The sequence below is a fragment of the Lynx rufus genome, unplaced genomic scaffold (assembly GCF_022079265.1).
Source record: "Lynx rufus isolate CCGP_SWC_20201006 ecotype Redwood Valley unplaced genomic scaffold, mLynRuf1.p SCAF_10, whole genome shotgun sequence".
NCBI classification, from domain to species: Eukaryota; Metazoa; Chordata; class Mammalia; order Carnivora; family Felidae; genus Lynx; species Lynx rufus.
Genome location: NW_025814824.1, coordinates 30,162,088 through 30,283,983, shown reverse-complemented (window position 1 = coordinate 30,283,983; position 121,896 = coordinate 30,162,088). Strand labels below are relative to the sequence as shown.

Genomic DNA, 121,896 nt, shown 5'->3' with positions numbered 1-121,896 from the left:
TAATGACAAATTTAGTAATGATGAATACTCATTTTCCACTAAAAGATCAGGCTCCTTTGAGAAAAAACACATTGCTTGTCTGAAGCAGGAACTAGACAAGATGTCATTCTAGAAAAACATGGACACTAGCAAAGACTTCTGGGGTCTTGTCAATCTTGCCTAAAGAACCTAGGAGTGAATGTGAAGAGGCCCCCCTGGCCAAAGTTGGGCCACTTTGAGCACTGATAAGAATAATAACTACAAAGAATTGAAACAAATTTTAAAAAACCCAAAAAACAGAAAAACCACAAAAAATAACCAACCAGGTCTTTGGTCCACCTTGGAGGATACCAGGGAACCAATTCATTACTTTAAAATAAGTAAATAAAGAGAAAGAATCAAACATTTACTTCACCTTTTCTGTGTTAACTATACTTCAGTGTTCAGTGTAGTCCTGTAGCTCAGTTTCTTTTTTTTTTTAGAACAATGGAAGAAAAATGATAGAATTAGAATATCACCATTTTGCAATTCGTAATTAAAGATTGGTCCTAGGGGTGCCTGGGTGACTCAGTCAGTTAAGCATTGACTCTTGGTTCCAGCTCAGGTAATGATCTCATGGTTTCAGGGGTTCAAACCCCACACAGGTCTCTGTGCTGACAGTGTGGAAACTGCTTGGGATTCTCTGTCTCCCTCTCTTTCTCTGCCCCTCCCCAACTTGTGCTGTCTCTCTCTCAAAATAAATAAACTTAAAAAAAAGAAAAAGACTGGATCTAGGCATTGATCATCAGTGACTGCTAGTGTCAGAAAAAGAGACAACTGGACATCACATATCTCCTCTAGAAACACACAACACTGAATATGAAGAAGTCTTACTGAAAAATTGAACCCCAAATCTTATCAAATCTTTAGGACAGGAGTTGGCAAACTATGGCCTGTAGTCCAAATCTGGCCCACTGACTGTTTTTGTAAATTACATTTTACTGGAACACATTCATATAGTTTTTTTTTTGTTTTTGTTTGCTTGTTTGTTTCTGGTTTTCAGAAAAAGAAAAGTGCATTTATTAAGTACTTCTTATAGCCCAGACATTTAAAAATATATATAGAGAAAATATATATTGAAAATCTATGTAATATATAATCTATATATAATATATAAAATATATATATATTTATGTATAATATATATGAATATTTTATATACATAATAGTGTATATATATTTTTCATTTAAAGGTTTTAGTCCCTATTTTGTGGCTGAGCAAGCTATGTCTCAGTGATTCAGTAACTTGCTCAGAGAAGGATCTCTCCCAATGGGAAGATCTGGAAAGTTTTAATAAAGGAAGTATCAACTCAGCTAGTTCTTAAAGGTTTGGTGGAATTTTAATTCAAATTTATGATTTTTAGTTATAAAAGTAGTACATGTTCTCTGTGGAGATTTAATTGTGGAGATTTAAAAAGTATAAAAAAGCCCAAAGATGCAAGTTGAAAAAACAAGCCCTTAAATCCACCATCTCACTAGAAAAACATTGTTAACATTTTGGTATATAACCTTATAATTTCTTTTCTACTAATTGTCATGTCTAAATGAACAGTTGGGACTACACTGTTTAGTCACCTGCACTTCTATAATGTAATTATTTCATTTAAACTTCGCAATAACTCTCCAAAGTAAGAAGTATTATCAATCAATTTTATAAGAATGACTTGAGAGACAGAAAGTTGAGCTTGTCCAACTCACATGACAGAGCCAAAATGCACATCTAGAATGTCTTTCCCAGAGCCTATGGCTTCCTCCCAGCTGCCTTGTAGACCATGAGCTGCACCATGGAGATGGCAGGGCATGGAAAGGAAAGAATCACTGGGAGAGATTGGTTCTAAGATTGGATTTGGTGACTGCTTCTATCTAGGGCATAAAGGAAAGAGAGAAATTTCCCAAGCACTCTAATTTTTCCAGCCTGGGTATCTGGGAGAAAGGAGGCTGATCCCACAAAGGGTACTGATTTCACAATCTGTTTAATAATAAATGTAATCTCTATTAGGCAAAAAGTATTTCTTCAATTCAGACTCACCTCTTAACTTAGGGCTCTACTAACCATGTGATCCAGTGAAGTTTTATCAAATTTGCAATCATTCTGCACTAAGAAGACCTGGCCATGGTTGAAAATCTTATGAGAGCCAATGTGGAGGCTGGAGCACCTTGTTCGTGCAAGCCTAGGCCTACACACACTGTGCATTTCCACCATGGCTATGCTGTACTCAATGGGACATCCTGACCAGGCACCAGGCTAAAGTGCAGTCAAACAAAATGATCTCCTCCCCAAGTGGACTTTATTTCTGCCCTAGCAGAAATGGCTGGGAACAACAAGTTTTTGTTAAAAGAAAGGAAGAAATCAAAACATTAAATGTACTTCTTCCCTGGGCAGTATGTGTCAGCCTTATATCACCTATATAACAGTGATATTGTTTGTTAGAACAGCACAGAGAGTTTCAGGAAAGTCCAGAAATGCCATTTTGAATTTGGTTCCTAGATTTGCAACACTGAAAGAAGGGGAAGAAACATGGCTGTGTAGGAGTCAGGAATGTCTCTTCTGATTCCAGCCTCTGGACCCAACCATACCCTGCCCCACAGACAAGGAAATGTAGCCCTGCAGACAACAGTGGGAGAGGGGTTTTGATACTGTTGGGGAGGAAAAAGTTTTCCTCTACCCTTCAAAGTTCTGTTAGCTGGACCAAGAAGACATGAGGCACCTGGGTGAGTTGGTTAAGCATCCAACTCTTGATTTCAGCTTAGGTCATGATCTCATGGCTCATGTGTTTGAGCCCCATATTGGGCTCTGCACTGATAGTGTGGAGCCTGCTTGGGATTCTCTGCTCTTCTCCTGCTCACACTTGCTGTCTCTCAAAATAAATAAATAAATGTAAAAAAATTGACATGAGAGACAGATTAACAAAAGACAATCAAATTTAGCTCTGTATGTATGGGGAAATATAGACATGAGATTCCAAAGACTGTCAGGCAAAATTAGCCGTATATGCCATCCTGAACCAAAAAGAAGGGGGTAGAGGTCTGGGACTACAAAGGTAAGCAATGCAATTCACAAGAAGAGTAAATGTTTGGAAAACCAAATATTTGCTGGGGCCACTCAGAAACAAAGGGACATAGAGAGAACTTTTAAAGAACAGGCCTTGCTAGGTTCCTCCTTGTCTACCATACCTAGTTCATATCATGATATAGTTCTCTGTGGTGACAGCTCTCTTTCTGGAGCAGGTCTTCTCTCTAAATTCCTCTAGGCAGAGTTGTGAGGGGGAGGTCAAAGTTTCTTTCTGAGACTTTTGGGCCTTTATTGTTTTCTGCTCAGCATAATTTACATGCCAAAGTGAACCATATTGGAGCAGCCTGCCCTTGGTCTCTTTCTACAAAACAAAGAAGGAGGAGTGGACACATGTATGCTACGACCCTTGGGATCCTTGAACCCTTTGAGGGTCTATCTGACAAATTTACCTTTGACCAAGGAAAGAATGATTCACTGGTCAAACGGTTCCGGTTCAATTACTGACTAGATACACAGCATCCAATTCCACCATCCACAACCCCCAAGCCCAAGATAATTTGTTTTGTTCCTTTCTCCTCTCAGATTTTCTAAACCTTATCATTTTTAAGAAATTCACCCTCAGGGAGCTAATTTTTACATAACTGTTTGTTCTCTGTGTTTCTTCAGGAAAACTTGTTCTCCATTTCTGGATGATCTGCATCCGTAGAAAACATTAGCTTTGCCCTCTTCGACTCTGAAAACTTGGCCGCAAAGTCAAATTCCCTTCAGGTCTCTCTAGTGCGAAACTTCCTGTAATCCTTTTCCCTAACACATACCACAGATCACTTACACAGATGTTTTGGAGAGAAGACCAGGCCCTTACAAACATCCTATAGAGAGCCTTCTTCGGAACTTCTTCACACCTGTTTCCTCCTCTAAATTGCCTCAGCTTCTGGTTCCCCTTTGCTCTCTCCTAAATACCTTATCACATTGTAGGCAAACTCTTGTGTCCTCTATTATGTACTGGGATAGATAAAACACCCAAATAAACATTTGAATAGCAGGGTGATTATGAATGAATACCTTTCTATCTTTTCCTTTTTCATCCTGTTTTTCTCATTTCCTCATTTCATGGGCTTCCAGTTGAGGTCTATACTTGGTCTCTGAGACTTTGCAATTTTCCCTTTACCTGTACAAGTGTATATCACATCTTCGTCAAAAAGTTCTTCATGGCACCCACACCAGTGAAAGTTCATTTTTCCTTTCTCATTCAATAGAAAATATTTATTGACTACCTACTATGTTCCAGGCACTGTTCTGACAAAACATATAAAGTCTCATTCCAATGGAGCATCAGCAGGAGGCCAAGAATAAGTAAATAAATAAACCAATAAATAATATACTCAGAAGAAAAAAGAAGCAGAGTCATGGGAAAGAATGATGGGAGGTGGGCTTGGCTTGGCCTGTTACCAAACCTTAGCAAAAATAGTTACTTGTTGTCTTCATATTTATCAAATATCTAAGTCTATTACTCCTTTGGCAACAGATGTGGATGCACTGAATTTTTTTAATTTTTAAAAAATGTTTATTTATTTTTGAGAGAGCATGAGCAGGGAAGGGGCAGAGAGGGAGACAGAATCCGAAGCAGGTTCCAGGCTCCAAGCTGTCAGCACAGAGCCCAATGGGGGGACTCGAACTCACAAACTGCAAGATCATGACCTGAGCTGAAGTTGGATGCTTAGCTGACTGAGCCACCCAGACATCCCCAGGTGTGGATGTATTGAGATAACTGATCAACAACACCTGCTTTTGCCAACCAACCCTCAAATGGGAGGAGTAATAATGTTCACCTCATGAAGATTAAACAAGATATGTAGTCCTTGTACAGTACTTAATGCAGTGTCTGATACAAAAAGCATACTAAATACAGGGTGGGCAGAAAAAATGGGAAGGAGGGGGGAGCTGCCATTGGCAAAGTCCATCTCTTTTGCTCTACTTTTAGCTCACTCTTCACACTATTTGTGCTTTCTTCAGGCATCTCGTAGCTTTATGAGCAATTGACACTTGCACTGAGAAGATGCTCCAGATAAAGATCTTAGCTGAAAGTGATATGATCAACAGATGGCACAGTTTGGAAGGAATGCAGGCTGAACTTGACAGTAGCTGGTATGTCTCACTTTTGTCCCTGGGGCTTCTCTTTACCCACAGAAATTCATTTGGTCACCTGACACACAAGCAAACCTGGAATTGAGGGAGGTAATAGTCCACAGGGCAACCTTGATCAATGGGCATGAGGGCCAATACATAAACACACTTTGCTTCTGTACTTAGGGCAGAAGGGGCTGCAGTGCATTATATGGCTTCTCAGAGCCTTTCCCAGGATGGAAACTTAGCAGTGACCAGCTGAAGGGACACGTCTTTCCATCTTTCCCTGTTTTTAATCTCCTGGTCCCAACCTAAGTCTTGCTCGTTGGAATCACTTTCCAAAATAATTACCTTCATAAGGCCTTTATATCAGGAAAAACTCAGACTAAGATGGTCTCACTATTTATATGCTGGTCTTTCCTTTTAGATTCTATCTCCCAATATTTATATATAAATTATATATATTCATATTCATATATATATATGAAACTATCTAGTCTCTTTGCTTCTTCATAGCTCCTACAAGTTTTTTTAATTTGAGTATAGTTGACACACATGCTACATTAGTTTCAAGTGTAAAACATAGTGATTTTATAACTCTATACTGCATGCTATGTTCACAAGTGTAGCTACCATCTGCCACCCTACAAAACTATTATAGTACCATTGACTACGTTCCCTCTGTTGTGCCTTTTATACGTATGATTTATTCATTCTGTGACTGGAAGCCTGTGTCTCCCACTCCCCTTCACCCATTTTGCCCAGCCCCCCACTCCTCTCCCCTCTGGCAGCCATCAGTTTGTTGTCTGTATTTATGGGTCTGTTTCTGCTTTTTGTTGGTTTATTCATTTGTTTTGTTTTTTAGATTCCACATATAAGTGAAATAATACAGTATTTGTCTTTCTCTGTCTGATTTATTTCACTTAGCATACACTCTAGTCCATATTGTCCCAAATGGCAAAATCTCATCCTTTTTTTTAAAAAAAAATTTAATGTTTATTTTATTTTTGAGAGAGAGAGAGACAGAGTGTGAGTGGGAGAGGGGCAGAGAGAGAGGGAGACTCTGAAGCAGGCTCCAGGCTCCAAGTTATCAGCACAGAGCCTGATGTGGGGCTCGAACTCATGAACTGCGAGATCATGACCTAGCCAAAGTCAGTCGCTTAACTGACTGAGCCACCCAGGTAGCACAAGATCTCATTCTTTTTTATGGCTGTGTATTATTCCACCGTGTGTGTGTGTGTGTGTGTGTGTGTGTGTGTGTGTGTGTCACATCTTCTTTATACATTCATTTATTGATGAACACAGGTTTCTTCCATATCTTGGCTATTTTAAAGAAGGCTGCAATAAACATAAGGATGCATGTATCTTTTTGAATAGTGTTTTTTTTTGGGGGGGAGGGTAAATACCTAATGAAATTATTGGATCATATGGTAATTCTATATTTAATTTTTTGAGGCTCTTCCATACTGTCTTCCATAGTGGTTGTACCAATTTATATTCCCACCGATGGAACATGAGGATTCCTTTTTTTCCACATCCTTGCCAACATGTTATTTCCTCTCTGTTTGATTTTAACCATTCTGACAGGTGTGAGCTGATATCTTATTGTGGTTTTGATTTGCATTTCCCTGATGATTAGTGATGTTGAGCGTCTTTTCACATGTCTGTTGGCCATTTGTATGTCTTCTTTGGAAAAATGTTTATTCAGGTCCTCTGCCCATTTTTAAATTGGATTATTTGTTTTTTTGGTGTTGAGTTATATAAGTTCTTTATATTATTTGGATATTAACCTCTTTTGGATATATCATTTTCAAATATCTTCTCTCATTCATTAGGCTGCCTTTTCATTTTGTTGATGGTTTCCTTTGGTGTGCAAAAGCTTTTTATTTTGGTGTAGTCCAAATAGTTTATTGCTTTTGTTTCTCTACCTGAGTAAACATATCCAGAAAATGTTGCTACAGCTGCTGTCCAAAAGATGACTGCCTATGTTTCCTTCTAGGAGTTTTATGGTTTCAGGTCTCACATTTAGATGTCACATTTAGGTATTTTTGTATGTGGTGTAAGAAAATAGTCTAGTATCGGGGCGCCTGGGTGGCGCAGTCGGTTACGCGTCCGACTTCAGCCAGGTCACGATCTCGCGGTCCATGAGTTCGAGCCCCGCGTCGGGCTCTGGGCTGATGGCTCAGAGCCTGGAGCCTGTTTCCGATTCTGTGTCTCCCTCTCTCTCTGCCCCTCCCCCGTTCATGCTCTGTCTCTCTCTGTCCCAAAAATAAATAAAAAACGTTGAAAAAAAATTAAAAAAAAAAAAGAAAATAGTCTAGTATCATTCTTTTGCATGTAGCTATTCAGTTTTACCAACACCATTTATTGAAGAGACTATCTTTCCCCATTGCATATTCTTGCCTCCTTTGTCATAGTCTAATTGACCATATAAGTGTTGGTTTATTTCTGGCCTCTGTTTTCTTCCATTGATCTATGTTCCAGTATCATATTGTTTTGATTACTACAGCTTTGTAGTATAGTTTGAAGTCTGAAATTGTGATAACTTCAGTTTTGTTCTTCTTTCTCAAGATTGCCTTGGCTATTCAGGTTCTTTTGTGATTCCACACAAATTTTAGTTTTATTTGTTCTGGTTCTGTGAAAAATGCTGCAGGTATTAATCAGTAGATTAATTTGGGTAGTATGGACATTTTAACTCAAGGTAGGAAGTTTCGGTCATCAGATTAGCACACAGTTTCTCTGCAAAGGACCTTTTAGACTGTTCTTTCAGTATATGTTTGGCTCCAGCTTGGCCAAGCTGATGATAACTGTTTCTGTACATGTAAACAAAATCCAGGGATCACATCACTTATTACCAAATTTCTCTTTGATTAACAAAGTCTACATTTCCACCTCTATAGCTGGTAGAGACAAGGTCTTAAATTTTTTCAAGTTGGAATACTGTCATTTGGAGGGTTACAATGAACTGTCATTTTGAAGGTTGTATTTTAGGGTGCAGACTGTTCTTTAATTCTAGAAGCAACATTTTGATGAATCTTTTGGTAATGCTAATGCGTCTACCACTTCTGACTCCCATTAAATTCATATATGTATGTATGTATGTATGTATGTATGTGTGTGTATATATATATATATATATATATATATATGCAAATGCTTCAGAGTGAGATGTTAAATATTCTGTTTTGGAATAAAAATTGAATATAGCTAGCTGAATTATTGATCTACAGCATTATTTTTTCCCCCTTGAATGTAGATTTAAGCTGTTTTATAATGATATGTTTTTATTTGCCCTTGGGAAGAAGCAGAGAGACAACAGCCTGGATAAGCAACAGGATGGCAAGGAGTGACCAGCAGAAGAGGAGAATTGTCCTGACCCAGAGACTATAGAATTGCCTGGCTGGAAGGAGATGATTTGGGGAACAGTTTCTTTAGGGGTACCCAAATATTACTTGAGGAGGAAAAACCTAATAAAATACTGAACTCCTAGAGCCAAAGCATAAGAGACTCTTAAAAACTGAGAACAAACTGAGGGTTGATGGGGGGTGGGAGGGAGGGGTGATGGGTATAGAGGAGGGCACCTTTTGGGATGAGCACTAGGTATTGTATGGAAACCAATTTGACAATAAATTTCATATATTGAAAAAAAATAAAATACTGAACTCCTTGATGGCAGTAGAATAGAGACTTAGACTATGTTATTTAGGCATTTATAACTTCTGAAGTTCAGAGAAGGTGGGAACATTTTGATTATACATGATTCTTGCACATCTCTCTCCTCAACCCCTTTCTTACGTTCTTTTTAAAAAGGTTTAAGTTATTTAAACTAAACAAAAACAAAAACACTTTATCTATCTCTTCCATCCCTCAATCCCTACTTCTGGCAGCCATCAATCTGTTCTTTACATCTATGGGCTTAGTGTGTATATATAGGTATATATTTCACATATTATTATTCAATCATTAATGCATTATTTATATATAAATTATAAACATGTATTTATATTCACACTTGTAAGAGAGATATTACAGTATTTGTCTTTTGTTTTCTGACTTATTTCATTTAGCATAATACCCTTGAGATCCACCCATTCATATAGTTATTGTATTTGTGACTAAATACCTGTGACTGCTTTTGAACCACGATGGCCAGGGTCTTTGTTTGCAACAGAGACCCTTCAGCCCACTAACCTGAAAATCTTTACTATCTATACTCTTAAAGAAACAGTTTGCTGTCCTTGCTCTAGTTCTAATAGTTTAGAGGAAATATAGGGGACAGAGGAACATGTTTAAGTGACACCATAGAGAGTAATCAGCAAAATTCAAAATGTGAAATAATCTATGAAATAAAATTAATTTCTTTAACAAGTAAATGCTAGTAAAATAATTAAAAAATTGTTGTTAATGTTTATTCTTGAGAGAGAGGGAGAGAGACAGAGACAGAGACAGAGTCAGAGTGTGAGGAGGGGAGGAGCAGAAAGAGAGGGAGACACAGAATCTGAAGCAGGCTCCAGGCTCTGAGCTGTCAGCACAGAGCCATGGGGCTCAAACCCACAAACTGGGGAAACATGACCTGAGCCGAAGTCAGACCCTTAACCAACTGAGCCACCAGGTGCCCCAAGAATTAAAAAAAAATTTTTTTTAACATTTATTTATTTTTGAGACAGGGAGAGAGAGAGAGAGCATGAACAGGGGAAGGTCTGAGAAAGAGGAAGATACAGAATCTGAAACAGGCTCCAGGCTCCGAGCTGTCAGCACAGAGCCTGACGCGGGGCTCGAACCCACAGACCGTGAGATCATGACCTGAGCCAAAGTCGTACGCTTAACCAACTGAGCCTCCCAGGCGCCCCACCCCAAGAATTTTTTAAGAAGAGTGGGAGAGACTACCTGTAGGAAACACATCAACTTAATGTAAAGTGTAGGCCTTTAAGAAAAATCCTGATTCAAAAGTCAACTTAAAAATATGAATGAACAATCAGAGATGTCTAAGTATTGACTGAATATTTGATAGTGCCAGAGTATTACTATTAATTGTTCAGTTGTAACAACAATATTGCTTTTATGTTATTCTTTTAAATTTTTTTAAATTTATTTATTATTGAGAGACAGAGAGAGACAGAGCATGAGCATGGGAGGGGCAGAGGCAGGGGGAGACACAGAATTCGAAGCAAGCTTCAGGCTCTGAGCTGTCAGCACAGAGCCTGACGCAGGGCTCGAACTCACAAACCACAAGATCATGACCTGAGCTGAAGTCAGATGCTTAACCGACTGAGCCACCCAGGCACCCCAGCTTTTATGTTATTCTTTTAAAGAGTCCTTGCTGTCATGGAGTGGGGAGGGTAAGGAAAGTGGGTATATACAAAGTAACAATGGCCAATGAAATGACAGTTAATTTCTGGTACACAAAGCACAGTAAATAAAGGGCATTTATTTAATATGCTATAGTTACTTATGTTACATTATAGTTACTCATAAAGTATGGGTAAATGGGAGTTCATTAAGTTAGTCTCCTACTTTTGTATGTTTTTGATGTTTGTCTTAATATAAACTTTTACGATTGCAAGAATTTTAGGAGCAATTATAAAAAATTATTGAGCAACATTAAGAAGGACAATAAGAAGACCTAAAAGGAGACATAGACCATGTTTATAGTTGAAAGACTCAATATTGCAAAAATGTCAATTATTCCTAAATTGAGTCACAGTAGGGCTCACTTCAGTGAGTTCTACAGCACCCTCACATTTGTCAATATCTCCATGGGGATTTCCAGTCCCAGGCAGCAATTCCCTGCCAACCAATCTTATCCTCCTGACTGTGAAGGGCTCTGTCTCAGGCAACCCAGAGAACTTCTTCACCATCCAGTTGGCTGCAATCACACTCTTTCCGGTGAGGTCTGAAACCCAGCCTTGGGTTCACATTTGTTTGTTTCTTAGATACTTTCCTTTAGCCCTAGACTCCTTTGAGTTCTTTTATGTGACCTTTTAGTAGCTAATTCCCTATAAATAGTTAATAATTTAATAGTCCCTGTTCAAACTGCTGTGTGGTTTGTGTCTTCTGAGTGGATCTGACCAATATACTAGCAGAATTGAAGTTGTACATATATATAACATGTGGGACCCAGAAATCATGTGTGTGAGTGTGCGTGTATGCATATGACAAAGAGAGACAGACAGAGACAGTGACAGGGAGGAACTTCCACATGTATAATAACGTAGATACACAAGAATATCCACAGCAGTGTTGTTCAGCATAATCTAAAACTGAAAACAAATCCAGTCTTCGTCAATAGGAGACAGACTGGCTGCAGTATGTGAGAGAAAGAGGAGTCAAGGATATCTCCAAGATTTCTAATCTGAATAGCTGGAAGATGAGAATTACCATTCTCTGAGATAGGAAAGTCTGAAAAAGGAGCAGTTTTCACATTTGGAGATAATCTTAGAAGCCAGTTTTATATACATTAAATTTGAGATGCCTTTTAGGCATTCAAATGAAGGTGTTAAGTAGGCAGTTAGATATGCAAGTCTGGATGACCAGCCTGGGTTACCATTGAAATTATACGTTTGGAGGTCCTCAACATAGAGTTCTTAAAGTCCTTAAAGTCAAGCAATTGACTTAAAGTGCTGACTTAAAAGTCAGGTAATGTCACCAAATGAGTGAGCATGGATAGGAAAGAGAAGAGGGTCAAAGTCTGAGCTTTGGGACAGTCTTCTTGGATGGCTGCCATTGTCTCCTCACTCCCCCTGCTTTGGTTGTGTTTCTCACCCTCCATTCCCACCCTCAAAAGGTCATGATCTGTTAGCATCCAGACTGACCTTCCAAAAGCATGATTCAAGTTATACGACTCTATTGCCTGAGCCTCTTCAGTTGACTTCCTGTTGCTTATAAAGTCCAAACTCCTGACCTAGAGGATCTGGCTCCTCCCCAGGCCTCCACCTTACTTGACTCTTTCTCTGCTCTCTACAGACCATTCCTTCTGCTATGTAGTGTTATTTATTCCTCAAATACATGGATCTCTCTCAGCGCATTTGTGCTAGCTGTTCCTTCAGCCTGGATGGGGAACCTCATCTTCATAGGGCTAGCTCTGTCTCTTAATTCAAATTTCAGCTCTAAATGCTGCTTCTCCATAGGATCCCTTCCTGAACACACTCTCTAAAGTAATTGTCCACTAGTCGCTTGAACAGGTCACTCAATAGCACTTATTCATGGCACTGATATCTGACATTATCTTACTTATTTGCATATTGTCTGTCTCCCTTACTAGAATCTCAGCTCCCCCACGACAGTGACATGGTCTTGTTTATTATTATGTATTCCCAATACCTTGAACAGCAATGCTACCTGGTAGGCAGTCAGTAAATATTTGTTGAATAAATAAATGCATGACTTCCAGGATTCTGTATCATTCTTAGCATGCTTTTTTAGCTTCCAAATTCCGGGAGAGAACCTGGGCGGCCATTTTTCTTTGGGCTTTATCTTTCTTCATGTCCTTTTGCTTTTTCACCAGCTCCCCCATGGTCACAAAAGCCCAACAATGCTGTCAAAAATATTAGAAAGAATACTTTATTCCAAAGCCTGTGAAACAGAGGATTGTGTAAAGAAGTTACTCTAATCTAAATGTCTCCACACAGTGGAATGCAGCTGGTAACTCCAAAGGGTGACTGACACGCCTCCGGAGCAGCCACGCCCTCGGAGGGCTGTGGAGGGGCCAGGCCAGGTCTGAAGCTGGTCCAGTGCAGTCATGGGGGTAGCTCTGGAGCAGTTCTTCATTTTTGTAGGGCTGCTGGCGTGCCTGGCGTACCTGGTGAAGTGTGTGAGATTCTCCAAATGTATTTTTCTGCACTTCTGGAAAGTTTTGCCAAGGTCTTTCTTGAAGTCAATGGGACAATGGGCAGGTAAAAACAGCTTTCCATCTCTTGTTTCTTGTTGTTCCTGCTTATTATTATCTACGTTTCAAAACATAAACTGCATCTTTTGCTTTTGAGAGCAAAGATACACTGCCTTTGGGTGACTTTTATTTGGGTGCCTGGAAAGCAGGAGTGAAATTGGAATTCCTTAAAAAACCAGATGTGGGGCATGAGGAGAATTAGCTGGAAGAATGCCACTCAATTCTTGCGTCTGTGCTTGCCCTCTCAACCTTACTAGTTGGTTGGCTCCTTTTTTGGAGTTTCTGGTGATATAAATAACAAATTTGACAGAAATTTCTGCATCCTTTTCTACAGATTTTTGAGGGCCTGGGGTACTGCCACTTTGTGGAAGGGTGTTTCAAAATCGGAAATACAAATAATTTTAATTCACTTTATTTAAAAACATTTCTCTGAACCTTTTCATGAAGTGAAGGTATTACAAAATGAAAGTAACAAAGATCCCTATAGGGACACATTTTTGAGATGGTTAGATATGGAATCTGGGTCTGGTTTGTGTCCCAAATAGATTAATCATTGCCTACTATTGGGATTTGCCTCCTGGAACTACCACGCAGACTTTCAGCCCCATGACTGGGCTTAAGGTGAAAAGCAGGAGGCGTGGTTTCAGCATCTCCTTGAATGAAGTGCTAAGGTTACATGAAGAAATCCAAGAAATCTAGTGACTTAAAAAAAAAAAAAAGAATTTAAGCAGCTTTAAAAGTACCATGCTAGGCTAAATAGGAGAGATTACAAACAACCTTATAGGGCTGCCAGATAAAATATAGGATACTGAGTTAAATTTGAATTTCAGATAAACAAGGAATAATTTTTTAGTATATGACATCGCAAATATTATGTGGGACATATGTATACTAAAAAATTACTTTTTGTTTACCTGAAATTTAAATTTAGCTGGGCATGCTGTATCTTTATTTGCTAAAGCTGACAACCATACAACCTAAGCAACACAGATAAAAAAAATTACCATATAAAAATTGTTTGGAATGAAAAATGGGTTTTTAACTGTTGCATGTTATATTTGAAATGTGTGTGTGTGTATGTGTGTGTGTGTGTGTGTGTGTGTGTGTGTGTCGGTGAACACTCCTTCGCTCTTGGGGCAGTATGCTATCTCCAGAGAACTTGCTAAATAGCTTGAACTTGAGTGTTCTGGATCCAAACGTCCTACTTCACACAGATCCCAAAGCCCACGCACTTGGCAGGTGGATGGGGGTAGGGTGGTGCTTAGAACTCTGCACAATGGCTGCCCGTCAATGCAGGGCCAAGCCCTTCTGAGAATACACACTCCAAAAAAAGTACACATGGGGTCAGAAACCAGAGTAGTTGTTGGTTCACATTAAAAAAAACCATAATCTTGGGGTGCCTGGATGGCTCAGTCAGTTATGCGTCCCTCAGGTCATGATCTTATGATTTCGTGAGTTCGAGCCCCACATCGGGCTCTGCTCACTGACCCTGTCAGTGACCCTCTGCTCACTGACCCTCTCTCTCTCTCTGCCTCTGCCACTTGCACTCTCTCTGTCTCTCTCAAAATAAATAAACTTAAAAAACTCATAATCTTAATCTGTCCTTTGAGTCAATATTGAATAGAGTTATCACTAGCAAGAGTAAAATGTCCTTGGGCATAGGCAGATATCTGGGAGAGAAGACAGAACAAGAGCAAGAAGGGGAATGAGAAGAAAATCCAATGACTAAAGACCAAAAAGTTCAACTCTTCAGAACTCTGTGACTGATTAGAAAATTATGTCACTGGTGTATCTTTATAGACTTGTGGCCCCAAATTCAGATAGGCAGGTTTCACACCCTGTTGTCATCATTTTTAGCAACATGACCTTGACTGAGTTACTTTCTCTCAGCTTTCTCCTCTATCAACTAAGGAAAATAATGGTCCCTGCATTATGAGTTTGTTTTGAATATTAAATGAGATGATGGATCTAAAACACTTGCAACAGTGCATGGCAGAAAGTAAGCCCTCACTAGAGACCAGCCATTTATTGATGTGATTATCTTAACTATAGTACAGACCTTGTATTGGGTGATTTTGAAGATTCCCAAAACGGTGAGGAAGGAGAAGCAGAAGTTCACCCTGAGCATAGCACCTGTACCAAGAGGAGCAGGTAATATGCATGGATTCACCTTAAAGTACCCAAGTGAGCAGATTAAACCATTAGCAGTTATGAAAAGGAGCATGCACTGCCAATGTGTTTCTGGAAGCTTGTACAGCTTGGCTGGTCCTTACTTTTCAATAAACTAAATGTATCTTTTCTTCATACTTTTGGAAAGCATACCCTTCGATTGTTGTGCAAAGGTGAATTGCAGATATGCATATACTGAACAGTTTGAAATCATGACATGCACTCAACTGAGGTTTACCCTAGAGCTTAGTCATGAAATAAGTGTGTAATGTTGGACATAAAAGGACTAGAAGGTCCATCTGATTGTTATATGTTAATCAATAGATACAGGGAATACAGAGTCTTCAGGTCTCTTTATGTCATTGCATCCTCTTTTTGCATTTCTGTGTTTTCCTCTTTGTTCAGTTCCTTATCTCCCATGGGCTTTGAGTACTGTTCTCCTGTGGGGGGTGGGATGGGAAGAGGGAAGAACTCCACTTTTAGGAAGAACCTTGAAATGTCTTACAGTGATAGTTGGGTGTGTGGGTAGAGAGATAATAGGGCACACTGTTCGGGGTCTGAGCGAAATGTTCCCTGGCTGAGGTTCTTTGTTTCATTTTGGAGGGTGTCTTCCACAGCCTCACCAACCCCTCCAAGAAAAAAAAAAAAGCTTCATTTTGAACGTTTAGTGAGGGGAGTCGGGGCTGGAAGCTCCAGAGTTGAGTGGAGTAGTGCTGTAGAGTGAAAGGGCACTGCTTTGAAATACTGTGCCTTAGGCAGTAAGCCTGCAAAAAAAAGTAGCCAGTGAGAGAGAGCATTTTAAAGATTAATTTTGTCCTTTAAAACCATTTCTTCTTTTTGCAGTGATCACTGGAGCGGGAGATGGGATTGGGAAAGCTTATTCATTTGAGGTAAGTTGTGTTCCTGGAGAATTTCCCCTTCCCTTGAGTTGAACATATCATGATCACGTGACCCCCTCACCCCAAACTCTAGTTTTCTGCTTACAAAAGCAATAGACATTCATTTATGAAGGAAAATATTTTTGATAAAAAAGAAAATTTAAAAATCATAATCTCACCCTCTGGATACCTTTTTTAAAAACACTATGATACTCACTCAGTGGTGCCAGTATCACCCCTTAGGAGTTGTTTTAGGAATTCATGGGGGCATTGTTGTTTTCTAGTGTAATTGTACCATAAGAATTTATATACCCAAATACAATTAAAACTATGAACTACTTTCCCATTACTTATCCTTATGTTGTAGCTGGGGCATATATTGATTTTTAAAAAATTATTTGTGTAGGAAGGACATATTATCTATAACTTTCATTTCCAGAAGATTAATGGGCATTATAAAATATTATACAAAGAGAGGATCTGTTAGGGCTGAGAGTCACTGGAATATGATTAGTGTCTCTGAGTATTTCCTTTCAGGCTTCTTGTTTATCTGCAGATAGACAGATATAGGGGTAGTTATACTTTTAAAAGATGTACTTACAGCATATGTTGTCATTGTTGTTATGATTATTATTCTTACAAATTCCACATTTTTATTAATGAAATATTGTTTTCTGGAATTCCTATTATTTCATTTCTTCATCATGACTATTACACCGACCCCTAGAACAATGTAAAATACAACGGAAGAAACAGAAAGAATCCTGGAAATTATGAGGATGAAGAAAAACCAAAAACATCTTAAAAATATAACAAAAAGCACTCAGTTACAAAAACCACATTCAACAACAGTGCAGTACGCATGTGTCTTCCGGCCCCCAAAGGCCTGTGTCCTGATAGACGCCTAACCATCTTGTGTGAAATGGACAGCACAACGTGTATCAGAGGCACTTGATAGAAACTTTTAAAATGTCAACAAACCTAAATCATGCCAGTTGAAAAAGCTTCTAGCACTCTTTCAGGTCTGTCCCCTATCCTCCAATGATCATCTCTTTGGTACTGACATTCTGCTTCAACTCTGTTTTTTTGAGCTAAAGCGTTCTTTGCTCTTATCCTAATTTGTACATAGCAACTTTCTGATGACCGGTAGTGCCCAACACTCAGTAGGTGGGTGGTCATATTTGAGTATGGAGTTTGGGGAGACTGATCAGCCACCACGTTCCAAAGCCTTGTGTCTTCCTTACCCAAAAATCAGAAGGAAAGCTTTTCTAGCTATTTGCATTAGAACTATATCACCTGTTATGTAACTACTGCCTACCTTCGACCAGGTTTCTGGAAAGGGCCTAATCCCTCATCCAAAAGATCCATGGCCTTACCTCTCAGTTTTCTGGACTGCTTTGAAATCCAGGTGCTTTCTTCATGATTTTCCAGATTCTTTCCTCAAATTCATGCTGACCTAATGGTCTCCTTGATGTCTTAAGACTCAGATACCTTTCTTTCGACTTAGAGGAGACCATGTCCTCCTTAGCCATTTGTTTCTTTACTGTTTCTGAAAACAATGGCCTGGAGGTCGGGAGCTGTGGGTTCCTGTCTTCAATGTGGCACTAACTGTCTGGAGATTTTGGACAAGTTGCCCATCCTTTCTGGGCTTTTGTGTCTTTACTAGCACAAAAGATACCTCTGAAGTTCTAAATTGTTTCTGTTCCATACTAATTCTTGCTTTTCTCTTTCTTGTAGAATCTTTTTCTTTGTTTCCTTTTGTTCTTTTCCTAAGTCTGTGTTAAACAATTTTCTGGGATCCCTACTTCTCCTTCATTCAGGCTTTTTGCCTTCCAGAGAGCCTGTTCATGTCTTCCTGCTAAAATTCTCCAAGGAAAGCAGTTCAGAGTCTGAGATGCTGCAGACTGACCACAAGGGTTAAGAGCCCAAGATATTTGTGTGTTCAAATGCTACTCCATATGCTTACTGCAGAATTTCCACATTAATAAACTGGAGGTGGTGGTAATTCCACTGGGGCTTTTGGAAAGGTTTAATGGGATAAGGTGAACAAAATGCTTTGCCTAGAGTAAGCTCTCTAATGTTAGCCATTATATTATTAGATCTTTAAACTGTTACTCCTTTCCCATGTATTACTTTTGTCTTTTTTTGAAAAGAAAACTGTATTGTACTTATCCATAGCTTTACTCTTTCCATTGTCCTTTCATTCCCCTTGGTGTTCCAGGATTCTTTCTTTAGTCATTTCCTTTCTGTTTAGAGAACTACATTTAGCTATTCTTTTAGGGTAGGTCTCTTTGTTTTCCTTTATCAGAGAATGTCTTGATTTCCCCTTCATTCCTGAAGGATAATTTTGCTGGGTATAGGATTTAGGACTGATAGTCCTTTGCTTTCAGCACTCGAAAAATATTGTTCCACTTCCTTCTTGCCTATCTGGTTTCTGGTGAATGAATGTAATTTGAATTGTTTTTTCCCCATAAGTAAGGTTTTCTAACTCACTGTTCTCAAGATTTTTTTCCCTTGTCTTTAGTTTTCAGAAGTTTAGTTATGATGTTTCTTGGAGTGGATTTCTTTGCATTTATTTTGCTTGAGGTTCACTCAGACTCTTGAATTTACTCACTATTTCTTTGAATATTTTTTTTCTGCCCAGGTTTCTTCTCTTTTTCTGGGACTTCAATCACATGGATGTTAGATTCTTATAGTCCAATGGGTTTCTGAGATGCTGTTCATTTTTCTTCACTGTACTTTTTTCTCTGTTGCTTAGAGTGGGTAATTTCTATTATTTTATCTTTAAGTTCATGATTCTTTCCTTGGTTCCTTCCATTCAGCTACTGAGCCCATCTATCAAGTTCTTAATTTCATTTATTTTATTTTTCAGCCTTAAAATTTCCATTTGGCTTTTCTTTATATCCTCTATATCTTTATGAAAACTTTCTCTTTTCTCATTTGTTTTAAAAGTACTTGTAATTGCTTGTCAAAGCATTCTTATGATAGCTGCTCTAAAATCCTAGTCATAATTCTAATGTCTGTGTCATCACGATGTGAGTATCTGTTGATTGTTTTTATTTCATCAAGTTGAGATCTTCCTGGTTCTTGGTATGATGACTGACTTTTGAATTGTGGACATTTTTAGTATTTTGTTATGAGACTCTGAATCTTGTTTAAATCTGTTTGGGGTCTATACCAACACTGCTTCAGCAGGGGGAGGAGAGGTGCCAACATGTTCCTACCAGGTAAGGTAGAAGTCCCACAGGCTTTGCACTTGGCCTCCATTAGAGGGTGCTGCCTCCTTTTTACTGCTGGGTGGGGGTGGGGGTGCTGGCTCCCCACTAGGCCACTCTGGGTGGGAGAGGCAAGAATGCCTCCTTCCTGCTCCCCAAGAGGCTGCCAATGGTAATTGGAGGAGATGGCCTCAATACCACTGGGTGGTAATGAAAGCCCTGGCCCTCTGCTAGGCTTCCTCTCTTACTATCCCAGGAAGGGAGAGGAGAAAAGGGATGGAGGGCCTTGGCACTGCCAGGTGGAAGTAGAGTTCAGGTCTGCTGACATGGGAAGGGGTGGCTGGGATGAATGTCCTGTCTCCCTACTCAGCCTTCTCTGATGCCAGCCTGGTAGGGGGTGGGGACACTTGTTCCAGCAGTCTCACCAGGGTGGAAGTCTCAGCTCCTGACTCAGCCTTTGGGGGTGGGGGTGGGACCACAGATTTTTTTTTTTTTTGAGCTGTTTGATTTGAGTAAAGCTGTTCTTTTTTTTTTTTTTAATTTTTTTTCAACGTTTATTTATTTTTGGGACAGAGAGAGACAGAGCATGAACGGGGGAGAGGCAAAGAGAGAGGGAGACACAGAATCGGAAGCAGGCTCCAGGCTCTGGGCCATCATCAGCCCAGAGCCCGACGCGGGGCTCGAACTCACGGACCGTGAGATCGTGACCTGGCTGAAGTCGGACGCTTAACCGACTGCGCCACCCAGGCGCCCCAAGCTGTTCTTTTTAAAGTTTTCTGCCTTACTAAGGCAGGTCCTTTTCTGGTCCTTTGGTTAGAGAGAGCAGGCTTTTGTTGGGACTTTTTAGGTCTGCACCTGTGGTGTTTCTGAATTGCCAATTTTTCCACCAATAAGTTTGGAATATGTGAGGCAAAAGAAAACCCAGGAACTCACCACTGTTTTATTTCTTGGGTCTTGAGGCCCCTAGCTGATCTTCTCCCTATCTTTTGGAATCTTTTTATGTTTATTTTATGTATTCTGTCCAGGTTGCATAATTTAATTGCATATCATGGTAGGAGTGGGGAAAAGTACTTCTCCATTTTCCTGGAAGCCTATTCTATATCACATTTTAACCTAATCTGTATTTATATTTAGTGTGGCAAGAGAAGCTTTGCCTCCTGCTAAAGGAATCTTGAGCAGTACTGGAACAAGATGGAAAACAATTGTGGTGAGGGATGGGCAGGGGGAGGAAGCAGGAGAGGAGTCCACTCTTCCACCCTTCTGAGGCCACTGCTTCACCCTGTCTTCACACCATTTTTGCTCCTTAAGCACCTGAATTTCTTTTATTCATTGCCATACAGAGGAAGCCTTGTTTTCTCTGTGTTCCCACCACCTGTTAGAGATTAGCAGCAACAAGTACCTTCCCTGAGGCAGGCCCTAACATAAAGAAGGAAAGGGGCACATTCTTCTCAGCAGCAGCCCTTCTTCTTTAGCACGGTGCCACAGTGCATTCTGGGAAAGGGAGGGCTTCTGTGGCTTACCTCCCTGAAGGGAAAGAGGCAAAACCCACATATGGAGCCTGTCAGCCTGGACATTCTGGAAATAAAATTGAACCCTGTTCGAGTGGACAAAGGGAACAATGCTGTCCCAGACAAATATGTGTTTTCTGCCCTCTCCCTCCCTCTCCTGGCCCACACCACTTCACATAGAACCTTTAAAATGTCTATGGCTCTTGAGAGAAATGGCACAATTCTGGAGAGGCTGGAAGCCCACCAGGAAGCAAGCATCCTTTGTGCTAAAAATGCAAATTGTTTTCCATTTAATGGACAATCTTCTCTTCAGGAGGCTGATGAAATGAATTGTGAGACAAAGGTGCTTAATTCTTTGGCCACCATTCTGATGGATTCCAAGGCTCAAAATGAGGGTTGGAGGTGGGGGGGGGGGGAGGGGGTTGTTTTCCACAGGAAGAGAGAAAACTCTGGGATATCACTGACAAAGCCGGCTTTCTTTCTTTCTTCCTTCCTTCCTTCCTTCCTTCCTTCCTTCCTTTCAGAGCACTTTCAAATCTCCCTCCCCTCTCTCTCTCTCTCTCTTTTTTCTCCCAATTTTTTATTCAAATTCCAGTCAGTTTACATACAGTGTAATATTGGTTTCAGGAGTAGAACCCAGTGGCTCATCACTTACATATAACACCCAGTGCTCATTGCAACAAGTGCCCTCCTTAATTCCCATCACCCATTTGGCCCATCCCCCACCCACCTCCCTCCATCATCCTCAGTTTGTTCTCTATATTTAAGAGTCTCTTATGGAGCAGAACAGAGTCACCGGACCCAAGTGCAGACGAGAGGCCCACGGAAGAGGGTAGGAAGGGCGGCGAGGCGGTGCGCGCTCCACGGACTGGCGGGAGGGAGCCGGGGCGGAGGGGCGGCTCGCCGGCCAAGCAGAGCCCCCGAGTCCGGCTTGCAAAAGCGGAGGGGCCTGACGGACTGTGTTCCGACAGCAAGCGCGACTTAGCGTTTGGGAGGTCATAAGTTAACAGCTCTGCTCGGAAAGCGGGAAGGCTGGAGGACAAAGGGAGGGTGAGCTGCGGAGCCCCCGGACGACAGAGCTCAGTTTGGCGGGGAACAAAGGCGCTCGCCAGCGCCATCTCCCCCGCCCATCCCCCAGCCAAAATCCCAAAGGGAACCGGCTCCGGCCAGGGAAATTGCTCGCTCCGCGCGAACACCCAACTCTGTGCTTCTGCGGAGCCAAACCTCCGGCAGCGGATCTGACTCCCTCCGGCTGCCACAGGGCCCCTCCTGAAGTGGATCACCTAAGGAGAAGCGAGCTAAGCCTGCCCCCCCCTGCCGCCGTGCACCTTGCCTTCCCACCCCAGCTAATACGCCAGATCCCCAGCATCACAAGCCTGGCAGTGTGCAAGTAGCCCAGACGGGCCACGCCACCCCACAGTGAATCCCGCCCCTAGGAGAGGGGAAGAGAAGGCACACACCAGTCTGACTGTGGCCCCAGCGGTGGGCTGGGGGCAGACATCAGGTCGGGCTGCGGCCCCGCCCACCAACTCCAGTTATACACCACAGCACAGGGGAAGTGCCCTGCAGGCCCTCACCACACCAGGGGACTATCCAAAATGACCAAGCGGAAGAATTCCCCTCAGAAGAATCTCCAGGAAATAACAACAGCTAATGAGCTGATCAAAAAGGATTTAAATAATATAACAGAAAGTGAATTTAGAATAATAGTCATAAAATTAATCGCTGGGCTGGAAAACAGCATACAGGACAGCAGAGAATCTCTTGCTACAGACATCAGGGGACTAATGAACAGTCACGAGGAGCTGAAAAACGCTTTAAAGGAAATGGAAAACAAAATGCAAACCACCACGGCTCGGATGGAAGAGGCAGAGGAGAGAATAGGTGAACTAGAAGATAAAGTTATGGAAAAAGAGGAAGCTGAGAAAAAGAGAGATAAAAAAATCCAGGAGTATGAGGGGAAAATTAGAGAACTAAGTGATACACTAAAAAGAAATAATCTACGCATAATTGGTATCCCAGAGGAGGAAGAGAGAGGGAAAGGTGCTGAAGGGGTACTTGAAGAAATAATAGCTGAGAACTTCCCTGAACTGGGGAAGGAAAAAGGCATTGAAATCCAAGAGGCACAGAGAACTCCCTTCAGACGTAACTTGAATCGATCTTCTGCACGACATATCATAGTGAAACTGGCAAAATACAAGGATAAAGAGAAAATTCTGAAAGCAGCAAGGGGTAAACGTGCCCTGACATATAAAGGGAGACCTATAAGACTCGTGACTGATCTCTCTTTTGAAACTTGGCAGGCCAGAAAGAATTGGCACGAGATTTTCAGGGTGCTAGACAGCAAAAATATGCAGCCAAGAATCCTTTATCCAGCAAGTCTGTCATTTAGAATAGAAGGAGAGATAAAGGTCTTCCCAAACAAACAAAAACTGAAGGAATTTGTCACCACTAAACCAGCCCTACAAGAGATCCTAAGGGGGACCCTGTGAGACAAAGTACCAGAGACATCACTACAAGCATAAAACATACAGACATCACAATGACTCTAAACCCGTATCTTTCTATAATAACACTGAATGTAAATGGATTAAATGCGCCAACCAAAAGACATAGGGTATCAGAATGGATAAAAAAACAAGACCCATCTATTTGCTGTCTACAAGAGACTCATTTTAGACCTGAGGACACCTTTAGATTGAGAGTGAGGGGATGGAGAACTATTTATCATGCTACTGGAAGCCAGAAGAAAGCTGGAGTAGCCATACTTATATCAGACAAACTAGACTTTAAATTAAAGGCTGTAACAAGAGATGAAGAAGGACATTATATAATAGTTACAGGGTCTATCCATCAGGAAGAGCTAACAATTATAAATGTCTATGCGCCGAATACCGGAGCCCCCAAATATATAAAACAATTACTCATAAACAGAAGCAACCTTATTGATAAGAATGTGGTAATTGCTGGGGACTTTAACACCCCACTTACAGAAATGGATAGATCATCTAGACACACGGTCAATAAAGAAACAAGGGCCCTGAATGAGACACTGGATCAGATGGACTTGACAGATCTATTTAGAACTCTGCATCCCAAAGCAACAGAATATACTTTCTTCTCGAGTGCACATGGAACATTCTCCAAGATAGATCATATACTGGGTCACAAAACAGCCCTTCATAAGTTTACAAGAATTGAAATTATACCATGCATACTTTCAGACCACAATGCTATGAAGCTTGAAATCAACCACAGGAAAAAGTCTGGAAAACCTCCAAAAGCATGGAGGTTAAAGAACACCCTACTAACGAATGAGTGGGTCAACCAGGCAATTAGAGAAGAAATCAAAAAATATATGGAAACAAACGAAAATGAAAATACAACAATCCAAACGCTTTGGGACGCAGCGAAGGCAGTCCTGAGAGGAAAATACATTGCAATCCAGGCCTATCTCAAGAAACAAGAAAAATCCCAAATACAAAATCTAACAGCACACCTAAAGGAAATAGAAGCAGAACAGCAAAGGCAGCCTAAACCCAGCAGAAGAAGAGAAATAATAAAGATCAGAGCAGAAATAAACAATATAGAATCTAAAAAAACTGTAGAGCAGATCAACGAAACCAAGAGTTGGTTTTTTGAAAAAATAAACAAAATTGACAAACCTCTAGCCAGGCTTCTCAAAAAGAAAAGGGAGATGACCCAAATAGATAAAATCATGAATGAAAATGGAATGATTACAACCAATCCCTCAGAGATACAAACAATTATCAGGGAATACTATGAAAAATTATATGCCAACAAATTGGACAACCTGGAAGAAATGGACCAATTCCTGAACACCCACACTCTTCCAAAACTCAATCAGGAGGAAATAGAAAGCTTGAACAGACCCATCACCAGCGAAGAAATTGAATCGGTTATCAAAAATCTCCCAACAAATAAGAGTCCAGGACCAGATGGCTTCCCAGGGGAGTTCTACCAGACGTTTAAAGCAGAGATAATACCTATCCTTCTCAAGCTATTCCAAGAAATAGAAAGGGAAGGAAAACTTCCAGACTCATTCTATGAAGCCAGTATTACTTTGATTCCTAAACCAGACAGAGACCCAGTAAAAAAAGAGAACTACAGGCCAATATCCCTGATGAATATGGATGCCAAAATTCTCAATAAGATACTAGCAAATCGAATTCAACAGCATATAAAAAGAATTATTCACCATGATCAAGTGGGATTCATTCCTGGGATGCAGGGCTGGTTCAACATTCGCAAATCAATCAACGTGATACATCACATTAACAAAAAAAAAGAGAAGAACCATATGATCCTGTCAATCGATGCAGAAAAGGCCTTTGACAAAATCCAGCACCCTTTCTTAATAAAAACCCTTGAGAAAGTCGGGATAGAAGGAACATACTTAAAGATCATAAAAGCCATTTATGAAAAGCCCACAGCTAACATCATCCTCAACGGGGAAAAACTGAGAGCTTTTTCCCTGAGATCAGGAACACGACAGGGATGCCCACTCTCACCGTTGTTGTTTAACATAGTGCTGGAAGTTCTAGCATCAGCAATCAGACAACAAAAGGAAATCAAGGGCATCAAAATTGGCAAAGATGAAGTCAAGCTTTCGCTTTTTGCAGATGACATGATATTATACATGGAAAATCCGATAGACTCCACCAAAAGTCTGCTAGAACTGATACATGAATTCAGCAAAGTTGCAGGATACAAAATCAATGTACAGAAATCAGTTGCATTCTTATACACTAACAATGAAGCAACAGAAAGACAAATAAAGAAACTGATCCCATTCACAATTGCACCAAGAAGCATAAAATACCTAGGAATAAATCTAACCAAAGATGTAAAGGATCTGTATGCTGAAAACTATAGAAAACTTATGAAGGTAATTGAAGAAGATTTAAAGAAATGGAAAGACATTCCCTGCTCATGGATTGGAAAAATAAATATTGTCAAAATGTCAATACTACCCAAAGCTATCTACACATTCAATGCAATCCCAATCAAAATTGCACCAGCATTCTTCTCGAAACTAGAACAAGCAATCCTAAAATTCATATGGAACCACAAAAAGCCCCGAATAGCCAAAGGAATTTTGAAGAAGAAGACCAAAGCAGGAGGCATCACAATCCCAGACTTCAGCCTCTACTACAAAGCTGTCATCATCAAGACAGCATGGTATTGGCACAAAAACAGACACACAGACCAATGGAATAGAATAGAAACCCCAGAACTAGACCCACAAACATATGGCCAACTCATCTTTGACAAAGCAGGAAAGAACATCCAATGGAAAAAAGACAGCCTCTTTAACAAATGGTGCTGGGAGAACTGGACAGCAACATGCAGAAGGTTGAAACTAGACCACTTTCTCACACCATTTACAAAAATAAACTCAAAATGGATAAAGGACCTAAATGTGAGACAGGAAACCATCAGAACCTTAGAGGAGAAAGCAGGAAAAGACCTCTCTGACCTCAGCCGTAGCAATCTCTTACTCGACACATCCCCAAAGGCAAGGGAATTAAAAGCAAAAGTGAATTACTGGGACCTTATGAAGATAAAAAGCTTCTGCACAGCAAAGGAAACAACCAACAAAACTAAAAGGCAACCAACGGAATGGGAAAAGATATTTGCAAATGACATATCGGACAAAGGGCTAGTATCTAAAATCTATAAAGAGCTCACCAAACTCCACACCCGAAAAACAAATAACCCAGTGAAGAAATGGGCAGAAAACATGAATAGACACTTCTCTAAAGAAGACATCCAGATGGCCAACAGGCACATGAAAAGATGTTCAGCGTCGCTCCTTATCAGGGAAATACAAATCAAAACCACACTCAGGTATCACCTCACGCCAGTCAGAGTGGCCAAAATGAACAAATCAGGAGACTATAGATGCTGGAGAGGATGTGGAGAAACGGGAACCCTCTTGCACTGTTGGTGGGAATGTAAATTGGTGCAGCCGCTCTGGAAAGCAGTGTGGAGGTTCCTCAGAAAATTAAAAATAGACCTACCCTATGACCCAGCAATAGCACTGCTAGGAATCTACCCAAGGGATACAGGAGTACTGATGCATAGGGGCACTTGTACCCCAATGTTCATAGCAGCACTCTCAACAATAGCCAAATTATGGAAAGAGCCTAAATGTCCATCAACTGATGAATGGATAAAGAAATTGTGGTTTATATACACAATGGAATACTACGTGGCAATGAGAAAAAATGAAATATGGCCTTTTGTAGCAACGTGGATGGAACTGGAGAGTGTGATGCTAAGTGAAATAAGCCATACAGAGAAAGACAGATACCATATGGTTTCACTCTTAGGTGGATCCTGAGAAACTTAACAGGAACCCATGAGGGAGGGGAAGGAAAAAAAAAAAAAAGAGAGAGGTTAGAGTGGGAGAGAGCCAAAGCATAAGAGACTGTTAAAAACTGAGAACAAACTGAGGGTTGATGGGGGGTGGGAGGGAGGGGCGGGTGGGTGATGGGTATTGAGGAGGGCACCTTTTGGGATGAGCACTGGGTGTTGTATGGAAACCAATTTGTCAATAAACTTCATATAAAAAAAAAAAAAAAAAAAAAAGAGTCTCTTATGGTTTACTTTCCTCTCTCTTTCCTTCCCCTCTTCCCATATGATCACCTGTTTTGTTTCCTAAATTCCATATATGAGTGAAGTCATATGATATTTGTCTTTCTCTGACCTATTTCACTTAGCATAATACATTCTAGTTCCATCTACGTTGTTGCAAATGGTAAGAGTTCATTGTGTGTGTGTATATATATATATATATATATATATACATCTTCTTTATCCATTCATCAGACAATGGAGATTTGGGATCTTTCTATAGTTTGGCTATTGTTGATAGTGCTGCTATAAACATTGGGGTGCATGTATCCCTTTGAATATGTATTTTGTATCCTTTGGGTAAATAGTAGTAGTGCAATTGCTGGATCATAAGGTAGTTCTATTTTTAACTTTTTTGAGGAACTTGCATACTGTTTTCCAGAGTGGCTGCACCAGTTTGTATTCTCATCAACAGGGTAAGAGGCTTCCCCTTTCTCTACTTCCTTGTCAACATCTATTGTTTTCTAGCAGAGTCAGTCTTGAAATGGGACAGTCCTTGGTTTTTATTTTTCAATCTTTTTATTTTCCATTTATTTAAAAAATTTTAAAGACTTATTTTTTAAGGACAGTTTAAGGCTGACCACAAAATTGAGTGGAAGGTACAGAGAGTTCCTGTATATCTCCTAACCCCAAACATGTGCAGCTGCCACACTGTTGACATACACTCCACCAGAGTGGGACATTGTTACAATGGATGAACCCACCCTGACGACTTCATCACCACCCAGAGCCCATAGTTTACCTTAGGGGTCACCTTCTTAACTTGTTTTTTCTGTGGTGGTTGTTTCTTATTTTTTGAGGAAAGCATGAGACATGCACAGCTGAAGATGTTTTGTTTTAGAGAACCTCATTTCCACTTTCCCCTCCTTTGCTCAGTCTGGCCAGAATGGAGCTTTATCTAGAGTCAGCCAAAATTGACATCAATGTCTTTGAGAGATTTTCTGTGTCTTTTCCTTTTAAATAATAGCTGTGTTCCAGACAAACCATCAGTAAATATGCTTTTTTTGTACGTCATGTTTAAATGTATAAAGAAATTGACTATTTAAAGTGAACACTAGATGCAGAGGATCACCCTTCATTATCTTTTTTTATATGTCTGGATCTTGATTATCTTTTTATGAAGTGACTCCTCATTGTACAGATTCCAGGCCAGGGGTAGGACTTGTGATGATACTTTATGGCTGAAGATCACAGGTTAAAGTGAATGTAAATTTACTTTAAAGTACTTTAGCATAGGGGTGCCTGGGTGGCCCAGTTAGTTAAACATCTGACTCTCTTGGTTTTGGCTCAAGTCATGATGTCACAGTTCATGGGTTTGAGCCCTGTGTTGGGCTCTGCACTGATAGTGTGGAGCCTTGGGATTCTCTCACTCTGTCTCTCTCTCTTACTGCCCTTTCCTCCCCTACCCCTCTCATTCTCTCTCTCTCTCAAAACTAATAAATAAACATTTAAAAAATAAAATACTTTAGAATTGATAATATGATAGGCATGTGGGTCAGTTTTTTATTTTAAACAGCTTCTTAAGATTTAATTCACACTCCATAAAACCCACCTGTTTTAAGTGTACAATTGAATGATTTTTAGTGAATTAACCAAGTTGTTCACCATCCTCACCATCCAGTTGTAGAACATTTCCATCACCCTAGTAAGATTCTAATAAGATCCCTCCTGCCTTGTTACACTTAATCCCCTACTTCCATCCCAGCTCTGGGCTGCTACTGATCTTTTTGAACATTTTGTACAAATGCTACCACACAATATGACTGGCTTCTTTCACTTAGCGTTATGTTTTTGAGATTTATCAGTGTTGTTATATGTTGGTGGTGTTTTCATTTTTACTGCAGGATAATATTCTATTGTATGGATATACCACCATTTGTTTACTCACTTACCAGTTGAATGCTTGGATTCCCATTGTTTGGTTATATTGATCTTTCTTAACTTACAATGGGATTAAATCCCTACAAACCCATTGTAAGTTGAAAATACAATAAGTAGTAAATGCATTTAATAACCCTAACCTACTAAACATCATAGCTTAGCCTGGGCTACCTTAAACGAGCTCAGAACATTTACGTTAGCCTGTGGTTGGGCAAAATCATCTAAAGCAAAGCGTATTTTATGATAAAGTATTGACCATCTTATGTAATTTATGGAGTGCTGGACTGAACGTGAAAAAGAGAATGGTTGTGTGGATACAGAGTGGTTGTTAGTGTAGGGGTCATTCACCCTCATGATCTCTGGCTGACTGGGAGCTGCCTCTGCCCAGCATCATGGGAGAGGATTGGATGGCATATCTCTCACCTGGGAAAGGATCAAAATTCAAAATTCAAAGTATCGTTTCTACTGAATGTGTATTGCTCTTGCACCATTATAAAGTTGTTAAATCCTAAGTTGAACAGTCAGGGACAGTCTGTATAATAATGCTGCTGTGAGTATTCATATGCAAGTTTTTGTGTGAATACAGGTTTCCCTTTTTCTTGGGTAGATTACCTAGGAGTGGAATTGCTGGGTCATATGGTAAATTTATGTTTAAGTTAGGTGAGTTTTAGTCCATATTTCTGCAGTGGTTGGTTATCAGTTAAAACTAAAGGTGGTGTGTGTTGGGTTACTTTCTGCACCTCCAGACCTACCCTTTGCATTTTCTCACCCTGTTCTGTGCCCCAGGAGGCTGACCAGCACCCTCTGGTTTCAGGTGGGTTTGGCCAGTGGGAGACACTGGCAACAGATAAGACAGGGAGAGGAGAGTCAGGTGGAGTTCTTTGCCAGCTGTCTCCCTGTGGGTCTAGAGGTCTATCTCCCTCTGCTGCAGGTGTAGCTCTGTCAGGTGATCTGTTCCACACAGCTGTCTTCTCCCACTCTGGTGACTCTTCATTCCCTAACTCTTTGGGGCACACAGGGGAAAGAGGCTCTGCTGTTATTAGCCCCAGAGTATTGTGGTTTCTCTATGCCATACCTATACTTTGTAAAACATTCTTTAATTAAACTCTCTTCAAGTTATCCAATTTGACAGTGCTGTTTCTGGCCAGGACTGTGGCTAAATCCAGTCTTTAGTTAATTTTTAAAGATGCTAAATCAAAGTTCATCTACATCTATGCTTAAGTTAACAGGACTTTCATTAGATGGTTTTCCCCTTAGCCTAACAGATGTTACAAAGAGCTTCCTGAAGAAATACAGTTGAAGATAGGTGAATTGGCTAGAAATATTGTACAGGCACTTCCACTTTTGTAGGAACAGAGATGTTGTATCCGTGAGTGAGGCAGAGTAGGCCCTAGGCCTTGAACTGATTTGGTCCCTTGTCCTACCACTTAGTGGAGGATTCCTGACTCCACTAGAAGGCTGACTGTATTCTGTTCTAGCACATTGTCATGTTCCCCTGGGAAGAACTTCATGCAAGGCATTCACAGAATGCCTAAGGAACAGAGAGCTGGGATCCACTGATCTATAATAACAGGTTCATGACTGTTTTGATGCTGGCTTCCTAGTAAATGTTTCTGTGTGGTGGCGTTTGGTTGGAGGCTTGCTTGCATTTTGTAACTCATCATCTGCTGGCTGGGTTGTGGGGGAGGAGAGCTGTAGTCTTCATCTACCTCCAGTTACTGAGCCAAAGTCAGATATTTAACCAACTGAGCCACCCAGGAGCCTCTGGTTTTGTTCTGTTCTGTTTTGTTTTGTTTTGTTTTTAAGAAACTGCTGAACTATTTCCCAGTGACTGTACCTTGCCCACCAGCAATAGAGAAGTTAATTCATTTTCTTCATATGCTCTCCAGCATTTGGTGGAGTCACTATTTTTTATTATAGCTATTCTAATAGCTGGTTGGCGATGTCTCATTCTGGCTTTAATTTACATTTCTTTGATGACTAAGTGTATTTTTTCAATTTAAAGAGATATAAAGAAGAAAACAGCAAAAGTCCATCATTTCTTTGTCCAGATAATTCCTGTTAAAGATAAAAGTAATGCAGGCATAAAATTAGAAAACTCAAGCAGTACAGAAAGGCACACACACAAAATAATGTCCTCTTCCCAACCCTGCCCCTACTTTATGCTGCTCTGTGAAGGTCACCAGTATTAAAAATGTCTTGAGGGGCACATGGGTGGCTCAGTCAGTTAAGTGTCAGACTTCAGCTCAGGTCATGATCTCACAGTTCACAAATTCGAGCCCTGCATTGAGATCTGTGCTGACAGCTCAGAGCCTGGAACCTGCTTCAGATTCTGTGTGTCCCTCTCTCTCTGCCCCTCCCCAAGTAGTGCTCTGTCTCTGTTTTTCAAAAATAAATGTTTAAAAGAAAATTAAAATGTCTTGAGATTCCTTCCAGAAAATATAGACAAATCATAGCTGTATTCATACTTACATGCCAATACTATGGTAAAGATTGGCTGCAGAACAGAGACCTAACTGTAATCTAGAGACTGCAAAGAAAATGGGAGTTTTCCTGATTGGCAGGTGGTTCTGCCAGGTTCCTTCTATCTTCAAGGTTGGAGCTGAGTCACCAGCATGTTTGTGTCCTGCAAGCCACCTCTGCAAGGGAGGTTGGGAGTGTGGTCTAGTCACATGCCCAGGAAGAAGGAGTAACAGGTTTTAGTGGCCCACTAGCAGTCTCCATCAGAATTTACACCTGTATATTTAGTTTTTGCCCATGTAGGCACAAATGGGATAAGCACAAATCCTGTTCTAAACTTTTCTTTGTTCATTTGATAGCAGCATGGGGATCTTCCTGCAGCAAAGGCATATAGATGGTGTGCACTCTTGTAAATGATTTCAGGGTTAGCCTATCCCAGTGGTGTACCATGTCTTATGTCAGCTTCTGAGGGGATAGACACTCAGGCTGGTTTTTATTTTTGTTTTCACAAATAATGTTTCAAGGCATACTTTTGAATATATACTCACACACATGCAAGTATACAACCCTATCAGTGAGATTACTGGCTCAATGGGGATTTGCATTTAAATGTTGGATACCCTTCACACCTGAAACTAATAGAACACTGTATGTTAACTAGACTGGAATTAAAATAAAAAACTTAAAATTATAAAAAAATGTTGGATACCCTTACTAAATAGTTCTCCAAATGACTGAACCAATTATAACCCATCTCATATTATTATAAGGTTTAAAATTTTTTTTAATGTTTATTCATTTTTTGAGAGCCAGAGAGAGCCAGAGCGTGAGTAGGGGAGGGACAGAGAGAGAGGGAGACACAGAATCTGAAGCAGGCTCCAGGCTCTGAGCTGTCAGCACAGAGCCTGATGCCGGGCTTGAACTCACAATTGTGAGATCATGACCTGAGCTGAAGTTGGATGCTTAATGGACTGAGCCACCCAGGTGCCTGATTATAAGGTTTAATATTTATGCAAAGTATAGATTTAATGTAATATATAATACATATTTAAATATTATGAATTTTACGTTTTGTTTCTCTGATGCACATATTCTTGACCGTTAATGCCCAGAGAATACTAGAAGCAAAATGTAAGACTCAAGATTGTGTGGTTTCATTCCTTCACCTCTGGGCACCCCCCAACATCTGGGGCCACACGGGTGGCCTGGATCCAGCGTGACAGATCAGGTCAGTCAGAATTCTTCTCACATCAGTATTCCTGGCAGCTCCAGGTAGTGGCACAGAGTTGGCCCTTGGATTAAAATCGCTTGACTAGCTCTGCCTCAGACCAACCCAAGAAAAATAACTGCTTGGCCCTGTTTTGAATATCATTACACATTTACTTGGCAATTTATGGTGATGTTTTGTCATTTCAGCAAGGAAATTTCTTCCCAATGTCTAAATTCCTCTCATCTAAAGTACCTCAGTGGCACTCCCAGCTTGTTCTCTTTCATCTTGCCTTAAGTGAAAATAGCAGCTTTGAATTATTTTTATGTTCCCCTGGACTCATTGCCTTGTTACTGTGTGGCTTGACTTCAACCCTGTAATTTCTGATGCAGGCTTTGAATATCCTAGGTTCATTGTAGTATGTCATGGTTGTATGTGCGTGTGTGTGTGTGTGTGTGTGTGTGTGTGTTGAGAGTGAGACAGAGACAGAGAGACAGAGATGCATCAAACAAGAGTGTATATAATCCATAGATGTGATTACAAAAAGTAATAAAATGAGTAATGTATCCCTTATCACCCAGCTTAAGAATTAGAACATCACCAGTGTCCTTGAAACTTACCATACAGTCACATACATCCTGCCTTTGTGTTTTCCCCTCTCTCACTCCCATATGTATAAACATGATCATGAACATTGTGTAAACAATTTCCTTACTTAAAAAAAGTTCCAGGGGTGCTTGGGTGGCTCAGTCAGTTAAGCATCCGACTTCGGCTCAGGTCATGATCTCTTGTCATGAGTTCGAGCCCCGTATCGGGGCTGTGCTGACAGCTCAGAGCCTGGAGCCTGCTTCAGATTCCATGTCTCCCTCTCTCTCTCTGCCCCTCCCCCACTCGCACTCTGTCTCTCAAAAATGAATAAACATTAAAAAAAACACTAAAAAATAAAAGTTCTATTACATGTGCATGTATCCCTAAACAATATATTGGCTGCATTGTTAGTTTTGAACCTAACATGGATTGATTCAGGTCTTCAGCAACCTGCTTCTTATTGATCAGTATTATGCTTTTGAAGTTCATCCATGTACAACATGTACAACATTTTCAGTATTGTATAACACTCTGTGATATAAATACATCTCAGGTTAGTTATCCTTTTCTTTGTTGAGAGACATTTCGGTAGTTTCTGCTTTTGCTGGTATGAACACTTTGTCCAGGCCTCCTGAAGGTCTTATGCAAGAGTTGAGAACGCTCCCAGGAGCAGAATTGCTGGCTCACAGGTTATGCATTGTCAACATTACTAGGTAATGCCAACTAGTTTCCAAAGTTTTGGTGTCAAAGTTACACTGACCTTATAAACCGAACAGGGGATTTTTACCTCTTTTTAATATTTGAGAACGATTGTGCAATTTAGCCATGATCTTTTTTGTTTGAATGTTTGATAGAACTTATCTGTAAAACCATCTGTCACTGGAGTTTTCTTCATGGGACAATTTAAGCTATTCATTTATATCATCATTACCTTATTATTATTATGTTTAGTGATTATAGAGCTATTTGGATTTTAATTTTTTCTTGAATAAGTTTTGGAAATTTGAATTTTTCTAGAAATATATATCCACTTCACCTAAGTTTTTAAAATAAAAATTTTTTAATGTTCATTTATTTTTGAGAGAGAGAGAGAGTGAATGGGGAGGCACAGAGAGAGAGACGGAGGCACAGAATCTGAAACAGGCTCCAGGCTCTGAGCTGTCAAGATCATGACAATGGCATGATCATGACACTGGCAAGATCTGACCTAGGCTGAAGTTGACACTTAACTGACTGAGCCACCCAGGTGCCCCAATTTCACTTAAGTTTTAAACTTTATTGGCCCCACTTCAGGTAAAATATGAGCACTGGGTGAGCCCTGCTTCTCTCTCTCTCTCTCTCTCTCTCTCTCTCTCTCTGCCCCTTGTGGGATTCTCTCTCTCTGCCCCTTGCTCACTTGTGCCCCCTCTCTCTCTGTCAAAAAAAATAAATAAAATTTATCGGCATTTTTTTTTGGTAGCATTTTCTTACTAAGTTTAAAAAACAAAAGCAGGACATGAATTTAGTCTAAGACTGTCATCTAGTTAACCAAACAACTGAATGTTCAGAAAATGAGCAGAAATATTGAGAGGTTAGGCAGTGGGGGGACACAGCCAGGTCACTCCATAAAATAAGTTGTGCCAGGGTGTTTAGTCTCTTCCCACTTTCTCTCTTCTTTCTGGAATTCCAGTTACTCAGATGTTGTTTGTATTATTTCTGGAACTCCTATTATTCAGATCCTGAAATCACTTTCTATTTGTCTCTTTTTTCTCATAATTTTCATTTTATCTCTGCTTTCTTCTCTGCAAAAAGATTTCATCAATTTTATCCTCTGTTTTATTGAATTTTTCATTATTTGCTGTTTTTTTTTAAATTTCAAATTTCTAGGGGGCACCTGGGTGGCTCAGTTGGTTAAGCATCCGGCTTCGGCTCAGGTCATGATCTCCTCCTTTGTGGGTTTGGGCCCCGCGTCAGACTCTGTGTTGACAGCTAGGAGCCTGGAGCCTGCCTCAGGGTCTGTGTCTCCCTCTCTCTCTGCCCCTCCCCCTCTAGCGCTCTGTCTCTGTTTCTCTCTCTCCCTCTTTCTCAAAAATAAATATTAAAAAATTCTTTACTTTCAAATTTCTAAAAAATTAAGAATGAAAACTTTTAAAATAAATTAAGAATCATTCACATTTCTGAGAGATCTTTTGTGTTTTGTTTGCCTGTTCTTTGCATAGAGCAGCAGCCTCTCTTACCCTTTGGGGACATATCGATTTTTTTTTCTTCTTTCAAAAAAATTGCGTTCCCCTTCCAAGTTGCTTTTTTTCCTGTTTGGCTCTCTGTCTTTCATGTTAACAGCTTTCCACAGATAATCCTTGGTCTGTCCATGTCTGAGAGCTGGATTAGGAGAATGAGGACTCTGCCTGGAGTGTCTGAGCCAGATGGAGCTTGGAGCTGAGGGTGATTGGCTCCTGCTTGGGGAGCCCCCAGGCCAGTGTCTTGATGTGGGTGAGACTCCCCAGAGAAGAGGTAGCCTCCTGCCCATATAGCAAAGGCCTGACTGCCATCTTTCTGGAGTCAGACCTGGTATGGACATAACTTGTGCAACTCCTTGCTCCCAGAGAGGACCCCTGTCTTCAACGTGTGGAATATGGAATGGAGGTGGGCATTCGGGCACTACGTCTTCTCCAACAGCTCTTACCCAATCCCCCCTCATTTGGCACCCCCTTTACTCCAGGTTTGGTGCTGGCAGTGCCTGAGAATTTTGAGGATTTTAGTGGTACAAATTTGGTCAGTTCTCAGTTTATCCCATGGCTGGTATAAGACTTGGGATCCTGCCCATCTACTTTCTAGGAACCCAAAATTTGGGGTTGCTCTTGTCTTTTGGTACTATCTCTGTGGATTTATGGCTTTTTTTGAAAAAAAAATTGCTTCCCATTTAATGGGATTTCAGGAGGAGCATAATTAACTACATGCGTTTAGTTTCCCCTCTTAACCCCTTTTCTGTATTTAAATTTTTTTTTTATTTTAGAGAGAGAGAGTGCATGTTTGCTGCATGAGTGGGGGAAAGGCAGAGGGAGAGAGAACAAGAGAGGGAGAGAGACAGAGAGAGAGAGAGATTGTCTCAAGCAGGCTCACCGCTTAGTGTGGAGCTAAACTCGCGGCTTGATCATGATCTGAGCTGAAATCAGGAGTCCAATGCTCAACTGATTGAGCCATCCAGGTGGCCATACCCTTTTCTATATTTTAAATCCAAGCTGGATCTCTAATGATGCCCACATTTTCATTCCTAATATTACTTATGGTTTATTTGTGCATTCTCTCTTTTTTCTTGATTAATTTTGCTGGAGATTTGTCAGTTCTATCAGTTTTTTTCAAAGACTCAACTTTTTTTTTTTTTTTTAACACAATTTATTGTCAAATTGGCTAACATACAGTGTGTAAAGTGTGCTCTTGGTTTTTGGGGTAGATTCCCATGGTTCATCGCTTATGTACCACATCCAGTGTTCATCCCAACAAGTGCCCTCCTTAATGCCCATCACTCATTTTACCCTCTCCCCCACCCCCCCTCCACCTTCAGTTTGTTCCCTGTATTTAAGAGTCTCTTAGGGTTTGCCTTCCTCCCTCTCTGTAACTATTTTTCCCCCTTCCCTTCCCCCATGGTCTTCTGTTAAGTGTCTCAAGATCCACATATGAGTGGAAACATATGATATATGTCTTTCTCTGACTGACTTATTTCACTCAGCATATCTTCCAGTTCCATCCACATTGCTGCAAATGGCATGATTTCATTCTTTCTCATTGCCAAGTAGTATTCCATCGTATATATAAACCACATCTTCTTTATCCATTCACCAGTTGATGGACATTTAGGCTCTTTCCATAATTTGGCTATTGTTGAAAGTGCTGCTATAAACATTGGGGTACATGTGCCCCTATGACCCAGCACTCCTGTATCTGTTGGATAAATTCCTAGTAGTGCTATTGCTGGGTCATAGGGTAGTTCTGTTTTTAATTTTTTGAGGAAACTCCACACTGTTTTCCAGAGCGGCTGCACAAGTTTGCATTCCCACCAACAGTGCAAGAGGGTTCCTGTTTCTCCACATCCTTGCCAGCATCTATAGTATCTTGAGTTGTTAATTTTAGCCACTCTGACTGGTGTGAGGTGGTATCTCAGTGGGGTTTGAATTGTACTTCCATGCTGATGAGTGACATTGAGCATCTCTTCATGTATCTGTTGGCCATCTGGAGGTCTTTTAAAAAATTTATTTTATTTTATTTTTTGTATTAAATATAATTTATTGTCAAATTAGTTTCCATACAACACCCAGTGCTCATCCCAACATGGAGGTCTTCTTTGGAAAAGTGTCTATTCATGTCTTCTGCCCATTTCTTCACTGGATTATTTGTTTTTCAGGTGTTGAGTTTGGTAAGTTCTTTATAGAGTTTGGATACTAACCCTTTATCCTATATGTCATTTGCAAATATCTTTTCCCATTCTGTCAGTTGCCTTTTAGTTTTGTTGATTGTTTCCTTTGCAGTGCAGAGGCTTTTTATCTTGGTGAGGTTCACTTTTACTTTTAATTCCCTTGCCTTTGGAGATGTGTTGAGTAAAAAATTGCTGCAGCTGAGGTCAAAAAGTTGTTGCCTGCTTTCTCCTTTAGGGTTTTGATGGTTTCCTGTCTCACATTTAGGTCTTTCATCCATTTTGAGTTTATTTTTGTGTATGGTGTAAGAAAGTGGTCTAGTTTCATTCTTCTGCATGTTGCTATCCCATTCTCCCAGCACGGTTTGCTAAACAGACTGTCTTTTTTCCATTGGATACTCTTTCCTGCTTTGTCAAAGATTAGTTGGCTATACATTTGTGGGTCCAATTCTGGGTTCTCTATCCTATTCCATTGGTCTATGTGTCTGTTTTTGTGCTGATACCATACTGTCTTGATGATTACAGCTTTGTAGTAGAGGCTAAAGTCTGGGATTGTGATGCCTCCTGCCTTGGTTTTCTTCTTCAATATTACTTTGACTATTTGGGGCAAAGACTTGACTTTCAAAAGAATGTTACCTGCAATTGTGTAGTGTTTGTATGTGCCCATTGGATCAAGTGTATTATATCTGTGGATTCTGTAGTCAGTATTCTAACCAAATGTTTGTGTGTGTCATCCAACAATTACCAAAGTGGGAAATTAAAATCTATTCTGGTGATGTATTTTTCAGTTCTTCTTGCAGTTTTATGTAAAGCTACTTTATTAGGTAATCCTGAACTTTGAGGAACTGAACTTTTTACTAGTCTGTAGTTCTAGGAATACTTACATGCTTTAGAGCCTGTTTTGATTGATATTAAGAAAGTCATGCATTTTTTTCCTTTTGGTTGTTATTCATCTTGTGTATAATTTTTTTTCTCTTTTTAGTTTCAAACTTCCTGTGTGTACTTCTTGAAACTATCATAAAGGGAGATTAAAAATCCCTCTCTGATATTCTTTGTCTTCACTAGAACATGCTAGTACAGTCATTTTTAAAATCTTGTAGACATTAGGGTTACAGTATAACTGTTGTGTCCGTTTAGGCAAATAATTCAAAGGATTAACCAATATTTTATCTTCAGGGTTGTAAAAACACAATTCTCAAATGAAGATACATGCTAGCATTTGTTAAAATTTTATTCAATGTAGTAAGGAAGGATCCAGAAGGAAGCCAAATTGCTGATTGTGTGAGAGTGTCTGAGGAATAAGGATTTATATAGTCAGTTGGAAAGGAATGTGCAATAATATTGCCAAGTTACGTACCAGATGGGCCAGCTTTATATGGTGTATAACCGTGTTGCCTCTGGGTTAGCTTCTCTGCTAGACAATAAAGTCCTGACAACCTTCTGTCCCTCACCTGGCTGGCTGTGAGCTGTCCATACCTCCAAGGGCTGAGGACTGTCAAAAATTCTGTAGCAGCAGGGGCGCCTGGGAGGCTCAGTTGGTTAAGTGTCTGACTCTTGATTGCGGCTTAGGTCATGATGTCACTGTTTGTGAGTTTGAGCCCCACGTGGGTTGACAGTGAAGAACCTGCTTGGGATTCTCTCTCTCTCCCTTTCTCTCTGTCCCTTCTCTGCTAGTGTTCTCTCTCTCTCTCTCAAAATAAATAAACTTAAACTTAAAAAAAAAAAACCCAGCTGGGGTGCCTGGGTGGCTCAGTCGGTTAAGCGTCTGACTTCGGCTCAGGTCATGATCTCACCGTCCGTGAGTTCAAGCCCCACTTCGGGCTCTGTGCTGCCAGCTCAGAGCCTGGAGCCTGTTTCAGATTCTGTGTCTCCCTCTTTCTCTGACCCTCCCCTGTTCATGCTCTGTCTCTCCCTGTCTCAAAAATAAAATAAAATGTTAAAAAAAATTAAAAAAAAAAACAACCCAAAAACCCAGCAAAGTTACATGCCCCAAAATGTCCAATGAGGTCAAGCAGGCTTCTTGGAAAACATTCTGGGATGGTTTAAAAAAAAAAAAATCAAACAATCATCATTTTGCCTGTATTTAAGTTTGGGATGAAGTGGGTTTTTTTTTTTAATGTTTTTTTATTTTTGAGACACAGACAGAGTGTGAGTGGGGGAGGGACAGAGAGAGAGGGAGACACAGAATCTGAAGCAGGCTCCAGGCTCTGAGGTGTCAGTGCAGAGCCTGATGCGGGCTTGAACTCACAATTGTGAGATCATGACCTGAGCCAAAGTCAGACACTTAACCTACTGAGCCATAAGGCGCCCCTGGAAGACTTTTTTTTTTTAAAGTAATCTCTATGCCCAACGTGGGGCTTGAACTCACAGCCCCAAGATCAAGAGTCACATGCTCTACTGACTGAGACAGCCAGGCACCCCCAAATTTACATAAATGGAATCATATAGTATGTACTCTTTTTTGGTTTGGTTCTTCCACTCAGCATAATTATTTTGAAATTCATTCATGTTGCTGTGTATATAAATCATTCCTTTTTACGCTGAGTAGCATTCCATGGATCGGCTGTACAATAATTTATCTGTTCACCTGTTGATGGACATTTGGGTTGTTTTCAGTTTGGAGCTATTACAGATGAAGTTGTTACTAATTCTTGTTCAAGTCTCTGTGTGGACATGTATTTGCATTTCCCTCTCTCAATTTCTTTTCTTTCATTCCCATCCCCCATTTATCTTCCTCTCACATGCAACCTTGCTAATATGTTTGATTTGTATTCTTTTGTTCATATGTATTTTTATAAAGTGATTACTGTTTTGTGAACATCTTTTCGTCTATGAAAATATTTTACTAATCCAGGTACAGAACTGGTCTTTCTGTATTTAGTTTGGGGGAAAAAAAGGGGTGTTCTTGTTTTTGTAACTTATTTTTCAAAAATATATGAATTTGTCTTTGCTATAGAATCAAGTTCAGTTCTCATTGCTCAATACCAGGCAAAGCCATGGAGGCCCTGTGTAATGACCGTGGAGCACCCTAGGTCATTTGCTTGCCTCATGTCAATTTGAGCCCTGGGAAAAAACCTAGACCCTGAGTGGTTGCATGGGTAGGGAGGCATGGCCTGGACTGTTGGGTTATCTGCAGAGGATATTGTGTAAGGAAAAACAAATTTCTCTTGTATTATGCCACTGAGATTTGGGGCTATTTTGTTACTGTAACTTTGTCCTGTCTTGCCTACTACAGACTGAGTACAGTAACAAAGGAAACACAGTGAATAGAAAACTAAAACAAGATAGTTGGTGCAGTATATTTGCAATCGCAGTAAATATGACTTGGTTATATTTCCTGATAGATATGAGATAACCTAGAAAGAACTAAAAAAAAATCCAATGTTAAATACAGGAAAGTAAAGTTGAAAGTAAAGGGATGGAAAAACATATCCTAGGAAAATGCAAAAAGACAGGAAAGGATATTGCTCCCAATATCAGTATTAGACAAAATGTAATTCAAGATTATAAAAGGGGCACCTGGGTCGGTCAGTCGGTTAAGTGTCCAACTTCGGCTCAGGTCATGTTCTCATAGTTTGTGAGTTCGAGCCTACGTCAGGCTCTGCACAGACAGCTCAGAGCCTGGAGCCTGCTTCAGATTCTGTGTCCCTCTCTCGCTCTGCCCCTCCCTTACTCATGCTGTCTCTCTCTCTCTCTCTCTCAAAAATAAATAAAACATTAAAAAATTAAAAAAGGATAATAGAAATGTTCATATTTATAAGATTCATATGATTAATATTGAGCCAATTCTATTTCTGACAATATAACTTTGAAATATTGAAAGTAGAAACCGATCTAGAATAGAAGTGTTTGATGAATTTGGAACCACTGTAGGAGATTTCCACGACTCTTTCAGAAACAGAACCGATAAACAGGCTTTGCAGGACTCACTGGGCACACCTGTGACTGTTTCTCTTTGTCTTTTTGAACCTGTTCCATAGCTCTGGTTCTTTCTCTACCTCTGGTCCTGTTACTTCACTGATTCCCTCTGGTCACTTCCAGATGCAAACAGGTTTCAACTCCACAGTCCCAGTGTCCAGTTACCTGCAATAATGAAAATATTGAACATGAAATAAAATTAAATCTCCCCTACTGCAGCTGGGATGTGCTTTGGAGACCATGCTCTGGGGACATGACGTAGTGCTGTGGTCTGCTTCTCTTTCCCAGTTGCCAACTGAGATGTCTGAATCTGCCAGAGGTGAGGAGCAGGAGTTTGGAGATGGTCGGCAGAGAAGAGAAGGAATGATAGGATAGGCCTGGTACCGTCGTAAGAAGGAGACTGGCTGTCTGGGCCTGGTGACTGACATTCATGTGACTTATAGGGCACTTTCCTGGGTTCTCCACACCTCACATGGCTCTGGTGAATGTGCTATCATCTTGCATCCTGACCTCCTTAGCCCTTGAAGTCTTCCTCCAGCTCTGCTTCTGCTGAGGTCTCTTTGCCTTGGGGTGGATGTTTTGTCTAGAATCTAACCCCATACCTATTCTTTCCCACATCTGGTCCAGGAGAAACAGTCAAACAAGTTTGAATGGTGGCCTAGCTCATGGCAGCAGAAAGCTCCAATGTCAGAGCATCAATAAGTCATGATTCTTGCTCTTTAGATTTTGGGGAGCGTTGGTCAGATGGGTCTACAGTTTGAGCATAATGAGTAAGAGATAATCCTTTGTCATGTTAAATTGCTGTAACTTGTGACCACAGTATCGCCTATGCTCCACTAACTGATTCAGCAGAAACCAGGGAGGGTAGGGGGCGATAAGCTGGATAGCATGATGCATAGAAAACATGAAATAAGATGGGATGGTACCCCCACCCCTTTTGATATAAGGCTCCTCCCTCACCCTGCCCTTGGGGATTGGAATCGTAGCTTGGTAGCAGACAAAACCAAAGAAATCCTCTTCACGAAGCCCTCTGATTTGCTATGCTCCTTATCTTGACATATTTTTTATATGAGTGAAGGGTGCCCTGTGGATGGGCTCAAGAATCACATTGTCAGGTTACTTAGATATTATTTTGTAAATTTTTTTTCTTGGTTTGCTCTCTGAAATGATTTTGTGATCCGATTTCTATTGGGTCTTTGCACTTCTGTTGAAACTTCTAATTTAACATCTTACGGGGCGCCTGGGTGGCGCAGTCGGTTAAGCGTCCGACATCAGCCAGGTCACGATCTCGCGGTCCGTGAGTTCGAGCCCCGCGTCAGGCTCTGGGCTGATGGCTCGGAGCCTGGAGCCTGTTTCCGATTCTGTGTCTCCCTCTCTCTCTGCCCCTCCCCCGTTCATGCTCTGTCTCTCTCTGTCCCAAAAATAAATAAACGTTGGAAAAAAAAAAATTAAAAAAAAAAACATCTTACTACATAAATATAAATAATTAAGTTTATAAGGAATTTGAATACCCTCTCATACAGGTTTAACCAATACTTGGTAAGCCATTTGGTAAACCTCACTTTTAATTTAAGAGACGAAAATTTATAAAACCTAGCCAATGAAGAGCTAATACACATTCTTTAAGGATACACATGGAACATTCATAAAAGTGCACTTATTGGAAAGAAAATTGTGATAAGTTACCAATGGCAAAAAACATACCATTATGTTCACTGACTACTATGCAATAAAATTAAAACTAATCTTAGAAAATGACATCCAGAACACCTGGGTGGCTCAGTCGTTAGAGGGTCAGACTCTTGATCTTGGCTCAGGTCATGATCTCATGGTTCATGTGTTTGAGCCCTGCATCGGGCTCTGTGCTAATGGTGCAAAGCCTGCTTGGGATTCTATTTCTCCTTCTCTCTGCCCATCCCCAGTTTGTGCCCTCTCTCTCTGAAAATAAACATAAAAAAGAAAAAAGAAAAAAAAAGAAAAAAGAAAATGATATCCACCCTGTCATCTATATTGAAAAATTATACCTCAGTGTAACTCCAAAAAATAAAAATGAACATTCCTGTGAATTATGGTCGAAATGCTATGCATTTCGAAGTGAAGATTTTTGGCTTTAAATGCATCTATTAGAAAATAAGGAAGATTGTAGATAATCTTAGCTTTCAAGAAATTCTAGAAAGGGAACAAAATAAATCCAAAAGAAATAGAAGGAGGAAATTAATAAAGAGAAGAACAAAAATGGATGACAGAGGCAATAGGAATAAACTGAACTGATCATTCAAGATTGATTCTTAAAAAAAAAAACAGAAAAGGGAACAAATATTTGAAAACCTCAAAAAAAAAAAAAGAAAGAAAAAGAAAGAGAAGGAATAATGTTGGGAACCTAGCTACAGACAAGGAGATTTAAAAAAAAGTAGAGGAAGAAGAAAAAGAAAGGAAGAAAAGACTATCTTTGTATCAATAAAGTGAAAACTTAGATGAAAGACATTTCCTATGGAAACATAATCAAAGTTGGCTCAACCCATGCATGAGATGGAAAAGGCATTTATGAATATCTACAAAACACCCAGATGTTACTTGTGAGTAAATATTACTAAATCTTCAAGGAATAAGAAAGAAATACCAAAAAACCAAAATGTTTCTAGGATGACCAACCAACTTGATTTGCCTGGGACTGGGGCAGATCCTGGGGTGTGGGACTTTTGGCTTTAAAATTGAGAAAATCCTGGGACAATTTCAGGAATTGTGTAGACAGATTGGCATGACTCTGATATCAAAATGGGACAAAGGTAAGAAGAAAATTGGGATCCAAGTTAAGTATTAGCAAACTGAATCCAGATGTTTTAAAAATAATTTGGCAAAAAAGAATAGATGAAAGTGTTCTGAAATTGATAAAAAATAACTTCCAGAAATAACGGGAAACCTCATGCTTTGTACTGAAAAACATTAGGGAAGTCTGGGTGGCTCAGTCGGTTATGCATCCGACTCTTGATTTTGGCTCAGGTCATGATCTCACGGTTCGTGAGTTTGATCCCTGAATCAGCCTCTACACCAAGCATGGAGCCTTCTTGGGATTCTCTCTCTCCCTCTCTCTCTGCTCCTCCCCACTTGTGTGTACACGAGTGCGCGCACTCACTCTCTCTCTCAAATAAACAAAAAAATAAAAGTGTTCTCAGTATGGTAGAGAACAGACAGTATATTTGCTTGACATAGCACAGGAGATATTATCCAAGATAACCAGGCCAAAAGTATGCAAACATTGGAGAGGAAGGGACAAAACTATAATTTGTAGATAATATTACTGTCTATGATGAAAAGCCAACCATTGATGAAGAAACTATTACAATGAATAAAAGAATTCAGCGAGGTGGCTGGGCAGAGTTCCTAATCACTAAGAGTAACAAAGTAGAATACATAGAAAAATAACTGATACTATTGGGTGCTTTCCTATGTGACAGACTCTGCACCATGCACTTGTGGTATGGTTTTTTATTTGATTCTCAGAACAACTTAATGAAGTATATCTATTGGTGTCCATGATTTGCCAATGCGGCAACTCTTTGGTCTGAGTAACTTGTGTGCACAGGTTTAAGTGGTAGAAACAAGAACTGAACCTAGGTATTTCATTCTAGAGTTTCCTCCGCTTTCCATAATAACTTAATTCATGATGACAACAAATAAATGTAAGATATTGGTGACAGGTACAGTTAAATGTCCTCCCAGATCCTTATGTTTTTTTCCCCCATGGTGTAGACTTACAGCCAGAAGCAGCTGCCCAGCCAGGGCATTTCCCAGACTCCTTTCCACCAAAGTGGGGCCATGTGACTAATTTGGCCAATGAAATCAGGCAGAATGATGTGTGTCACTTCTTGGTCAAGGTGGTTAAAGGAGGGGATGTATCTTCTCTGTCTTAATCCTTGCATGGCTGGGTGTCAACACCCAGGGCAATCTTAGAAACCTAGTGTTGAAGATGGCAAAGACTTTCTCAGCATGGGACCTGAATGACTATGTGAAAAAGAGTTTATAAGACAAAAACCAAACTTCATTGTGTGAAACCACTGAAATTTTGGAGTTCTCTGTTATGTGAGCTAATGTTATGTTAACTAATACAAAATGTCCAAGATTTATGTGAAGACACTTCTAAAATTTTTGAGAAGAACACATGGGATTAGGACAAATGGATACCAAATGTCTGGATGAGACAACTGATTACTGCAAATATCATAATATTTCAAAATATTATTTACCCTAAATTTCTCTAATTTAAATATAATAATACTTGACTAGACAATTTTATCATTTATTTGGAAAGTTAAACTAAGAAGATAAAAACATTTTGAAAGAGAACAATAAATGGTAGGAACTTGCTCTTTCACACATCAAATATCAAAGCCTATTAGAAGATTGTGATTAAATCATAAATGGCACTGGCACAGAAATTGACTAACAAATTGGTGAAACAGAACAGGTAGATCATGAATAGACCCACGGACATGTAAGAATTTGGCATATGACTAACTTGGCATTAAAAAAAATTTTTTTTAATGTTATTTTTGACAGAGAGTGAGAGATGGAGCATGAGCAGGGGAGGGGCAGAGAGAGGGAGACACAGAATCAGAAGCAGGCTCCAGGCTCTGAGCTGTCGGCACAGAGCCTGACACGGGGCTCGAACTCACAGACTGCGAGATCATGACCTGAGATCATGACCATGATCATGAGCTGAAGTCGGACGCTCAACCGACTGAGCCACCCAGGCGCCCCTAAGTTGGCATTTTAAATCAAGAAAGAATGGAGGGATGCCTGGGCTGGCTCAGTCGGTTGATTTTGGCTCAAGTCACGATACTAGGGTCATGGGATTGAGCCCTGTTTTGGGCTCCATGTTGACTGTGGAGCCTGGTTAAGATTCTCTCTCTCTATCTCTCTCTCCCTTTGCACTGTCCCCCATTTGCTCTCTCTCTAAAAAAGTATAAAGAATGGAGAAATACAAAACTTTTGTAAAGAAAATTGCCACCCATCTTGCAAAAAATAATGTTAGGTGATTTCACACTCAGATTATTCTCAAAAATAAACGAACAGGAAATATAAAAATAGTGTAAAAGGTTATAGGAAAATATATCCTTGGAGTTATGGAAGTTCATAAAGGAAGTTTTTAAAAAGCCATAGAAAATATTTACGAACGATAACATGAAAATTAATATATAATGTATGGTAAAGGTGCCATAAATAAAGGAGAAAATACTTACTAAATATATAGCAAGCAAATAATTAATAATCAGAATATGTGAAAAAAAACCCACAAAACACCTAAAAATTTATTTAAAAATGACAGTAGAAGAATGGGCAAAAGAGTACACACCAGTAATTCACACAAATGTCCAAAAAAAAAAAAACAAAAATGCTCAGCTCCACTGATAACTAGAAAAATGCAAATTAAAACCCTAACCCTAACCCTAACCCTTATATAAGGATATAATTTCTTGACCATTAGATTGGGAAACGTTGAAAAGGTTGCTAATATAAAATCTTGGACAGAGTGTGAAGAAATAGTTATAGTTGTATTTTTGGTGGTATGGTTTTAAGGCACCGTATTTTGGCAACACTGTTAAAATTTTAGAAGCATGCACCCTTTGATACAATTCCACTTCTTGACTACTCTAGGAATTGATTCACTTGTATATATGAAGAGTTATATAGAAGGGTATTCATTGTGGTAATATAGGTAATGGGAAAACTTAAAAATAACTCCAGTGCTCACCCTAAAGTGAACTACAGGACACTATGAAACTGGAGTGATGTGGAGATAGATAGGATACTTAGAGATAAGACACATCATCAAGTTAAAAACACAATCTTTATAATGCCATTTATAAAGTGTGAAAGGAAAGAAAACCATAAAATGAATGTTTATTTCTGTATGTGCTTATATATGTATGTAGATGCAGAGAAAACAGTAAGCAGCAGGAGCCTAGGGGTGTAGAGGGGTTTTAGAGACATCTTTTACAATAAGATTGTATGTGTGTATTGCATAGATAATTTAATAAGTTAAAATAGAAAAAGATGTAAACACTGATGCTTCAACTCCAGAAATTTTTATTTGGATGGTTTTGGTGGGAATTGGTTGTGTGTGTGTGTGTGTGTGTGTGTGTGTGTGTGTGTGTGTTGACATCTCTCTGGGTGATTTTGAGATCATTGGCTTGAAGATTGAGCTGTTGGCTATTGGAGATCACATATTATAGTCTTTAATTCAGCTTCTTATGTATTTTCTATAATCTGTAATTCCTTATGAAAATAAAGGCACAGTGCTTACTTCTGCAGGACATATACTAAATCTAGAATGACACAGAGAAGATTAGCATGGCCCCGCACAAGGGTGACACATAAATTCATGAAAAATTCCATATATTTGTTAAGATGATAAATTTTATGTTATATGCATTTTACCACAATTAAAAAGATAAAGGTATAAATAACTTAATTAAAACCATAGAGAAAGATTTCAACTAACAGGCCCTTTTGTCACTAACTCAAATGTTATCAGTCTCGGTTTAAACAAATGTTAGTTTTTCCCTTTGTCTTCAGGGAAAGCTCTAGCTTTTCTCACAGTAGCAGTTTTAGGTGTGAGGAGTCTCGACCTGTCTGGGACCGCCCAGCATACTGAGTTTGCCTGTCCCCTGTGCCACGTTAATGCAGACCTCTTCTGTGCACTGCCACGCAGCCCTGGAGTTGAAGCACTATCCGCTCTGAAGAAGAGTTCTTCCCTGATCTCAGAGAAGCGTCTATTTACCTTCTGGTACCTTATTCTATTTTTTGTCCTGCTGGGAGCCAGAGAGAGGGCTCAGGCCATGCCCATGCCCAAGTGCAGTGATTGCCCGAGTGAAGTGAACCACGAGAAAAATGTCCTTATGAATAGGAATCAGCTCAAAAGTTGCTGCAGAAATACAGTTTTTAAACAGGGGGTACTGCCCTAGACTTGTTATATAAATTATACTATAAAATCTTCTAAATTCTGAATTCCAAAACACATTTGGCCCCAGGCATTTCTGATGAGAGCACATTCAGAGGTTTGTTTGTTTTTGTTTTTGTTTTTTTTTTAATAAAAAAGGGTCTGTGGGTCTTTTATTTTTTTAAATAAAAAAGCTCTTAGAATAGTTTTTGGCACATAATAAACAGCTAAAAATAAACTACTATTGTTATGTCACATATAGCTTGGCCCAGTGTGGCTGTTTTGCTCATAATCCAGAAATCTTTGTCACATTCTGCACATTTAAACCCAGGAGAAGCAAGCACATCACCTTGTGACCAAGTGGGTGATGTTCCAATTCACCTTTAAAACACGCCTTCCCTATCTGCTTACCATCTTTCTCATTTTTGGTTTTCCCACCCCCATTCCCAGCTAGCAAGACAAGGACTCAATGTTGTGCTTATCAGCCGGACACTGAAAAAACTACAGGCCATTGCTGCAGAGATTGGTGAGTGACCCAAAGAAATAAGGGAGATGTTTGTGGAGCCCACCAACCAAGTCTGTACCTGTAGAGGCCTCATCAGCATTCCTAAGGCTGCTCCTGGAGCCTGATGCACTGGTCCTTCTGCAGGGAGCCGACTTTACAAAGTTAAGGGCAGGACATAAGTGGCATTAGTTCAGCAGGGATTCTGTGGGCTGGGTGAAGTAGGAACAGACACATACACACATAGATCTACTCTCTCCTTGGTGGAGTATCTTCATCTCTAGAATTAGTTCTGCTCATCCAGAGGTCCCAGCTGTTTTATTGCTTCTGCTACTTCCTTCAAAAGCAGAATCTATGTTTGGGCATTTCCCTGTATCTGTGCCCTGCTCCTTGCAGGGAGTTGAGGGACAGTCCTTGCTGGTGGTTATCAGATTTTTAAAAAATATTTGATCCAGGGCTGCCATGTATGGTTGTAAAAGTTGTACACTGTACAACTCTATGAGGCAGCATTTATACTATAATATTTGATCATTATGATCCACTGCAAGGTGTTGTTAGTTAATAGTAATCATATCCCTTTTTAGGTATTTTATTTTAATAATTAATTATTAATTTAGTAATTTGTAAAATCCTTACCTCAAAAGAATGAGTCTTCAATTATGAAGACTTGTGAAGACTGTGACAGGCTGTCAGGGGATGGCCTTGTGTCTCTGGGGGAGATTTGGAATAGTGTGGGATGGTGGGAAGTGTGGGGCTGGGCAATCACACCATGGAGGCTCAGTGCCCTTCAACCAATGAATTCTGCTTTTGTTCCATGTCTGGATATCAAAAGTAACTTTGACCAAAACTAGGATATTCTTCAGTGTTTCTCTCATAATGCTAAGATGTGCTTTTTATTGTCCTTGAAAAGCAAGAAGTGTCTTTGGCCTGAAAACATCCCCCACCTGCCAAACTATGCCTCAAGATCACTTGTCCCAGAAATATTGGGTTTAACTCCAAAGCTGAGCAGGAAGCAGTTGCTGAACTCTACCTGTTGCTTTTACATCATTGAAGGCTCCTGCACAAAGCCAAGTCCACGTGGAATAGCAGAGCGAGCATGGACTTGGAGGGAGCAGAGTGTGGGTGTCTTGGGGCGAGTTAGCTTCTCTGAGCCCTAGTTTTCTCCTCTTAGCAATGGGTGTAATATCTACTTTACAAGGTTGTAGAAAGGTTTAAAATAAGACATTATATGTGTAAAAGCTTTATGAATACTACCATGTTGGACAAATGCAGAGGATTGCTCTGTCTATGCCACGGGGACCTGACACTGAGGAGAGGCAACATATCACTATCCTCTTATGGCCTATAGACCAGGGGTCTCATCCTTGAGCATGAGCAGGGTCACTGGGAGGGCATGCAGGGTGGAGCCTGAGAATTTCTAACTCCACTTTGAGAACCATTGCATTAAATTTATTTTAGAGCATATACTTGTCATCAGAGTAACTCTCAGAAACACCAGAAACCATCACTCACAAATCTTTTAGCACGTTCCAGCATTTATCGGGGACTTTTTCGTGTTTCTAATTGGGAAAATGGTTTTATCCTCTTAAAGGTCTGCTCAGGTAGTGCCAGGAGCATTGGAGAAGTCCATGAGCAAGGGAGGGATTTGAACTCCTGTTCATTAAAGAATAACTGTTGTCTCTAATGCAGAGTGTACCACAGGGAGTAGCGTGAAGATTATACAAGCAGATTTTACCAAAGACAACATCTACGAGCATATTAGAGAAAAACTTGAAGGCTTAGAAATTGGAATTTTAGGTAAGTAAATTGCAAAATGCAAAGCATATTATAATACATTAGTAAAACAATTATCTTAGTGACGCTTGATTATTTTGTGGTAAACTTGAACTTAACCCATGACTGTCTTTTAAGTTGTAGCATTAAACAAAATATTACAGTTCAATTTTTCAAGAGGCATATTGGATTAACACATTTATGTATGGCTTTGGAATGTAGGAAACTAAGATACTTCAACCTTCCCTACCATATTTTATAATATGAAAATGATTTTTTTCCCCCACTGATAACTGATATTAGACAGAAAGACAGAATCTCAGAAACATTGGCCTTAGGGCACCTGGGTGGCTCAGTTGGTTAAGTGTCAGCTCTTGATTTCTGTTCAGGTCATGATCTCACTGTTCATGGGATCGAGCCCTGTGTCAGGTTCTGCACTGACAGCTCAGAGCCTGCTTGGGATTCTCTCTCTTCCTCTCTCCCTGCCCCTCCTCGCCCCACCCTTCATGCTGTCTCTCTCTCACTCTCTCTGTCTCTCAAAAACAAACAAACAAACAAACAAACAAACAAACAAACATTGGCCTAAAGAGTTAGTTTAGCAAACAAACATTGCTGTGATTGATTCATGAAATAGCAAGTGAGCATGTTTATTTGAGAATTGACTTTCTTATTCAGAAAACAAGATACTATTTTTTTTTCTGTGGTGACTTATAGACAAGATATTTTATGACCTGATACAGAGCACAGTCTCTATATTATACACGGAAGGAAGATTTGATTTCTAAACTTCCTGCTGAATTTTAAAAATAATGACATTTTTTACTAATAAAAAATGTAAACCACATTGTTGCAGAAAAACCAGAAAGAATCTATGCGTGCATAAATTGGTTAATATCTCCACAGCCTGAGATAATGTTCTGGTACATGTCCTTCCAGACATATACACACATATTTCCAAAGCTGGGATTAAATTTACATATTCTTTTGTAACAATTTTAAAAACCATATACCACAAATGCTTCCCCATGTCTTTAAACTTCTAAGCAGTCATAGTTTTGAATGGCTGCATTGCATTCTGCCATATGGCTGCCTCATGATCCATATGATGTGCTTCCTACTATTGGACAATTGTTTTCCCCTTCAATTTCCTGTTATCAAATTATGTTGCAAAGAACAGCCTTGAACATATTTTTTTTTCTGTGTTTCCTCAGGGAAACTTCCCAAGAGAAGAAACTTCTGGGGTTGAATATAAGCATTTTTAAGGCTTTTAATAAATATTTGCTACCAGCTCCTCTGACATCATTTTGTTTTGCCTTTGTCAGTCAACAATGTCGGAATGCTTCCAAACCTTCTCCCGAGCCACTTCCTTGATACACCAGATGAAATCCAGGTAGGCCTGGTCTCTTTCTGTGGATGGTTTCCTCTCACTGGGGACCGGGCCTCCTGGCTGGGTAGTCACTAGGGCCTGGGAAAGGGTACAAGGGAGGCTGTCTGGCCAAAATTCTGTATTCCAGGTGGATGTCTGTAGCTCTCCCTTTCTCTTCACCTAAGTACTTGCCACACAGGCAAGGGCACCACTTTTCATGACCATCTCTAGGATATAGACATCTTCCTCCTTCTCTGCACACCAAAACTTACCTGCCCACTGTCCCATTCTCTTGGGGCTCTGTGTTCTGCTTTATAATCTTTGAGGGCTTTGTGTTGGCTAACACATTTACAGCTGTGGTTATAAGTGGGAGAAGGCCAGCTTTTGGCTTTCATTGTCTTTCCAGGCAATAAGATTTTTTTCAACTTTCAGCGTGAGGAAAGTCTGTGACACAAAACTCTGTGGTTGGGGGTGTTGTACATCCAGCAACCTTGACCCAGACCGATGGCTGCCATTGCATGTCATCAGTGAATTTGTTATGCATTTAATAGTCCTTGAAGACATGATTTGCTGACTCTTCTCCAGGTCCTGACTTTCAAAATCATGTAGTTATACCCGTTCTGAACAGGCTGTCATTGTGTGCCTGTGGTCCTATTTAATCCCCAAGTCTACTGCACGGAAAAATAGTGCCAGATTGCTTGGACTTTGCTGCATGTCCTTGCAAAATTCCCCTCTTAGCCACATATCTAACCCCATCTAAATCCCTATTTTTGGCACGAGTCTGTGTCTCTCTATTAACCATGATCCATTATTGTTTTTGTTTTTCTATTTATGTCTGCATTTGTGCTTGCTTCTGTATGTCCCTCCTTTCCTTTCTGTCTGTCTTGTGTGATTCTAGTAGTTTCTTTATCCGGCATCTGTAGCCCAGAACCTCTACCTTATATTATCATTTACCTTTCTATTTGCTATGCTGTTGTCTTCTAAACCCACATATGCTAACTCTCTTCCTTCAGCTGGAAAATAACCACCTTCCTTTGAAAAACTGTATTTTGAAGGAAAATCTCTACATTTTGAAGGAAATTCTTAATTAACTTTTACTCAAGATCAATTTTTATAGAACCGTAGTGGACGTCAGGTGCTCCCCAGTTCTAGAGCATACTTGGTGACCATTAATCAAGAACCTCATTTCCAGGCCGAGTGAGTGAGGGGCAGTGCTCAGACCCACCCTTTTGCCCATTTTATGGTTCTTTAGCACTGACTGCCTCTCAAGAGATTTTCTCAAATCATCCAGCTAATTCATGGTTGTGATTATTTATTACAGAGTCTCATCCACTGTAACATCACCTCAGTAGTGAAGGTATGTAGTCAATATCTGTGCTAAATACTTAAAATGTAGTAGCTGTTGGAATCTGGCAACTCAGGAGAATTGCTTTTTTCTGCAGAAGCAGAATTCTGTGAAGCTGAACTGCACTTGATTGAGAGACCAGGCAGTGTTTTTTTTAATTGTCTGATTCTCTTTTCATCAGGAAAATACAGTAATGAATTTATTCTCCAGAGTGTCTGAATCTCATTTTTCATCAAGTTTTGTCACATGTCAGGAAATATTAGGCTTCAACATATTAGACATTGAAAGTTTCTCAGGATTCCAGAGTAACTTGAAAAAAAATGGTGCCTTCCTTTAATTTTCGTCTTTGTTAATGGAGGAAAGCTCACTTGGTTTGAAAAATGACAGCAGGCCTGGCTTGGATTTTTCTGGACTTTTGACATTCAACAAATATTTGTTGAATTGAAATTCAAGATTTCTTGTATTCTGATCCTATCTCAGCTACTAGTTAGTTGGACAGTGTTGGCCATGTGGTTTAACTCCCTTGAACTTCAGATTCTTCATCTGTTCTTGAAAGAATGTTGGACTAAGGGATGTGTCAGGTGCCATTCAGCACTCATTTTCTTTGATTAGAGTCAACTGCATAAGCATTTGCAGGCATGACTATCACGAAGCTGTCCTATATTGTGCCTTTGTGTGAATAAGAAAAAGGCACCCCCTCAGAGCAGATGATTTGGGAAAAGGTGCTGCTTAAGCATGGATAGATGATGCTTTTGTGTGAACACAATGTTTCCCTTTCCTCTGAATGGGGAGAGCCCTCCTAATGGCTTGTGAGTGAACCCTGAGCTTTCAGCTGACAGTCACCCCCACAGCTGGGCACCTTGCCCAGTACACAACATTCACAACTGCACATTACAGTCCTTCTGACTGCTCTGGAAGGTCCAGTAGAACTGTAGCAGTGAATCAGTATGATCCATGGTTTCATGGCATGGGGAGCCCCATTAGGGATAGGAGGGCCCAGTCTCATTTTTATAGCATGGCCTGGCAGAGAAGGGTTGCTTTCCCAAAGAAAAATAAGTTGCTATCAATATAAGGAGGGAGATGGAGGCTGAGCAAACCAATGTAAAATGGACAAAAGTTATGTTCACCATTGGTGGTTCTTCTGTAAAAAGTTTTGTAGTTGTGCTCAGTTTTTATTGGTACATACATTCTTTGTAAGCCGAGCAATCAATAGTTGTTTTAAAACCCCAGCTGATGTAATTGTAAGTTTTATAATGTCCAACTGTTGTCTGCAGCCTTACCACTAAAATCTTTCATGTTATTTTACACGTTGATCTTGCAGTCTTGGTCCATTTGGTCACCGGGTTTCCCAAATATATCTGACAACCTTCTGGCTCCTTTAGCAGACAAATGCTTTGATTTGCTAAAACATTTTTTTATATATTGGTAGACACTAACTTCCTTAAATAGCAAAGAAAGCAAATTGCAGATTAGCTTTCTGAGAACACCATGCCTCAGTTGGTCACACTGGTTGGAAGCATGACTAGCATCACTTAGTTATCCCAAAGGAGCCACCTGGAAATAGTAGCATTCTCTGTCAAGGGCAGGGATGTGGGAATGAGTCTGAAGGCAAAGGGAAGGTGGGGTAAGAGAGTAAATATCAGGAGCTTTGAGACAAAGAGAGACGCAGAAAGTCTAATGTTATCTCTCTGTTGGGATCATTCATCCAATAAGGCTAGTGATTTCAGTAGGGAGGTTTTGAAGAGATGCTGGTGCTGTCCGACACGCTCCCATAGTGCCCTTTAGGGGGAGGGGAGAGAGAGCCAAGGGGAAGATGAGGGCATCATCTAGTCCTCATGCTTCTCCTGTCTACCTCAAAACCCAGTCTTTCAGGAAGTAGTCTACTGCCACTCCACCCTCACTGCTGCCCCAGAGCAGTGAAAACATTATCTGGAGGCCCTCAGGGTTGGGATTAATGTCCTGACCTATGATATAAGGATGATGGCAGGCATAGAGCCTACTGAGAAGCTCCTGTAGGGCCCCAGACAACACGGAAAAATAGGCAAAATTTGTCTTCTGGTCTTCAGTCTCCTTTATTTCTCTGCCCCTCCCCTTCTGTTTGGATCCTCTCTTCTCAAGCCTCTTCTAGAGACATGCTTGATTCCACTCAGTTGTACTTTTGAGAACATTTCAGTCTGTGGGTTTGCCCCTCCCTCCCTTTCCTCCCTTCCTTCCTTCCTTCCTTCCTTCCTTCCTTCCTTCCTCTTTCTTTCTTTCTTTCTTTCTCTCTCTCTCTCTTCTTCTTTCTTTCTTTCTTTCTTTCTTTCTTTCTTTCTTTCTTTCTTTCTTTCTTTCTTTCTTTCTTTCTTTCTTTCTTTCTTTCTTTCCTGAGAGAGAGAGAAGCAGAGGGAGAGGGAGAGAATCTTAAGTAGGCTCCATGACCAGTGGAAAGCTGGACACAGGGCTTGCTCTCACAATGACGAGATTATGACCTGAACTGAAATAAAGAGTTAGATACCTACTTAACTGAGCCACCCAGGTGCCTCTGCCTCTTCCTTAACTCTTAAAATGAGTGCCTTATAATTATGACATGAAAAGCTCTTTTAATGGGGCATTTAAGCTGCAGAACTGGTAGGAAAAACCCCTTCCAGGGCCAGGCAAGTTGGGACAGGGAACAGATTCCTTCACACTGCTGTAATTCCACTGGACAGATAGACATGATCTGTATATGGAGCTATTTCACAGTCCACCTGTGAGCTGCTTACTTGGCTGCTGTGGGATTGAAGAGATGTACTTCTCTATCTCATTCCTTTTATGTGAGACGTTCACGGACACTTGTTAGATTTCCTGACGTCCTTCCTACTTCTAACTCATGGGTGAAGTTTGTGATGGCCCACCTACTTATGCCTGTCTCCCAGAATGAAAAGTATCTGGGGAACTTCAGTGTTGATCCCATGGCTGGAAGCCAATTTCCATAATTTTTCACTGCCCTCATTTTTCAGGAAGACTAGCTTTATGGGGAAGAAACCAGAAGCCTCTAACAGTTTGCCATTAGTCTAGGTTGCCTCTTGTGGGTTTTATTCATACTCTAGTGTTGCCAGAATCATCTCCAACGAGTGTCAGCAGATTTTCAAGGCCACCTGAGAGATAAAGCTCTTTTTTCCTACTTCCTCTGGCACCTGCTTCCCTAAGCCCCCACCCACTGGCTACTAACTTCCTTTGTTAGAGGGCTTAATTCTACCCTTCCTCTTACAGATGACACAGCTAATTCTGAAACGCATGGAATCAAGGTAAAGTCTTTTTTTGAAAAAGCGCAGAACAACATGGCCTCCCTGGCCTGACAGTTAACTGGCCTGGGGACTAGGGACAGGGTAGGGAGGGTGGGGCATAGGGTTCATCTGGCTGCAGCTTTAACCAACAGAAAAACTGTGATGAAAGGACATGGTGATTGCAGCAGGAAATGTAGCATTCTGGGCCAGGCCAGCTTTGCAAACAGATAAGCCTATTTGAAGGTCAAATGTGGCATCTACTGGAGGGAGGAAGAGAACAGTGGTTTCACCACACATTGTATTAAAAAGATTAACTTGGGGTGCCTGGGTGGCTCAGTCGGTTGAGCTTCCAACTTCGGCTCAGGTCATGATCTCATGGTTTGTAAGTTCAAGCCCCACGATGGGCTCTGTGCTGACAGCCTGCTTTGGATTCTGTGTTCTCCCTTTCTCTCTGCCCCTCCCCTGCTCACATTCTGTCTCTCAAAAATAAATAAATGTTGAAAAAAATTTTAAAAAAGATTAACTCATGTTGAACATAAAAGAAACTTCAGAGGTTGGCCTGAGATCAAAGCTATCTTTTGTTATTTCTCAAATTTTGTAGTAAAAATCACCACCTGTCGGTGTCTCTACTTAGTCCGTAGTTTTATTACCCTATTACAACACCCCTTTGGGAACTGGCTTTTCTCAGGTGGTATTCATTAGACACAAAAGGTTGATAGTTTTATCTTCCCTAGAAGAAGGGGCTTAGCCTTGTATTCTAATTTGCAGTTTCTTGTTTTTTTCTGAATTGAATCCATCTAACTGGGAAGGATTAAAGTTACTGAATTTCAAAAGGATTAAGTAAGGACCCTGGAGACTTGTGCATGGGTTCCTGTGTGAACAGATGATGGACTGTCAAATTCCACCCAAGAAAGGATTCTGCATTTGACATCTGTCCTATCCTGGGTCATCTCTATGAATCAGAAGGGGCCTTGAACTTACGTGGTCACATTTGAGAAAGAAGGACCCCTTTCTCCTGAGTCTTGTCTGAGTGGAGTTGGTTCTCTGCATTTTGATGGTGGATGTTTGTCATAGCAGAGCCACTGTTTTGAGTCACAAGCCCTTGATGTCACGACTGTTGGGTAACATCACTGTATGGTGTTGGGGTCTACACCATAGGAAAGGGCCACTTATGGTTCTGGGGAGAACACTTAGTGCACACAGCAGCCTAGAGAGGGTGGACTTTTCCAGTGGTCACAGGAGCCCCTTTGTTTTCTTTCTTCTCAAGCTGTGTGTGACCAGGCAGCAAAACATTCAGAACTTTACTTCTTTGATTTTTAGGCGGAAAGGTCTCATCTTGAACATTTCTTCCGGGGTGGCCCTCTTTCCCTGGCCACTCTACTCCACGTATTCGGCTTCCAAGGTGAGCAGCGGCATGCAGTCCAAGTTTCCTTCTCCTTCTGCTCTTGTTTCTCCTAGCTGGCATTTTCCTTTGGACTTTGGATCATCTGGCAAGCTGATGGACAGATTTGCCTGGAGAGCAAATGTACAGGGGGCTTCTGTGTACAGGGCTCATCAGCAGACATCTGGGAACCATGTCAGCAGATGCCCATGGGTTGATGAAGCCCTGAGGCAGCACAGCTGGACAAGCGCAGTCCCCATGGGACTCCAGGCCCCACTCAGCCTCTTGCTTGATAGCCCTGCTCCTTTGCTTCCAGCAAGTAGCACTGTGTCTTTCTTCTGTCCTGGAGGCCTAGCCAGGTGGCCCATGCCTTAGTCATAAAACCAAACCCTCAGAGGAGGGGGTGTTCCCTGGCACTGAGACAAGGGAGAGCCTTCTCTGGGTAAGGTCATCTATATGCAGTGGCCCTAGGCATGTATTAATCCCAAAATATATGTTCCTGCTCATTGAGGGAGTTCTTCCCAGGCCAAGAAGTCCTAACTCCCATTAGACAAACTGCTGCATTTTAAGGTAAAGCAGGTCAGCTCCCTGCAGTCCCTTTAAGATCTGAATAAGTTGGCTCTGAGGACAAAGCAAGCTCTCCCCTTAAGTGTTTTCTCCTTTTTCCTCCAGGCTTTTGTGTGTACGTTTTCCAAAGCCCTGCAAGCGGAATATAAAAGGAAAGGAATCATTATCCAGGTGAGGTCAACAGCTCTGAGTCTGTGGGACTGGGGCTAGGAAGTGTGGATTCCCATGGAGCTGAGGTACTGCTTCCTGCAGGGCAGGTGGCACATGCATGGCCAGGTGGGAGGGTCTGGATGACACCACGTGAGTTCCTGTGACCCTCGCAGTGGTAGCTGCCACCGTAGTTGCCCTAGGTGCTGGAGGAGGAAATGGGGCAGGGTGAGTGAGCACTGCATCATGATAGTGTCTTGGTCTTGTCTGACCAGCCTTTACTCTCTGACTCAGGTGCAGGAGATAGGTTTAGGCAGGAGGAATTGTGGAGAAGAAGCAAAAGAAAACCGGGCAAGAGATCTGTATTGAAAAGAGGCGGTGGTTGGGGGGTAGCAGCGGTTGGGCAGTGAGTAGCATTTGTGAAGGGGGTAGTATTTGTTGGGGGGTAGTGGCCGTCGAGGGGTGTAGTGGCGGTCGGAGAGTGGGTAGTGGCAGTGGGGGGGTAGCAACGGTTGGGGTAAGCAGTGGCGGTAAGGGAGTAGCAGCGGTGGTGGGTACTCTGGGACCTGTTCATCTGTGATAGGTCACAAAGATCCCCACCCTGGTTCTTGAGCGGTTAGAGTAGAAGTGCTTGGCTTCTTCTTTCACCTACAACAGCAGAACCATCGTGGAGATGACCTTGTCCCAACCTTAAACAGAGGAGGGTTGTCACAGCCATCAGCAGAGTGTGCAGTATGATTCTTGAGGTGTCAGTGACATATATGTGCTTGGCTCAGCAAAATAGAGTTAACTGCTTTCTGGAACTTGGAATAAACAGTTTACAGAGGTTTTTTATTATTGTTTGGGAAGAAGCTTTAAGACATACTATTAGAAATGAAAAGGTACACTCACAGTTAAATCTGTAAAATCATTGCTGTACATACTGATTTTCAATTAAAATACTCAGGTGAGAACATCTCAGATGGCTGTTCCTATAAATTAATCACTTATAGGATAAAGGCATATCAATATGCCATATTCAATAGGCAGATAATGAGTTAATGGTAGGAACTTTGCAAATAGCACTTTCATGGTGAATGATTATAACAACCCTGTCACTAGACCACAGTTCTGTTCTCTGCCCTGATGGTCTCAATTGTCACCTATGAGATACTTCCCCCTCTTATCCATTCTCTAACTCCCAGCTGAAGATAGATTCTTTTTGCAACAGTGCTGCCCATATAGGCTAAGTTTCCTGCAGTAAAAAATAACTCGTAAAATTTCATTGGCCTCAAACTGCAAAGATTTATTTCTCATTCACTATAAGCTGGTAGAGAGGATTAACTCATTGTAGCCATGCAGGGACCCAGGCAGATGGTGCAGCTGCCATCTTGGATATTGTCAGTTGACATGCCAGAGAAAAGGTGGGAGGAGTTCTTGAAGATCTTGCTTTGATAATTAAGGGCTCTGGGGTCAAAAAATATAAGAAGCATGCGTTCTCAAACCCAGTTATTTCTGTATCTGGAAACTGGGTTTAAGAATGCACGCTTCTTATATTTCTCTAAGAGTAACACTTTGAGATCTTTAGAAGAAAACTGTTATACAAATTAATGACTGTTAATTTCTATGAGAACCAATTCAATTGGATTGATCGACTTATAATTAGATTCAGTTATGAAACAACACAATTTCAAGTGTGATATTGATTAAGTTTTGGGGTGGGGGGGGTTTGGAGCCGATGGCCAAGAAAAAATTCTTGAAGACATCTTTGGTGCAAAAAGGTGATTTTATTAAAGCATGGGGACAGGACCCATGGGCAGGAAGAGCTGCACTGAGGTTGTGAAGAGTGGCTGGTTATATACTATGGAGTTGAGGGAGGTAAAGTCAAAAAGGAGGCCTCCAGAGGGACTTTGATATGCTAAAGAGGACTCAAAGATACTGGAGGCCTGGCTATTGTCAAATTAAGGTTGTTTTCCTGTAGTAAGGCATTAGCATAGGACAGTTGGGAGTTTCTGGAGAAATGTTATACTCTGTATTTGTCTCAAGTATTTGTCAATTGGCTGCAGGTTATAAGGAAATTTAATTTTACCTGCCATTTCCTTCTTGCCTTTGTTCCCCACATCACTATGGAGGCATGATGTTGGGGCTCCAGGAAACTGAGTCCATAGGTTTCTGGAGATTAGGCTATTGATAAGATTGCCTTTTTCTTGTACTTTACTAAGATATTTATAAACTGATGGAGACCCATGCCCTGTACAACTGTGATCTCTACAGTTAACCATTTATTTTCTTTCCTTTCCTTTGTTCTTGGGCAGCCTGGCATCCCTGAGGAATATCACACATATCCCACAGGGTGTGTGTGTGTGTGTGTGTGCGTGCATGCATACACTAGCTTGTATTTTGCCCTCAACATGCCTTATGCTCCCTCATCAATGTGAAGAAAATGTGATGTGAGAAAAAATAAAACCAAGAAAACAAGCATGGATCTTTTTTTTCTTTCTAAAGATGTTGAGGTCTCTGTCTGGGAATAAAGTAAGAAACCCCATTATGAAATCTCGTGCTAGGACACAGTGTGGTGAGATCACAGGTGGAAACATGCTGTTGAATTTGCAAGGCACAATGTGTGATTGTTTATTTTTCTTACCACAATAGGGAAGATCATCAGGTATGTGCCACTCCTGGCTCCTAACTGAAGTGTGAAAGTGTGAATCCAGACAGCTTTGCATTGCTCCAGCTTTGGCTGTATGTGTTGGAAATAAACTTCTCAGATAATGTTGCCAGATAAAATATAGGACATCCAGTTTAGTGTGAATTTCAGATAATAGTAATTTCTTTTTTGGTATAGGTGTAGGTCATGTAATACTTGGGACATATTATACTTTAATCTTTTTCCTTGTTTGTCTGGATTTCAAATTTTACTGAGTGTCCTACATTTTTATTGTTGAAATCTGGCCACCGTGTCTAACAGATAACTCATGTCCTCAGTCACCCCATGTACATTTGAACCACCTGACATGGTTGTGGCTAAGGCCTCAGCTTGAGTTAGTGATAAAGTTAAACCAGAAACCAGCCTTTCTGATTCACAGCTCTGTGCCAGTTTATGCCTTGTCAGTGCTCCATTATCAGTTAAGATCCCGAGACTTTTTACAGGAAGAACAGAATTGGAAAATGAAGAGGTGGTTAAAATAAGTGTTAATTGCTCAGGTGTGGGCAGATTGCTCCTGTGTTATGGCCTTTATTTCCCATTGTAGGTGCTGACTCCCTATGCTGTTTCGACCCCAATGACAAAGTATCTAAACACCAACATGGTAACCAAGACTGCTGATGAGTTTGTTAAAGAATCACTGAATTATGTCATGATTGGAGACGAAACCTGTGGCTGCCTCATCCACGAAATCTTGGTAACTGATAAATTCTTTCTCAAAGCAAGAGAGGCAGGTGTGCAGGCAACCCCAGCAGAGCTCTTCCTTGCTATTGGAACAGTCAACCGTTTCCTCTAGTGCTGCCAGAGGGTATGCTACTAAGTAGTAATATAGCCAGTTAAAGAGCATATGTGGCAAAGAGGAGAAGCTGGAGGCCTGGGTGCTCAGACCATAGATAATCCCAAAATTGGCAAATATCACCCTTGGCTGCCTCACTTCTTTCCTCAAAAAGTAAGGTGGCTTCCTGAGTGCTTGGGAAGGGCAGACCAAGACACAGGGAGCTTCCCTGGGTGGGGGTGAAAGGGGTTGCTAATGTCTTCTCTGGCCCCCTGTGTTAGGAAATGTTTAGCTAACTGGCTTTCCAGGAAAAAAAACCCAAAACCTTTGATTTATAGTGTTTGCTGATTTCCATGGTTTAAGAACTCCCCCATGGCTGAGTTTATAGCTACCATTGTGTTGTCATGGCACTTGAATTTAGGAGTGTGCATGATTGGCTCTTTTGGGCAAGAACAAGCTGGCTCTTGCACAGCATGGACTCCACCAAATGTGGGAATAAAATTCAGTGGCATACGGTATGAGGAGTTCCTACTGTCCCTAGGCTGCTTTTAGAAGCAACCACAAACATGAAACACAGGTAGATTTGACTGTTGCATGCTGATACTGAAAACAAACACACACAGTGTCAGGGCAGTTCTGTTGCCGGTATCACCAACACATTTTAGACAGATCTTTACTTTCCCTTCATATTTCAACTGTCTCATGTTGAAATGAGACATATTTCTCATATTTCTCCTCTGCCTCATGTGCTTTTCTACCATGGGAATTCGGTTTCTCCCCACTGTCTCTTTCTCTCTCAGGTGCTAGAAGGATTCATGGGTGAATACACTAAATCTTCCCAAAGCATTCAATTACCTCTTGGGACTTACAGAGACTCTACAAGAGATACTGAATTGACTTAGAGAACTACTTGCTACTTTTACTGTAGAACCCCAACAGTGTGCAGAATCACCAATTTAACATACACTTTTACAAAGTGGACATGCAGAAAGACCGTTAGATATTTATTTTGCCTATTGCTGATCTGGTCTTTCTCCAGATTACCACTTGCTGTGTGGTGGATAAACAAATGTACAATGAGTTTAAATTTAGTTTGATCTGGTAATCTAAACTACATATTTAGAAAATGTGCTTTTGTCTATTATTTAAAGTTTTCAGTCTTTCTGGGAGCATCCCTTTCTCCTGACTCTCTCACTGAGATGATATTGGGAAGAAAAATCTCCACTATTTCCTGCTGGTCCTTAAGTGTGTGTGGCTGATGTCCCACATCTACCTGGTGCTTGATGACCCTTTCTGTCCATTTGGCTTGGCCAGTAAACTGCCAGCTGGTAACTGCAGACCTCTGAATCTCTGCTACTTCCCTCATCCAGCCATAGCCCTGCAGTCCTTCTGCAGCTTTGGTTCATAAACATGCTCTGGCTCTCACTTCCACATCACCATCAACATGGACTTGACTCATGCTGGATAAACGAATGTCAGCACCTCCCTCACCATGCTGAGATAATGTTCCATATCTCCCCCTTTGCCTTCAGTGCCACCTTTACTTATTTAACACAGTTTCATATTCTTTATCTGAATCCCCTGGTTCCCCAGCCCTCTACCCAGCCTAAGCCCAGAGGACACACATATCAAAGGACACACATCCTCTGGGATGTTGATGTCTTTAATGGAATCCATCAGCATTTAGAAAATGTTTTCTTGAGCCAATAGCCTATCTTGCAGGGATGTTGTTTTGCTATATAATGCAATTCTAGATGTCAAAAGCTGAAAAAAATGTTTGGCTTTTCTTTTTTGATTTCTTTTTTTGGTAATGTTTCCTTGTTTGTTTGTTTTGAGAGAGAGAGAGAGAGAGAGGTAGAGAGAGAATGTCAAGCAGGCTCTGCACTCTCAGCATAGAGCTCAATGAAGGCTTGATCTCACAAACTGAGATCATGACCTGAGCTGACATCAAGAGTTGGATGTTTACCTGACTAAGCCACACAGGAGCTCCTCTCTTTTGATTTCTTATGTAACAGATCAGATCTCTTCTGGCAAACAGATGCCAAGTACAGACTAGGCAAAAGAGTCCTTGTGCCTGTCAAAGCAAAAGAGAAAGCAAAGGAGAAAACACAAATCATTAAAGCCAATTTAGTGTTTGCCGGGACTTAGAAAGATTGTTGAATCTAAAGTTATGAGTAATCAAGTAGAATCGACTGGTAAACAAAAAACCGTTCCATTACAAAAAGGCAAGGCAAAGACAACATGCTCTTTACTCCCAAGGAGTTTTAGGGCAGGAACTGACATTAGAATGGGATCTCTAAGGTAGAGTCTGTGTGGTACTTGAGGATACCTCACTTAATCCTCCTAATCATTTAGTAAGGTAGGTCATTTGGATCTTGTTTTACAGTTGAAGAAACTGAAGTTCAGAGCTAGATCAGATGCCCAAGGCCACTTGACTGGTAATGGTGAAGCTAGGGTTTAAGTCCACTTTAGCTCAATGTCATGCTTTTCCTGGTTTCATCTATACCATCCTTCTAGGTTGGTATGGGGTAGACAGCAATGGAGATGGAAGAAGGGACATTTTAGAACATTTTGTAGGGACCTGGAATCATTTATTTTCTTTATGGATGACTTCACTAAGCCAAAATATTTAGTTTAAGGCAGAGCTAATGAAAGGGCTTGATTTTGCTGTAAGATTAAAAAGCTCTAAAGGGGAGAAAAATGAAGTCCTTGAGGAAGAAGTTGCATTCACTCATTGACTTGGTTGGTGGAAGAAGAGTTCTACTTTGGTTCCCAGAAGCTGTCTTTGGTCCCCTACTTAGAAATATCTCAATTAATGCAATGGTCTGAGAATCTGAACTGTCTGAAGAATATGAACACTCCCTGAAAAGCTCACATCTTCCTCTGGTTGAAAGCCTGTTGTTTCGTGGGGAGCAGGAATGTTGGATGCCCAAGATTACAATGTAGACAAAATGATTTATTCTGGGGGTCTGGACCAGTTTTATAGGACATGGGTATGATTTGAGGGCAAGAAGCCTTCCAATGCTTGTGCCTATGCCTGACATGCAGCCAACTAAGCATTCATGCCTTGGCTTGAAGCACCCTCCTCCTTTTCCAAGAAAATGCTCTGTGTTAGTAATTTATACCTTGCTGTGTCAGACTTTTGTTCGTGAATTCATCTATGCATTTGTGTATTTGCTTAGCACCTATTATGCCTCAGGCATTGTGTAAGGTAATAAGAGCATTTCTGACTGTTTTCTGGAATCTCATTTTAGTAGAATCTTGGTAAAAAGAACCTGAAGACACTGGGGAGATTGGGCACCAGGAAGAGGAAGTGCTTACTAAGAGAAGGAGAAAGGGGTGTGGGGTGAGTTCTGAACAGAGTTCTCTTAATTTAGAATTTCTTCTGGGCTGATTGTACAAGTGACTGTTTTGGTTTCTGAGAAAATCTTGCTTGCTGAGAAAGTGCTACAAAATTTTTAAATTTTAGCAAATGCTTAAAAGATTTTGAGACTTAAGTTCAGTAGTCAGAAAGATATTTTTAGGGGCGCCTGGGTGGCCCAAGTGGTTAAGTGTCTGACTCTTCATTTTGGCTCAGATCATGATCTCATGATTTGTGAGTTTGAGTGCTGTGTTGGGCTCCATGCTGATTGCTTGGATCCTGCTTGGGATCCTCTCTCTCCCTCTCTCTACCCCTTCCCTGCTCATGCTTTCTGTCTGTCTCTCAAAATAAATAAACTTAAAAAAAAGAAAAATATTTTTAAAGATAATGACTATAAATTGAGATGTTTAGTTGTAACTTGTTTGCTCTTCTTTTTTCCCCCCAAACACTTGTGTTTTTGTCTATTTAAGCGGAGCTTCCTGAACCTGATCCCATCCTGGGTTTTGTACAGCAGCACATTCCAGAAGAAATACATGGACTACCTCAAGCACAATACCAACACCATATAGTCCAAGTGGGCTGATGCTCCATCCAGCATTGTTCTCCAAGTTCCGTGTTGGCTGCAGAAAACTTATGAGCAGACCAGCACCTGCCACTCCTCTGAAGCTGGAGATGCTGTGTCACAAATACAGTACTGAAAATACAACTTTTTTTTTTTCCATTTTACTTGAGTCTGGAGATCTTTGGGAAAGCTGTAGTGTAAAAATGTGTTGTGCAATGGGGTTTTGTGGCTTTCTTTGTGAGAAGATGGGAGTGTCTATAGGAGAAACTAGAGGAATTTCTACATGGGATTATAACATAAATGTGGTGAGAAGAAAGCCTTTGATACTTGGCATATTCAGAACAATTATACCTATAAGCTACTTTATAGCTATGTTAAAGAAAGTCTGAAGGGGACACCTTGGTGGCTCAGGCAGTTAAACGTCCCACTCTTGATTTCTGCTCAGGTCATGATCTCTTAGTTTTATGAGTTTGAGCCCCAAGTCAGCTTCTGTGCACTGACCATGTGGAGTCTGCTTGGATTCTCTCCCTCTCTCTCTGTCCCTCCTCTGCTCATACTCTCTCTGTCTCTCTCAAATTAAATAAACTTAGGAAAAAAAAAAGAATGTCTGAAGTTACTAAACTTTACCAAGACTGCTCTAGTCCTAGAGCACTCAACCTGAGCTCTTTAGAGACCCAGAAAACTCTAGGGGAAGGTTGTGCAGGCAACAGCTGCATCAGGCCAGTTTCTGGGACCCTCCCATTTCAACTAATGCATAACCAGCTTTATCTATTTTATTTATATTTGGGGTTCTATGTCAGGCTGTGCTCACAAAAATAAAACAGAAAAGCATATATTGATAAAAATAGTTTAAAAACCATTACTCTAATGCAGGAGTTGATACCTGCAGAAATGAAATTTTTGTAAGTCTCCAGCTTTAAGGGTGCTGGGCTGAGGGCTTTACTTGTCAACACATGGGGATGGTGTTTTGGGGAACTATTAGCCGTCAGCTCTTGAGGGAGTTGGAGGAGGAGCACAGCAGCAGGCAACCCTGTTTTGGCTGGCCTTGGTCAAGAGTGTTTCCCCCATGACATCACCGTGCTCTAGGTGCTGCTGACGCTTGGTGGCACTCATCTTTTCTGAGACCATCATTGGCATTAGTAGTGTGAAAAAAGAATTTATGTACTGCTGCTCTATTTATAAAAGGAGTCTGGGAGATTTGGTTGGAATTTATGGGACATTTTGATATTCTGGGGGGAAGCACAGGGTAGATAGAACATTTAAACCCTTGGTAAGGTTGGAAATCATGGGCTGTAATATCATAGCTTTTATTAAGCCTGCTCTGGGGAAAAGACTGGGAAAAGTTATTCATTCTGAGGTGTGGATATCTACTTAAATTTTCTCAATTATGGGTAACAATAACTACAGTACAGAATGTTTTTACAGTGCCCATATGTATTGGTTATTTACTTGTTGTCTTCCGTCCTAAGCCCCACCTTTCATACTCTGATCTATGATGCTGGGCTAGGAAGTTTCAGACTCTGGTCTTAAGACACTTATGCCAGCTGGTTTTGCATTAGATTCTGACCATGGGAGGCCAATTTGGGAGAGAAAAGGAGGTAGGAGGGCCAGGGAAACTCCTTCCTATTCACACTCTTATTACCATGCTTCTGCAGAGGGGACAGTGTTAGCCACACTCAGCACCAACCAGGAAGCAGCCTGCAAGGATGTACTACCACCCTTCACAATGCCCCCTTTGGGCATTGACCAGGCAACGGTTCCCCCTTGGAGCACTCAGTTCATAGAAACACCACCTCCTGGGGCGCCTGGGTGGCGCAGTCGGTTAAGCGTCCGACTTCAGCCAGGTCACGATCTCGCGGTCTGTGAGTTCGAGCCCCGCGTCGGGCTCTGGGCTAATGGCTCAGAGCCTGGAGCCTGTTTCTGATTCTGTGTCTCCCTCTCTCTCTGCCCCTTCCCCGTTCATGCTCTGTCTCTCTCTGTCCAAAACTAAATAAACGTTGAAAAAAAAATTAAAAAAAAAATTAAAAAAAAAAAAAAAAAAAAAAGAAACACCACCTCCTCCACTGGTTCTACCAGTCCTGCAGCCACTAATAGCTGAGTTACCTAGTATCCTCTTTTTGCCCTTTCAGCCTTCTGAATTTAGTGTTACCGATTCCTTCTACTCAATCCCTTCTGTTTGAAATGCTCAGTGTGCTTTCTCTTTTTGTTATTGGCCCTGGCTGAGACTTTCAGTTGATTATCTTGACTGATCTAGGAAGCTGAGTGGGTTGAATCTTTTTTTGACAATGAAGAATCAGAAACTCAGAGTTCTGAAACTGAAGGCATGATTGATCAATTTGCGGAATTATTTGTAAATGTGTGGGGAGGGCATAGAGAAGTCATCGGAGTTAGTAGAGTGGTGCTTTTATTACCCCAAAGCCTGAAGGGGCTGGGAAGGGAGCAATTACAGACCCAATGAGAGAGACAGAGAGAGGAGGCTGGTGGTCAGAGGAAGGGAGAGGAAGAAGGAGAGTGCTGGAGAAAGAACAGTGTAAGGATCGCTGTCTCAGCTGTGACCCTCGTCTGAGAGAAGCTGCCAAGTTGTGGCCACCCCATAGAGAGGGAGAGAGGATTGTGATATTGTGATTTCTAATAATAAATATATGTTATCTTCATCTCCATTCCTTGGAATTTCCCAGGTGATAAGAGCAATAAGTGTGCCATTTTTATTCGTAACAAGCCGCTTTTCAAACATGCTTGAGTTTATATTAATGAGGTGACTTTTGGAAAGCCCCTAAGGATGGAGCTGGTTGCCAGAGGAACTGACCATGTGATTAGAAGGTTGGAACTTTCATTCCTACTCCACAATCTTTGGGGAGGGGAGAGAGGGTGGAGGTTGAGTTCAATCACTAATGACCAATGATTTAATCAATCGTGCCTACATAATGAAGGCTCTATAAACTATGGGTTTTGTAGAGCTTCTAAGGTTGGTGAACATGTGGAGGTGCTAAGAAGGTGGCATGCCTGGAGAGCGCAGGGAAGCTCCATGCCTTTTCCCATATACCTTGCCCTCTGTATCTCTTATATCCAGCTGTTCCTGAGTTGTATTCTTTTATAATAAACTGGCAATCTAGTAAGTAAACTACTTTCCTCAGTTCTGTGAGCCATTCCAGCAAATGAATGAACCTGAGGAGGGGTCATGGGCACTTTCATTTTATAGCCACTAAATTGGTCAGAAGCTTAGGTGATAACCTGGATTTGCAATTGGCATCTAAAATGGGGGCAATGTTATAGGACAGCCTTTAACCCGTGGGATCTGATGCTCCCTTCAGGTAAAGAGTGTCAGAATTGAGTTAAATTACAGGACACCGAGTGGGTGTCTGAGAATTGCTTGGGGTGGGAACCTCTCCACATATTTGGTGACCAGAATTACTGGGAGTAGAGTGTTGAGAGGAGAAACAGGAGTGTTTTTCCTTTGCAAGAATAAGTACCTCAACTTCACTTCCCTGCTGTTCTCTGGGTCTCCTGCTGGTGCCTGCTATTGGTCACATCTAACTGGAAGCTAGTTCACTGATGTATTTTGTGAGGTTAATCTCCTGGGACACCAGATCAGGGGTTGGGGGAAGAACAGAGATTAGATTTGGAGGAAAGAGATGCAACATAAGACCCACATATTAAGTGATTTTCTCAAAGTCATACCATTAATAGTTGGTGGCTTCTGAATTGGGGCTACTGCCTATACTCTATGTTTCAAAAGGGGTAATACTTTAAGCTCAAAGAATAAATATCTCATTGTGGAATTCAAGATTTCAGCAAAGTAGGTGATATCTTACAGACATTAAAGTCTCACTTGCTTAAATGTGAGACAACCATGCTTGTTAGCTATTCTAGGTATTATTGCCATATAACAAGTGATCCCCCAACCTAGTGGCATAAGATGACCACCATTTTCTTGTGCCACAGATTTCGTGGGTCAGAAAGGGCACAATGGGATAGTTTGGTTTGCTCCATGATATCTAGGAGCTCAGCTGGGAAGACTCAAAGGCTGGAAATGAGTCAGCCTCTGAAGCTGGAAACATCTGAATGATTGCTTAGTTATTTGTCTGGCAATTGATGGGAGTTATTATCTGGGACCACAGCTGGGCTGCTAGATGGAAACCTACACATGTCTCCTCTATGTTCTGCTTGGTTTTACTCACAGCACGGTGACTGGGCTCCAAGAATGAGCATTCAAAAGAAAACTAAGAGAAAGCCATACTGTCTTATATGACTTAGCCTTGAAGTCACATGACATTATTCCAACCCTTTCCAGATTCAGTGGGAGGGAACACAAACCTACCTCCTGATGGGAGAAGTACCATGTGTAACAGGAACTATTGTTGTCACCATTTTAGAAAATACAATGAGGCTTACTAATTAATCTTACAGTAAGTGTTTGTCCTAGCATGTATCAATGATGGGGAGTTACTTGGCATTTCAACTACTGATGCAGCAACTTCTAAAAGTGTAGACATTGTTTCTAAGCCTTGACATCAAATCCTAGCAAATTTGCCTTTGGGGAGGAACTTCCACAACTGGCAGCTTAGGAGAGAAAAGAAATGTACTTCAGTATATACAACCTGAGGCAGATTTTAGATATAGTTTTTAGCTTTATAATATGTGGGTTTATCCAATGTATTAGTGCTGAGTTGGTTTGAATGACTGATTGTCTCACAAGCTTTTTGTGGGCCTTTAAGAGAAGATTTCTTCATAGCAGAGGTCTCAGTATGTTGGATTGAAATGGGAGTGAAAAAGCTCTATATTTTATCCCTGTAACCACTAACACTAGAAACTAGCTGTCATTTGTTGAGTACTAATAATGAGTCAAGGACTATGTAAATCCTCTTTATACTTAGGAAGTAGGAACTATTAATATAATCTTCTATCAATATTACTTTCCTTTTACACGTGGGGAAATGAAGAAACAAAAAAGTTGAGAAGTGCCCACAGGTTTACCTGACCAGTGAGTGGCAGGGCTGGGATTTGAATGTGGGTCATCTTCCAGACTATAGTAGAGTCCTACCTGCCTGGGATAAGGGTCTTTAATTGAGCTTAAGAGCAAGGGGTGGACACTATTCCCTCCAACAATGTGTTTTTCACTTTCACACGTTGTGGAGAGAGAGGAGCCATCAGCCTTTGCACCCAAGCCCATGTGCCTCAATTTCAACACTGACCACTTTCCAAATTTACCATTGCCTGGGAATCATTTGGGAAGAGGGAGGCTTGCCAAATTTTCTGAACTTTTGTTTCTGCTGAGCAGTACCAGGCTCTTGTCTCTTGCCCGATTCTCTTCTTTTTGTTTGGAGGGCTTGGAACTCCAAAGAACAGCATTGGCAGCTGGTCATTTAGATGGAAGGATTCACTCTGTGTTCTTCCAGCCTTCCATCTGTGCTACCTCCCAGGATGCCAAAGCCTGGAGAATCCCTCTGACAACAGTTGGAGCAGGAAAATGAGGTGATTATGGGCTGCTGCTCTGAAAAAACTTGGGAGCTGTGACTGGGGCAGTTCCCTGGGGCATCATCCATTTCTTGCTCGTGTGGGATAGGAACCAGAATGCCCCACTTCAAAAAGACTCCTTAAGCTAACGCTTGCCAAAGAAAGTTGAAGACGGTCATCCCAGGGTCAGCATGATTTTAATCAAGTTTGTCTGCTTCTGATGCCAAGAAATGATGTTTATTCTCTCTGTCATTTATCCACTGTGCTGAGGTCTCAGCCTGGCCTGACTTGCTACTGCCCTCTAATGGGCTGGGAGGGAGACTGGTGGGTCTTTCTATCTAATCCTGTAGGAATTTTAGAACAGGATCCAGTTTGAGAAAAGAAATCCCTCAAATCTTTTTGTTGTTGTTGTTAGTTTTTTAAAAAATTGAAATATAATTAACATGTAACATTGTATTAGTTTCAGGTGTACAGCATAACGGTTGGATATATGTATATATTACAAAATGATCACAATAAATCTAGTTAACATCCATCATCACACATATTTACAATTTTTTTTTTCTTGTAGTAAGATCTACTCTCTTAGCAACTTTCAAATGTGCGATATGGTATCATTAACTACAGGTACCATGCTGTATATTACATCCTCAGGACTTATTTATTTTCTAACTGGAAATTTGTACTTTTGACCACCTTCACACATATTGCCCACTCCCTGTTCTCTGTATCTATGAGCACAGGTGTGTTTTTTTTCTTTCTTTCTTTCTTTTTTTTTTTTTTTTGATCTTATGTATGAGTGAGATCATATGGTATTTTTCTTTCTCTGTGTGACTTATTTGTCTTAACATAATGCCCTTAAGGTTTATCTCTCAATTTTTTTTGTGCTGTCTTTGTGTGTGTGTGTGTGTGTGTGTGTGTGTGTGTGTGTGTAGGTGAGTAGGGGGTTCATGAAGAGAGAAAGAAAAGGACCAGAGAAGAGAAAAGGACTATTTCAGGTTCATACACAGACAAATGGCTGACAATGAGCCTCTTGGGGCTCTGGTTATGTCATCAGTAAAATTAGAAGGCTTGGACACATGTTCTATAATTCAGCTGTTATAGTTTATACATTTTAAGTCAGTTTTGGAAATAATTTTTCTTTCTCAATCTTTAAAAAACAAATTCCTGATTATAAACATTTTTGTAGTGTAGGAAATACAGAAACTATAGAAGAAAGAGAAGAAAACAAAAATCACCATTTACCCCACCACCCAATATTAACCATTGTTCACTGATTGTGGATTTTTAAAATAAATTTTTCTGTATGTGTATGTGTGTGTGTATGTGTGTGCACGTGCACATGTATATGTCTAAATGCAGATTTTCTTTTTTTTTTTTTTTTTTTTTTTTAAACGTTTTTTATTTATTTTTGGGACAGAGAGAGACAGAGCATGAACGGGGGAGGGGCAGAGAGAGAGGGAGACACAGAATCGGAAACAGGCTCCAGGCTCCGAGCCATCAGCCCAGAGCCTGACGCGGGGCTCGAACTCACGGACCGCGAGATCATGACCTGGCTGAAGTCGGACGCTTAACCGACTGCGCCACCCAGGCGCCCCTAAATGCAGATTTTCTATTCCTTTTTCTCAAGATTAGAACATGAGATTTCCTTGTGTTAATAAGTATTCAAAAGGTGATTTACAGTTGTTACTTAATACTTATTCATTATGCCCAAACATAATTTATTTCATGACCCCTTTTGCTTTGTATTTAGGTATTTTTGACTTTTAAAATCTTATAAATAACTTATAAAAATGTATATCCTTGTATGTGCATCTTTTTGTTTTGCTGATATTGATATGTTTTTATAATGGCTTGTTAATTCACATACTGTACAATTCTCCTGTTTGAAGTTTACATTCAGATTGTTTTTAGTGTACTCACAGAGTTGTGCAACCATTGCCATCATAAATTTTAAGAATAATTTTAGAACATTTCATCACCCCCTAGGGGGAGTCTTGTACCCATCAGCAGTCACTCCTCATTTCACATCCCCCAGGCAGCCACTAATTTACTTTCTGTCTCCATGGATTTGCCTGTTCTGGACTTTTAATATAACTGGAATCATATAATACGTGACTTTTTGTTATTTCTCACCTAGCATAATGTTTTCAAGGTTCATCCATGTTGTAGCACTTGTTTACTTTTTATTGTTGAATAGTATTCTAGTGTGTGGATAGATTGCATTTTAATTATCAGTTCATCAGTTGATGAACACTTGGGTTGTTTCAACTTTTTGGCTACTATGAATAATGGTGCTATGAACATTTGTGTACAAGTTTATATATGCGCATACATTTTCAATTTTCTTGGGTATATACCTAGTGGAATTGTGGGTTACATGGTAACTATTTATTTATTTATATCCAAGTTAGTTAGCAGGAGTAGATTCTAGTGATTCATCCGTATGTATAACATTCAGTGCTCCTCCCAACAAGTGTCTTTCTTAATGCCCCTTACCCGTTTAGCCCATCCCCCACACACAACGCCTCCAGCAACCCTCAGTTTGTTCTCTATATTTAAGAGTCTCTTATGTTTTGTCCTCCTCCCTGTTTTTATATTATTTTTGTTTCCCTTCCCTTATGTTCCCTTATGTTTTGTCTCTTAAAGTCCTCATATGAGTGAAGTCATACTATATTTGTCTTTCTCTGACTAATTTCCCTTAGCATAATACCCTCTGGTTCCATCCACGTTGTTGCAAATGGAAAGATTTCATTCTTTTTTATTGCTGAATAATACCCCATTTTATATATATATATATATATATATATATATATATATACACACACACACCATATCTTCTTTATCCCTTCATCTGTCAATGGACATTTGGGCTCTTTCCATACTTTGGCCATTGTTGATAGTATTGCTATAAACACTGGGGTGCACATGCCTCTTCAGCATACCTGTATCCTTTGGATAAATCCTAGTAGTGAAATTGCTAGGTTTAATGTAGTTCTATTTTTAATTTTTTGAGGAACATCCAAACTGTTTTCCAGGGTGGCTGCACCAGTTTGCATTCCCACAAGCAGTGCAAAAGAGATCTTCTTTTCTCCACATCCTCACCAATATCTGTTGTTGCCTGAGTTGTTAATTTTGGCCATTCTGACTGGTGTGAGGTGATATCTCATTGTGGTTTTGAGTTGTATTTCCTTGATGATGAGTGATGTTTGGCATATTTTCATGTGTCTGTTAACCATCTGGATGCCTTCTTTGGAGAAGTGTCTATTCATGTCTTTTGCCCGTTTCTTCACTGGATTATTTGTTTGTTGGGTGTTGAGTTTGGTAAGTTCTTTATAGATTTTGGATACTAATCCTTTATTGGATATGTCATTTGCAAATAAATATCTTCTCCCATTCCGTTGGTTGCCTTTTAGTTTTGCTGATTGTTTCCTTCACTGTACAGAAGCTTTTTATCTTGATGAGATCCCAATAGTTCATTTTTGCTTTTGTTTCCCTTGCCCCCAGAGACATGTTGAGCAAGAAGTTACTGTGGCCAAGGTCAAAGAGGTTTTTGCCTGCTTTCTCCTTGAGGATTTTGATGGCTTCCTGTCTTGTGTTTAGGTCTTTCATCCATTTTGAGTTTATTTTTGTGTATGGTGTAAGAAAGTGGTCCAGGTTCATTCTTCTGCATGTCACTGTCCACCCAACACCATTTGCTGAAGAGAATGTCTTTATTCCATTGGATATTCTTTCTTGCCTTGTCGAAGACTAGTTGGCCATATGTTGGTGGGTCCATTTCTGGGTTCTCTTTTCTGTAGCATTGATCTAAGTGTCTGTTTTTGTGCCAGTACTGTACTGTCTTGATGATTACAGCTTTGTAATACATCTTGAAGTCCAGGATTGTGATGCCTCCAGCTTTGGTTTTCTTTTAGGATTGCTCTGGCTATACAGAGTCTTTTCTGGTTCCATACAAATTTTAGGATTGTTTGTTCTAGCTCTTTGAAGAATGTTGGTGTTATTTTGATAGGAATTGCATTGAATATGTAGATTGCTTTGGGTAGTATTGACATTTTAACAATACTTGTTCTTCCAATCCCATGAGCATGGAATATTTTTCCATTTTTTTGTGTCTTCTTCAATTTCTTTCATAAAGCCTTCTATAGTTTTCACTGTATAGATTTTTCACCTTTTTGGTTACTTTTATTCTTAGGTATTTTATGGGTTTTGGTGCAATTATAAATGGGATAGAGTCCTTGATTTCTCTTTCTGTTGCTTCATTATTGGTATAGAAATGCAACCGATTTCTGTGTATTGATTTTATATCCTGTGACCGCTGAATTCATGGATCACCTGTAGCAGTTTTTTGGTGGAATCTTTTGGGTTTTCCATACAGAGTATCATGTCTGTGAAGAGTGAACGTTTGACTTCCTCCTTGTCTACTTGGATGCCTTTTACTCCTTTGTGTTGTCTGATTGCTGAGGCTAGAACTTCCAATACTATGATGAATAACAGTGGTGAGAGTGAGCATCCCTGTCATATTGCTGACCTTAGGGGGAAAACTCTGAGTTTTTCCCCACTGAGGATGATATTAGTGGTTCGTCTTTCATATATGGCTTTTATGATCTATCTTTACTTTCTTGAGGGTTTATATCAAGAAAGGAGGCTGTATTTTGTCTAATGCTTTCTCTGCATCTATTGAGAAGATCATGTGGTTCTTGTCCTTTCTTTTACTGATGTGATGTATTACATTGTTTTTTTTACAGATATTGAACCAGCCCTGCATCCCATGTGGTCGTGGTGAATAATTTTTTTAATGTATTGTTGGATCCGGTTTGTGATATCTTGCTGAGAATTTTTGCATCCATGTTCATCAGGGGAATTGGTTTGTATTTCTCCTTTTTAGTGGGTTTTGGAATCAAGGTAATGCTAGCCTCATAGAATGAGTTTGGAAGTTTTCCTTCCATTTCTACTTTTTGGAACACCTTCAAAAGAATAGGTGTTAACTCTTCTTTATGTGTTTAGTAGAATTCCCCTGGTAAGCCATTTGGCCCTGGACTCTTGTTTTTTGGGAAGATCTTTGATTACTAATTCGATTTCTTTACTGGTTATGGGTCTGCTCAAATTTTCTATTTCTTTCTGTTTCAGTTTTGATAGTGTATATGTTTCTAGCAATTTGTCCATTTCTTCCAGATTGCCCATTTTATTGGTGTATAATTGCTCATAATATTCTCTTATTATTGTTTGTATTTCTGCTGTGTTGATTGTGATCTCTCCTCTTTCATTCTTGATTTTATTTATGTGGGTCCTTTCCTTTTTCTTTCTGATCAAACTGGCTAGGGGCTTATCAATTTTGTTAATTCTTTCAAAGAACCAGCTTCTGGTTTCATTGATCTGTTCTGCTGTTTTTTTGTTTATTTTGTTTTGTTTTTTCTTTTTTTTTTTAACGTTTATTTATTTTTGAGACAGAGAGAGACAGAGCATGAACGGGGGAGGGCCAGAGAGAGGGAGACACAGAATCCGAAACAGGCTCCAGGCTCTGAGCAGTCAGCACAGAGCCCGACGCGGGGCTCAAACTCACGGACCGCGAGATCATGACCTGAGCCGAAGTCGGCCGCCCAACCGACTGAGCCACCCAGGCGCCCCTGTTTTGTTTTTTCAATCGCATTGATTTCTGCTCTACTCTATTATTTGCTGTCTTCTGCTGTTTTTGGGTTTTATTTGTTGTTCTTTTTCCATCTCTTTAAGGTGTAAGGTTAGGTTGTGTATCTGAGACCTTTCTTCCTTCTATAGGAAGTGCTGGATTGCTATATACTTCTTCTTATGACAGCCCTTGCTGCGTCCCAGAGGTTTTGGGTTGTGGTGTTATCATTTTCATTGGCTTCCATGTACTTTTTAATTTCCTCTTTAATTTCTTGGTTAACCCATTCATTCTTTAGTAAGATGTTCTTTAGTCTCCAAGTATTTGTTGTCTTTCCAAATTTTTTCTTGTGGTTGATTTCGAGTTTCATAGCATTGTGGTCTGAAAATATGCATGGTATGGTCTCATTCTTTTTGTAGTTGTTGAGGGCTGATTTGTGTACCAGTATGTGATCTATTCTGGAGAATGTTCCATGTGCACTGAAGAAGAATGTGTATTCCACTGCTGTAGGATGAAATGTTCTGAATATGTCTGTTAAGTCCATCTGGTCCAGTGTGTCATTCAAAGCCATTGTTTCCTTGTTAATTTTCTGCTTAGATGATCTGTCCATTGTTGTAAGTGGGGTGTTGAAGTCCCCTACTATTATGGTATTATAATCAATGAGTTTCTTTATGTTTGTGATTAATTGATTTATATATTTGGGTGTTTCACACTGGGAGCATAAATGTTTAAAATTGTTGAGTCTTCCTCATAGATAGACCCCTTATTTATGATATAATGCCCTTCTTCATCTCTTGTTACAGACTTTATTTTAAAGTCTAGATTGTCTGATGTAAGTATGGCTACTCCAGCTTTCTTTTGGTGACCATTAGCATGATAGCTTATTCTCCATCTCCTTTCTTTCCATCTGAAGGTTCCTTTAGGTCTAAAATGGGTCTCTTGTAAACAGGATATTGATGGATCTTGTTTTCTTATTCATTCTATTACCCTATGTCTTTTGACTGGTGTGTTTAGTCCATTGACATTTAGAGCAAGTACTGAAAGATATGAGTTTATTGCTATTGTGTTGCCTGCAGAGTTGGAGTTTCTGGTGATGTTCTCTGGTTCTTTCTAATCTTTGTTGCTCTTGGTCTTTTTTTCTTTTGTTTCATTGTTTCTCACCTCAGAGAGTCCCCCTTAAAATTTTTTGCAAGGCTGGTTTAGTGGTCATGAACTCCTTTAGTTTTTGTTTGTTTGGAAACTCTTTATCTCTCCTTCTATTTTGAATGACCGTCTTGCTGGATAAAGAATTTTTGACCACATATTTTTCTGATTTAGCACATTGAATATATCCTGCCACTCCTTTCTGGCCTGTTAAGTTTCTGTGGATAAGTCTGCTGTGAACCTGATCTGTCTTCCCTTGTAGGTTAAGGTCTTTTTTTTCCCCTTGCTGCTTTCATGATTCTTTCCTTGTCTGTGTATTTGTGAGTTTGACTATGATATGCCTTGTTGATGTTTGATTTTTGTTCAATGTAATGGTAGTTCTCTGTGCTTCCTGGATTTTGATGTTTGTGTCTTTCCCCAGGTTAGGAAAGTTTTCCACTATGATTTGCTCACATAAACCTTCTCCCTCTTTCTCTCGCTTCATCTTCTGGGACCCCTATGATTCTGATGTTCTTTCTTTTTAATGAGTCACTGATTTCTCTATTTCTTAAATTGTGCTCTTTTGCCTTAGTTTCCCTCTTTTTTTTCCTGCTTCATTATTCTCCCTAAGTTTGTCCTATGTATCACTGATTTGCTGCTCTGCTTCATCCATCCTTGATGCTGTGGCATGTATTAGAATTTGCATCTCAGGATAGCATTTTTAATTTCATCTTGATTAGGTTTTACTTCTTTTATCTCTGCATAAAGGTATTCTACGCTTTTCTCAACCCCAGCTAATATTCTTATTACTGTGATTCTATATTCTGGTTCAGACATCTTGCTTATATCTGTGTTGATGAAGTCCCTGGATGTCATTTCTTCCTGTTCTTTCTTTTGGACTAAATCCTTTGTTTTGTCATTTTGGAGGAAGAATCATTAATGAAATACAAAATTAAAATTAAAAAATTAAAAACAACACAAAAAAATCAACTAAAGGAAGCTAGATCCTAGGTGTGTTTTGGTATGGTTGTTGAAAGAAGCTTGATAGAATAGCAAAAAAAAAAAGAAAGAAAATTTAAAAAAAAAAGAAAAGAAAAAAGTTAGGAAAATGTTTGAAAATTAAAAATAATCAATACAAAAAATAGAATACATGAAATTAAGAAAGTAAAATAGAATAAAAAAATTACAAAAAATTAAAATATAGTATAAAAATTTTTTAAAAATCTTTTATAAAAATGGAAAATAAAAATAAATTTTTTCTCTTTCCGTATTCAAGAATAAGAAAAGAAAAGAAAAAGAAAAAAAAATTGAATAGATTGACCAGTGAAGAGAATGAAATATGAATGAAATTACATCCAGTTTCCCATAGAAGTCAAACTATGAAGCACTCTATAGTCTGTAAACTAAGCCAGCAGAGAGACTTGTGGTGGCCCTCTAAAGCTTGATTGGTGCAGTTGGATGGAGCTTGGTGTAATGGCTTTGTTCTCCACTAGATGGAACTGCTTAGCTTACTGAGGTGGATTGTTGTGGTACGTGTCCACGTGTATATGTATGTGTGGAGGATGTGAAAATGGCGTCAGTCTGCCACCTTCCCAGTCTCTAGCATCAAACTCTGTGCTCTCACAGCCAGCAATCAAGCCCCCTCCTTCGTCTGGCTTCCATCCACTCCCTGCTTCTACACTGTCTGTGACCGAGCTGTCAGCCTGCCAGGCAGCACCTCCCTCCCGAATTTTATCTCAGATGGGGCTATGTTTCCAAACCCCTCACTTCTGAGAGCCCTGCAGCTCTGACCCACTCTGACCTTGGGGGAGGGTCTTGCTGAGCAATGGCCCAGTGCCAGCCCACCCCTGGGAATGCTAGGGTGACTGTCCCACTGCAGAGGTCCAGAGACTGTGGTTGGGTGCCAGCCCACTCCAGAAAAATTTCATGTGATTGTGTTGCAGCAGTGTTTCAGGGATTATGGTAAATTACAACAGACATCTGGTGCCAGGCTTCACCGCCCCCTGATATCATTGTTCCAACATCAGCAAGTGTGGCTGTTCTCCGGGGTCCACTGGGACCTTTACCTGTGCAGAGGCTACACGTCCTCTACCAAATATCCTCTCAACAGGGGAACCATGTCTCCTCATGTGACCCGAGGACCACTTGGATTTGCCCTTCCCACCAGTGTTCTGCCAGGTATTGAGCTTGGAGTTTCTGACTCTGCACTCCCCTGTTTATAGAGCCCTAATGGTATTGAAATCCTCTCCTTTCTCCTTTTGCCCTTTCTTGTTCAGTCCCTTAAGGGTGTTTCCACTCTTCCTCTCCAGCTGCTTTTGGGGTGTGCTTTTCCCATACTCTCCGCATCCCCCCATCTCCATCCTCTCTCTGCAAGCAAAAACATCTCCCTACCCTTCATGGCTTCTCTCTCCCTCAGTTCACCTCTCTGCACGGCATACCTGCTGAGGTCTGTGGCTCAAGTTATGCAGATTGTTGTGTTAATCCTCAGATCAATTTTATAGGTGTGCAAAATGCTTTGGTGCTGATCTAACTGCATTTCAGGGATGAGAGAAGCAGAAAATTTCCATGCTACTTCACCATCTTGGCCCCTCTGACTACATGGTAACCTTTTAAGGAACTGCTAGACTGTTTTCCAACGTGCCTGTACCATTTTTACATTCCCACCAGCAGTGTATAAGGGTTCCAATTTCTCCACATCCTCACCAACACTTATTATTAGCTGTTTTTTTTATTATAGCCATCCTAGCACATATAAAGTGATATTTCATTGTGGTTTTGATTTTTATTTCTCTGTTGGCTACAGATGTTGAGCTCCTTTTCATGTGCTTCTTGGTCATTTGTATATCTTCTTTGGAAGGATGTATACTCAGATCATTCACCCATTTTTAAACGAAGTTGTTTTTTTAAACTGACATGTGTGCATCTTTACTTACTGATGACTTCCTGGAAGTAGGATTTCTGGATGAAAATATCTAAACACTTCTATTTTTACTTTACTTTTATTTTATTTTATTTTATTTTATTTTATTTTATTTTACTATTTTGAGAGAGAGAGAGTGCACAAGTGGGGTAGAAGGGCAGAAGGAGAGAGAGAGAGAATCTTAAGCGGGTTCCATGCTCAGCCCAGAGCCCGAGGTGCGGCTCAATCCCATGACTCTGGGATCATGACCTGAGCCAAAATCAAGAGTTCGACACTCAACTGACTGAGACACCCAGGTGCCCCATCATTATTAAAGTTCCTAATACTTATTATCAAGTTTTTAATATAAAAGTTGTATAAATTTATACTTCCATCTTTAGTAGTGGTTCTTAACCAAGGGTGTGATTTTGTCCCCTCGAGGACATTTAGCAATGTCTGGAGACATTTTTGGCTGTCCCAACTCAGGGAAGAAGGATACTACTGGTATCTCCTATGGGTAGAGGCCATAGATGCTTCTAAACATTTTAAAATGCTCTCCTCCCTCCTCCCAACACAGAATTATTTGGCTCCAAATGTCAATAGCACTGATGATGAGAAACTTTGATCTTTGGTATGAGGGTGTCTGTTTCAATATATATGTGATTTCACCCATCAGTTCTTGGTTTTAGAATTAGGTTAATCATGCCTGGCCAAGTGATAGACCATTGTACTTTTTAAGTATTCCCCTTTGGATCAGTATGTCTTCCTTCAGTAGAAACTGAAGTGTGATATATTCAATTTACTCTCACAATTATTTGTTACTCAATGCTAGATCCAGAGTAGTTTACAGAAAACCAATGAGACTTTAACTCAAAGTTTGCAATAACTATTATTTAGTATTATTTTTGATACCTGATATATGTTGTGGACATATGCATTTCCACTTACCACAGCACACTATGAAGCAGTTATCATATTAGTTAGGTGTAAGTTTACTTGTGAACTTATAATTGTGTAACAGTAACTCCAACAGTGGCTTGGAAAAGGAAGACATTAATTCCTTTTTTCACTATAAAAGTTTGTAGATAGGCAGTCCAGGGCAGGAATGGCAGCTCTGCTGAATGAAGCTTTGGAGTGCCCAGGTTCCTGCTTGCTTGCCACTATTCTACTCCTAGTGTCCAGCGGCCACATTCATATTCAGGCAGAAAGATAGACGAAAGGGATGATACAAAGGGAGCATACAGTGTATGCCAGTTTCATTTTAAGGAAGGTTCCATGATGCATTTTCTCATAGGCAGAATTTAGTCATCCTGCCATACCTAGCTTCAGGGAGGGCTGGCTTTCGGACACCATACCCACATCGCAAGACTTCTATTACTATGAAAAAAAGGGCAACAGAGACAATAGCAATCTGTGCACAATTTTTGTCCCTCTTTTATAGATAAGGACATGGACATTAAGTTGTCATAAGCCACATAGATTAAAAATGCCAGAACCGAGATTTGCCCCTACTCTGATGACGAAATTCATGGTTTTTTTTCTTCCTTGTATATCACATCACGTTTCACTTAAGATTTTAATGAGGTACCAAGACATGAATCAATTATAAACAAAGCAGATATTTGTTAGGAGTTAGAATATGTGGCAGAGAGCAGTCATGCCCCTCCAGCAGTAGGTTGTGGTTTTAAAAGCTCACATGTGCCGACCTCACACCAGAGCTGTGACTTAGCCCTCTGGAGAAAGCACACAGGGATCTGTATGGCAGAGGCCCCTGACTCTGGCAGGAACTGGGAAGCTCATCAAAAAGTTTTGTTAAATCTGGGAATCATAGAGGATAATACATACCTTAAACATTTTAACTTAAAAAATTATTATGGAAAATTTCAAACATACACAAAGCAGTTAGAATAGTATAACATACCTTCATTATTCTATTCAACAATCATCAACATTTTGCTATTTTTTTTTAGAGAGAGAGAGCTTGTGCACACATGCAGGTGGGGGAGGGGCAGAGGGAGAAGGAAAGAGGGAATCTCAAGCAGGCTCCACGCCCAGGTGGAGCCCAACCTCACGACCATGAGACCATGACCTGAACCTAAATCAAGAGTCAGTCGCTTAACCAGCTGAGTCACCCACATGCCCCAACATTTTGATATTCTTGCTTTATAATTTAATTTCTCCCCATGCCCCACTTAATTTTTAAAATTTCATTTTCTTTAGATAAAATTTACTTACATTAAAATACACAGATCTTAGCTATACAATTTTGACAAATGGATACAGGTGTATGAGACACAACTTTATCAAGATATTGAGGATTTCCATTACTCCAGAAAGTTTCCTGAGTTCTGTCACTATAGACTAGTTTTGCCTGTGCTAGAATTTTATATGAATGAAATCATACAGTACGGATTCTTTTGTATTTAGCTTCTTTTACTTGGTATCATGTCTGAGAGATTCACCCATGTTGTTGCATTCATTCCTTTTACTATTGAGTATTATTTCATGTAGGAATATATCACAATTTGTTTATTCATTCTCTTCTTAATGGACATTTGGTTTTCCAGTTTGGATTATCATGACAAATACTACTATGAACATTTTTGCCTACGTGGTTTTTTTTTGACATATGTTTCCATTTCTCTTAGGTTTATACCCAGGAATGAATTTCCTGGGTCAAAGGGTTAGTGTATTAAACATTTTATTTTAACTTAAAACATATAAAAATATATTCTTTTGCCAACCTTTTGATGTAGGGCCAAGTCCTTTCTTTTAAGTATGGGTCCACTGATTAGAATTGCAACTAGTCTTTCTCACATAAATCACATGCATACAATGCATCAACTACAATACATAAGTTTATTTCTTTAAAGGAGAATGAGAACTTTAAAAAAAATCTTGGGGTGCCTGGGTGGCTAAGTTGGTTCAGCGTCCGGCTTGGTTCAGTCATGATCTCACAGTTCATGAGTTCAAGCCCCACACTGAGGCTCTGTGCTGACAGCTTAGAGGCTAGAGCCGGCTTTGGATTCTGTGTCTCCCTCTCTCTCTGCCCCTCTCCCGCTTGTGATCTCTCTCTCTTTCTCTCTCTGTCTGTCTCTCTCAAAAATAAATAAAACATTAAAAGAATTTTAAGAAGTCTGAATCTTTCTGGATTTTCAAAATCCCTCCTACAATCTTTTACACTCATCTTGTCCATATTTAATTTAACTGAAGTAATTTTTGTCAATTTGCCTTTATTGAGCCTTTCTGAAGTATTTACTTTACTTTTCATAATAATAATTCTTTTTTTATGCCAAGATTTTATTGGTTTATACAATTTTAAAAAAATGTTTATTTATTTTTTTGGTGGTGGGAGGGACAGAGAGAAGAGGGAGAGAGAGAATCCCAAACAGGTTCTGTGCTGTCAGCTCAGAGCCCAATATGAATTTCATGGGTCTCATGAACCATGAGATTATGACGGGAGCCAAAATCAAGAGTTGGTTGCTTATCCAACTACACCCAGGCACCCCGGTTTATATAATTTTAAATTCAATTGACTAGTTATAATAATAAATACAACTGACATAAACAGGTTTGGGAACAACATGGTGCCTCTTCATAAGCACAGAATTCAATGGGTAGGAAGAAATGAAAGGGTGCATAGTAGAGAGGAGCTTTATTTTATTTATTTATTTATTTTTTAATATATGAAATTTATTGTCAAATTGGTTTCCATACAACACCCAGTGCTCATCCCAAAAGATGCCCTCTTCAATGCCCATCACCTACCCCCCCTCCCTCCCACCCCCCATCAACCCTCAGTTCTCAGTTTTTAAGAGTCTCTTATGCTTTGGCTCTCTCCCACTCTAACCTCTTTTTTTTTTCCTTCCCCTCCCCCATAGGTTCCTGTTAAGTTTCTCAGGATCCACATAAGAGTGAACACATATGGTATCTGTCTTTCTCTGTATGGCTTATTTCACTTAGCATCACACTCTCCAGTTCCATCCACGTTGCTACAAAGGGCGACCTTTTATTCTTTCTCATTGTCACGTAGTACTCCATTGTGTGTATAAACCACAATTTCTTTATCCATTCATCAGTTGATGGGCATTTAGGCTTTTCCCACAATTTGGCTATTGTTGAGAGTGCTGCTATAAACAATGGGGTACAAGTGCTGAGAGGAGCTTTATACTTGATGGTAGATGGTCAGTAAGCATACTCACTGACTTGCAGTTAGGTTTTATAGGGGGAACAAAGAGGGCCAGTTTGCTCTGGTTACTATTGCTGCAAAACTTAGCAGCTTAGAGCAACTCTTTTATTATGCTCATGGATTCTGCAGGTTATGAATTCATATAGGGCATGGTGGAACAGACTTGTATCTGCTTCAGGGTTCAGGGAATCTCAGCTGGGAAGGTTTGACAGATGGATGTGACAATGGCTGGGTACTGGAATCATATGGAGATCTCTTTATTTACACATCTAGCAATTGACGTGAGCTATTGGCAGGGACCTCAGCTAGGGCTGTCTGTTGAAACGTCTCTGCTTGGGCTTTCTGATAGCATAGAGATCTTCTTACTTGGCAACTCAGCTTCAACAGACAGTGTTCCAGTGAAATTGTAGAATATGCATTTTTCAACCAGTGTAGAGTTATTTCTGTTTATTTCAAATAGATTATACTGGAACATTTTTTATGGGCTTATTTTGCCATCCATATATCTTCCTTGGTAAAGTGTCTGTTCCAGTCTTTTACCCATTTTTGAAACAGGTTTTTTTGTTTCTTACTGTAGACTCCAGAGAGTTTTCTACGTATTCTGCATGCAAGTCCTTTCATTTTTGCAGGTGTGATTTGGAATCCTCTGCTCCCCACCACCCCCAATCTGTGGGCTTGTCTTTTTATCCTCTAAACAGGGTCTTCCACAGAGAAAACATTTTTAATTTGGAGGAATTCTAATTGATCAAAGTCTTTTATGGATTGTGCCTTTGATGTCATATCCAAAAATTCTGTTTGTAATCCTAGGTCACAACATTTTCTCCTGTTTTCTTCTAAAAGTTTTATAGTTTTACATTTAGATCTGTGATCCATTTTAAGTTGTTATATAATGTATGAAGTTTCAGTTGAAATTCATGTTTTTGCTTATGAATGTCTAATTGTTCAAGTACCATTTTTTGAAAAGACCACCCCTTTTCCATTGATTTCCTATTGCATCTTTGTCTAAATTCAGTTTGTCATCCTTGTGTTGTCCTATTTCTGAAACTTCTATTCTATTTCATTGATTCATGTGTATTACCTTAAAATCAGGTAATACTTAAAAAACTAATTTTAGCTACTTTACCTTTGTGTATAAAGTTTAAATTTAGCTTGTCAATATCTACAAAAAATCATGCCAGGATTTTTTGATAGAACTTTTGTTAAATCTATAGATCACTTTGAGAAAAATTAACATCTTCACTATGTTGAGTTTTCACAATCCATTAACATTGTATGTCTCTCCATTTATTTAGATCTTCACTTCCTTTCATTGAAGTTTTGTACTTTTAAGCACACAGATCCTGTACATATTGTTTTAGATTTATACCTAACTCTTTCATTCTTTCTCTCCCTTCAGCAGCAATTATAAGTGGTATTGTGCTTTACATTTCACTTTTTTTTTTAATTTTTTTTTAACGTTTATTTATTTTTGGGACAGAGAGAGACAGAGCATGAGCAGGGGAGGGGCAGAGAGAGAGGGAGACACAGAATCGGAAGCAGGCTCCAGGCTCTGAGCCATCAGCCCAGAGCCCGATGCGGGGCTCGAACTCACGAACCGCGAGATTGTGACCTGAGCTGAAGTTGGAGGCTTAACTGACTGAGCCACCCAGGCGCCCCTACATTTCACTTTCCATTACTGGTATATAGAAATTAATTTTTTGCATGCTGACCTAAAATCCGGTAGCTTTGCTAAGGTCACTTATTAGTACTAAGAACCTTTTAGTGCATTCTTTTGGATTTTCTACATAGCCATGTCATCTGCAAATAAGGACATTTTTATTTCTTCTTTTCCAATCTGTAGCTTTTATTTCCTTTTCTTGCTTTATTGCAGTGGCTACAACTTCCAATACTACATTGAATAGGAGTAATGAAAGAGGAAATCTTTACTTTGTTCCTGAAATTAAGTGGAACCTTTCAGTCTTTACCATTAAATAAAATGTTAGCTATAATTACATTACATTGCTTTTAATATTTTGGTATATTTAGCCAATGCCCCTACTGGGCATTTGGTTTATTTACTTATTTATTTTTATTATAAACAATGTTTCAATAAATGTTCTTATAGCAAAAGCTTTATGCACATTATAATTGCACACCCCTAAATGTCCACATTCTTTACTTTCCTCCTTTTACTATGAATGAAGGATACCTGCTCACATCCAAGTCCACTGTCATTTGGTTTCCATCCCACCTTGCTTATAATTGTCTCTTTTCCTTTCTTCACTGTCAGTTTCTCTCCAACTTCTTGGTCACTCTTCTCACCATACAAATAAGCTGTAGTATGTACCATTAAAAATACTCCTTACTTATCTCTCTGTCATCCTTCAGCTGCTCTCTCCTTCCTCTGTGCCCTTTCATGGGCTTCTTAAAAGAGTTTCCCTTTGTCACTGTCACTTCACATTCTGTGTTCAGCTGATCCAATTCAGCTTCTCTCCACTGAGACTATGCTTGTCAAAGTCAACAATGACCCTTATGTTGCTAATCCAGTGGTCAGTTTTTGGTTCTTATTTTGATTGTCATCTATGTGGCTTCATGACATCACACTTTAGTTTCCTCCTAGCTCACTGGGTGTTCCAGAACAAGCCTGTTAATTTATCCTTCCACAGGCCATGGCATCAGGATTGTATTAGTTTAGTAAATTGAACTTGGAAGTTTTTAATGTGTTTCCATTCTACAGAACAGTTTAAATAGCAAAGACATTTTCAATTCCCTAAAGGTTTGGAAGAACTGGCTTCAAAAACTGCCTGGGTCAGCATGTTTTCAGGAGACGATTCTTACTTAACACAGTCAGCTTGTTCCATAACTATTGACTCATTGACATTTTTTTCTTTATCTTTTGCTTAATTCTTCCCTGTTTGTTGGATAGTGATGTAAAGTATGGACAACTAGCTTAGAAGATTTTTAGGTATTTATTTATTTATAGTAATGTATCCTACTCTTTTCATTCTAATTTATTCCAGTTAGGTCTAGAGGATGTTGTTCTATAAGGAGAATAAGGATGTTTGCAATGTTTAAGCAGTGTATCAGTCCCTCCCTGACTGTAGGATTAAGGGAAATAAAAGAAAGTTGAAACATCTTCATGGTCTTCCACTCTCGTCTTCCACTTTGCACACATTGCATAATTTTTGAAATGACTCTGGAACTCTGCTACTTTGCCTGGACATTGAGCTCTCTGGGATCTCACCTCTCCCAACAGGGGATGCTGCATCAGGTTCAGTCCCACAGGATCCTTGGCTTCTTCCCCTCCACTAGTTAGATGAGCTATGACTTCCCAAGATCCGTAGGTGTTGGGCCGTTGGTTTTCCCAGATAACTCTTTTGAACTGCTGGCACCCAAATCCAGTTTGGTGCCCAAGTAGTTTGTACATCCCATCACTAACTTGGTTCCTCTTCTACTTTCCCTATAACATAGGGCAATGAGGGTTGGAGACATTCCCCTGGGATGCAAATCTGTACTATGTCTCCAGCAGACAGTCTTGGCCATGGAACCTGCCTCATGGGGATAATGCTGAGCTTTCCTATTGAGTTTCCCCAGTGGTATGACCTTTAATTGTGTCTCACCACATTTTATATATGGAAGTCCTACTCCTTAGGACCTCAGAATGTGGCCATGTTTGGAGATAAGACCTTTAAAGAGGTCACTAAATTAAAATGATATTCTTAGGGTAGATGTCTTAATCCACTAGACTAGTGTCTTTATAAGGAGAGGAAATTTAATTTGGACACAGAGAGAGATACCAAGGATGATCACAGAGGAAAAACCATGTGATGACACAGGGAGGTGACCATCTGCAAGCTAGAGAGGCCTCATAAGAAACCAAACATGCTGACACCTTGATCTTGGACTTCTAGCCTCCAGAACTATGAGAAATACATTTCTGCTGTTTAAGCCACCCAGTCTGTTGTATTTTGTTATGGCAGCTGAACAGACTAAGACACCAATAAAGCCTGTTCCTTGGCCCATGATATGAGGTGTGTGGCATTTATTTTAAGCCTAGTGCCTGATGGGTAGGTAGTATCTGGAATGGGCCTGATTTGCCTACTCCCACAGTAATAAAACAAAACTGCTAATGCATATCAAGAGATGTCAATAGAAGATGTCAAGAGTGTGAAGATAGAAGGAGTAGCTGAGGGAGAGGGAACTGCTACACTAACAGTCTTAGCACTTTAGGGAAGCCAGCCCCACAGGTCACTTTATAGTAAATTTATAGACAAGAAAACTGAAGTGCAGAGAAGTTAAGCAGACTGCCTAAGTTCCATGCTAAGTGTTAGAACCAAGGCCAGAACCATTACAACATGGTCTTGAATATGAAGATGACTTACTGACCACCCTCAAAAAGATAACACATGCATGCTGGGAAGTGTTTGGTAGCTGGATGGGATATGTAGAGATCCTGGTGGCCCATGGGTGCTTGTTCCACAAAACTAAGAGATAATTTAGGTAGGGTCCCAACATGAACTAGATGAGGAAGGATGTTTTATTTTCCAGAAGACTATGGTCATGAACCACTGTGTAGTGAGTAGTGGTGGGAGTGTCAGTCACTGACCAAGGCATGAATTGATTCCATAAGACGAGAAAGAACTTGATGGCTAAGAATTTCTATTTAAGGGAGTTTTAGGGACAGTTATCTGGACAAGACGGTAGGCCAAATATACCATTTTACTTAGAGCGTGTGTTACTGGGGTCACTTAGAATGTGGGGACATACATTTTTGAAAGGCTCACTTTCCCAAACTGCCTCCTGGTGTCTCCCTGTACTTGGTGATGCTTGTTGGGGCATGTGGCAGTTGACTGTCCCCAAATATTTCTGAGAATGTCTTGGAGTGGAGGATGGTGCTGGGTGTGGATTTTGGGCTGCTGCCCTCACTGATTTGTGCCACCTAAACGGTTGGCTTCCAAACTTGATTGTGCACTGAAGTCATTAGGACAGGTTGGAAAATGGAGATTTGCAGGCTCTATTCCTGACCACCTGAATTAGCCTGTCTCAAAGGGCATAACCCAGGGATCTGATGTTTGTTGTTTTTTAAAAAAACTGTTCTATTGGGGTGCCTATGTGGCTCAGCGAGTTAAAAGTCTGACTCTTGATTTCGGCTCAGATCATGATCTGACAGTTGTGAGGTCAGGCCCCATGTTGGACTCCGTGATGGGTGTGGAGACTGCTTAAGATTCTCCCTCTCTCTCTCTCTCTCTCCCCTCCCCCCCTTCTCTCTCTGCCCCTCTCTTTGTTCATGTATGCACTCTCTCCAAAAAAAATAAATAAATAAAAAATAAAAATAATTTTATTGAGTAAGATTGACATACAATAACCTTGTACATATTGAAAGTGTATAATTTAATAAGTGTTGAAACTATGACCACAATCCATCAAAATCACAGCAATATTGATCGCTACCTGTTTAACTGTTGTTTAGGCCACCCAGTCTGTGGTATTTCATTATGACTGCTCTAGCAAACTAGGCCCTCCAAACTTCCTTGTGCCCTTTATAGTCCCTCCCTCTTGCCCCATCCCAACCTTAGGAAACCAGTGATTCGCCTTCTGTCACTATAGATTAATTGGTGTTTCCTAGAAATTTATGTAAAAGGAAGACTTTAAAACATTTTTTTAAATGTTTATTTTTGGGAGAGAGAGAGAGAGAGAGACAGAGTATGAGCAGGCGAGGGGCAGAGAAAGAAAGGAAGACACAGAATCCGAAGCATGCTCCAGGCTCTGAGCTGTCAGTGCAGAGCTCAAAGCGGGGCTCAGACTCACGAACCGTGAGATCATGACCTGAGCCAAAGTCAGAGACTTAACCTACTGAGCGATAAGGTGCCCCTGGAAGACTTTTTTTTTTTCTTTTAAGTAATCTCTGTGCCCAACGTGGGGCTTGAACTTGCTGCCCTTAGATCAAGAGTCACATGCTCTACTGACTGAGACAGCCAGGCATCCTAAAATTTACATAAATGGAATCATACAGTATGTACTCTTTTTTTGGTCTGGCTTCTTCCACTCAACATAATTATTTTGAAATTCATTCATGTCGTTTGTATAGATCGTTCCTCTTTACCACTGAATAGTATTCCATGGATCAGCTGTACAATAATTTATTTATCTGCTCACCTGTTGATGGACATTTGGGTTGTTTTCAGTTTGGAGCTATTACACATGAAGTTGTTACTAACATTCTTGTTCAAGTCTCTGTGTGGACATGTATTTGCAATTCTCCTGGGTAAATACTTAGGAATAGAGGGGCAGTGTCCTATGACAGGTATATGTTTCATTTTTAAAGAAACTACCAAATTACTTCCCAAAGTGGTTATACCACTTTACATTCTACCCCAACAGTGTGTCAGCCCCGGCTGCTTGACATTCTTGAAGGTTGAGTTTTTAACTAATTCCCTGACTGAAGTTACAGGCCCTGTACCAGGCTGAGACTGTTCTCTGGCCACTACGCATCCAGGCAATGCTTCCAAGGACCTGATCAGCTGGGTGGAGGGAGCGGACAGGCAGGTTTGGGCATGGAATGAAACTCCTCTGGCTGAGGCGTACTGAGACATCACATACACATGAGCTGTGAGCTACTCCAAGATCCTGCTATTTTCTCCTAAAACGACCCTACATGCCAGCTGAAATCTTGCTGTTAAAAAACATCAAAGCTTAGCTGAAATTTGATCTTTCTTCTTTCTCACAATCTACTTATCACTTGGCAGTTCTTATATATGATGGAGCCAGAAGAATATGGTGTTTGGAGTTAAGTACATGTGGGTTTTAAATATTATGTAATATCTTACATTTATTTTCTTATCTTTAAAACAAGATAAAGAATGCAGCCCTTGGGGTGTTGTGAAATAACACAGGCAGGTGAAGGCTCCAGGACCTGGCTCATGACAAGCACCCAACAAATGCCATCTCTCTCCCCTTAGCATTCTGCTCTGTAGTCATTTATGCCCTTGGCTTCTCTCCCCTCAAGGGCAAGAAACAAGCCTACCCAACTTTATAACCCACATGGGACTTTGTGTTCCCACAGCACGTGCTTGGACAAACATGCACTGGGTCGTGGACTATATCTCAGGAAACCATGTGGGATCCTTCTCTCTGCTCTAGGACACTTTGGGTTATATCCCTTTAGGGGCCATTACAGTGATTGAGTGGTGGCTCTGCCCTCCCAGGATCACCAGTCTGGTGACTCTGACCCTACTTCAAAGGCTTTGCGGAGTTTTTCTTTTTCTTTTTTTCTCCATTCGATCAACAAGTATTTATTGTTTGTCTAATATATGCCTGGTGGTGTGCAAGGCGCTGGAGATCTGGTGTAAGCTGTCCTGGAGCTGTGGTTCAGTGGAGATGACAGACAACAAAACCCCACAGAAGCAGAGGTAGAATTACAGCTGTGACAAGCAGTGCCTAGAAGGGGCATCCAGCGCTATGAAAGCCTACTGGAGATTCGAGCCAGCCAGCCTTGAGAAGCAGGGCTGGGACTAGAACAAGGTGAGGGAGGCACCGAGGGGGCAGAATTTAGGGAGTGCTCACTCTCAAGTTCGTGGCCTTAGCGACCCCAGCTCCAGGTGCTTCTTTTACATCTAGTTGGAAATACAGGGCAGCCAGTGTTTGAGCACAGAAAAGCTTTTTTTTCTGTGAGCAAAAAAGTTATGAAAATAATGGTTCTAGGAAAACAGTTCTTGATGAATTAGAATCTTTTATCTGGGGTGAGGATGTACAAACTGTGGGGCCGAGGGTTCCCGTCTGTCTGGGTCGGGGAGGCTGAGGAGTAGTCCGTCCTCTGGCAGGTTTGAGAACACGCTCATCCCTCTCCTCAGAGCCGCTGTTCGCTAGGGGGCGCTGGAAGGCAGGCTGGCCCTGCTCCCCAGCCACTGAAGCTAAGCCCATGTGCCCCTAGGAAAGCACCTGTCCTCCCAGAAGCTCACAGAACCAGGGCGAGGTGCAGTGGAGCCCTCGCTCCACTTTAATAGTCATGTAGCACTTTTTTTTTTGAGTTTAAATTTAAAAGTCATTTATTAAAAAAATAATTTTTTTAGCAAATAAAAAGATGCAAGCTTATTTTGATCACAAAGTTGGCTTCACATTTCTCAATCTACCAAGTTTAGAAACTAGAAGTCTCTGTTTTGAATATGAATTAGGTGTGATGATTTACTGTGTTGATTCCCACTTCTGAGTAGTTCTTGGTAATTGGAAAAGCCTTTCATAGGAAGCATTTGTCTGTAGTGCGAGATTGAACCTTATGTTGGAAGGGGCCAGTTTTTTGAGAATAAGAACTAATAGTCATAAATCTTTGCTCCCTATTTCAGGGTGTCTTTGTAGCCCATGAACTCAAGAAATATAAAAGAAAAAAGTTTATACATCAGCATCCAAGAAGGGGGTGTGGTCTTCACCCTCCCCACCTGGGTGTTTGGCCCACATTACCTCACTATTTGGCTCATGGCCCTGCTTCAGGGCACAAGCATATTTTATGCAAAAGTCACTATTTCCCTGGGTCTGGGTGTGATCCATGCATAGGCAGGTGAGTGCCCTCAGTGGCCTGGCTCTACAAGGGCTAATCAGATTTCGCTTTCAAGAGTCTGGGGATGGGAAAAGTAGAGACTCAGGCAACTGACAAGGGAGATGTCTGTTTCTCAAAACCAAAAGATCCTAGATGAGCCAGAGAGCTGGGCGGGCTGTGTTGGAGAGTGTTAAAAGGTGCAGTATTTCTTTAAAATCCTTTTAAAACTGGATAGTGACTATCTTGGCCTGCGTGTGTGTGTGTGTGTGTGTGTGTGTGTGTGTGTGTGATGTGTGTGGAGTAGTACAGTTTATACGACATACCTTACCTCATATAATCTTTACAATGACTCTGTGATGTAAGCAAGGCAGCTTTAAATTGTGTTTCTCCCTTTGTAGAAGAAAACAGAGAATTCCAGCACCTTGATCAGAGTTCCAGAGCCAGACCTTAAACCTGCGGCCTTAACGCCCTGTTTGGAATGTTCTCCTTCTCGGCATCCATCAACCAGATGCTCCATATAGCAAGCTTTAGTTGTAGTATAGGCAAGCCGTACTTACGAGTTTAACTTTCACACCTTCAACGAGGCAGAGGCGGGGAGGGGCCACACGGGTTGTGCCCAGAGCCACCACACGAGGGCAGTGTGCCTCCGTGCTAGCGCTCCAGCACGGGGCGCCCCTCAGAGAGGCTGCCTTGTTCTCCCTATGGTTGGCAAGTATTGGAATGGAATGGATTCAACGGTACACCTTCCAGAAGTTAGAAAAAATGGGCGGTTGGATAATGAGAACTCCCCCATAAATGGGAGAGAGCTGCGTCTTACGTCTTGTGATCATGGCCTCTATTTGCTCTTACTGATCCAGCTGTGGCCAGTCTGTCCAGGATCCCACAGAGCCCCCTGGCCCCCGTCTCTGCTTAAGGGGGGATGCAGCTCAGACCCTGTCGGGACGATGTTTCAAAGTAACACTTCCCTGGGACAACTAGTCAGTGTGGTCAGCCTTGTGGGGGAGAAATCTTTCATGGTTGTTATGGAGAATCTGGTCCTTTGCCCTACAAGAAGCAGCGTCAGAGGTCGGCAGCCACTGAATAGAATCCTGTGTCCGCTGGCCCGGCGGACATTGCCCAAGGGCTGGCAAAGGATACATCTTCCCAGGTCCGCTCAGCACTGGGCTTGAGGAGACAGATGCAGGCTTAGGCCACTCGTTGGTTTTTGTCGCTTATCTTTTTACTAAGAGTGATGTTGGGATTTCCTTCCGTTTCCTGAACCCCATGCAAACAGAACACCATCCCTATAAATCTGAAGGAGACTTTGGCAGTGACCTCCTGGCCTCTCCGGCAAGGGGTGCCAGCAGTGTCCCCACTCTGGCGGCCACCCGCCGAGGGGCTGCTCATACGTACCAGCCACAGCTTTTGACTTAAAAGAAACTCGTTCTACTCTGGCTTATGTCGGCTGGAGCTCTGGCAGGGCTGGCCTCCTCTCAGCTAGCTGGGGGGCCTGCGGCTGATGAAGATGGCCTGCAGGCCTTATCAGCGCTTATCTTTCAGTGAAGCCCTCAGAGGCCAAGCTCTGTGTGTGTCTGGCACTCTGACAGCCCGGGAGGGCAGGGCTGGGCTTTTGTTACTTGTTCTTCCCCGGCTGTCGGGAACTTTGCCGTCAGCAAAAATCTGTGCCACGGGTTCCTAGCACAGGCTTTGAATATGGACACATTTTCTTTCTGAAAAGTTTTTAGTATAGAGTTACTACACGTCTTATTTTTTAACTTATTATTTTTGGAATAATTTGGGGCTTATAAAAAAAGTGGAAAAATCCTACAAAGAGTTCCCATTTACCTTTTGCCCAAATCCCCTTGATAATAGCATCTGAGGATGAGTTGCAGACATGATGCCCCTTTGGCTCTCAGCGCTTCAGTCTGTATTTCCTAAAAGCATGGCCACAGTCTAATAATCAAATCAGGAAATGCCCACTGATACACTACGAGTATCTCATCTACAGACCCCATTCGTATTTCCTCCATTGCCCCATTCATGTCCTTTTCTGGATCACACTTTGGGTTAGGTTTTGCACCTCTAATCTGGAACAGTTCCTCAGTCTGGCTTTGTCTTTTATGACCTAGACATTTTTGAAGAGTATAGGCCAGTTGTTTTGTAGGAAGTCCCTGAATTTGGGCTTGTCTGGGGTTCTCTCGTGACCAGACAGGGCAGAATCCCACAGAGGCGGCACTGGGCTCTTCCCAGGACATCCTGTCAGGAGGCAGATGATGTCCTTTTGTACCATTACTGGGGAAATTACTTTTATCACTTGATTATGTGGTGCCTGCCAGGTTTATCCAATGTAAACTTATAGTTTCCCCCTTCACAATCAGTGTCTTGTGACTATCCCATTTCTTACATGCATTGCACATTTTGGATAATTTAAAAAGTACAGTCAAGGAGAAGGGAAAAACTCATGCATTTCTCCCCACCCAGAGATCACCACTGTTTTCATGTAGAGTAGTTACTCTTCTTACTTTCACTGAAGTCTCTCTTTTCTTTTGCTGCTGATCCTCAAACCCAGCTGGAAATGGTGTGTTCCTATGGCTGATTTGCTCGTGTCCTCCGTCGACATTCCTCTGGGGGCACCGTGGACAGAAGTGCTGATTCTGACTGAACTTTTAGGTCTGGCACAGGGAGAAGGGAGATGTTTTAAGTAGGTGGAGCCTTTTAGCCCCTCTAAAACTAGGCACCCTGCGACTTCTCTCCAGGTAAGGAAGAGGAGAATGAAGGCGGCCACTCAGAAACCTGGGTCCTCATCACTTGAGGGCGACAGAAGGGCATTGGACCCTGGAATGCTACCAGGGAGCTCGGTACTTCCTGTCTATGCACCAGGGGGGACCTGAGAGGTAAGAGGAAGAGGTGGCCAATAACAGGTGAGCACTAAGCCAGCCAGCCAGCCACCCAGCGGAAGGCTGGGCAGTCCCGTGGGCAAATTCAGGGAAACTCACATCTCAGAATTAGCCAATCCGAGGCACAGAGAGTCAGGGGATTGACACACCAAACTTGAGAGGAACCAACTCAGGGCTATTAGTGGGGGCAGCAGGAATGTGTTAACTAACTCTTCAAGCCTTCCTGCCTGTTGCAGGCGCATGGCAGAGTGACTTTTCAGGTTCTGGGGGAAAAGTCTACAGCCAGAAATGCAGATACTGTCAATGGGAAGCCAGAGAGTTGGGAGATGTGGGACACCAAGATATACATTGGCAAGTCCAGTGAGCTCTACATCCAATGTATATCCCATCCATTCACTTCTCTCTAGTTCAATTGCTACTAAGGCCACTATCCTAGCCCAGCCACTGCCCCTGCCCACCTTCTTATGGCAGGAGTCTCTTACTCCCTTACAATCCATTCTCCACACAGTAACCAAAATGATCTTCAAAAATTATGATTCAGACCAGCCATTCCCTTGCTTGACACCCTCCACCAGCTTTCCATGGGTTTGGGGTGAATTCCAAGGCTTTGCCCTACTCTTTTGCCCTTGCTTGACCTGGCGGCATATGACTGTAGTTTCAGCGCAAGAAGCTTGGGAATGTTTGGATGTCATTGGTCTGAGAAGAAAGGAAATACAGTTTTACTGAGCTATCCCTGAGTGGCAATCCCTGAGCTATATTTTCACACACATGCGTTTATTTAATATTTCATCTTGCTGTCTTGCCACACCTCTGTCATTTGCCCCCATCCAGGGTATTCATGTTTCTGGGACCTACTAAGCTTATCCCCACCTCAAGGCCTTTATATCTGCTTGCCAGTCTGCCTGGAGCGTTCCTGTTCAGATTGGGCCCCACTGCTGCTGCTTCGCATTCAGGTCTCAGCTCAGAGTTTAGCAAACCCAGCGGAGCTTCCTCCCGGAGGGGTCAGAGTCACAGTGATGGGTCAGGAACTCAGGCCAGGTAGAGAAATAGTATAAAGAGAGGTGAAGGAGTAGGGTCAGGAAGCTCAAACCTGTGTGGAGGATGTAGTCAGCTCGGTGGTGGGGAGGTGGAAGGGTACTTGCTAGTCTGCAGCGGGATGGCTGGAGGAGAGGCCGGGGAGCCCTGCTTGGTTCTGGGAGGTCGTGTGAGGTCGTGCTGTGAGTGCTTGGTCCAAGTGCTTGTGAAAGTTGTAGGAGAGAAGAAAATGGAGGCACTAAGGGCCCCATGGGGGGCCTCATGGGGTCATGGACACTGATACTGAATGGAAGATGGTTATTCAGAAAAGAGTGCAAAGATCTTGAGGCAGATAAAAATGGTTTTTGATTAGCATGAGTCAGACTGGTCAGATTAGCCGAAAGCTCATTAGTCTCCATGGAGTGAATTTTGGCCAGATTAATTTTTGTAGAGGCAGTTTTTAGGCAAACAGACTCAGCAATGGGATGTACAAAGGGACCATAGCGACCACTGGGCTGAATGCAGGCAGACCCATCAGGTGACCACCTCAAAATATCCACAGGCCCTAATTAACCAATGGGCTACTTACAACCAGGCACAGGTATGAAAAAAGGGAGAATTCCATGTCTCCATACCACCTCATCTTCCCTCTATAAAATCAGGCCCCACACAGTGCCTCCTTGCAGACAGCCTCCCCTCTGCTGTCCTGCCTGCCACTCCCTTGGGGTGTATTCAGCTTTGCCCTGGGTGAATTCTTTCACCTCCTGTGCACCACCAGCTACCATTCATCCGATGGTCACCCCACATTTGAGGACCCCCTTCTGATCAAGACACACCCCATTTAGGCACCACAATTTTGAATGTCTCTTGAATTAGGGGAGTCATCCAGGTCTTGGGGCACTAAAAGCAGGCCCCAGTGGGTTCCTTAATGAAGGTAGCTGGGCCGATTATTCAGGGAGCAGCAGAGGCCCAGCAGTTGGATGTAAGAGTGGGCAGCTTCTCATGATTTAGGTGGTAGTGAAAACAGTGGTGGGGGGGGGGTGGGGCAGTGATGCAAAAGAAGGAGTAGGAGAGCCACCCAAAGAACATCTTTAATTTTCCAGCGACTTTAAATTTCAGTGAACTAAACTACCAGTCAGCCAGTGTGCACCTGTGTGCTGTGGACAATCCCCTGATCTAATGCTCTGTTTTCTTTTTGGCTAAAGTCTTCTCAGGTCTCAGTGTGGTCAGATCTGGTCTGTGGAATAGGCATTAAATAAAAGCCTAGCTCCCGGACTTTGTTTCTGCTGCTTTTCACTCATGATGCCTTTTTCCTAGCGTGCTTATCTTTCACTGCCACTTGATGCCCTTAGAAAGTTATTTGTGGGAATTCTTTGAGGCTTGGAATGAGGGAGTGTCTTCAGAGAGCATCTGTGCTTTCCTCTGCCACCTGAGGCCACTGTCCATCTGGAACACTTTTAACTAAATTCACAGCTTGAGGTTTTGTATACTTGGCTGCAAACACCCGGGAGGGCGGGTTTGTCAGTACAAAGTTTCAGGGATGGCTTCCCCTCCCCCTGCTCTGCTCAGTACCAGGCAATTTTTCTTTGCGGTTCCCTGGGGGAAGGGTGGGGCAAGCTCAGTGGTCACACTTTTATATTAGACTTCCCACCTTGGGTGGTCCCTAAGTGTCATCCTCCTCCGCAGTGCTCCACGAGGCTGTAAAAGTTAGGGCTCAAATGTGCCAAGTGCAGCAAACACCCCAGAGCAAAACAACTTCAAATCACAGCTATCTCTTTGCGTTTCTGATTTCATTTAGATTTAGTTTGATAATGATCAATTATTTGATGTTTTAAGAAAGAAAAAAAATCAGTATTTTTGGTTGATTTCAGTGGGAGGATTAGTTTAAAAACTATCCAGGCATCGCATCAGAAGTCTAAAGAATTCTACATTGAGACCTTTATGTTGGTCACCTTTTACCCCCGGGGTCTTGCACCCTGTCAGTCATGTTGGGTGTACAGTATTCAGCAAAATTATGTCACCTCCAAATGGATTTTGCTTCCTACCTTCCATGTCTTGCTGCCTGCCACGGTGACCTACGGGGAGGGGGGTGATTCCTAAGTGCTCCGTAGTTTAGGGCAAGCAGTGAGCTATTGGTATCCAGAGTGCTGGCAGTGGTGGGAAAACAGCTTTCTTTTCCTTCCACCCCCCACCCTGAGATGTTTCAAGTGGCTTGTTTTGGGAGCAGAGGGGCTTCTATTCTAGGGATTTGAGACAAAGCTCAAGAAAGAAAATGTTCTTTTCCTGGGGCATGAAACAGACTCTGAACAAAGGACTTTATATGCCAAGGCTTTAAACAAAGATCCCATAAAGCATGTTTCCCTCAATCTAGCTTTAAACCAGATTTAAAGAACTTGCCCAGCCCATGCCCAGGAGGGAGGATTTCATTTTATTATTACTGTTTTGTGCCTCCTACAATTATTCTTAGAGCCATTGGATTGCAAATGGGTCCTTTATAGTGTGTGTGTGTGTGTGTGTGTGTGTGTGTTTCTTTGGACTTCAAGAGTAAAACTCATACCTCACTGGGTTGTTGTGGGCATCTCATGAATATGTGGAAGGGCTCTGAAGCCACCCACCCCACCTCATTGCCATTTTGACTGCATTTCTGCCTGTACTGAGTGTCTGCTGTTTGAGGTTCACTGTCCTCAGCTCTAGGCATTCAGATCTGAGTGGGGGATGGCTTTGTATTTCAGGATTACAGGTCAGCCCAACATCTTGTAAGCCTTTGTAGTGTATGCATAATTATACAATTACACATTGCCTTTGTACAACATTTAAAATTTTTTTCAGTGTTTGGATAGTAACTCAGTTGGTTCTCATATTGGTTCCAAGCGGCAGGCAGGATAACTCCATTTTATCAGGAGGGAAAGTGAAATTCAGAGAAAGCCAGGTATTTGTGTGAAAAGTGATTGCCTGGGCCTGTAACTCAAGTCTTAAGCACTTCCCAAGAGATACTGCTGGTGTTCCAGTAAAAATGCCATCATGGTGTAGCCTGATGGTCCAGTGCCTTGTTTCTAACAAGGGTATCAAGTATTCTTTGATGAAAGAATGTGGTAGTTTCCTTCTGCCATATTAGCTATGGGAGCTTAATGACACTTCTACAACAGTCCTGTGGGGACCCTCTTCGTATATTCTAAGATGGCATAGCTGAGGTAGCTGTTCATTGCACATCCTGGATCTCCTTCACGAAAACTCAGCGTATGAACAATCTATATTCTCCTGAGCAGCAGGCAGAGGCTGGATAATCTAGCTTTTCCAAGGTGGAGTCTATTATGTTGAGTGTTCAGTTTTGAATAAATGATCACATTTCCCTGTTCATATTATTGCTAGAACACTGGAAGCTGATTTAAGGGGTACCTATTGAGAGCGTAGAACTCGATACACTCTTATATTGGTCCCATTTTACATCTATACTCTGGCTTTTCCCTTTTTTCCCCACATTCTAATGTGTGTTCATTATAGTATTATATTTTATGCTCTCTAATAACCCACTTAAAAGACTTAGAAACAAGTTCCCAATTAATAAGTAAAAGAATGAATGTATGAAGAAATACACAAAAAAGGCTAAAATATATAATACAAGCTGTAGATGTTAAAAAGTTTGAGAAAAAACATGTTATTATGGGTTGAACCAGTCATTGAATGCTTAATGGAGGCAGTGATATTTGAGGTCAAATTCATTCATACTAAATATGGAAGTGATACTAAATGAAGAAAGCAATGTGAACAAAAGAATAAAGTTAGGAATGGGCATGACATTTTCTTAGAGTTAAAGGCCTACATGAATTCATAGTGGGGGACAAGAGTAAATATGTAAGTGGGGCCAGTTGATGGATAAAGCTGTGTAGAAAATTTGAATTTGATTAAAAAAAAAAAAAAAGAAGGCTTCCTATTAGATATGGTGGATTGGCCACATGTGTTTATCTCCTATGCCCTGCAAAGAACTAAGATGACAGTAAAAGAAATACAGGGGTAAAACCCACAAAAGCCAATATATCAGTAGAAGAGAGATTTCAGGAAGTCTTGGAAAGATAGCTGCGGGTGAAGTATTAATGGACAGAGCAAGGCCCACAGTGTCCATTGCAAGTGTTGGCAGAAGGGAGATGGGTGACAAGAGGGTTTACTTGTCACCCAGAAGCTGTCATGTCTCAAAGGCATCAGGTACCATGGAAGGTGGAGCCAAAAGCCAAGGGTTGATAAAGGTCTGGATGAAGCGGCCCATTTGGCCAGCAACAACGGCCCCCTCCCCCAAGGAGGCTGGAGGTTATCTTGTGAAATATTGAGCCAGATCAGCTCTGGACTAGGGGACAGCAGGCACAGCAGAGTAGAGGTTCAGATGCAAGGTTGAAAAGGGGAGATATGGTGAAAGTCTTAATATTGCATGGCGGAAGCTCCTGCCTTATTGATGAACCTTCTTTGCTCTCAGAACATCAGAAGGCAGACACACCGCTGGCCCTGCTCCAGCCCCATCACAGGTGAGAAACTGAAGGAGCCTTGCCTTAAGAAACCAAATGGCCCCAGAGAAAAGACCTCCTGACACAGGCATGAGGGACCTCCATCAAAAAGGAGGGCTTGTTGGCGAGCCTGGATGGCTCATGTTGGTTAAATGTCCAATTTTGGCTCAGGTCATGATCTCACTGCTTGTGAGTTCAAGCCCCACACCAGGCTCTGTGCTGACAGCTCAGAGCCTGGAGCCTGTTTCAGATTCTGCGTCTCCCTCTCTCTCTGCCCCTCCCCTGCTCGCACTCTCTCTCTCTCTCAAAAATAAACACTTAAAAAAAAAAGGAGGGCTTGTCACCTAATGGCTTAAAGGATTCCCACAAATTGAGAAGCTCTGGTCATCACACTAAGCTTTCAGTCAGACTTTAGCACCTGCATCTTAAATATAATAGTCCTGGATCATCAGACATTTAAGGAACATCACTAATGTAGACAGAGTCAAAATAAAAGAATCCGGAGGGAAGAGAAAAAAATGCCCAGAACACAAGAAAAGTAAAAACAAACAAAACTCATGAAAACTGAGAAATAAATTAATATACACCCTTTATAAATAAATAGCAAAAAACTAATCACACAAAAAGATCTTCTTCAACTTGAATAAAAAAGCAAAAAATATCAATAGCAAAGTTGAAATGGGGGGCACCTGGGTGGCTCAGTTGGTTAAGCATCCAACTCTTGAATTCAGTTCAGGTCATGATCTCACGGTTTGAGACTGAACACCATGTCGGTTGGACTCCATGTTGAGTGTGGGGCCTGCTTGGGATTCTCTGTTTCCTCTTCTCTCTGACCCTCCCCCACTCTCTCACATGCTCTCTCTCCCTCAAAATAAATAAATAAACATTAAAAAAAAGAAAAATTGAAATGTAAAATAAATGCCCCAAAAGGAAGAATGAAAAGGCAGATGTGGAATATATATATATATATATATATATATATATATAACATGAGAGAATCAATCAAGGGTGTCCGCATATGAAGAAGCCAAAAATGGAACCAGAAAAAGGGGAAGGAATAAAAAACAAAAAGCCATTTTATCAGAATTCATGGATGAATCTCTAGAGCTGTTCTCTAATATGGTAGCCATTGGCCACAAATGCTAACTAAATTAAAAAGAAAATTAGTTGAAATGAAATAAAATTAATATTTCAGTTCCTCTGTTATAGTAGCTTGATGGCCACATGTGGCTAGTGACCACCACGCTGGGCCATGCAGACAGAGAACATTTTCATTACTATAGCCAGTTCTATGGGACAGTGCTGCTCTGGACAGAGAGCACCCACTAAACACCCACTTAGGAATGAGAAAACACTCTAGGACATTATATTGTGAACTTTCCTAACTCTCAGCTGCTGGTCCACCTAGCCCCATCTAACCATACCAGCTGTAGGAGAAGGAAATGTGGAGGCTCCCTCCCCTGGCTTGTTTACTTCCCCCACTAAGAGCTCCACACCTAACAATAAAAAAATTCACAACACCCTTTCTGGGGCCCAGGCACTGGTAATGAGCATGTGACATCCTTTATATTGTTTCTCTGTCACACCAAACTCAAGAGGTGGTTTCTCCTGTGCCCATTTTACAGAAAAGAGAAGGAAAAGCTAAGTAGCTTGCCCAAGATCACAGAGCTAGGCCTTCTGTTTCCAAGACCCTCTGCCCTAACTATTGGGGTCTGTTGCTGCCTGTAGGCTATGTGTGTGTGTCAGCAGTGGTGGTGGTAGTTGGGGGGCGGGGAATGATTCCTTTGATTTGACTTTTGACTCAAGTTTTCCTATTCTAAGGACTAAGTGCACAGTAAAATCCAGAAGCCCCAAAGGAATGACCCTTCCCAGGATGAAATGTCAGACTAGCAGGTCTAGACAATTTTACGTGAAGATTTCCCTGGCATGGGCTCAAGACACAACCCACAGGTTGTACTTAATCCAAGTGACTCCTCAAAGCAGGTCCCATTATAGGGGTGCCTTCTGCCAGACCCCACTCATGCTTCTGTCCCTTGGCAGAGCAACTGAGGGCCCTGAGGGAGGAGAGGGGATATAGGGGTAGAAACAGTGATTCCCAGCTTTAAACTCATGAAGCCCCATTGCTTTAGCTCCCAAGGGTGCTTTCCTCTTTGCACGAGGAAAGAATTAAGGCCAAGACCCCTTTCAATAAAAAGTACAAAGGAGGCCCCAGCTGCAGGATCTTAATGGGAGATACAGCAAGCCTTAGGAGAGGCTATAACTTTTTAAAACCTGTCAGCAGGCTGGTACTGCGCATGCTCTAAGTATTTGCGAGGTCACTTTCTTCTCTTCTCTTCCTTTATTTGTGCTTCATTCTAAGCTATTTCAAAGTGTGGTGATAGAGCACACTTCTCTTTATGCTCCTTTTTATATCGCTATTAACTACTTTCAAAGCATTAGATTTTAAAACAAGTGCTTTTTTTCTGCTAGGAAGTTGAGGCTTATTTATGGGCAGAAATAACAAAACCATGGGTTCTAACAGTTCCAAGTTGAGGCAGGAGGGTGTGTGTGGGTACATGTCTAGGATAAGGATGGGGGACACACAATGGCCTCACACGTTGATACTGGAAGGAAGGAAAAGAAAGAAGGAAAGAAGGAAGGAAGGAAGGAAGGAAAGAAGGGAGGAAGGAAGACAGGGAGGAAGGAAGGAAGGAAGGAAGGAAGGAAGGAAGGAAAGAAGGGAGGAAGGAAGGGAGGAAGGAAGGAAGGAAGGAAGGAAAGAAGGGAGGAAGGAAAGAAGGAAGGAAGGAAAGAAGGGAGGAAGGAAGGCAGGGAGGAAGGAAAGAAGGAAGGATGGAAGGGAGGAAGGAAGGAAAGAAGGGAGGAAGGGAGGGAGGAAGGAAGGAAAGAAGGAAGGAAGGAAAGAAGGGAGGAAGGAAAGAAGGGAGGATGGAAGGCAGGGAGGAAGGAAAGAAGGAAGGATGGAAGGGAGGAAGGAAGGAAAGAAGGGAGGAAGGAAGGAAAGAAGGGAGGAAGGAAGGAAAGAAGGGAGGAAGGAAGGGAGGAAGGAAGGAAAGAAGGAAGGAAGGAAAGAAGGAAGGAAAGAAAGAAGGAAGGAAGGGAGGGAGGAAGGGAGGAAAGAAAGGAGGGAGGGAGGGAGGGAGGGAGGGAAGGAAATAAGGGAGGAAGGAAGGAAGGAGAAAGTGAAAATTAAAAAAATTGTAGTGCCGGATGATAGTTTTGTGGCGAGGCAAACATCTTATTCCCGAGCCACTTGCCACTCATGTGGGCCATCCTTTGCCACAGAATGTTGTCATTCTGGGGTGGAGAGACATCCCATGTATAGTGGGCTGGCGCCTGAAACACACTGGAACAACCCTCTCCTGTGGCAGAAGGAGTGTTGCCTTTTGACACGTGTAGCCATGTGTGTTCGTGTAAACAGCACGTGTGCCCCCAATTCACATGACTTCAACCTGTTTGGAGTGCCGAGTTGTTAGCTGCACACTAAATCAGATGCAGGTTTTTCAGAGCCTCTTTTCAAAGGGGGTAAGCCCACTCTTCTGGTAACTGACAACACAATGGAAAATGTGAAGTTCAGTTCCGAGAGCCAACTTGAGCATCTCAGGGGAACAGCTTTCAAGAAAGATGCTGGGCTTTTAGCGGAGGAGCTGGAAATGTCCTGGTAAGCACATGGGCACCCTCCTGGCTGCAGGCATTTCCCAGTGTTCTCAGCAAGGGCTCTGAGACGTGCAGGTAATTGTCACACCTGAGACACTCATTGAGAAACTTGGAATTTATTCAAAGGAGTGGAATTCTTTTTTTTTCCATTAACCAAAATAGGCACTGTTGCTAAAGCTTGATTTTTACCAATCCACCTCCTGAGAGATTAGATCAGACACCAAGATGAAAGCGTCAGAGATAGTCTGATGAGAAAAAGGAGCCACACATGTGTAAAGCAGAGAGAGAGGCTTAAATAACTCACCAGTACATTTTGCCCACCTGTTCTCCTGGCCCTAAATCATCGCCTCTTATATTCTTATGCCACGGCATCACTGGTGGGGAGGTTTGAGGCTGGTTTTTTTTTGTCTGAGTCTCCAGTTTTTATTAATTACTGTCACAAACCTTTTGCTTCTTTAAAAAAAAGTTTTTTTCTTTGTTTTTAAATTTTTTTATATGTTTATTAGTTTTGAGAGAGAGAGAGAAAAAGGGCAGGGGAGGGGCAGAGAGAGAGGAAGACACAGAATCAGAAGCAGGCTCCAGGCTCTGAGCTGTCAGCACAGAGCTGGACATGGGGCTCGAACTCACAGAGTGCGAGATGGTAACCAGAGCTGAAGTCAACCACTTAATTGACTGAGCCACACAGGCGCCCCTGAGCCCAATTCCCCTAAGCAACCTTCTTGTGGCTCCAAGCCCGGTGCTGTTCTTCGTTGTGAACACCTAATGAGCAATAGGTTTTAATTAAATCTCCTCTGCCAGTTTGTCCTGTCAATTTTGTTGCTGCAAACCAGCGGCAACTTCCGGCACCTCACAGGGTGTGTGAAGGGCCTGGTGGTGCTGTGGGTTGGAGAACGAGCAGAGCAGTCAAGGTAATCCCAAATCTCAGTGGTTTACAAAGAAGGGCTTACTTCTCACAGAATCACATCATTCCGGTTGGCCATCACTCCACTCCGTGTTGGCTATGCTTCAGGATCCAGGGTTGAAGAGTACCTCTGTCTGGAACTTGCCGGTGTGACATGGAAGGGGGGGGGGGGTATGGCCAACCACGTGACTGCATGGAATGCTTCTGCCTAGAGCCAGCACACTTCACTTCTGCCTGCTTTTCATTGACCAGAGAGGTCACTTGGCCATTCCTGTGTTCCATGTGGAGGGAATACCTAATCCTTCCTGGCAGAGGGTCACTGTCCACAGGGCAACTGGGATATTTTATAGAGCCAGCCGGGTTAGCACTCTTTCTGACAAAGAGGCTTTCTGACAATTCTGGGATTGAAATTAAGAGTCAAGACTTACCTATATGTACAGGTTTTCAGAGAAGGCCTAGAGTTGTTTATTCCACCGGGGGGGGCGGGGGGCACCCCGCAAGCCTGGCATTACTCTTTCCCGAAGGATCATATGGAGCAGGAGTAGTGTGTGAAGAACATTTTCTCTCAGTTCCACCCTTGCCTTTGAAGCCCAGCCACACAGAAAAGTCCCCATTCAGGCCCAGGCCTGCCCAGAGTGGGGCCAAGCCACACTCTCCTCCCAGGCTCTGGAGAGCCTGCCTGCATACCCTGGGTGGCCCAGCCCTGCGGAGGCATCTCCCTCAGGAGAGCGGAGGCCCCTCCATCCCATCTGGACCCCAGAGCCCAACTGTCTTGGCTGAGGCTGCGCAGGGTGTCAGTCAAACTCAAGAATATTCTTTTAATTCTGAATAACCATGTAGGGCTGGCAGGGCTCCCTCCGCCTGACAGATGGCGAACACATGCCTCGGGCAGCCCAGCGCTGTACATCAATCTCTCTCTGCTGGCTTTCAGCACATCCTTTAAGCCAAGGCCTCTTTCTAGCTTTAGCTCGTGATTGCAATGCAGAGTCTCTTCGGAGGGCTGGGGGTGTGGAGAGATTTTTCGGAGGAGGGGCGGGAAGTTCGGGTGCTGCTATCAGATGCTGTTAGATAGATGATCACATTTTCCCCTGGCAGGGCTGGTCCTTTGCTGATTAGCTGCCCCAGCAGCTCCTGTGTGGGCACAAGGGCCTGGAAATTCTTGCCAGCAACTGGGAACCATTTTGGGTTTGTAAGATTGGACCCTTCCCATTATCACTAGGCTTTTCTTGTACTTCGGATTTCACAATCAATCTTTTTTCACATCCCCTTAAGAAGATTAGAGCATGTTGGAAAAGACAGCTTGTACAACTTGTCAGTGTTTGGTGAGACAGAGAGGGATTTTTGTGAGCCCGTGGACACCGGGGGTGGAAAAACCAGGGAGTGCAGCTGCAGGCCGGGCATCCGGTGGAGGTCCGAGTGTCCCGGCATGCCAGCTGCTCTTGCTCCGTGCCATGGCCCAAAAGACCATCTCCCGGGTACCTGCCCAGGCCTTCCCCTGAGCTCCAGCTCAGCTCTACTGTCACACAGCCAACTGCTTCTAGGCGTCTCCGTTTGGCGGTCCCACGAGCATCTCAGACTTCCCACATCCAGAACCAAACTTGAGTTCTTTTCTGAAGCTCGTTTTTGCAGAAGTTTTCACACAGTCTCTGGAGGCTGCCACCCTGTCCCCCTGCTCAGGGCAGAAACCTGGGAGCCAACCTTGGTCTCCTCCTCTCTCCTCAGTCCACCCTTCCCTTCACACATCTGCTCCACCAGCAGATCCCTTCATATCTGCCCCCCACGTATGTCTTGACTCCGTTGGCTTCTCTGTGCCGTCATGGTCACCAGTCCTACTCACGCTTCTGTCACTTCACCCCAGACTGTCCCAGTAGCCCTCATTTCTGCTGTCCTATCCTCACCCTGTCCTAATCTGTTCTCCAGGCAGAAGCCACTGGGATCTTCCAACATAAACTAGGCCATTTTGGCATTAGGTTGGGAGCCCTGCAATGACTAAAGAGGCAAACTCTTCTCTGTGATTATCACAAGCTGTCCCTGGCTTTCATTCGTGCCCTGGTCTATATTGGCTGCCATGCCCCCTTCTTTTACTGTCTTCCAGCAACATTGGCCTCTCGCAGTTCTTCGATCTTGCCCCAAATCTGTCTAGCCTCAAGAGCTTGGCACATGATTTCCCCACTGCCTGGAATGCACTTGCTAGCTCTCCACTTGATTGACCTTTTTTTGGTCATTTAGGTCTTAGCCCCAAAGTGTGTACCTTGAGGGAGATGTAGAGGTGTCTCTGGCCAAGGGCCAGGCAAGGATTTAGGAAAAGGGTGCATGCATATTGGGGATGGATTGGCTGAAGCTGCCATGAAAGGCATTAATGGGCATGTAAGCATGCTGAAGGCAAGCAGACAAGTTAGAAAGATGAGGAGTTAGAAAGCCAGGAGAGTCCAGGGAGGTGACCTAACTCCCGCAGAGTACTAGGGGACTGGTAGCAGGTAGGTGGTGGGCGTTGGTCCACCTATGCTTGCTGACACTATCATCTGAGAACTTGTGTCTGAGGTGGGGGAAAATTCTTGTACCAATTGCTTTTCCTTTCTGAACCCCCAGGGGCTAGCATTTCCAGTTTCAATGATTCTAAAGGATCATTTTACGTCTGTGGTTCCTGTTGGCTGTGCAGCTTGCCCAGCCTGGGATTTGGGATAAATTACCATCGCTTAACTTAAGCAACTCTGGTGTCTTGCACATGTGCTTGAAGGAAAGGAATCTTCAAGGACGGAAAGTGGCCAAGTTCCTTCAGAGGAAGAGCTATAAGATTCCCACGAATGCTGTTTGGGGCACCCCACTGAGGGAGCACCCCACTGAGGGAGCACCGAGTAACTCAAGGATCTTTGCTCCCAGGGCACCCTCAGTGGAAACATCCTGGGGCCATCTGTCCAACACCACAGCCAAATAAAAATCTTCCAGAAAATAGTGTGAATCACTGCTTACCCAAAATAGTAATGGTGTGTGTGTGTGGGGGGAACCCAAAGCAGTCTTCCATGCACTTTCCTACACCATGTATTTAAAGTTTGTTTTCACATTGTGTATTGAATTTTACATTTAGTGATTTTCCTCACTTAAAGGCTTGTCTTGACTCAATATATCACCCTACTTTTGTGTCCTTGGCTTGTCTACAGTCTGGATGAGTAAAAAGCTACTTCAGGTTAGTGCAGAGGCAAAGGCCTTATTTATTTTCTCCCTTAGCTTGAATCTATCTATTGAAAAGACAGTTTCACTATTTTATAATTCTTCATTCACTATTGAACATGCAAAGCCATGTTTGTGGAGAATGAAAAGAAAATGCTGATTTTGAGGAATAGCCCTGGGGCCTCTAGCAAGAAAGAGTCATAGGGTGGACAAGTAGTCACTGGTCACTGTTTAGATCACAGTCCACATGGTTATAGACACACAAGACTTAGGGGGTGCCTGGGTGGCTCAGTGGGTTAAGCATCCGACTCTTGATTTTGTCTCAGATCATGATCTCACAGTTGTGAAATGGAGCCCCATGTCAGGTTCCATGCTGGGCTTGGAGCCTGCTTAAAATTCTCTATCTCTGTCTCCCTCTGCCATCCCCCCCACCAAATAAATAAATAAATAAATACATAAATAAATAAAATCTTTAAATAATAAAAAAAAGAAATGCAGGACTTAGCGTTTTAACTTTTATGATGTCTGAGACATGAAGAAACCACAATTAGATACTTTGAAAAAAATAGGCACAGTGGTACTCTGTTCTACAGATACTTTTTGTAGACAGTGAATGATTTATTATTCCATGTGACATGCCCAAACCCCGAGTAAATTCACGTTTGAGCAGCATTTGAGCAGATCATTTTATTTTATATTATACATTTATAAGCCAAAATGTGCCCCCAAGAGAATCAAAGGGAGGAAGCTGGAATTGACCCATTTGTGGCATTGTACTCTCTTATCTTGTGGCTCATTGTGCTGAGATTTGAGAGTAATATGGGGGATGTAGGGTTTTGAGTGAAATTTGCTTTGTAGATTCCAATCCCCACCCACCTCACCACTGCCAGTGTTTAGCCTTGTATAAAGCTCAGAAAATATCCATGAGTATTTTCAGGGGCTGAAAATATTTTATCTATGTTTTCCCTCCATCTCACTTTTTAACAGGTAATATGTAAAATAATTGAAAAGCATATACAAAGGGCTCCTGGGTGGCTCAGTCGGTTGGGTGTCCAACTTCGGCTCAGGTCATGATCTCACCCTCCGCGAGTGTGAGCCCCGCATCCAGCTCTCTGCTGACGGCTCGGAACCTGGAGCCTGCTTTGGATTCTCTGTCTCCTGCTCTTTCTGCCCTTCCCCCCACTCACACTCTGTCTTCCTCTCAAATGAAATAAAAACATTAAAAAAATTTAAAAAAAAAGAAAAGCATATACAATATTTAAAAGGGTCTTTAATTTAAAAGGGTCTTTAATGAACAGTAAGTTATGCTGTCCTCCAACCAACCTCTGTTATCAGTTGCTTTTCTCTTTTTTATTTTTTAATTTTTTGAATTTGTTTTTGAGAGTGAGACAGAGAGGTAGAGCATGGGCTGGAAAGGGGCAGAGAGGAGGGAGAAACAGAATCCAAAGCAGGCTCCAGGCTCTCAGCCATCAGCACAGAGCCCGATGCGGGGCTGGAACTCACGAACTGTGAAATCACGACCTGAACCAAAGTCAGACGTTTAAACCAACTGAGCCACCCAGGCTCCCCCGACTGCTTTTCTCTCTTATTAGAGTTTATCCACCCCCACCCCACACCCACAAATGTGTGTGTGTGTGTGTGTGTGTGTGTGTGTGTGAGTGTGTGTCTATATATATGCTAAAGAATGTAACTGGTAGCAAGCTGCACCTTTCATTGTTTACCTAGACATATTTCTTTGGGATTGAAACTGAACTGTTAAATACACGATCCCAAGTAGGAAAGTCTCCTCTGGGAATGAGGGTTCCCATAGCAGCTGGTAGGAGCCTGCTTTGTGCTGCAATGCGCATACCTCAATTGCTGAAGGAAAATAACCATGATGTATTTATAACACAATCTTATTTTTCTCTTTAGCGTCCTTCTGTTATTAACTTCCATTTTCTCATGTTTATTCAGTGTCCCTCATCTTTCCCTCTTTTGTCTCCCATTACTATTTTGCCTCTCCCTCTTTTCTCTCTTGCACACTGTCTCTATTTCAACTTGTCCCCCTAAGAGCTGTTCTTTCTGCCTCTGACATGTTCTCATTTCTTTCTGGCAGTTTTTCTTCTCCCTAAAGATTTAGTCCAGCTTTGCAGGGGGCAGCCCCTTCATGTCCGCGATTGACACAAGATGCTCTTTTTGGCAACCGAAGGTCTAGCTTTTTGGTAAAATACATTAAAATTATGTTATTTCTGGTCTGCAGGGAAGTGATGCTCTTCATTCCGGCTTTCCAGGAGGATAGAACACAAGGAGGTCGAAGAGACTTGTCCAGCAGGTCAGAACAGGTTCCGGGATTAGGTGAAGTCAGGATTTGTCATCGGCTGTCCCCCTGTGCCCAACCGCAAACAGTTGTCTATGAGAGACAGAGACAGAGAGAAGGGAGATGCAAGTAGTCACAGGAGCAAAAGGAAGGGCAGATGAGGGACAGTGAATAAGCATGGAAAATATCTGTTAGTAACAGAAGGAAGCTTCTGTAGGAAGGTCAAGCAGCCAGAGGGGTGTCGCTGCAAATGGAGATAACTCTGCGCACATTTAAGTCTTAAGGAGGAAGGATTTCCTCTCTCTCTGTGCTTGCACCGACCCTGCATTCAGACATCAGTTCCAAGTGGGCCCAGGGGACAAGAGCAGTGTGGATAAGCGGAGGAGGGGCTGGCTGGTAGAGAGGGGAGGAGGTGGGAGAAACAGGACCTTGGGGCAGGGAGAGGAGTCTGAGGCAGTAAACTGTAATACAGACAACAGGGCACTATATTTACTGCTCCAGCCAGGATGTGGTCCAGAAGGCACAAGGTGTTGAGATGAACACTTCTTCTTCCCCTCAGGCTGTAGCTGGGAGGGAAACTGAGGGGTTCCTCGGAAGTGGTTTGGGCAGGATGGAGCATGTCCTTCGGGCTTTGCTTAGAGAACTCCTTCTCACAGAAACGTCCCCAGCCACCCTGACCCCCACACCAACTCCTCACACCTTCCCAGCATTGCTTTCCCCTTAGCACTTGTGCCCTGCCTACAGTAGGCCCCTTCCCTTGCTGTTTTCTTTTCTTTTTTTTTAACATTTATTTATTTTTTGAGAGAGAGAGTGTGTGAGTGCAGGAGCGGCAGAGAGAGGAGACAGAGGATCCAAAGCAGGCTCTGTGCTGTGAGCACAGAGCTCCATGTGGGGCTTGAACTCATGAACCATGAGATCATGACCTGAGCCAAAATCAAGAGTTGGCCGCTCAACCGACTGAGCCACCCAGTGGCTGCTATTTTCTTTTCAATTGTCTTATTTTGTAATGCTCTCTATCTTCCCCATTAGAATATAGACTCCAGGGCAGAGATTTCAGTCTGTTTTTTTTTTTTTTTCTTCTCATTTTATTCATTTCAGTAACCCCAGCCCTCAGGACAGGGCCCATCACAAAGTAGGTGCTCAGTAAGCACGTGTGGAATGAATGAATGAATGAATGGGCAGCTAATATGAGGACATTTGTGATACAAGCAGGGCAGGGAGGGCATAGATGTTTCCTTAGCAAACTGAAGCTAAGCTTATTATTCCCTAAGACATATGGCCAACATCACATTAGTTGAAGGAAGATGAATCTCTAGTACAGGTAAGAAATGAGCATCTTTAGACCGAAACCAATCCTCATGGAAGCACAGTGTGTTGGCTTCTGGATGTTTTCAGAGCAAACCAGCTGCAGTGGAAACTGCTGATCATTCCCTTGTGCTTTCTCCTCCACCTCTCACCAGAGCTCAGCCCCCAGGGACATCAAGGCCTGGGCTTTCCTCATCTGAAGGGAGAGACGGCTCTTCTCAGGGAAGAACAGCAAAAGGGGCAGGGAGTGGGGACTTCTGCTTTCCTTGCAGGCCTGAAGCCTCAGGGGTGGCCCTCACCCATCACACCCACTGTGCCCTCTGCTCCTGTGCGGCCTTGGGATAAAGCCTTCCTCAAAGCAGAATTCCTTAGAGGAAGGCATTTGGTGCTTCCTTCTGAACTCATTATGGGCCTCATATTCCTGTTTACCTTGGGCACCTCAGTCATCCTTAAAGCCCCATGGCTCCTGGCCTTTTCTCTCTCCCACCTTCCCCCATGCTCCGGGAGCTTGTGGCCTGGGATGAGCTAATTCCTCACATCCTCAGTCCCCTCAGACATCATCATGGCGTCCAGCTTTTGTGGCGGCCGGCTTGCTTCTGAGCACAGAGCACTCCACTTGCTGTGGTGGAGGCGGCTTGTTCTCTTACACTCTGGCCCCTCAGGGGGGAGGTGCAGCTCAATGGCCTCCTTACTCCCCATTTCTGCTTCCGGAAGGTCTCTTTCCCTTTGCCTTCCTTGGTCTTTCCTGGCTAAGTTAATGGTTTCACCATCTACCCAGCTGCTTTGATGAGAAACACTTGGTTCCTCACTTCCTCTCGCACTCCATATCCATTCCAACAGCAGTCTTTCTGGCCCTGCCATAAAAATGTGACTCACATCTGATCCTTTCCCACTGTTTCCGTCACCCTTGTTCAAGCCACCCGCGTCTGTGACCTGATTATTGCTCTTGCTGATCTTCTGCCCCTTTCTCCAAATCCATTATCCACAGTGCTCTAAAGGGAGAGAAATTTAAAATCCATAAATCAAACTTAACAAACCCCACTTAAAACCCTCCAGTGGTTTCCATCATACTTAAAATAAAACCCCAAGCCCATGGACATCAATAGGCATTGGTTTTGGATTTGGTAAATGTTGGATTTGGTAAATGGATGACTCAGCTGGAGAAATTGGGAGCTGAGGCCCTGACAATCGCCTCCCCAAAGTGGACACATCCTAAAGCCTAGGTTACAATTGGAATTATTTTTGCAGTTGTGGGGTATGTTTGGGGCTGTTCCAGCCACATGAGTGAGGTCTTCTCACACAGAAACATCATCCTGTGCCCTGGTAAGTACATTACATCACCTGCTCTCTTTCATCATCAGACCTGTGTGCTCATCACAGGATAAACCACATTTACATTTCAAAATTTAAGCTCCCCATTAGACTTCAATTGATACCACTCTGGTTGGGATGGGGGAAGGTTGCCATATTACTGCTCCCCATGTGGCCTCTACTAACCATGGGTGACATGGCCTTGTTACTTGCTGAGTGGTAGTGAAAGACTTGACTGTCCTCTGGGCCTCCTGACACCACCCTGGCAAGGAGGGGGAGGGATGCCTTGTTACTGCAGGTTGGGATGGAAGCCTAAGCTCTCCACGTGGTCTCCAATGACACTGAAGGGATGGGGTGTGTTGGGAGGAGCTTGTCACTGCCCAATGGGTTGAAAGTTCTGGCCCTCACTCAAACATCTCTAACACCACCCTGGTGAGAGATTGGGTGCCTTGTTACAGGCTGGTGAAGATGGAAGTCTAAGCTGTCTAGTCTTTGCTGGCAGAAGAGTTTGGGCATCTTGTTTTTTTCTGCAGCATTTAGCTGGACTAGAGTTGCTGTCATCTAAAAGTTTCTGCCTTGATGGACTGCCTCTTTCCTTGTTCTTTGGCTAAAGAGAGAAGGCTTTTCTTACAGATTGTTTTTGTCTGTGCCTGTAGGTATTTTGGGATTGGCAAAAGGAACGGGTGTCCATTATGGAGTTAGAAGCTTGCTTATCATGGAGGCTGTGGCACAGATGCTACAAGTCACCTTCAAAATGGGTTTCATCCTTACCTAAAGATATTGAAAAAGAAGCATAGTCTAGGCCCCAAGAGATAACTTAAGTACAAGAGCAGAAGACTGTCTGGGGCGCCTGGGTGGCTCTGTTGGTTACGCATCCAGCTTCAGTTCAGGTCATGATGTCTCGTTTCCTGAGTTTGAGCCCCGCGTTGGGCTCTGGCTAAAAGCTTGGAGGCTGGAGCCTGCCTCAGATTCTGTGTCTCCCTCTCTCTTTGCCCCTCCCCCCGCTCGCACTCTGTGTCTCTCTGTTTCTCAAAAATAAATAAACATTAAAAAAAAAAGTATTTAAAAAAGAAGACTGTCCTAATCAGCCATGGGTATTCAGAAAGATTTGAGGAATTCTAGGCTGTAGGGTGTCTATACAACAAGGCTCCTGGCTTGTGATCATGGCCACATAGTAAGATTTTGACCACAGAAAATTAATTTTGAGAAGAGCAAGACCATAAAGGCAAATCTCTAAGGAATTTCCAGGGGTTTCTTAGGAATAAGCTGTTGTGATTCTGGGGGATGCACAAAGGAAAATGGCACTGAGTTTAAGTACAGTTCTGAAATTTTAAAAGCAGTTTTGAATAAAACCCCAAATAAAACCAGTTATATGCTGAGGCAGTTGCCCTAGTTCTACCAGCCACATTTGTTCAGAACAGCCCAACCACACTCCTGTTAGCTATTAAACCTCTTTGTCTTGAGAGAGGGCTATTCCCTCAGCAGAGCAGCCTGTGCACGGCTGTGACTCCCCATTGACTATGCCTCCCCCACCCCCACTGCACCGAGTGATGCTTCTTTCCTGAGCTGTCAGCCATCAGTCCTTCTATTGAATTGAATCCTCCACTTGGGGATCATCAGTATTTCTTTTTATTGGATCAGACTGTTGGGTGGTATGATATCTTTGCTTTACCCAGTCAATGAACCTCTTTACCTTTAATTTTCAAAATTAGAAAAGTGCAAGTCCCCAGTCAAGCAATAGAGTGGGAATGTAATAGATATTTTTCCTCTCGACTCTGAAGATGAATTCTGTGAGTCTGGTTATTGAAAGATAGATTGTTGGGGTCTTTGGGGCTGCCAACAGGGAGCTGTTATTTAAAAATAATCTCTTCTGATTGGCCTTCAAGGTTTTAATGGACCTTAAATTTTACTAAGGCTCTTTATCCAGATATGTCTAAAACACTGGGCAAATCCCAGGTTGCCATTATGGCAATTCCAGAGTGATGACCCAAGTGCCCACTCTGTGGAAGGCCCGCTTGTGATATTCTCAAGGAGATTCAGTCCAGTTGAAGAGATAGAGCCTTAACACATAAAATTCTGAAGTGGCAATAAAAGATTTAAGTGATTTGAAACCAATGGTGCCACATGAATTGATAATTTGTACATATTATGCAAAGGAGAGAACTCTTTCCAGTCTGGAGAGGTTGGAGTTTGAACTGGTTCAAGGAGGAAAGGGAGGTGGGATTTAAAAATGCAGAATGGCCAAAAGAGTCAGCCAAGATATTGAGGAGGCATGTTCCCAGAAGAGAAAAAACATGGGTGTTGGAACCCACGTGGGACCTTCTTAGGCAGAGAGAAGACAAGTCTAGCTTGGGCAGAGGGTCAGCTAAACTGAGTGGAGAGATTTTTATCCATGTAAGGAGGGGCTAGTTTGTGGGAGGCTTTGAAAATCAGATTAATAATCAATTGGTACTTATTGATCATTGACTAGGTGCCATACAATGTTCTAAGCATTTAACATGTGTTTTAGTTCTCGTATTATTGTTGTTATTATTCTCAGCATCATTTTGTAGCGTGGAAATGGAGAATGAGGGAAGCTAAATTGGAGTGGGTGTGAGGAGCAGGGTATGAGCCCCAGCCAGCTCCACTCTATTGACCTTTTTAGAATTAAGTGTAAGTGTAAGTGGCCCTCTGGGTGATAGGGATCCACTGACAAATATGGTGGATGGGTTATCAGTGAAAGACAGGGAATAAAAAAGACTCCCTTCCTTAATGTGTTTCATTCATGTGTTTGTCAAACCACTCTACTGAAGAAGAGCCTGTACAAGTCATTGGTGACATATACCTATAGGTAGTGGTTGGGTGGGAGGTGAGGGCTCTCCTATGAGGAACCCTTTAAGATGGACAGAGGGTCAGTAGCCTCCAGTCACTCTTCTGTCATTGAGAAGACCAGAGGAATCAGGATTCTGAGGGAACAGTTCTTGGGAATGGTAGATGAAGCCTTTTGTAGTTTTTGGCACACCTCACTGGGGAGGTGGAATCCATGTCCCCAGCCCTTGAATCTGCACAGACTGGCGACTGTCTGGCCCCCAGGGTGTGGCGCAGCAACACTAGGAGAATCCTGTGGCAGGGTCATAACAAGCAATGTGGCCAGAGCAGGCACTCCTGGAGGCAGCCAGACCACAGAGCCTGCAGGTGTGATAGACCCAGGGAAAGACATCACAGTAAAGCCATCTGTTAGCTGAATGCCTTCCAGTGACCTTCATGGCTGCCTCATGTGGCAGCAGAATCACTCTGCTGAGCCCTGCCTGAATTCCTGCCAATAAAACCGTATCCATAAACCATACCCTCAAACAGTAAATGGGTTGTTGTGTTAAGCCACTAAGTTTTGGGGTAGCTAGTTAAAAAGTGATAGTAACCAGAATGGGTTCTGTTGCTATGGGCCTGATCCCTCTTCTCACCCCTTGCTTGAGGGAGAAGACCTCCTTGAGAATGTAAGCCTTTGTTAGACTAGAAACAGAATCTCCCACCAGTTACCTGGAAACACAGTGTGGTGGGGGCAGGGGAGGTCTAGCCAACAAGACCTAAAAATGGTAGTTTTACCCTGTGATTCTCACCTTGCAAGTAAATCTAAGGTGGGGAGGGGGTTGCATTTTAGATAGGACCAGGTGGGATCTATCTTTGGGTCCCATAGTGTCCCAAATAAACACTGTGGATAGGGACAGAGTGGCAAGTTAAGGGGTGAGGAGACCTCTGTGGCCTATATTTACCCTCAGGTTGCATCTGATAAGGGCGCCATGAGGAATAGAAAGGATGGCTACATGGGGACACAATGGTTTTCATGCTGTAGACTCCATTACTACAGAGTTTGGGGTCCCAGGCATCTATCCACAGAAGGGCAGGTCCTTCAAACATGGCTGACCTGAGGATCATGACCAGCATCCCAGAGGAGGAAAGAGGCATGCCCTGTGGCCAGTGGTGAGTTGGGAAGGCTCTCATACAAACATTTCTTAGGATTATTTCCTCAGGGACTTCCTATGAAAACAGCAGAATACTAACTCTAGAGCCGCAATGAGATCCCAATTGGTTCTGGCTTCTGGGTCATCCTGATTTTGAGAACTGATTCCATTCTGAGACAAATATATGGGCTGTGCCCCCAGATTTAAAAAAAAAAGTCAAAATTCATAGCCTTTCTTCATAATTAAAGTTTGTGAAAAGAAAAAGCTGTGTTGGTCCCAGGCCTCTGGGTTGGCAGGGTGACCTCTGGTTTGGCTTCTTTTCTTCATGTCACAAAATGAGTTTATAAATGAGTGCTTAAGGAAACTCCAAAACAAAAGAGAAAAGCCTCTTTGGCAAAATGATAGTGGGAGTGGAGCTATCTTGCTCCGGGACAAACCTCTCGTGAGGACTCTACGCGGCCACTCCTAGTGGAATTACGCTCCCTTGATTGCATTTATGTTTTACAAGTGGTTCTTAAATTGGCCACGGGCTCTTATCCTCATTTGGCTGAGGACAAAGGCAGGACAGTCAACCAAAAGTCAGAGGTGAGCTGTGTCCACAAGCTTCTTCCGCCTGGTAATTCATTAAGAACCACGGGAAACACTTCCACCCTGAATCCCATAGTCACAATAGGTCACTCTGTTGTGTCCCTGACGAGCATAAGGTACTGCCAGCAGCTAGAGACTAATAAAGGGAGAGCACGATTTCCATTTTCCAGATTGATTGGCTACACTTTGGTCCTTTTGCTTTTAATCTCCCTCATACTTTATTATTTATTTTTACATACTTTGGGGAGAATATTTCAGATATGCTTATTAAACTATCTTTTCAATAATATTCACATATATATATATACATCTGGGCATGTATTTCTATTAGTTTCATCTCCGTTTCCTGTTGTTCCCTGATTCCAAGTTGGAGTCATTTATGTACATATTTTTTCCAATTTTATTGGGATCTAATCCACACACCTCACTGTTTAAGGTGTGCAGCATAATGGTCTGACTTACATTTATTGTGACATGATGACCACATTAAATTTAGTTGACACTCATCAATCTCATGCGGGCACAATAAAAAAGTGAAATCAGAAGAAAAACAATTTTTTTTCTTGTGATGAGAACTTTAAGCATTTACTCTCTTACCAGCTTTGCTATGTATCATACAGCAGTGTTACCTGCAGTCATCCCTCTGTGCGTTATATCCCTGGTACTTTCTTGTAACTGGAAGTTTCTGCCTTTTGACCACCTTTCTCCAGTCCCCTCCTCTACCCTTTGCCTCTGGTAACCACAAATCTGATCCCTTTTCCTATGGTTTTTTGTTTTGTTTCGTTTTGTTTTGTTTTTTAGTGCATCATTTATTTAATAGTAAAGTCAATACTATAAGGATTTCATGGAATTAAAAGAAAAATCAAAATAGGGGCACCTGGGTGGCTCAGTTGGTTAAGCATCTGCCTCTGGCTCAGGTCATGATCTCATGGATTGTGAGTTTGAGTTCCACATTGTGCTCTCTGCTGTCTGTGTAAAGCCAGCTTCGGATCCTCTGCCTCCTCTTTCTCTGCCCCTCCTCTGCTCATGCTCTCTCTCTCTCTCTCTCTAAAATAAATAAATAAAACTTAAAAAAAAAATAGAAACCAATAACACAGTTCCCTATTTTAGTCTATACTTATCACACCCCGAATGAGATCACACATTGTTATTACTGTTACGTGGATGTAAAGAGTGTTGATATAAGCAGAACATCTTAAGATAAATAGTTCTGGGGGTGCCTGGGTGGTTCAATTGGTTAAGTGTCCGCCTTTGGCTCAGGTCATGATCTTACCAATCATGAGTTCGAGCCCCACGTGGGGCTCTGTGCTGACAGCTCAGAGCCTGGAGCCTGCTTCAGATTCTGTGTCTTCCTCTCTCTCTCTCTCTGCCCCTCCCCTGCTCATGCTCTGTCTCTCTGTCTCTCAAAAGTAAATAAAAATTGAAAAAAAAAAGTTCTGACACCTGAAAAACAGAAACATCAACAAATTGCTAACTGTTCTTGTGTCCTGAGACCTTAAATTGTTATTAATCTTTTTTTTTTGATTCATATAATTCCACAAATCAGGAAACCAAAACCCAGAGCTGGAAATCTAATTTACGAAGTACTCTTCTCAAAGGATCTTCTATGAGAAGATAAAGGATCTTTTCTCTTACCTGTAAAAACTTAGTGAAACAGATTCTTAAACTGAAACATACTGGTAACTAAGAATTTGATGATAATGCATTTAGAACGGTTGTACTATGAGTTAACATACATCCCAAGCAATTTATGTTCATTTTCATCCATTTTAATATTCTGGTTCACCAGGTCATGATTTTGAGAATCCACCCCTTTCTCATTTGCTTTCCCATTTCTGATGCTTGATGGCCATGCCACTAACTTGTGCACAGTTTCACAGGAACGCAGCATTTGATGTATTTTTTTTAATGAAGCCACCTGGAAGCCATGCCTGGAGGAGCCCTGGCTTCCCTTCCCTGGTCTGGGAAGTTGCTGTGTAGAAGGGTTAAGTGCCT

At 41.7% G+C, this 121,896-nt stretch overlaps 1 protein-coding gene and 1 non-coding gene across 2 annotated transcripts; both read left to right on the top strand.

The window, feature by feature from the left end:
- The first annotated feature begins 12,893 nt into the window (after window positions 1–12,893).
- Window positions 12,894–66,589, top strand: HSD17B3 (hydroxysteroid 17-beta dehydrogenase 3). The gene is made up of 11 exons (XM_047097827.1): window positions 12,894–13,047; window positions 16,053–16,099; window positions 49,302–49,377; window positions 51,043–51,150; window positions 52,449–52,516; window positions 53,814–53,849; window positions 57,072–57,106; window positions 58,406–58,487; window positions 59,139–59,204; window positions 62,411–62,560; window positions 66,470–66,589. Exons 1-11 carry the CDS (start codon window positions 12,894–12,896, stop codon window positions 66,566–66,568), a joined length of 921 nt encoding a protein of 306 aa, XP_046953783.1. The 3' UTR covers window positions 66,569–66,589.
- Window positions 48,208–48,313, top strand: LOC124505581 (U6 spliceosomal RNA). The gene has a single exon (XR_006960688.1). It is a non-coding gene; the product is annotated as a U6 spliceosomal RNA (small nuclear RNA).
- Window positions 66,590–121,896: the final 55,307 nt, after the last annotated feature.

Coding starts and splice junctions, on each gene's coding strand:
- HSD17B3 (XM_047097827.1), top strand. CDS start 12,894: ATGGGGGTAGCTCTGGAGCAGTTCTTCATTTTTGTAGGGCTGCTGGCG. Junction 51,151..52,448: donor CTTAGAAATTGGAATTTTAG/GTAAGTAAATTG, acceptor TGCCTTTGTCAG/TCAACAATGTCGGAATGCTT. Junction 53,850..57,071: donor ACATCACCTCAGTAGTGAAG/GTATGTAGTCAA, acceptor TTCCTCTTACAG/ATGACACAGCTAATTCTGAA.